The 143282-nt window shown below is 35.1% G+C and overlaps 13 protein-coding genes, 1 long non-coding RNA gene, 3 other non-coding genes and 1 pseudogene across 24 annotated transcripts in view; 7 read left to right on the plus strand and 11 right to left on the minus strand.

Annotated features, from left to right (window-relative positions):
• Positions 1 to 6632: 6632 nt before the first annotated feature.
• On the minus strand, positions 6633 to 17306 carry LOC110784468 (uncharacterized). 2 transcript variants are annotated; one of them, XR_008932913.1, is made up of 4 exons: positions 14901 to 17306; positions 11712 to 11781; positions 10833 to 10878; positions 6633 to 8011 (listed from the first exon to the last, which is right to left on the minus strand). It is a non-coding gene; the product is annotated as an uncharacterized lncRNA (long non-coding RNA). The 2 variants fall into 2 exon arrangements; XR_008932912.1 differs by lacking the exon at positions 14901 to 17306 and having other exon boundaries at positions 11712 to 11851.
• LOC110784467 (uncharacterized) lies at positions 11822 to 12492 on the plus strand. Its single transcript, XM_021988922.2, has 2 exons — positions 11822 to 11954; positions 12057 to 12492. Exons 1-2 carry the CDS (start codon positions 11900 to 11902, stop codon positions 12302 to 12304), a joined length of 303 nt encoding a protein of 100 aa, XP_021844614.1. The 5' UTR covers positions 11822 to 11899; the 3' UTR covers positions 12305 to 12492.
• Positions 17307 to 17816: 510 nt separating the features above from the next.
• On the minus strand, positions 17817 to 19387 carry LOC130472496 (uncharacterized). The gene is made up of 6 exons (XM_056843678.1): positions 19063 to 19387; positions 18763 to 18966; positions 18567 to 18674; positions 18394 to 18475; positions 18207 to 18308; positions 17817 to 18071 (listed from the first exon to the last, which is right to left on the minus strand). Exons 1-6 carry the CDS (start codon positions 19224 to 19226, stop codon positions 17970 to 17972), a joined length of 762 nt encoding a protein of 253 aa, XP_056699656.1. The 5' UTR covers positions 19227 to 19387; the 3' UTR covers positions 17817 to 17969.
• A 1548-nt stretch (positions 19388 to 20935) lies between these two features.
• LOC130465658 (uncharacterized) lies at positions 20936 to 31697 on the minus strand. The gene is made up of 9 exons (XM_056834509.1): positions 31129 to 31697; positions 30276 to 30383; positions 26342 to 26443; positions 22838 to 23156; positions 22509 to 22739; positions 22087 to 22383; positions 21569 to 22009; positions 21176 to 21451; positions 20936 to 21088 (listed from the first exon to the last, which is right to left on the minus strand). The coding sequence occupies exons 4-9, from the start codon at positions 23138 to 23140 to the stop codon at positions 20936 to 20938; spliced, it is 1701 nt and encodes a 566-aa protein (XP_056690487.1). The 5' UTR covers positions 23141 to 23156; positions 26342 to 26443; positions 30276 to 30383; positions 31129 to 31697.
• Positions 31698 to 54563: 22866 nt separating this feature from the next.
• On the plus strand, positions 54564 to 58388 carry LOC110784469 (probable LRR receptor-like serine/threonine-protein kinase At1g14390). Its single transcript, XM_021988923.2, has 6 exons — positions 54564 to 56543; positions 56857 to 56990; positions 57078 to 57318; positions 57403 to 57596; positions 57696 to 57830; positions 57948 to 58388. The coding sequence occupies exons 1-6, from the start codon at positions 55292 to 55294 to the stop codon at positions 58200 to 58202; spliced, it is 2211 nt and encodes a 736-aa protein (XP_021844615.2). The 5' UTR covers positions 54564 to 55291; the 3' UTR covers positions 58203 to 58388.
• Positions 58389 to 59649: 1261 nt separating this feature from the next.
• LOC110784470 (ubiquitin-conjugating enzyme E2 2) lies at positions 59650 to 66543 on the minus strand. Its single transcript, XM_021988924.2, has 6 exons — positions 66263 to 66543; positions 65244 to 65377; positions 65111 to 65136; positions 64170 to 64259; positions 62653 to 62741; positions 59650 to 59936 (listed from the first exon to the last, which is right to left on the minus strand). Exons 2-6 carry the CDS (start codon positions 65366 to 65368, stop codon positions 59808 to 59810), a joined length of 459 nt encoding a protein of 152 aa, XP_021844616.1. The 5' UTR covers positions 65369 to 65377; positions 66263 to 66543; the 3' UTR covers positions 59650 to 59807.
• Positions 66544 to 68904: 2361 nt separating this feature from the next.
• On the plus strand, positions 68905 to 79616 carry LOC130472499 (F-box protein CPR1-like; annotated as a pseudogene).
• Positions 68999 to 75086, plus strand: LOC130472502 (uncharacterized). Of its 3 annotated transcripts, none has more exons than XM_056843694.1 (3): positions 68999 to 69874; positions 70645 to 70810; positions 74949 to 75086. In XM_056843694.1, the coding sequence occupies exons 1-2, from the start codon at positions 69569 to 69571 to the stop codon at positions 70804 to 70806; spliced, it is 468 nt and encodes a 155-aa protein (XP_056699672.1). In that variant the 5' UTR covers positions 68999 to 69568; the 3' UTR covers positions 70807 to 70810; positions 74949 to 75086. The 3 variants fall into 3 exon arrangements, with proteins under 3 accessions (XP_056699672.1, XP_056699669.1, XP_056699670.1); XM_056843691.1 differs by having other exon boundaries at positions 69002 to 69874; positions 74946 to 75086; XM_056843692.1 differs by lacking the exon at positions 74949 to 75086 and having other exon boundaries at positions 69009 to 69874; positions 70645 to 71854.
• A 5517-nt stretch (positions 79617 to 85133) lies between the features above and the next one.
• On the plus strand, positions 85134 to 86774 carry LOC130465659 (F-box/kelch-repeat protein At3g06240-like). Its single transcript, XM_056834510.1, has 2 exons — positions 85134 to 85924; positions 86354 to 86774. Exons 1-2 carry the CDS (start codon positions 85134 to 85136, stop codon positions 86772 to 86774), a joined length of 1212 nt encoding a protein of 403 aa, XP_056690488.1.
• A 3816-nt stretch (positions 86775 to 90590) lies between these two features.
• On the plus strand, positions 90591 to 92722 carry LOC110784472 (pentatricopeptide repeat-containing protein At2g02750). Its single transcript, XM_021988925.2, has one exon. The coding sequence runs from the start codon at positions 90740 to 90742 to the stop codon at positions 92585 to 92587; it is 1848 nt and encodes a 615-aa protein (XP_021844617.2). The 5' UTR covers positions 90591 to 90739; the 3' UTR covers positions 92588 to 92722.
• On the minus strand, positions 92713 to 95673 carry LOC110784473 (SNF1-related protein kinase regulatory subunit gamma-1-like). Of its 2 annotated transcripts, XM_021988927.2 has the most exons (6): positions 95517 to 95673; positions 94970 to 95126; positions 94431 to 94873; positions 94066 to 94332; positions 93809 to 93981; positions 92713 to 93259 (listed from the first exon to the last, which is right to left on the minus strand). In XM_021988927.2, the coding sequence occupies exons 2-6, from the start codon at positions 95115 to 95117 to the stop codon at positions 92980 to 92982; spliced, it is 1311 nt and encodes a 436-aa protein (XP_021844619.1). In that variant the 5' UTR covers positions 95118 to 95126; positions 95517 to 95673; the 3' UTR covers positions 92713 to 92979. The 2 variants fall into 2 exon arrangements, with proteins under 2 accessions (XP_021844619.1, XP_021844618.1); XM_021988926.2 differs by lacking the exon at positions 95517 to 95673 and having other exon boundaries at positions 94970 to 95156.
• A 2133-nt stretch (positions 95674 to 97806) lies between these two features.
• LOC110784474 (WRKY transcription factor 72A-like) lies at positions 97807 to 103209 on the minus strand. 2 transcript variants are annotated; one of them, XM_021988929.2, is made up of 5 exons: positions 103160 to 103209; positions 101094 to 101169; positions 100367 to 100942; positions 99844 to 99957; positions 97807 to 98999 (listed from the first exon to the last, which is right to left on the minus strand). In XM_021988929.2, the coding sequence occupies exons 1-5, from the start codon at positions 103207 to 103209 to the stop codon at positions 98154 to 98156; spliced, it is 1662 nt and encodes a 553-aa protein (XP_021844621.2). In that variant the 3' UTR covers positions 97807 to 98153. The 2 variants fall into 2 exon arrangements, with proteins under 2 accessions (XP_021844621.2, XP_021844620.2); XM_021988928.2 differs by lacking the exon at positions 103160 to 103209 and adding an exon at positions 101324 to 101348.
• A 16210-nt stretch (positions 103210 to 119419) lies between these two features.
• LOC110784475 (single-stranded DNA-binding protein WHY1, chloroplastic) lies at positions 119420 to 126451 on the minus strand. The gene is made up of 7 exons (XM_021988930.2): positions 126082 to 126451; positions 125551 to 125645; positions 125360 to 125452; positions 124721 to 124815; positions 121325 to 121398; positions 119962 to 120050; positions 119420 to 119835 (listed from the first exon to the last, which is right to left on the minus strand). Exons 1-7 carry the CDS (start codon positions 126335 to 126337, stop codon positions 119719 to 119721), a joined length of 819 nt encoding a protein of 272 aa, XP_021844622.1. The 5' UTR covers positions 126338 to 126451; the 3' UTR covers positions 119420 to 119718.
• A 1237-nt stretch (positions 126452 to 127688) lies between these two features.
• TRNAD-GUC (transfer RNA aspartic acid (anticodon GUC)) lies at positions 127689 to 127760 on the minus strand. The gene has a single exon. It is a non-coding gene; the product is annotated as a tRNA-Asp (tRNA).
• Positions 127761 to 127846: 86 nt separating this feature from the next.
• TRNAD-GUC (transfer RNA aspartic acid (anticodon GUC)) lies at positions 127847 to 127918 on the minus strand. Its single transcript has one exon. It is a non-coding gene; the product is annotated as a tRNA-Asp (tRNA).
• A 101-nt stretch (positions 127919 to 128019) lies between these two features.
• TRNAW-CCA (transfer RNA tryptophan (anticodon CCA)) lies at positions 128020 to 128091 on the minus strand. Its single transcript has one exon. It is a non-coding gene; the product is annotated as a tRNA-Trp (tRNA).
• Positions 128092 to 129501: 1410 nt separating this feature from the next.
• LOC110784476 (uncharacterized) lies at positions 129502 to 137671 on the minus strand. 2 transcript variants are annotated; one of them, XM_021988931.2, is made up of 8 exons: positions 137415 to 137671; positions 137242 to 137297; positions 133348 to 133507; positions 133060 to 133148; positions 132676 to 132808; positions 132381 to 132473; positions 131202 to 131304; positions 129502 to 130570 (listed from the first exon to the last, which is right to left on the minus strand). In XM_021988931.2, the coding sequence occupies exons 1-8, from the start codon at positions 137595 to 137597 to the stop codon at positions 129648 to 129650; spliced, it is 1740 nt and encodes a 579-aa protein (XP_021844623.2). In that variant the 5' UTR covers positions 137598 to 137671; the 3' UTR covers positions 129502 to 129647. The 2 variants fall into 2 exon arrangements, with proteins under 2 accessions (XP_021844623.2, XP_021844624.2); XM_021988932.2 differs by having other exon boundaries at positions 137562 to 137631.
• A 2407-nt stretch (positions 137672 to 140078) lies between these two features.
• Positions 140079 to 143282, plus strand: part of LOC110784478 (uncharacterized) — a 12918-nt gene continuing 9714 nt past the window's right edge. For both annotated transcript variants that reach the window (XM_021988933.2, XM_021988934.2), the window contains exons 1-5: positions 140079 to 140246; positions 140325 to 140386; positions 140487 to 140552; positions 142946 to 143027; positions 143135 to 143202. In XM_021988933.2, coding sequence (XP_021844625.1) covers positions 140192 to 140246; positions 140325 to 140386; positions 140487 to 140552; positions 142946 to 143027; positions 143135 to 143202 — 333 coding nt within the window. In that variant the 5' untranslated portion in view covers positions 140079 to 140191. The remainder of the gene's footprint in view (positions 140247 to 140324; positions 140387 to 140486; positions 140553 to 142945; positions 143028 to 143134; positions 143203 to 143282) is intronic.

The following is a 143282-nucleotide window of genomic DNA, read 5'->3' on the forward strand; positions in this document are numbered from 1 at the left end:
AAATCAATTGGTGATAGTTGTATCAATATTATATGTTAGTCATTCTCCCTTTTTTTTTTGATGCGAATGAGCCATAAAGGTGGGGATGAGAATCGATCCCAATATCACCCGGAACCGGGATAAAAGCTCTAATCAACAGAGTTATCCCTCACTCTCTTCCTCTTGTTTCTCCATGTGGACAGTTAGTCCAGATTCACGTGTGTGTTATTTTCTTAACACTCAGTACTCACCAATACTATTTGCCTTTGTTCCTGTTTTAAGACCTAAGTAATTTTGGTCAACGTACAAACATTAGGAATTTGTAATACTTCACCCCTTCTTTTTTAGTTGACACACTTTTACTTTTGACTATATTCATATAATCGATTTTGACTATCAATTGTGATTTATATATAAGAACAAAAGCTTTTATGTAAGACCGTCTAACGGTTAGACCACTTTTTAGTACTAATTAAAATAGTGTAAAACATAACTAAAAGTAATAAAATCATAACTAATTGAATAACAAAATAGTTAAGGTATAAAGACAAATAGTTAAATTTAGGAGCCGAATGGTTATTATTTTTGAACAAACTTATTATTAACTAAAACTCATAAAATCTTAACTAGTTGATCTCATTGTTTAACTAATCAGTTTCATTGCTTAAATAATCAGTTTTATTAGATGACAACAAAGTGGTCTAACCGTACGTTAAACGGTCTTTCCTAAAAGTTTGTAATATACGAAAAAAATATAGTTATGTGGAGTCTTGTTAATATTGTCTCATTGTATAGACTTGTAAAATCAATTTTTTTATAATTTTTTCCGTTTTGATACTTAAACATATTAATTATTGAAACATTGCATTGAAAAACTTTTAAAAAAAACTTGTTAGCTAAAAAAGAACGAAGGAAGTATCTATTACCTAAGTATTTTTGTCTTCTTATTTTTCTCTTTGTAATATTCATATCCCCCCCCCCCCTTCCACCTATTATAGAAGTATGTTATACAAATTTAATTTGCTTAGTGTTTTTGAAATGTGGTTAATTTTGATACATATGAGCAATGGCGGAGCCACGTGGGTGCAGGGGGGTCCGCCGACCCCTCAAAGAAAAATTTAAAAAATATATAGTTGAGATCTAAGAGACCTGTTATAACGTAATCCCTCCGTTCTTTTAAGTTGTTCCCCTAAATAATGTGGGTGAGAATTAAGAAAAATAAAATCTTGGTTTGTATGTGGATATGAGTAATGACTGGATGTAAGAATAATGATAGAAAAGGGGAGAGAAAATAATCCCACCGTTTCTTTTTGTTCTTTACATTCATTTTTAGGTGTCTCAAAATATTCTTTACATAATTACATTTTCTTTTATATCATCACATAAATATTTTACTTTTCTATCAAAATGGGTTTGGATTGTAAGGTGCATTTCTCCATATATCAAAAAGGGTTTGGAGTAGTTATTTGCACATGATTCATACTTGGGATTTCATCTGTTTTCCCAACGTTTACAGAAATGTATGAGATATTATGCAAATTTACATTACAATCACATCTACACGCAAGTTTACTTATTGACATGTTTTTCAACGTATATTTTCACTTTTCTTTTGCGGTAGGATTTTCAATGCAATTTTAGGTACATTTTTCCGGATGAAATTTTGACAATTTTATTTGATGAATTCAAATTTTACTTGCCAACCGAACAATAATGTGAATAGCTCAAGTGGAAAAACACAACATTTTTTACGTCCAAAAAAAAAAAACACACACATGCCATTCTATTTTTCTTTTAAAAAAAACAAATATAAAGTTACACGTTTATCTGTAGTACTAATCGTCGGTAAATTAACTTGTTTAAAATTGATGAGTATTAAAGTTAGACTTAATCAAAAGTATGCTAGTAATGTCCGAGCCATGCTTGATTTAACACATATTGATCTGATCATAAATTGCTTTTTTTTTTTTTGAAAAAATATCTTAGGAATTACTTTGTAATTTACATAACACACTATGTTTTCGGAAATATAGTTTAGCATGTTCAAATTTATTGTGATGATTCTTTTTGAGGGATTCAAGTACAGGCAAGGAGTATATACTACTCCCTCCGTCCCGGAATACTTGAAACGCTTTCCTTATAAAGCCGTCCCGAATTACTTGCAACGTTTCTAAAAATGGAAACTTTTATTAATATTATATCAATTTCTCACTAACCCAAGGATCCACCTACATCCATACTCCCTCAAAATAAAATTAAAAAATACCCCACTACCCCACTATCCCACTATCTATATTAAAAAAAATACCCCACCACCAACTACCATCTAATTAAATAATAAGTCAATTAAAATGCATTAAACTATGTGCCGATCAAAGCGTTTCAATTATTTCGGGACGGAGGGAGTATATAGATAGACGATAAAAAATTAACATATTCCCATCAATTTTTCCCTTCTTATATTATGAAGTACTCGTAATTGTTTATGGATACACTTTTTAAAAATTTACCTGATTACGTTTATACATTATGAGTGATTTTAAAGAGATAATTTTCATTTTTAAAAAAATAAATAATTTTCACTGTTATACGAGGAAAACTTTTAAATATTGAAATGCAGTTTCAAAGCAACAAGGACAAGACAATTATTACCCAGTTCGTAAGGAAAATGACAATGGAAAAGAAAGGAAAATAGAGAAACATAGTTTTTCGATGGGAATATTATTTACAAATTGGAGTATTTTTTTTTTTTTCATTTAATACATAGCTTTAATGTAGGAGTGAAACAATGTTGCAAGACCATGACTATTTCAACTAATATTTTGCATCAAAAATAAACTATTACAACTAATACTAAGATCTCCACAATTCACTCCTACAAGTTTCAACTTTTCACTATTACTATAGTTTCTAATCACTCCGAACATTACTCTTAATCCCCAGAATTTTCAACTAACATAAATTTAGTAGAACATATAAATAATTTCTACATTTTAATCATAAATCATAACTATCCTTCCTAATTAAGCTAAGAAACTAATTAAAGAGCTACAAAGAAACAAAGATCAGTTAATAATTAATTATTACAAGATATGGAGAAGAGTTTGTTGAAACCAGCATTTTGGGCCCTTGTCTTGGCATTGTTGTTGTTAGTATATTCACCTCTATTGGTCTATGCTAAAGTTCAGACAAACGAACTCAAATATGATTGGAGCAGAGGCGGATGGCGTGCACCTGTACTTCCTTGTGAATCAGAATACGACTGCAGATTTGCTGGTTGTCCTGCACCTATTTGTGTCTACCATGTCTGCAAATGCCCCCCACATTATCCAGAAATTTCAATGAGTTGATAATTAGCATTAAGAAATCATAATTATACATTAACTTGCTTGATTAGTTTGAGTTTGGTGTTTGTATCAAGATGCAACGACTTAGTTCAGTAATGTCAATCGATGAGGTGAAAGTGCTTTTTGTTGAGTTCTTGAAAATAAACACAATTCTTATGCAAATATAGTTATTTGGTTTGTGTATGTGAATATTTTTGTTATATTATCGGCATATTGGCTACAATGTAAGATGGTCGTGGGCCGGCCCGGCCCGAAGCCCTGACCCAACCCGACACGAAAAAAGCACGGCCCGATACGGGCACGAAGTCGTGGGCCCTGGGCCTTAATTTTTTGGAAAAAACACGACAAGGCACGGCACAACTCGACCCGGCACGCCAAAGCACGCTAAATTTAGTAAAATTAGCCTTATGCACGACAGGCCAGCCCGGCACGGTACGAAAGCCCATGGTCTTGGGCCGGGCCTGGCCCCTTTTTAAACTTTTCGGGCCGGCACGAAACAACATGGGCATAGGCCCGGTTAGGTGGGCTCGACCCGAAGCCCGACCTGGCCCAAGGCCATCTTTACTACAATGTAGAGCAAATTTTGTCTAAGGCTTTGTACAAGGTTCTAGTCAGACCGTGTGACAAGAGAACAATAATAAGCGAGTTTAGAAAATATGATTAGAGAAGATGTGCATTAACCAGGGCCCCGGGGTCCGGGTTTAAGTGGAATTTGGGATTAACAACCCAACCAATTCTAACATCCTTTAATTACTTTATTAGTTAAGTTAAAAAATGGGTGGAACAAACAATTTTAATTAGCAATACCATTATACCAATATGCATAATGCAGTTGGTTACAAAACTTGATAGTCATGCAAAAACAACAATTTACAAGTTATCTTGATTGAATTTGAACCCATAATGTATTGCCCATAAATAACAGTCTTCAGTTCCTATTCAATAATCAATTAATATTGTGTAAGATCAAAATTAGCTGACATGAAGAAGAAGACTTCATCAAAACCAGTAGTAGTATTCGCGGTGCTGTTAGTGGCAGCATTGTTCTTATCAAGCAAAGCAACATCAGAGTCTGCAGCAAACACAGATGTGAATGTGAATGTGGAACAGGTGCCTTGTTACAGTGAATATGACTGCAGGCTTACAGGCTGCGTAGCTCCCCTGTGTAAAAAGGGTTACTGCACCTGTCCCGGAAGACCTCCTATTCCCCCTTCTCATATCTGAATTATATTATATACTTCTGTAATTCATCTACACTGCCATTATATGTACAAATAAACTCAGTTGTCAATCCGTGGACTATGGACCCTGGTGCACATAGAGCATGGTGCACCACGTGCACCAAAAGAACACATGTGCATAAACAAAAGAACATGAGACTACGGCAAAAGAACATGCAATATAATGTTTTCTTTTTTGTTATAAAAAATCACAATTTATTAAAAATATAAAAAAATATATCAGAAAATAAGTCAGTTGCAGCTGCATCTGACAGACCATATCAGAAAATACATTCAAGATGATTATGCTAACTTTCTATAGTGCATTATGCATGGATAAATGTTGTTCTACGTTTCTGTTGATCCTTTTAATAAAAACTTCAGCAGATGACGAAAAGCATCAAAAGTAAACAATTTTATGCAGGTGAAAGAACAAATGCTTTTTACTAGACTACTAGTATAAGAGAAGGAAGAGACCTTTACATTATCCTGGGATTTTTACTATCTATTCGATCAATAGCCAACAACTGCAAGAAAATACATTGTAACGTCTTTGACAGAAACTCGAATATTTTATTGTTGTATATTTGCTCCTAAACAGAAAATTTCTCTATGAAAACACAAAACGACACAGAATATAGGCAAGTAGTCAAGTACATTTTCACAAGTTGCACCTAGCTAGCTAGTCAGGAACGCAAATTTGTTTGAGTGAAGAATATAATGCTAAATGGAAGAGAAGCATTTACATGAAACGTTTCCACCTTGTAAATCTCCGGTACAGTTCTGCATTTTCCTCTCATGACCAAATGTTATGGTTTGAGTTGTAAGAAATTGTTAGACAGGTCCTTTATAAGAATTTGTCTCTCACTAGTCACTAGATCCGCAACTATTCTAATACTAGGACAATGCTAAAGGTTGGAATCGCAGACAAAGTGTCTTTGTATATGTGACCCTCATTTAGGCTCCATTTGTTTCAACGAAAAATATTTTCAAAGATCAACCTAGAAAACAATTTTCAATAGAAAACAAGGGGAAATAGTTTTCCTTTGTTTGTTTTCTCACAAGAAAATTTATAAAGAAAAAGAACGTTGAATTGGAAATGAGAGGAGAGAAAAGGAAATGCAAGGGTTTAGAGTGAAATATGTGACATTCCTTCTTTTCAAAGGAAGTTAATTTTCACCTATAGAAAGTTATTTTGCACCTCTAGAAAAATCGTTTCTCACCCTTAACAAAACAAACAAAGAAAAATGGAAAAAAAACATTTTTTGGAAAAGTTTTTTCCTTCAAAATAAACGGAGCCTTACTGGTGCTTACCAACCATGTTAACTCAAATTCTTATTTACAAGTGGTGCACAATAATCGATAGTATTGCCTTTTTTACAATCTCATCCCCTTATCCACCACAAATCGACCTCACCCACCATGTCGCCGATCACCATAGGAAAAACAACTTGTGTATGACTTTCAATTTGTAACAGAATTATGATTGGCACAACAATTTGAGTACAAAACATGGAGGTTGTCTACATCGCTGGTAACCAGCGAAATAAGCACCCCATACCCACTTTAAAAAATAAAAAAGTTTGGAAACATGTCCCACCTTCAAATAAATGTGTAAAAGTGTTGTGAACTTGTTATATACTGTCATTTCTAATATAAATATTGTCATTGTTGTATATATACTGTCATTGTTGTATTAAAATACTGTCACAATCACCCAAAAAAAGGAAATTATGTATACAACTGTAATGAAATATAAAAAGTAAAGAGACCATTTAAATGAATGGATAAAAGTGTTGCATATTAAATGAATGGGTAAAAGTATGTATACAAGTGTTATATAAGTTTTGTCATCATTTGCATAAATACTGTCATTGTTGTATTAAAATACTGTCATTGTTGTACTAATTACTGTCACTTTTTCTCATATGTAGTACTTTGTTTGACTTTTCAACTCATGAGATGAAATTATCATTTTACCCCGGGTATGGAGTAATTATGCCGCTGGTTACCAGCGATGTAGCCTCCCTCCAAAACATGTGACTAGTTTTAAGTCACAACTAAAAAAACCGAACTACACATCTCATGCAAAAAGCAACACAGAAGATCAGTATAACTGTATAACCCCCTGTGGGCCCTCTCACGAGAAACACCAACTTCATACAATATCTTGTCTATAAATAACACTCCTGGCTGAATCACAAAACCTTACACTAAGCAATCAAAATAACAAAAGCACAAAGATTAAATTTAGCAAAAATGGCAAAGAACGCTTCATCTTACACAGCAGTGTTGGTGTTGTTGGCAACATTGATCTTATCTAGTACCGCTGTATCCCAAGTCCCGAAGACCGGTCATCATCCAACCACAGATGTGCACGTGCAAAAGGTGGCTTGTTCATATGCGTATGACTGCAGACTTACACCGTGCGTTGCACCCGTGTGTAAAGATGGTTACTGCACATGTCCCGGAAAACCTCCTTCTGGACTCTGAATTAAGTTGGGTTGTAATTTCATGGTTTCTGACAATGTATACATATGTAAAATAATGTCAGTTGATGCTGCATGATCACCATATATATTACAATAATGTCAGTTGATGCTGTATGATCACCATATGTTATTACTGATATAAACTAAAGTCCAGATGATTATACTATGTTTTCAAGTGCATTGTGTATGAAAAATTATGTTAAACAAATATTATCATTAGCAGATAAGTGCAAGAAATTGAATTGTATCTCTGTCAGAAGTTGATATTGCCATTCTACAATGTCAAGTACCACCAAGAGTTCCCCCAAACACTTCAGTGAAGAAAAGCTTCCTTTCGAAAAGCCATCCCCATTGAAGTGTTCCGAGGGAACTCCTGACAATACATGACTGCATTGTTTGCGAAACCCAAATGCATCTCAATTGTACATCAAATTTACGAGTCAAAGTTGCATGATAAATGTTAAAGCATCTTAGATAGTTGCACTGCCCTGAAATCAAAATGCCACTCTGAAATGTCAAGCACCACCAAGAGTTCCCCCAAACACTTCAGTAGAGAAACAGGAAGCCATACATGTCCCAATTGAAGTGTTCCGAGGAAACTCCAGAGGATGCCTGACTTCATTGTTTGCCGATACTAAATGCATCTCAACAGCAAATTTATAAAGAAAAATAAAATCACTATGTAGTATGTACTAGCCTTAATGATCATTTTATGTTGAGGTACGAAAGACAGTATAATAGAACCGAAATTCAGGCCAAGTGCAATATCACAAAACAGCATGTAGCTAGTCAAGTAATGTGGCTTTGGTAAAAAAGGGAAGAATATAATGTTAAATGCAAGAGAATCATGTACATAAATACTTTTCCACCTTGTATATCTCCTGTCCTTTTCTTCAATTTATTCTCATGGACATTCCACACATACTTGAATCAATGCAGCTTCCACAACCAGAAGTGAAAAACTTTATGCAACCTGACACAATTAAAATATCCATCAAGAAAAAGGAAGATTTTGTTCATTCTATGCGATAGCTCGACCAAAAAGACAAACAGAATAATATTCTTGGCAAGTTGGTTCTGTTTCTCATATTACCCACAGACGAAATACCTAGCTACATAGAGAAAAAGGTGAAGGTTAAAGGGCATTATTCTGCCATCTTGCCAAGTAGATTCTCGACTAATCCAATATGCATTTTCTAACAAGATTCATACTACCCCTGTCCAAAAATCAACTTCAGGCTTTGCATTTTCTAGCCATCTTAAAAGTAAAAGAGAGAAATACATATTTTTGGCAACCTTTTACTTTATTTATCAAGTGTCCCCTAGATTATCCTAAAGGCCTAAACACTTCGATGGAAGCTTTTGACAGAGCTCGAGGGGACACCAATAGGGGTTTAAGTTTAAAAATGGCATATCAATGTGCAATGGAAGCTTTCGAAAGCATATGACTGCAGACTTACAGAGTGCAAGGCACTACCAATTGACTGTTGGTTCAGTGGTGATTGAGGCTGAACTTGGTAGGGAGGACCTGTGTTCGATCCCCCGCAACAACAATTGGGAGGGGAATGGAACCTAACCACTCAGAACTGGCCCCGAATCCGGATTAGCCCTAAGGGTGAACCGGATGGTACACCAAAAACAGAGTGCAAGACACTTATGTGTGTTCATGGTTACTGCACTTGCCGTGGCCAACCACCTCCCTCTGAAAATTAGACCATGATAATTTTTGCTGTTTGTATAAGATGTTCAGATTTTTAAAATACACCAAATAGTAAGTTAATTTGCTGCTGCTATAAAATCATATTCTGAATAAATATTGTCCTATACTCTTATGAATATCCGTGTTGCTCTTAGCTGTGGTTCACAAAAATCTCAAATTGGGTTCATCTTTTTTACTGAGTATTAGGGTAAAGCATGGACTGATAAAAATGCAGAAAGAAGTTTTACCAATAAGAGAAAGAAAATAGGAAGAGCAACGGAACACTAATCTAATATATATATATAAAGGAGGCACATTTGCTGAAATATTAGAGCGCCACCTAAGATTACTAATGGTTTCGGCCAATGAAAAATAAGATTTCTAATTTATTTTTGAATTAAAAAAATCGATTGCCATGTAGATAATTAATTAGGTGACACGTAGATATTTTAATTAATTAATTACTAATATATACAACTCCATCTAAAATCAAACACTATAATAATTATAAAAAAATCTAAAATAAAATTCATTCAAAATCAAACAAATAAAATTCATTATCCAATATTAGAGCGCCATGTAGGGAATCTAATGGTTTCGGCCAATGAAAAATAAGATTTCAAAATTAATTTTGAATTAAAAAAGTCGAGTGCCATGTAGATAAATAATTAAACACCACGTAGAAATTTTAATTAATTAATTAATAATATTACGCATATACAATTTCATCCAAAAACACACTCTCATAATTTATTTATTTTTAAATCTAAAATAAAATTTAATGCAAAATCAAAAACTAATTTAATCTAATACGAAGTATATATAAATTGGTATATACATAACGATTTAATAGAATCCGTGCATCGCACGGGCTCAAATCTAGTATTTTACAAACAAGGGATGACCTTATCCTTTTATTATTAAGGCTCTCATTTTGTTGTAACGCAGATTGAAACCTATTATTCACAAATTTGATAGGATTGGTGAGGTTTCATACTCCCCTGATTGAAGTCAACATACTACATCTAAATGACAATCCTACATAAAACTAAGACTATGGTAAGCTGATCAAAGTATCAAGAGATTGACCACATATAAACCTGACGGGGTTCCATCATAAAACCAATTGGTGATAGGTGGAGTAGCCCACCAATCTTATATATTAGTCAATCTCTCTCTATTTCTTCCATGTGGGATAATTAGTCCCAACTCATATGTGGGTTAATCAACTCAACAAAGTAACTGACAAAAAACTACTATCAAGAAATCATGCAAGTCTTGAACACAACTAAATGAACCTTCCAAAATAATTACCAAGCAAATAAAAGAAAAAAGAAAAGAATGCAGCAACAGTTCAATTCATTTAGCGTCACGTTTTAGAAAAATAAAAAGATAAAGCTAAAGCTTCAATTTTAGGACAGAAGATAGTGACATAACTATAGAAAGAAGGAATCATATTTAGCATAAACCTCAAAACGCAAAAGGAAAAACAAAGTTAGAAGAAAAAGAGAAGAAAGGGAAGATGGCATATTGACCACTCATTACTGTAGGTCTGTTGTTCTTCCCATGACCATGAATATGTCTAACAACTCTAACTTAGGCCAGGAACACGGCTAGGTTCTATTTGGACCGCAATCCAGAATATATTTCACTGACAAAAATTTCAAACAAGTTGCTATAAATAGCAAGACCAACACAAGTCTCATTCATCAAGCATTGGCAGTTGAACAATACATCAGGTGTTCCCTAGAGTTCCTCTGAGCACTTCATTAAGGGGAAATTTGCTTTACTCCTACTGAAGCGTTTGGGGGAACTCCCGGGTTCATCTGGTTACCCTATTTTTCCCCAAAAGTATCGAGGCTAGAACGCTAGGTGAACTATCTAGTATTCAGCCCCGCTGAAGGTAACATCAAAGGCATTTTGTTTTAGGGATAAATCTCAGTAGCTTAAGTAAATTATTATTTTCATATTTGTCTTGCATGAAAGAAAATCAACAATATGGACCTACATTTAATCCATGCAGATTGCAGAGGAATAAAGATAAAATGACTTCTACCATCTAGTAATTTCAATTTTTGATTTTACCACCACTTACATGCTTTACGCTTTCAGTGATTCGGACTGCTTCCAGATAAGTGAGCCTGAAATTGGGCAGAAGTTTCATTAATCATCAAAAAATTAGTGCTGTACATTGTAGTCCAATTCGGCATCAGTATGGAGGGAAAACATGGTTTGCATGTGGCACATTCTTATGCACACATGAAGCAACCAGGTTGTTTTACCGTAAAGAAATCGGGCTGCTTCATGTGTGCATAAGAATGCGCCACAAGTCCGGTCCAAAACCGGTTTTTAGATGGTTTTGGACCGGACCTGACTGGAAAATAATATTTCTCGAATCGGAGAACGTATCAGTTGTCTTTTCGATCCGGTCTGACCCATTAGAACAACCCTAGGTTTACCTAGAGTAATTAGGATAGATCATTATTGTAATGCACATTTTACAAAAACCTTCTTAAAATTTAATAAAAAACTGCTTTCACAGAAAAAAAAACTAGGAAGTATTTGTTTTAATAACAAATAATGGTCAAATTTAGCAAGGTTCAATCGTTAAAGTTAAAATATAATTGTGTAATCAAGTGGGAGCTCAGAGATATAACTTTTTCTTCAGTTCAGGGTTCGATTTTCATCACCCATGCCTCATTGCCTCATACTTATGGTGTTGTGGTGGTTATATCTTTAAAGTTACAATTAGAAAGGTGGAAGCTTAGGCTAAAAAGTAGGATGAAAAGTTTCAACAGCACAGGATATACATGACCTCTCAGATCCTTATACTTTACGTTCTCCTCACATGCTGGCAATATTTTTGTGACAAATCAAGAAACGCAAAACTGACCTTTCTAATTAATGATCATCACCAAAAAACAAAACTCTTGTTTACACCAACATGAATATACCCACAAAGTAACTTACATACCTAACAGAAATGTGAAAGAGAGTGGTCTGACTTTCCGGATGCTTTTTCGACGAAACCCCTACGGCACAACCTACTATGATAATAGTGGATTAGTGGCTATAAATAGCAGACAGATACGAGTAAGAAACAGAGAAGCAAAACAGATTACCTCTAACTCCAACAACTTTCCTAAATACCAAAACTCGACCATGGGAAAGACTGTCAAATCAGCACTGTTGGTGTTCCTCTTTGTTATCGCAATTGGTAAACAAAAAACATCTGTTAATTTTTCTATTTTTCTATTTAAATTATTTAATCATTTATAGTCTCACAAATGAAGTGCTTTCTTTAATTTTTTTTGAGCAGGTTTACCAATCGCCTACTCAGCAATGGACATACAGTGTTCCAGTCAATACGACTGCAGATTAACAGGCTGCCCCTGCTCAAACGGAAGGTGTACATGCTCAGAAATAAATTCAAAGGCACCACCAAAGCCACCATCATATGAAATAAATTCAAATTATCCACCAAAGCCACCATCAAAAATAAATTCAAAGGCACCACCAAAGGCACCATCAGCTGAGCAAGAGCCACAGAGTCCCCGTCTTCCATGATGGAATACACATAGACAACAAGACAATCCCTAAGTTGACCCTAAGAATAACTGTTATTACAATAAAACACGACCAGCATTATGGCAGGTCATAGAAATGATTACTGTCTGTATATTCAGGAATAATGTAACATAAAAAAGGAACAGCTTTTCAGTCAAATAAACTGTCTTCACTATTTGTTACTTTAACCTTCAAACAGAAATTTTTTGAGGACAAAGCTAATGGTGATCTATGCCCAGCTATGCAAATTTTCAGTAACACTAATTTACATAATTATGGAGATAAATATTACACTATGGAAAGTGGAAACTATAATTGGTGCTAGTGTAAATCCGGAGTGAAATGGTTTCAAAACCAATTACATAATTTCCTCCATAGTGCTAGTCTGCTAGATAAATGAAAATAACAGGAAACTCACTATTTTGGTGAAATGGTTCCTAGAGATCCGTATCACCAAAAGGTAAGAATTTTCTAGACGATGATAATGAAAGACATTGTGAAGCATATCATTATTTCATTGAAATGCTGGGTATAGCTCATTAGTTGAGATGACTGCAAGTATGTTATGCCTTCCTGAGTTACATCAGAACTGAAAGAAATTATCTGACAATGAAAGAATTTTTGGACAGGAGAAAGTTGCAAGTGGTTAAACACTTTATGAGATAAAAAGGGGTCTATAGTAAATCGACAGGTGCATGCATTAGTGAAGGAAAAACATATCGGGTTCTGAACTTCTGACAAGTAAAAGGAGTTAATATCCATATTCATCACTTAAAACCACGAATCAAGGGGTGTAAAATAAATGTTGAATGAGCACAACTGCACAATAGAAATAACAAAGGCACTGGAAGATGATAAAAGAAAGAATTACTTAACCATGAATAGTCCAATTCTGAACCAAGGTGAACTGATGATGCTTCGGGCTCTCATTATCATAGTCTAGGACAAAAAACCAGAACAGGAAACTGAAAAAACATCCTATTTCAATATGCAATGAGATAACCAAAATAGGCCAAACTAAGAGTGAAGACTATGCTAAGCTGAATGCTGATCATAAAAAGTCAAACAGCTACGTACACTTATCGTGACTGAGCAAGCTAGGGGGGTCACACAACAATGTCCTTGGCTTAAACATAAATCTATATCGTTGTTCTCTTCCTTCTCCTCCTCAGTTTTCTTCATTTATTTATCTTTCCCCCTTTTCGTTTTTCTTTATTCTCGTCTCTCTACCTCGAGATAACAGGATCAGAGTATCAGCCCCAACATCCGTTCACAGAGTTTATGGAAAGGGTTAAGACATCCAGCAACTACTATCACCATTGAAACCTATCATATATATAATGTGGTGAGATTTTCATAAACTTGTCCATCATATATAGTTCATTATTTTCGATAAATTCTTAGGACCTCTCTCTATAGTTCCTAGTCAATATTTAAAAACAGCCTTTAGTAAATCATTGTTCACCAACCTTTTCGTAGTCTGTCATATCAATTAGTTGCAACTCTTGCAAGAATAAGTTTTTTGTGAGATAATGCAAGCATGACTTAGTAGAGCTACTCTTGCTGCTGATTTATTGCACAACAAAGTAGTGTGATTATTATGACTTATGAGTTAGCTAGTAAAGAAGAACTTCATAGGAGGAATACTTATAACTTTTATTGTTAGATGGTGCAACGGTAATGTAGTTACAAGAATGACTACATTTTCTACAGACATCAAAGCGTTGAGGGGATATGTGAACACAAAAATTCACAGAAACCCCCATAAAGTAGCTCCGCGTATGCTACAGTGTTTGTAACACCGGAAACAAAATCTAATTATGAATATATGATTTTTATACAAATGGGAAAAATAATGTGTTGGTATTGAACAGAAAACCAAAAAGAAAATATATCTAGCATGTTCATTCGATAAGAAAATATATTTATATGTTCAAGAAAAATACTTCACTGAAGTTTCTAGGCACAAAAAAACTATAAATATGAAGTGCTTTTAATCTAATAAACATCGTGTTACAGTGTCAAGCACCACCTAAAGTTCCCCCAAACACTTCAGCATACAAAAGCCTCCCCTGGATAGGGCCTATATAATTGGTGTGTCCATTGAAGTGTTCAAGGGAACTCTTGAGGGCACCTGACTGTGTTGCTTGACAATAATTAAAGCCCTCTAGTGCAAATTTATACTGTGACGTTTTTGCTATTATTCTGGAGTAACTGAAAGATCCTGAGAATTTAAGATAAAACGAGAAAACGTAACCAAAGATAGACTATGTACAAATGCAGAACATGAACCTAGTCAAGAATATGGCTTTGGAGAAATATGAATGTGCAGAATATAATCCTGAAGGTAGTGTTCCTTTATCCACCCTTTTTCTGTCTCCAGTCCCTCTCTTACTTCCCTTCTCATGGCCAATTGACCCATGCTCCATTTAAAGGAATGCAGTTGCACAGCAAGAAATAAAAACCATATGTAATGTCAACCTATGAATATCCAACAAAAAAGGCATATTGACCACAAACAATATCAACTTTGATTCTGCTTTGCACTTAACCATGAATATTAACTCAATGCATATACAAAAAAAACGGAACTCACAGGGGAAATGGCTTTGGGGAATATGAATAAGTATGCCCTGTGCAGGTTAGATTACTGAACATCCGACCCTGATTTCCAACAAGATACAAATATTGGCAAGATGTTGAGTGAGATTTTAGATTTGTAAGTATAAGCGTGAAAAAAAAAAATATTGGCAAGTAAAATTGCAATCTTTTAATTTCATCACAGCCTCATAACCCCCCTAGAACTACCTCAAACGCTTCAATAAGACATCAGGACCACCAATTAAGCAGCCAAAAGAGACATGTGTGTCCTACTGAAGTGTTTGGGGGAACTCTAGGGATCATTTTTACAATTCAAAGAAACTAAATGTATAAGCTGCATTTTCTCATTAATCAAAGTACAAGTGTTGTGGGTTTTTCCTGTATTTTAACTACAGTGGATAGACAGCAACAAATCATAGATACCTAGGTTTGGGATGTTTTATTTTATGTGAGTATTTGGATTTTGGACACTTCGATTTGTTCTTCCAATTTCTATAATTAGAATATTTCACCTAAGTAATGCCTTTCTCCTTTCTCAGAAAGATTTTAACATGGATGTGTCAGCACTTACCACTCTCATGGCTTAAGCAGTTAAGCAACCTAAACTCGTTGTTCTTGAACACGTCTGGATCGCCTGTAACAAAAAAAAACAACCTGGATTGCCTGTAAGGCAGTTTTTGCTTAGAATTTCCTTTCAATGTCCTTAAACTTCAAGTGTTATCGCGCACTGCATGAGTTTATACCACAAAGTCGCAAACATGGGACAGACTCATGTCACGTTGCCAGTAATTGCATCAATAGGCAATTATTTTACTGTGCCCGTATCTCACTCTTATGACCTGACATATTGTTATATTTCGTTTTTCGTTGTCTGACCTCTGGATCTAGCCCAAGAAATTGAAGTGTCCAAGAACCCTAGTACCATCTCTATGTACTAGAGAGCTTAGAAGATAACTTTAGGATGTCTCACATCACCTTTCAGGATGTCTTTCAACATCGCTTATATAGTTTCTCAATACTTTTCCATTTCAGGGATCCAAGGTTTGCAATTCCAGTACATTCTCCTCAAAACAACACCTTCCACTTTTAGTTACCATCACATGAATCCTGAAAAGAAATATCTGAGCTAGTACCGACCATCCATATACGCTGAGCGTCCTAACACCAATTGTCCTCAAATATTTTCTAGAAGAAGCTTAGGTATCAAAACCCTGCCTCATGATCCCTCACAACTCACAAGAAAACCTCAAAACCATCGCTCTAATCGGGAACTCTAGAGTCTAGTCCAAGTTCTTTTCAAGCTTAATGAAGAGGTTCACTACAATCATACAGTGTTTATATAAATATCAATATCACCACTCAACTACTTGGATGTTTCCTTAGGTCAAATAGCAATATAAATTAAATGATTGGTAATTGATTATAACCTTTAATGATTGGTAATTGATTATAACCTTTGTTCAGAATCCCTTGATTCTGTGCAAACATGACTTAAATCCTATTTATCAGAAAGCATAACCCTTAAACTCTAAGTAGGATCCTTTTTGAGAGATCCTTCAATTAACCACACTATCATAAGTTATAGCCTTTGGCTTAGGGGATCAAGTCATCTCAACTTCTATTCACTTTCAAATGCACAGCACAGGTTCACTACATATGCTGTAATCTTAGAAAATCTCCACTCAACATCTTGATCTATCCAAGGTAATTATTAAGTTTCTCTTTTAGGTTGCCTCAACATATTAGTATTCTACTAAAAAAGTTTCTCTTAAAGTTTACTCGTAATACTTATGTTAAACATTTCAGATTATTACCAAGTAGATTTAAGTCGAGGGTTTACGATGAGGCCTAATATGTTATAGGTTACTGTATATAAATGGCCTGTAAACCTTCCTCTTGACAAATGAAAGCATGCCTTCCGACCAGTAAACAGATAAATACGTTTTCTTTATCAATAAAACATCAAAGAATAGATTGACGAAGGGGGTTAACATTAACCCATTGTTTAAATTAAACTTATTTCAGAATATAGACCACATCCATGTATACATTTAAGAATAAAAATAAAAACACCCAACAGCATTTTTGCAAGAGAAATTTAGCTCATATTTAATCCTCCAACAATAACCACCTGTAGACACCTACTTTTGTCCCCATTCCCGAAAGGGAAAGGTTCGATGAAAACGTAAATCTCCACTTGACAACGCATCTCCTATAAAATAAACGAATCTCAATTCCCCTTTTCATTTCACCCGAAACCTGCTATTTATGGAAACCTGCTAAAAATAGTAACTGCCGTAAAAGGTGGCTTCTAAAAGTGGCAAATCATAAAGGATAGAAACCTGTCAGAATTAGGTGTTGCATTCCAACATAAATCCTAAATGAGATAGAAAACTGCGAGAATCCTCACTAGTAGAAAAAACCCTTATTGCAGCGGGCTTTTAGACCCCTGTTGCAGCGTACATCGTATGCTGCAACTGGGGGGCCTGCAACAAGTCTGAACTTGTTGCAGCGTACATGTTCGCTGCAAAAAGTGATTTGTTGCAGCGGGCTTTTAGATGTACGCTGCAACAAGTGCCAAAAAATTGGCAAAATTTTGGACTTGTTGCAGCGTACATATAAAAGCCCGCTGCAACAGACCCAACTTTTTGCAGCGTACATTTATTTGTACGCTGCAACAAGTCTGAATTACTCAATTTTTTGCAGCGTACATTTATTTGTACGCTGCAACAAGTCTGAATTTTTGCGAAATTTTTTTCCCTTGTTGCAGCGTACAACATATATGTACGCTGCAAAAAAGCACTTTTGGCGGGAAAATTCTAATTTTGTTTAGGGATACCTAGAGTGCCTTGCACCAAATATAGAAACCTGTCAAAACAATAATAGAATAACGCAACCTGTATAACAAATATAAAAACAACAACTGGAGTTTTGTATATATCCCAAAACCAAAAGTGCACATACCGATACATTTAAATACATTTACGTTCCAATTTCAAAGTACGCATACATTTTAACATAAAAGATTGTTCTATAACATCTAAACCAACACGATCAAGCGCCATCAGGTCAATAATAAATACTTGGTGGTAAAAAACTTCGCCCATTGCTCACGAACCACATCAATTTCCTCACTAGCATAAGGCGCAGTCCTCGGAGTATAGACCTTACAAAAACAAAAAATTGATGGAGCATATATTAGATCGATTAAATGCAAATGAAATGTCACATTTTAACATTCAAGCAACTAATGACAATGTATTAATAGTCTAGAATACGAATCAATTAGTTACTTAATTACCTCATCTAGCCGGCCTTCATAGTCATGTTGTAACGTGACTATCTCTAACATGAACTTCATAACGTAATAGCCACACTCAGTTCCGCCGATTTGTTGAGCACACTGATTAAGAAACATAATACTTTATCTTGCAAGGCCAATAATTAATAAAAACAAAGCAAAAAGCTAATTAAGAAACATGTTATACCTCTATATGAATGGGTTTACACGACTTAAAACTCGTTTTATTCGGACAATGCCCACCATTGCACTTGTACACTTGGTATGCCCTAGAAAATTAACGAAACATGGGTACTCATGAATATGATTTTGGCTTAGGTTTCTTAAAGACTAATGTAATTTGTAAGCAAAAGAACTTACAAACTCAAGATTCCCCATGCATAATCTGTTCGACGTGGATCTCTAGCAGAATCGAAAATATATACATAACCTCTACGTAGGTCCATCACGTATAAATTCCAATGATTTCTGTATAATTTATAAATGATATATTAAATATTTAATAACAATAATAATTAATATTTTATATGAAACTTATATAATATAACACACTTACTCTTGATTATATGGGATTAAAAACCAATTAGTTAGGTTAGGATTACCCATCTTCTCCTTTTCAATTTCAGCTTGGAAAATGTTTTTCAAATACATTGTTGGCGCTCCAGGGTCGGCCTTGATTCTAGTGCTTGACATAATCTCGGGACAAATGAACGAAATCCGAGACATTTCAAATGATTTGGCATGATCGTGCAATAAACACCTACAAAATAAACAAGATTACACTATTAAGATCGATAAAGAGAAAAAACTTCAAAGAAATAATAGTTTTATTAACAACAATAAAACATTTAATTACAATATGTAGACTTGGATCGCTGAAATGTTTAAGCACGCCCCGCGAAGGAACTCTCCTATATCAGACGCAGTTATGTATGTTTCTTGATCAAAATCCGAGTGCCAAACTGAGGCCGCCAATGGGATGGTAGTATTATCATATATATCATCAGGCGCCGAAGTCATGATAAACTGCAAGTATTTGCATGACGGGCCAAGACCTTGAATTGCATCGTGTACAAGTCCCGCTTTCTTGCTTTTGGTGGTTGATTCTTGTGTTTTACGATCACAACTACCCACGACCTCTAAGTTGGACTTAGGCTTAGAATTCGACTTCTTTGGATGCGAAAATTCCTATAACAATAGTCAATTAACATTAGTCATATAATAAGAATCAAATGAGTCATTAGGTTCTTTAGTTCAAAGTTGGGAGCGAAAATGTCATTTTAGCTCAATATATGACCTATAACGACCCAACGAGCCATAAATGTGCATAAATAGGTTCGAATGAGTTTTAGAAACTTAAAACTATGCATATTAGTCGTGTAATAAGAATCAAATGAGTCCTTAGGTTCTTTAGTTCAAAGTTGGGAGCGAAAATGTCATTTTAGGTCTATATATGACCTATAACGACCCAACGAGCCATAAATGTGCATAATTAGGTTCGAATGAGTTTTAGAAACTTAAAACTATGCATATTAGTCATGTAATAGGATTAAAATGAGTGTTTAGGTTCTTTAGTTCAAAGTTGGGAGCGGAAATGTCATTTTAGCTCTATATATGACATATAACGACCCAACGAGCCATAAATGTGCATGAATAGGTTCGAATGAGTTTTAGAAACTTAAAACTATGCATATTAGTCATGTAATAAGAATAAAATGAGTCATTAGGTTCTTTAGTTCAAAGTTGGGAGCGAAAATGTCATTTTAGCTCTATATATGACCTATAACGACCCAACGAGCCATAAATGTGCATAAATAGGTTGGAATGAGTTTTAGAAACTTAAAACTATGCATATTAGTCATGTAATAGGATTAAAATGAGTGTTTAGGTTCTTTAGTTCAAAGTTGGGAGCGAAAATGTCATTTTAGCTCTATATATGACCTATAACGACCCAACGAGCCTTAAATGTGCATAAATAGGTTGGAATGAGTTTTAGAAACTTAAAACTATGCATATTAGTCATGTAATAGGATTAAAATGAGTGTTTAGGTTCTTTAGTTCAAAGTTGGGAGCGAAAATGTCATTTTAGCTCTATATATGACCTTTAACGACCCAACGAGCCTTAAATGTGCATAAATAGGTTCGAATGAGTTTTAGAAACTTAAAACTATGCATATTAGTCATGTAATAGGATTAAAATGAGTGTTTAGGTTCTTTAGTTCAAAGTTGGGAGCGAAAATGTCATTTTAGCTCTATATATGACCTTTAACGACCCAACGAGCCTTAAATGTGCATAAATAGGTTCGAATGAGTTTTAGAAACTTAAAACTATGCATATTAGTCATGTAATAAGAATCAAATGAGTCCTTAGCTTCTTTAGTTCAAATTTGGGAGCGAAAATGTCATTTTAGCTCAATATATGACCTATAACGACCCAACGAGCCTTAAATGTGCATAAATAGGTTCGAATGAGTTTTAGAAACTTAAAACTATGCATATTAGTCGTGTAATAAGAATCAAATGAGTCCTTAGGTTCTTTAGTTCAAAGTTGGGAGCGAAAATGTCATTTTAGGTTAATATATGACCTATAACGACCCAACGAGCCTTAAATGTGCATAATTAGGTTCGAATGAGTTTTAGAAACTTAAAACTATGCATATTAGTCGTGTAATAAGAATCAAATGAGTCCTTAGGTTCTTTAGTTCAAAGTTGGGAGCGAAAATGTCATTTTAGGTTCGAATGAGTTTTAGAGGGTTTACCTTGGATGGTAAGTCTGTTGTCTTCTTTTGGGCCGCTAACACCGTTGTCTTTTTCTTGGAGCTACCATCCCTCTCTTTAGAAACATTAGACTTGGACTTCTTTTTAGGAGGTGAAATACAATCCTTTAAAATTCAACAAAAACAAGAGTAGGTAAGATGTCGAATGTGCTTGCGTGAACATATACATTCTAAACAATAAAACATATATACCTCGCCGTCTTCGAAAATCACTAAGTGTATGGGCCATTGCACAAAACTACCCAGAGCACCGCCTAAGTTAGTGAAACCATCTCCCGTAGGTACCGGAAGAATATCATCAACATGTCCGTCGTAAACAAAATCAACTTGGACTTTATAGTGACCAGGCTTCATCGATGTAAAATGTTGGGGCAATGCACCATCTGAGGGTTGTACCATACCATCCGCCACGACAATGTTGTTGCCTGAAACTTTCTCCTCAAGGGCAAGACGACATGGAGTCCTTTCCTTCATAAACAAAGGTTTCAATGCAACTTTGTAAGTGATACAGATTATTAAGTAAATGTCAACTAAAAACATAAAAGGATCAAGCAACTATGTTAAAAAAGAGTGACTACGTCGTACCTTTAGCTCGCGTGGTTGCGGCACTAAGATGTGACGAGTGGTTCTTGTAGCACTAACATCAAGGTCAACTCTGGCAGAATCATTTAAGTGGAGGTCATCAGGTATCGGGGTAGAAATGGAGTTTAGTTGTCCTGTTTTTAACAAGGTGCTTAGTTGCTTTTGGAGGGCCTCTGCCACCCTCTTCTCTACCCTTTTCTCTAATTCACCTTCAAACTCCTTTTTCACAGAAGCTCTGATTGATTCGTAATTTTCTGATGAAGCTTCACCATGGTCACTTCTACTATGTCGAATACACGGACCGAAAGCCTTTTTGATACCAACCATGCCACCTGTTCCCTTGACACGCCCACGATGATCTTTTTTCCCTATAGCTTTAGTGAGGGCATCCTCACCCTGTTCGAAAGAAAGATTTCCTTTTTCCTCTTCTGCGATGTACTCTAACTGCCAATTAGGAAAGTAAAATTACTTTATATTCTCTAATCAAAGCAAGTAAATATTAATTAATTATCGCTACTTACAGCTTTTGTTGCGATTTCAACAACTTCTGAATCGTTCGGGTCAATTTCCCACTTTCCCTCTTTATTTTGTACTTGATGGGCCAAAATCCACTCCTTTGATCTGTATTTTCTAACTCTATTAACATTTGAGGTCACTGATGAGTTCACCGAGGAGCTACTCGAGATAGGTAAAGCTGCATCTGGTGGAAGTCGTCCATCCTTTATCCAATCTAGTCGCTTTCTATTATAACCCTTTTGGCCGGTGCGATGTGGGTTCTTGTTGCATGATGCACTTTTCCTCGCCTTTTCACTACGAAGCTGTCAAAGACAACATAAAAAGATGGAAATAAATGTTTTTTCTGATAACTTTTTGTCCTAGAACCAATGTCAGTTTGCTACATGAAAAACTCTTTAAGGACAAGTTAAAGAAATATTATCATTACCAATGACTCTGGCAGGAAATAATGTTTAACAAAAGTCTTCCAATCATCCTCTGTGATATGGTTGTAGACATCCCAAGGCATCTTGTTTGTTTGATTTTTTGGCTTCTTTTCCTTCATAGTTATCCATCGGCGCACCAACTTGCTCTTGAAACAACTAAATCGTTTCGCCACACAAGAATGAAAATATTTCTCCCTCGAATGATTAGAATCATCAGTAATGTGGAACATAAGCTGTTAATAATTAAAAAAAGTTAAATTATAAAAATAGTATTTAAATCAAATTAAATAATCCCTAAAATATACAAATCAAGTTAATATCCAATGCTTACCTTAGTCTCCTCCCAAAACCCCTTCTTGATTTGCTCATCTACCTTTGGATATAATGGGACGTTAATATTAATTCTAGTAGCACAACTCCCAACTTGCTTCCCGTATTCATGAGACCATTGTCCATCGGGGACATTATATACATTATACTCAAGGAACATAGGCTTAGCGACTTTAACACCTTTTGACGGACCACGGCCTTTAATGGTCTTTGTAATCGTACTAACATCTTGTGATTCGTCACGCGTTGTGGGAGTCTTGCCACCTTCTGATTCATGCCTAACAACAATTTGGTTTTCATTCATCGTACCTATGTTGTTCCTGCATCAAGTAAAACATACAGAAGAGTGGTTACAAAATGTGCGCGCAGCAGCAAATCAGTGCTCTAGCATACAGAAGGATATCAGATCAGTGCAGATATCACAGATCAGATCAGCACTGATCAGTGCAGATCAGATCAGCACTGATCTGCACTGATCAGATCAGCACAGATCAGCACAGATCAGTGCTGATCAGATCTGCACTGATCAGTGCTGATCTGATCTGTGATATCTGCACTTCTCTGTTCTGCACTGATCTGATCAGCACTGAACTGTGCTGATCTGATCTGCACTGATCAGTGTAGATCAGATCAGCACAGATCAGTGCTGATCAGATCAGCACAGATCAGTGCAGAACAGATCAGCACAGATCAGTGCAGAACAGATCAGCACAGATCAGTGCTGATCTGATCTGCACAGATCAGTGCAGAACAGATCAGCACAGATCAGTGCAGAACAGATCAGCACAGATCAGTGCTGATCTGATCTGCAGTGATCTGTGCTGACCTGATCTGCAATGTTCCCCCCTTGTTGATTTTGTTCGAATTATAACAATATGACTGTTGCATCTGCAGCTTGAGACAGGTAGTCAGGTAAGTCCATTTTTTTAAAGTGAAACCATAGAGGAACAATTGACACTATTTTAACCAAATATTTGGTTAATAAAATTTCATCAAGGATTTGCAGATGCTAGTTTTATGGCAGTCAGAAGAGATAAATCAAGGTCAATTTTGAAACAACAGCAACTAACAGTACCACTCCCCACCAATTTTAAGTCTCTAGTTTGTGCAAAGGGGATCATGCAAAAGAGATGGCACTAATTGAAGAATGAACGAGAAATTTAAGTGTAAATATGTCAAAGCTCAACATAATGGAAAATCAATAAGAACAGCATAGAGAGAAAGAAATTTAGGGGCTGTTTGGTTCCCCAGACTTCCCCCTGGACTTGGATTCCCCCAAATTTCTATCAGTCTCTCATTGGTCAATGACTCAATGGTCACCACCATCATCCCAAATCAATCCACCCCACCCCACCATCACCTCACCACCACTATCACCGTCACCTCACTAGTCACCACTAAAGCAACTCTCACTTCCACCCACCATGGATACATCACCAGAAAAACCAACCTTCACATCCCTTCCTTGATCCATTTCACCCCTTTTCCCTCTTTTTATTCCTCTCCGCTTTTTGTTAGGGACCAAAACATCGCTTTACAATGTAATTGAACAATTGATAGAATACTAAGTTGACACATGCTCCGGCCTTCAAAGAATCAAATCATATCAAAGAATTTGAACTCTATAGCAGCAACAAGCCAACAAGCATGAAAAATTATATATGTGGAATGCACTGATCTGTGCAGATCTGATCAGCATAGATCAGTGCTGATCAGATCAGCACTGATCTGTGCTGATCTGTTCTGCACTGATCAGATCTGCAGAACAGATCAGCACAGATCAGTGCTGATCTGATCTGCACTGATCTGTGCAGATCAGATCAGCACAGATCAGTGCAGAACAGATCAACACAGATCAGTGCTACCCTCATCTGATCTGCATTGATCTGCATGTGCTGATCTGATCTGCAATGTTCTTTGTCATTCTTGGTGTGTTTGTTGAGGCAATATGAGAATGCAGGGCAGCTAACTCATTCTATAAACAAGTTCTATTAATCTAGTATAGTACGGAGTAGTATGTAAGTTAGATCGTAAAATGAAATTATGTAATTGAGTTTCACTTAAACTCAAGCAACAATCATTAAGAAACTTAATGAGGAAATCTGACAATCTCACTTCTCTTATATCATGAAATCATATACTCATATGAGATAAGTCTAGAAAACACCACTTATGCTAAAATGAGGCATTTTCGCTCCCAGCTATGAACTAACGAACATAAGGACTCATTTTAACCTTTTAAATGATTAATATGATTAATTTTAACTTTCCAAGACTCGATCCGATCTATTTATTCACATTAGAGACTTGTTTGGTCGTTGTGGTTCATATTTATGATAAAATGAGGCATTTTTGCTCCCAACTATGAACTAAAGAACCTAAGAACTCATTTTTAGGCTAATATGACACTTTCGCTCCCAACTTTGAACTAACAAACCTAAACACTCATTTTAATCCTTTTAAATGATTAATATGATTAGTTTTAACTTTCCTAGACTCAATCCAATCAATTTATGCCATTTGAGACTTGTTTGGTCGTTATGGTTCATATTTATGCTAAAATAAGACATTTTCGCTCCCAACTTTGAACTAAAGAACCTAAACACTCATTTTAATCCTATTACATGACTAATATGCATAGTTTTAAGTTTCTAAAACTCATTCCAACCTATTTATGCACATTTAAGGCTCGTTGGGTCGTTAAAGGTCATATATAGAGCTAAAATGACATTTCCGCTCCCAACTTTGAACTAAAGAACCTAAACACTCATTTTAATCCTATTACATGACTAATATGCATAGTTTTAAGTTTCTAAAACTCATTCGAACCTATTTATGCACATTTAAGGCTCGTTGGGTCGTTAAAGGTCATATATAGAGCTAAAATGACATTTTCGCTCCCAACTTTGAACTAAAGAACCTAAACACTCATTTTAATCCTATTACATGACTAATATGCATAGTTTTAAGTTTCTAAAACTCATTCCAACCTATTTATGCACATTTATGGCTCGTTGGGTCGTTATAGGTCATATATAGAGCTAAAATGACATTTTCGCTCCCAACTTTGAACTAAAGAACCTAATGACTCATTTTATTCTTATTACATGACTAATATGCATAGTTTTAAGTTTCTAAAACTCATTCGAACCTATTCATGCACATTTATGGCTCGTTGGGTCGTTATATGTCATATATAGAGCTAAAATGACATTTTCGCTCCCAACTTTGAACTAAAGAACCTAAACACTCATTTTAATCCTTTTAAATGATTAATATGATTAGTTTTAACTTACCTAGACTCAATTCAATCAATTTATGCCATTTGAGACTTGTTTGGTAGTTATGGTTCATATTTATGCTAATTTAGTCAACTAAGGTCAATTTAGGTCAATTTATTCAACTAAGGTCAATTTAAGCCCGCTCGTTTTGATTTAGGTCATTCTAGCTCAAGATTAGGAGACATGTTAATTAGCGCAACACTAGGAGAAAACGCACAACTCACCAAAAGTAAATACGTGCTTTATTTTCCGATTCTGAGAACTTCTGAAAAGACACAAATCACCGAAAGCTTCTGAAAATTTCTGACTCGGGGATCTCAAGTCATCTGCACAGAAAGTTAGAAAACTTTGGTCAGGAACAAAAGTAAGATGTGGAAGTACAGTAAGAATTAAAGAAAGCTAGAAAAGTATAATCATGAACACAATGGAAGTATAAAATAAGAATTAAAGATGTGGAAGTACAAACTACACCTTCCTAAATGCTAGAAAAGATACATTTAATCTGATATTCAGTTAGCTAGAATTACCTATTCCCAGAAGCCAACTCATCTTATTCATTTACGGTTTACAACCCAAATTCCTTCCCTATGATCTGTGCGCATATGATTAGTATTATTTGCATCTTCCTCCTCCGGTAACGGTTGAACAGCCGTTGGTAACAGGGGTGTTTCATCGTACTTGTCATACTCATCTTCATCCACAACATCATCAATACCCAGAATATTTCTCTTGCCTTGGGCAACTGCACGCCATATAGGATCAACATTGTCTACCACATAGAAAATTTGCTTAGCTTGTGATGCTAGAATGAATGGCTCGTCACTATCACTTAATCGATCAAAGTTAACCAATGTTAAACCAGGAAAAATTTCATCTTGTTTCACCCCATTATGGTTGTTGGCCCACTTGCACCGGAATACAGGGATCGTAAATTTGTTGTAATCAAGCTCCCATATTTCTTCGATAACACCATAATATGATTGTGTCGCATCAACCGGTCTTCTATCCTTGGCGCTTGCAAAGACCCTAGATGCTGCAACATGCTTCACTCCACTATTCTGCACCACACTCTTTTCATCTTGTCTTCTAGTGTAGAATGTGAACCCATTGATATCATACCCTTCATAAGACAGAACACATAGTCGAGGACCTCGAGCTAACCACTGGACCATTTCAGAAACATCTAGATTTTTTTTCATTTCCTCGGCTACTTCCTTCTTAAACCAATCAACAAATGTGCGATTATGTTCTTGCATCAACGCTCTTTCCTTCAACTTAGGATTCTTTTGTTGCAATTCTAGCAAATGCTTATCTATGTAAGGATTGACCTCGGTAAGATGCTGCAACACACAAAGATGTGCCTTATTCTTCCTTTCAGATGGAGGCGAGATCACATTTTTACCAATTACCCCATGCCCTTCAAGCCTCCCTGCATGACGAGATTTTGGAAGACCTATTTGCTCAAGCCTTGTTAAGAATTCAGCTACATATTGAGATATCTCTTCCTCAAGGACTCCCCGAATGATACTACCCTCCGGCCTTGCCCGATTCTTTGTTTTGTCCTTTAAATGCCCAAAAAATCTCTCAAAAGGATACATCCATCTTAAGAACACCGGACCACATAACTTGATTTCTCGAACTAAATGGACAATTAAGTGCACCATAATATCAAAGAAAGATGGTGGAAAGTACATTTCAAATCGACACAAAGTTTCAACAATATCATTGTGCAAAGAATCTAATTTCTCCGGATCAATCACTTTAGCACATATAGAATTGAAAAACACACAAAGTTTTGTTATAACATGTCTCACGTGTTTCGGCAATATCCCACGAAGTGCAATTGGCAAAAACACATTAATCATTACATGGCAATCATGAGACTTCATACCAACCAACCTAAGGTCCGAGAGAGATACTAGGCGCTTTACATTCGACGAATATCCCGAGGGAACCTTAATTCCATGTAAGCACTCACAAAACTGCTTCTTCTCCTTTCTTGACATTGTGTAACACGCTGGAGGCAGATAAGTCTTAGTACCACCCGCACCAGATTTTTCAACAGGCCACAAATCTGGTCGAATATTCCTCTTTTTCATATCTTTCCGCACATTCTCATTGTCCTTAGTCTTTCCAGGCATGTTTAGCAAAGTCCCAATGATAGCATCGCACACATTTTTCTCAATGTGCATTACATCGAGACAATGCCTAACCGACAAATCTCTCCAGTAGGGAAGATCCCATAATGGAGATACTTTCTTCCACAAAACACCCTTTTTAGACTTGGACTTGTAGCACTTGCCGTATTTGGTTTCAACATTTTTTATTCGTTCATAAACCTGTGATCCTGTCAAAGGCGTACGAGCTACTCTTTCCTCGGTGAACCCATTGAATTCTTTCTTCTTCTTACGATAAGGGTGATATCGACTGAGGTGCTTCCTGAAATCTGGGTAAACATTTTTCTTGAAATTATGCAACCATGTGGGCTTCATGTCCTCTTCACATATAGGGCATGCTTGTTCTCCTTTGGTTTTGTATCCAGACAAGTTTCCATATGCCGGAAAATCATTTATGGTACAAAAAACCATAGCTCGCAATGTAAAGCTTGAATTGGTGTGTGCATCGAACATTGAAACACCTTCATTCCACAATAATTTCAAATCATCTATGAGTGGAGCCAGGTACACATCTATGTCATTTCCAGGTTGCTTAGGCCCCGAGATGAGGAGTGATAACATGATATGCTTCCGCTTCATACACAGCCATGGAGGAAGATTATAAATTGCTAGAAGAACCGGCCATGTGCTATGTTGACTGCTTAGAGTTCCATATGGATTCACACCATCTGCACATAAAGCAAGCCTTAGATTTCTAACCTCCTTACCAAATTCAGGATATTTCTTATCAATATTTCTCCATTGAACAGAATCTGCAGGATGTCGAAGGAGTCCATCTTTCTTCCTCACTTCCGCATGCCACCTTAAGTTTTTTGCTTGTTTCTTCAATGAAAACATACGCTCAAACCTAGGTATGATTGGAAGATACCACAAAGACTTAGCAGGCGGGCCCCTCTTAGCTGAATTTGCCCCTTTGCGTTTGTAACGAGATGCGCCGCATGTTGGACACTCATCCAAATGTTCATGCTCTTTTCTGTAAAGGATACAATCATTTGGGCAAGCATCTATCTTGTCGACCTCTAAGCCTAAGGGACACATCAATTTCCTGGCATAATAGGTAGAGGTGGGGATATCATTCCCTTCCGGCAAAAATTCACCTACCCACTCCAATAAGGTGTCAAAGTGTTCATCTCTCCAACCACCTTTACATTTGAGGTTGTAAAGTATTGACACACATTCCAACTTGCTGAATTTTGTACAACCGGGATACAATGGAGTTTCAGCAGCCTTTGATACTTGTTCGAACATCTGAGGTCGTTCGTCCAAGTGATCTTTCAGCCCATCCATCATCTCATTTATTTCATCATCTTCTTCCTCATCATCATCCGTCTCATTATTCTCATAAATATCATCATCACTCTCATTACTCTGAACATCAAATTGATGGACACTAGAACTTGGACGATCAGGTATTGTTTCACCATGCCAAAACCAAACATGGTAATCTTGCTTAAACCCACGGCGAAATAAATGATCCTCAATTTCATCAATGTCACCTAACCGCTTGATATTGTTACAATCACGGCAGGGACAATAGATTTTTTCGGCTTTTGTACTCCGTTGGTGTGCTAAAGCACATCTAATGAACTCTGCGACCCCACTCAAGTATTCTGCCGTAGTATGGTCACCATACATCCAACGACGACTCATTACTAATAACAACAACAAAAGGTTCCACACATAAACACATATATTAAGAAGTCACAAAATCATTAAGAAGTTCCGCAAATCTTTGGTTACATCATTTAAGTTTATCAATGCTTCACTGAAGTGATATTAGAAGTCCAAAAACAGTCATAATAAGTAAAACGGAATGGATACTTAAGCATAGAATACTAATGTACACGTTTTATTATTACACTTACTATACTTATCCAAATTTTATTTATCGTAAAAATGATATGCACTTACTGTACTATTGATTTCAACTTTCAAAAGAGGAAAAGAGAAATTTTATGAAGATAATTAGATATATCAATACCTTATGCAATTGTTGAAATTCGAACAAGCACGATGATAGATTATGCTGGCAGTACGATCATCGCCCCTCTCTTCAACCATATGCGTATCTACCCATCTTCACAATTAACTGCAAATAAAAGAAATAATTGAAAAACAGCCAAAAAAATCAAAATAAAAACGAAAATCAAAACGAAAATCAAAACGAAAATCAAAACGAAAATCAAAACGAAAATCAAACGAAAATAGTTCGAGGGCCAAATTCAGATATTTCTCATAGAATGCATGTAACAGGAAATTAACTATCTACCACATCACCACATAGCAATCACATTATTCAAGTTATTGGCATTATCGCAGCATTCAAGTGCGGAACTAAGTGCTTACGTAACCTCGGGGAAGGAAGAAGGGTAATGCCAGAATAAAATCCTGTAACCTCGGGGAAGGAAGAAGGGAACTAAGGGCCTGATACTACTGATCTAAGTGATGTATTCAACACTTTGAGCATACTTGGAAATTAAAAAAATTAAAAAAAAAAAAAGGTAATCCAAAAGCCTCTTGGAAATCAGCAAAATAACATCCAAACAACAGTCTGAAGGGGTGAGTAGCAGTCAGCAACAGCCTTAGCCCATTCCCCATTACTTGGAAACATAGTGGCTGTGTGCTTTTTAAAGAAATAGATCTATACTCGGAAACATAGCAATCCCCATTTACTTCGTTGAGTCGTTAAGTTTCAAAAACGAAAATCAAAACGAAAATCAAAACGAAAATCAAAAACGAAAATCAAAAACAATAATCAAAACGAAAATCAAAAAATAAAATTGAACCCTAATCTGAAAACGAAAATAAAAAACGAAAATAAAAATTGAACACACCATACCACCGGAACCACGACGCCGAGCAACCACCGGAACCACGACGCGACGGGGAGATGCTGAACCACGGAACCAAGACAGCGACGCAGGGCTGAACCACGGAACCACGGAACCAAGACAGCGAAGCAGGGTTGAACCACGACGCGACGGGGAGATGAGCAACCAACGGAACCAAGACAGCGACGCGAGCTGAGCAACTCTTGGGTTCGACGGCGACGCGAGCTGAGTTCGACGGCGACGCGAGCTGAGTTCGACGGCGACCTTGGATAAGCTTGGAGCTATAGCAGAGAAGGAACAGAGATATGATTGAGCGCGGTTTGTACGTACGTTGCAACTAGGAAAGTAAAAATTTTAATTTGAAACGCGGACTTGTTGCAGCGGGCATTAACATGTACGCTGCAATAACTAAGGTTTGTTGCTGCGGGCTTTTATTTTGTACGCTGCAACAAACGCATTTGTTGCGAACAACTAAAATGTACGCTGCGATAACCCTTTAAAGGGTTTGACCCGCGTTGACCGACTGGTTGTTGAAGCGTATTTATACTTGTACGCTGCAACAAGGGGGCTGCAACAGGGGTTTTTTCTACTAGTGCCTATTCCTAATATGATTCGGAAATAAGAGTTACGTATTAATTGAAATCCTAACGAGCCTAGAGTTCGTAACGGGCCCAGACGCATTCCGTCACAAAATTGATACGCGCTAAGAGACTCGAATTAATCTCAAACTCTACGGATTTCAGGAATCCGAATCTGACTAAAGAAAACAGCCCAGACCCTATTTTCAACGCCTGGCTCTGGGCGCCGAAATCTTCGGCGCCCAGGCCTGGGCGCTGAAAATACCTGGGTACGTGTTTTTTCCTAATTCTTTGTGGATTAGAACTTTGCAATTCTATCTTTCCACGAACTCTTCCCTATAATAGGCCCCTAAATTCGACGTGAAAGAAACACACAACAACACATAATTATATTCTGAGTATTGACTCTAAACCCCTTAGCCTAAGCCTCTCGCTGCGAAATTGTTCACGCGTTCTGTCGCAATCGATCCATAAATCGAACAGAACGTATCCTGTCCCATAATTGAGATTCGTTAAATAAAAAGGAGAAATAGCAAAGTCAAAGTGGTTAGTTTTCTGAGAACCGTGACGCACCTCTCAAGGGTGCGTCGTAATGTGTCCCTTTTCGATGATTTAACTGCCTTCCTCGCCCTTTTTATGAACTGTTAAACTAACTAAATCTGATTGTTCTATCACGCCTAACAAATATAATATTTTTGGGAAATTGGATTATCATGCTAGGTCCCTTAATACTATTTAAATCAGATAATCACGATCGATCTAGTATTATATGTTGCATATTGCTAAAATCAACTCAGATTAGTTTAATAGTTAACGCATGTCCCTTCAATTATTTATGCTGAGCTAGTAAGTATATCCTGCCTCTGGAGTTATCGACGAGCGAAGTACTCCTCTCGGTAGTTACAGTCCCCCGAACCCTCAATCTCTACCTTGCGGGTGTATGTTGAGAGATCCCCACACCAGGGATCACAAGGGAACCTACGGCCGTCGTGGTCAAACATAATTGCACTCCCTTTATGTCACGATAACCGGGTTTTGTCAGTTTTTCTCATTGTCGTTAAAAAACTGAATGGCGACTCCTATATTACTAGTCAATTGGGTGTAAACTCACAGGAAATCCAATTACACTTGATTGAATAAAAAGAATCGTCACACTCACGAGGGACGAGGTCACGCATTAGCCTCGTGCTTTTTTGACCCCCTCACACCACCATTTCCCCGAAAAATGTAAGAAAAGTAGAAAGGGGTTTGTAGTTTAGCTCTATACAAACAAAATTCATAAAATAGAAAAGACCAGGTTAAACAAGAAACTAAATGAGGGAAAAAGGAAAGTAAGCTACTTAACTTTATGAAGGCAGAGCAACAACTTAGCCTATGAAGAAACTTCCAACTACACAGGAAATGACAACTCAAGTACCGATGTCATACGTACTTCTCACTTGCTGGCAACCAGAAGCAACGTTTTGCTGAATTCTGCATGCATATATGTGAATCGTGAAAACATATATCTGTGGCTTACAAACGACACCTTCCAATTCCAGTACATATATCCTTTTTTTGGTGAGTCAGAGCTACCTAACTATATACCTATGGCAATTAACAGAATAATTATCACATCTCTCTATAAATACTCGTAACAAAAAGAAGTAGCTTCAGAAAGTGGAAATCAGAGTAAATTCAACAAGCTCTATCCGATAACTTGTGAGAAGCAGCAGCATGGGAAGGGCTCTTAAATTTGTTCTGTTGGTGGTCCTCTTTGCTATTTTATTTGGTAAAGAAAACACAATCCCTCCCCTACCAGAAGTGCATTGTTTATTATTCTTCCCATGAACTATTTACATAACTACACATGTGACTCTACAACTAATAATTTAGCATTTATTAAACGTGTATAATAAAGCATTTGAGTCTTACCAGGTTTAGCACTTTCAAAAGAAGCTGGAACTGAAGCAAAGCCAGATCGGTGTAGCAGCCTCAATGACTGCAAATTAGAGGGTTGTCCATGTGTAAACGGAATCTGCCAGTGTGATAAAACCAGGGTGGCAGAAGAAGCTTATTCAAAGATGCCAGCTCAACTAAATGACAAGGCCAGACTTCAATGTTCTGGAGACTGTAAATGCAAACAAACCGAAGTTGAAGCAGAAACCCATCTTCCATAAAGAGGCATGCATATGTCATTTGGTCCTGACATTGTTTCAAAGATAAGAACACTCTCTTCTGAAGTTTCAATTAACAGCAAGTTAGCAAGGATGGTAGATTAAGGTGAAGTACTTTCAGAATTTTTCACTGTAAAAGAACAGGATCGCCAATTGAGATGTGTTATGGCTGGTGATCATAAAGGTACTATTTGTATGTTCATATATATAAGAAACATGATTTTGTAAGTTAATAAAAAGAAAATCATCTTATACTACTTGAAATGTATAGCTAAGTTTATGAAGATGGGGCAAACTATGATCCTTGCTCACACAAGGCTAGCAACAATGGCACAAACACCATAAGTACGTAATCTAAGAGAATACATAGCACTTTGGTCCCATATTCACTGCATCTCATCCACATAGGATAAGTTACTAAAGACTTTCAAACTACTCAGGGGTCAGGCCATCAGGAAGCCATCTCACGTATATCCCAATGATTTTATTGATTAACAAAACAAAGGACATGGCTCAGCTCTTAATGATCTGGATCCTATTCTAACTCACACTAGAGTGCTTACGCGGATGTTATCTGTCACGCATAAAACAGCTGATTATTTCCTTACGAAACCCTTCAGCTACTTGTGACAAACAGGAAAAGTCAACCTTAAAGGCCTAAACCATCCTACAGACAAAGCAGATGAACTCCAGTTGTAGTAAATAAACTGGCCAACAAAATACTATGTATATCTGCCCACAATTTTGTTATCCACTCCAAGTTCAGAATGGAACAGGAGAGGATCACAATTCACAAGGGCTAGAATCTCTGGTAAAACTTCCATTTTCCCCATACAAACGCTCATACTATCCAATCATACATACTGTAGGGAAAAACGAGAAAATGAGGTGCAATTGTAAATCATTGAAGTATGATTCCGATAGGGAAAGGGGGATGAGACATTGAATCAGCTGAGCCAAAAAGTCCTTAAACAATGCCTTGAATGATCAATCCTTGAAAGGGGGTAAAGAAGAGGCTTACCGCTTATTAAATTTTAGAATAAACAGCAACAGTCCTTCACAGCCATAATCAGTCCATCCGTACAGATGATTGAAACATTTAAAAGGGCTCAGAAGTTTGCTCGGTTTTTGTAATTTGTGTTTTCTACTCTGAACGTTTCTAACCAATATTAATGACAATTGACAAAGCATAAAAAGAAATTTGGAATTGCTCTTCACTTTCTATGGCTTCCAATATTTTACAAATCAGTGAAAGCAGCGAGCATTACGGAACTTACTTAGTTACTTACTTTTCCACAGTTTCTGTAGTCCAACAGATATCGTGTTTCTGTGAAGATTCCTAGAAAAAGAAAAGGCTCCTTATAAATTTAGCAGCAGATTCTGAACATGAAAATCAAAACGTACGGAGTATAAGTTACACGCCTCCTTTATAAGCTCTTAATTAAAAGGCTTTTTGGATCACTGCAACTTCAAGTCCTCAAAAATCTAATCTACTGATGAAAAAGAATCAATGTCCAAGGACCAATTCACCTAATAAAATCGACAATTTTCTTTCTTCTCACAAAAACAGCCTTCAGAACCTTCTTACACAGACAGTTAAGAATGACACCATATTTTTCCAGACTTTAGATTCTTTCTATCATTGGAAAGGGAGGAGAGGGTAGCACTTAGAAGCTGCAAAACTGATACAACCTTGTCAAACTGACTACTCCCTAAACAGTAAACACAACTAGATGAATTACCTTCTTACAGGAACAATATACAATCGCCTTTTCTTCTACCCCGGTTTCTGCAAGCCGAGCTTATTATACACAAAAACAACCTCTAACAAATAGAATCTCATGTCAACAACTTCATAGTCCTCATTGACATGTCTAAAATACACATTTTGGTTATGGAATGTATCCTACAACGAAAACCCCGCCAAGCATGCATATCTTACATTACCACATCTACAATTCCTCTAGTATATTCTCCCACTTTTCGCCCACTAGAATAACTAATTTCAAAATGAACATTACAAAATGTATTTTTTGTGGGTAAACCAAACATCAAAGAATTAGTCTTGTCTCAGAACAAAATGCTTGAGCATAATCAAGAATTCATATTGTTTATTCATAATTTCTAAACAAAATTCGAATGAATTGCAACCTTTTTTTAATGTTGTGTTGATAAAACCCAGAATTGCAATTGGGTCAACAATTAAGGGGTGCAAACACCATATTGAAAGGGAATTTCCAAAAGAATATACAAAAAAAATGAAAAATGCATGTCATATAGTCTTGCAAATTGAAGGCGCGTAGGTATAGTAACTAAAAATTGATTCAACTAGAGAAGTGCATAAATGAATGAGGTCTAATTTTTGAACCCAGAAAGGCGAAATCAATCAACTAATGTGGAGGTAACTCACCAATTTTTTTTGCATTGATTCGTCTGTAGCGACGCCAATTTATTTCATTTTTGGGCGCATTGATGATTTGGTGGAGACTGGAGAGTGCTGTTCAAATGAGACGAGACAAAGTGCGCGAAACCACCAAGCTAACTTAAGCCTATAGGAAAAGATAGAGACGGCAAACGTGTTGTGTTGGATCGTATTCGTGTTCGTGTCGAATATAAACGGGTTGAAAAAGTCTCAACACTAACCCGACCCATTTAATAAACATGTCGTGTCGTGTTGACCTGTTTAACTAATCGTATCATAATCTCTTGACACTAACCCGTTTTTTTCGTGTCCGGTTTGTGTCGTGTTTGTTCGATAAAGTTAGTTTTATTATAAGGTTTGTAACCGAATACATTAAATTATTGGTTGATTTTTCTTAATCGATTTAAGTCGTGTCAGTTTCGTGTTGAGAATCTCAACACTAGCCCGACCCATTTAATTAAACGTGTCAATGTCGTGTTGACCCATTTGATTAAACAGGTCGTAAACCTTGACACTAACCCGCTTTTTTCGTGTCTGGTTCGTGTCGTGTTATCATGTCGTGTCAGATTTTGCCAGCTCTAGAAAAAGATACTACTCTGTATTTTCGTTGATGAATAGTTGAATACGGAGTACTATGTATATGCGGTGGCGGAGCCACGTGGATGCAACTTGCAATGGTGGTCGGCCAACCACCTAATTTTTTAAAAAAGAAAAACGTTTATACCTTGTATAAGTTATATTTATTAGAAAAAGGAAATAAATATGGATCAGATAATTAGTTTGTTAACATACCGACACCCTTACTCAAAAAACTTGACTCTGCAAGAGATCGAATGAAAAAGGTGGAAAATGTTCTATTAACCCTCAGGGTTGATAACCCTGTGATATGGCAGCTGATGTGTAAGATGATATGGCATTAGTTTCTTAAGAAAAAAAAAATTAAAGCTTTTATTTTTCATCACCCAACATTAATGGTCATTGGGAATAATGTTTACATATTTACCTTCTCAATTGGGAATAATGTTCACGTAAATCAAGACAAAAGTCAAACAGGCCTAGAAATCTAGAATGGTACGGAGTACTTGAAGCTAATGTTTATTTAAATTGAGTAAAGAGCTTAACAAAACAATACTACGTACTTTGCTCCTTCAAATCAATAAGCCATTGCACAATTGAAACTAGAACAACGTTAAATGGATGAAAATTTATGTCAGACTAAAATAACATTTGAATTCTTGTTCCTTTCAAATGGAGGAAAGTGGAGGTTAATTAAAAGATGGATAATTGCAAATGTAGAAAGAGATTCGGGTGTTTAGATTCGGATAAAATCAGATAAGTCACAAAATTTTGTTCAAAATTCATTTTTTTGGGGCCATTTCTGTATTAAGTTTCTGGTCGATAAATTTTTACAAGTCTACCTTATACGGTTATAGTGTTATAGTTTTATGAAGTTATAGACTTAATATTAGGCCTTGTTATTTTTTTGTTAATTTCAGTTTTAGAGCTTATTTTTTTTTAGTTAAGTTCAGTTTACTAGTTTAGGAGCATTCAGTTCAGTTAATTTTAATTTAGTTCAGTTTTTCATTTCAGTATTAGCATTAAATATGTACACTTAAAAAAATGAAATCATCAACATTAAATATATTAATTTGGACATCATCTTGACATATTAGATAGGATCTTGATATAATCTGGACATGTTGGTTTTGATCTAAAAATGATATGGATAGATTGTTTATGATCGGACAGGTCTGTTTTATTATGCACTGCTATGTACATATCTGTTCTGATATGGTCATAATCTGGACATGATCTGAATTGATATGTCAGACCCGGACTCATCACTTCTGATTTGGACATGATCGATCTGTACATATTCGTTCTAAACTTGATATGATCTATATAGGTCGGTTCTCATACAAACATGATCTTGACATATTGGTTCTAATCTAGACATTATCTAGACATTTAGGTTATGATTTGGACATGATCTTGATATATCAGTTTTGTTCTGAACATGATATGGACATATCGGGTCGGGTTTAAATTATCTAGACATTTAGGTTATGATTTGGACATGATCTTGACATACCATTTTTGTTCTGAACATGATATGGACATATCGGGTCGGGTTTAAATCGATTTGTAGTAGGTAATTTCGGGTTCGGGTCTTATCGAGTCGGGTTTAAGTCGGTTAGCAGCACAATTATTTTCGGGTTCGGATCTTGATTTGGATCGTATAATAATCGGATCAGATAGAATTCAGGTCGGATCACTCTAGGGGACGGGTCAAACTTGGGTCTGATAATTAACCTATACATTTTAATTATTTTATATTGTAAAAAATGTTGTTTAACTTATTTTTGAGTTAAATTTTATATAGACCAAATAATCGTGTGTTTTTGTCAAGTCAATACATATATAAGATGAATATAGATTACGAACCAATGACCGAATTGGTCATCTCAGAATATGAAAGTGAAAAACATTTACTCCCGCAACTCGAATTTCATTTTTTTAATGAGGGGTAAGTGAGTGGGTCTCGAGCCAATGCGAGTATCATGTGTAATAGTGTAACCGTTTTTCTCGTTGTTGAGAACATTGACATAGGTCGCGAAAACAAAGAGAAAGATTGTCAGTTAGAATGTTAGATTCAATTCTTACCTTTCATTTCATCCAATTTGCAAAAAATAACTCGAAATCATTGAAAAAACAAAACAAGTTTTACTTTAATTACTTTTGTTTATTTATATAAAAACGTTAAGTTGTTCAACACGCGCGTTTTAATTTTTTCGCGTTTTAATTTTTCAGTATCTAGTAATAAATAATTAAAATAGATTTATCGTTGAAGTTAATATTTGGTCGTGTCAATGACAAGTCGGGTTTTTTTTTTTTTTTGATAAGTTGGGTTTTATTATTATTTCAAAGCCCAATGGCTACGATTACAACTGTGAGCAATTCGTACTGCTTAGGAGTTGCTCTATCAATACAGGGGCATCAATATGAGATTTTACAACCATGCAATGAAGTCATCGTGCCTCGTGAGCCCTCTTTTCGCCATTAAATCTGCCACCATATTCGTCTCGCGGCCTTTGTGAACAATATCCACCCCCTGACCCTTCGTCATAGAGTGTCTGATGTAATTGATGATGAAATTAAGGTTCCACGGGCCACTGCTATCTCCGTTGCACCAACGAACAACATTTGCCGAGTCTGACTCAATAATGAGCTTGCCATGGTGACTCCTTTCGAAGTCCAGGGATATTTTTAATGCTCTATATATGGCATAAGTCTCAGCGTGGTTAATCTCCATGAAGGGGATTGGGCATGAAAAGAGGCATTTGAACACTCCATCATGATTTCGCAAGACTCCACCCACTGCAGACTTGGACTCGGATATTTTCATGGAGGCATCTACATTCCATTTGTAGGAGGATGAAGGGGGTGGAGCCCATATTTGCATGGGCAGTGCAGTAGGTTTATGGAGGTGTTTTGCCTTACCAGGATCCCATTTGAGGCACAATGGTTGTCGTATGATGTCAATGGAGCTGTAAGGGAAGTCGTCATTCCACCCTTTGATCCACCAGCTAATTCGTGACAGCACAAGGTTTTGGAGTTGAGAGATGGAACAAGAGACGTTCTCAAAGCATCGACCATTCCGCTCCCTCCATATGGTCCATAGTATGATGAAGAAGCTTGCTTTCCACACCTTCTTGAAGAAAGCCCCATGGTTAGGGTGAAACCATTGCTCGAATACTTCGTGGGTGGTTGATGGCATGCACCAACAAAGCTGCCATAGTTCGAGCCACCATGACCAGATTTTTTGAGACAGTGTGCAGTGGATAAAAATGTGATCACTTGTTTCTGGAGCTAAGTTGCACAGTACGCAATTTGTCGATGAAGCATCTATTATACCGAGTCGCAACAATTTATCCTTGGTGTTTAACTTCCCTTGGAGGGCGATCCAGATGAAGATCTCCACTCGGTATGGAACTAGGCCTCTCCATACCCCAGCGTAGGTTTGTTTTGGGCCACTTAAGTCACATTTTGCAAGTTCGTAGCTGAATGATTTTACTGAGAAGTCACCCTTCTTGTTAGGTATCCAAGAAAAGGAGTCAGGGTCCCCAGGTGAGAGACTGACAATGTGTAGAAGCTGCTGAAGATTACAAAGCTCATGGTTGTCCTGAGGTCTGAGATTTCTTGCCCAATTTAATGTCCACTTCCATTCCAGGCCATCCCAAAAACACATGGAGGCCACCTTCGCACTTTTGGTTGTGCTTATTAGGAAAAGCCTTGGGAAGAGGGCTTTGAGGGGGGCGTTACCAAGCCACACGTCGTGCCAAAAGAGTGTCTCCTGTCCATCTCCGACTTTTTTACAGATCAGCGATTTCAGCATCGCTCTCGACTGTGGGTGGTTCAGTAGTGAGTGGCATATGTGTCTCCAAGTCCCCCCCTGTTTTGGGATCTGCAGGTCGAGGATAGAAAATAGAGGTCCATATCCGTATTTTTCCTGTATCAGTTTGCGCCAAAACGTGTGAGGCTCATTTAGTAGCCTCCATATCCATTTGGCCAATAAAGCCAAGTTTTTGTGCTGAATGTTTCCAAGGTTAAGCCCGCCCAAACTTCTTGGGGCTTCGACAATGTTCCAGGCAATAAGGGAAAGCTTTTTTCTGCCATGATCGCTGCCCCAAAGGAATTGTCGTTGAATCTTTCGTATCTTTTCGATCACCCCCATGGGGGCTGGATATAATGACATATAATACAAGGGTAAGCTAGATAGGCATGCTTTTATCAGGGTTGCACGCCCACCTATAGATAGCAGACCTCCCTTCCATGAGGCGAGTTTCTTCCCCATTCGGTCCAAGATAGGATCCCACATATTGATGCGGTTCATGTTGCCCCCTATTGGAAGGCCCAAGTATTTGAACGGCAAGTATTCGACTTTGCAAAGTAATGAGTTCGCTGCTTCTTGAAGCCACTGGTTTTCCACATTAACTCCAAAAATCGAGCTTTTATGGAAGTTAATTTGCAAGCCGGATGATAGTTGAAACAATATGAGAGTCTTCTTTATGTTCATCAGTGATTGGATATTTGGGGGACAAAAAATTAAGGTGTCGTCCGCATACTGAAGATGCGACACCTTCGAACCATTCCTACACATTCCAATGCCCTCCCATAAATTTAGTGATATGGCCTTCTGTATTAGCAGATTAAGCGGTTCCACAGCAAGGTTGAAAAGGAAGGGTGAGAGAGGATCGCCTTGGCGAAGTCCCTTTTGGAGTTTGAAAGTGTCTGTGGGTGAGCCGTTGACAAGGATAGATGCCGATGCCGTCATAACACAAGACCTGATCCACGCGCACCATTGAGGGGGAAATTTCATTCTTTCTAATACCCAATCTAGGTATGTCCACGAGATGCTGTCAAATGCTTTATGGAAGTCAAGTTTCAGTAGAGTTGCTTTGGTTTTGTTTCTTTTACATGAATCAATTACTTCAGTGGCGATCAAGGCTCCTTCGAGAATTTGTCTACCCTTAATAAAGGAGGATTGTTGAGGGCCAATGAGGATGTTGATGACTTTCTGTAGACGGCGAGCCAGCAGCTTTGAAATTATCTTATACATACTCCCGACCATGCTAATGGGCCGATAATCTTTGAGGCTATTTGGATTATTAGTTTTCGGGATAAGGGCTATGAAGGCGGAATTACACCCTCGCGGAAGTCTGGCAGTCTTCCAGAATTCGTAGACTTGCTCGTACACATCTGCTTTTATCACGTCCCACGAACTTTTAATGAATGCGAAGTTAAACCCGTCAGGGCCCGGAGCCTTTGATGAATCGCAGGAAGCTACTGCCTGGTCAATCTCTTCCTGTGTGAATTTTTCAGTAAGAGTTGAGGCTTGTGTGTGGTTTAAAGTTCTGAAGTGGAGGCCATGGAAGAGTGAGTGAGTCGGGTAGCGAGTTGTCACAGGTCGGGTGAGTCGGGTAGCGAGTTGTCACAGGTCGGGCCAATAGCAGGTTTCATCGAGTTACAATCAGTTTCGGGTTGACATCGGGTCGAACATCGAATCGGGTTTCGGGTCATTGTTCGGTTATCGGTCATCTTCGGGCTGGGTTCGGGTTCGGGTGTTACAACATGGGCTAAAATCGGTTATCGGTTTTTTCGGATCAGGTACAAATCGGGTTTCGGGTTACCTGTTTTACCGTAATTTCGGGTCATGGGTTCGGTCGATTCAGGCCGGATTTTCAGGTTGGGTCAGTTTTTGACAACTCTACAACGTACGAAGCCCTTGTATATGTGGTTAAGTAATAACTGACCAGTATTTTATTTCATGGAAAATTAACCAAAATTTTTAAATTTTATTTTAAGATAGATTGACCATAATGACATTGAATGGAAGGTGATTCCAAAGAGTTCCGTACTATGTATTTAGTGCCATCAATAATGGTAGCGTTTCTTCCGAGTTCTAGCTCTTCATATCCATCTTCTTCCTCAAAAACCACTCTCATTAAAATCTGTACTTTAGAACCTCAACCCCTCAACTGCAACTCTTGAACCATGGATACCCTCAAACGTCATTTTCTACCTGTTTGGGCTCCCAATTGATTCTCAATTGGGCCACTAAGTCCAAAGCCCAATGGCTCTAAACAACAGCATCAAACCTACCAATGGCTAGTCAGCCATCCATTAAGGCCCAAGGCCCAATAGCAATAAATGACCTATGGGCATTTATTATGCAAACACTATAAATAGGCCGCCAAGGCTCACACCTCAAGGTACGTCCAATTTATCGCCTTAAGACTACTCTTCTAGAGAACTTCTCTCTAGAATCCGAGCATCATTTTTACTTAGGCATCGGAGGGGCTTTCCTCGGAAACACCCCCGAGGCTAGTGACTCTGCTCTTGTGCAGGCGAATTCGGACTCGACTCATTCAAGCAAGCAAGATCTTCAACACATACGAAAGGGCTTTCATTCGAAGCCCATTGTTTCCATCTTTACAACACCGGAACACTACCGTTGTATCATGTATGTGCCTTGTAAAGGGACCTCGATCTTACAGTATTTTTGATAGCCAATTTGGAGGATTAAAGCTTTAGATTTGATGTTTTTGAAAGCTGAATTTAACCATTTGCAAGACCATGTATCACGGGTACTTTTTTGTTATTTTGTTACTGACATAGTGAAAGTTAAGATTTTTCTATTGTTTAAAGTCCCTCTAGGATTTGGTGGTCAAAGATGGTGGCGCGATTTAACAATACGCCCTCTTTATTCAAACTTCTTTGGTCTTTCCCGAAGACGACCCTAATGTTGGTGGGTCGTGCCGTCGTAGTTATATGGCGCCATGGCGGAGATGGTAGCCGTAGTTGGAGTATGGAACTGGAAGTGAATGGAGGAAGGGTCATTTATTTTACTTTGTAAGTTGTACTCCTCCGTCCTGAAATACTCGACCCGGTTTGACCGGCACAGAGTTTAAGGGACTTGAATTGACTTATTTAATTTAATAGGTAGTACTCCCTCCATTTCTTTTTGATGTATCCATTTGGAATTTGGTGTGGTTTTTAAGAAAATTGGAATATTGGTTTGTATGGGTATAAGTGTAATGATTGGGTGTAAGAAAAATGATTGGGTGTAAGAGATTATAATAAATAAAGGAGTGAAAAAATAATAAAGAAATAAGGTAAGAGAGAGGAGTGATAATGATGGGTGATAAAGGAGGTGAGAGAGTGGGTATATGGGGAAGGGAAAAGAATTAAATATTATGGGTGGGGAAAATTAGGTGTGAATATGGGTAGAATCTTTAGGTATTTTGGTAATTAGATAGAAATGTAAGGGTATTTTAGGATAAAATGTATGTCCAAAAATAGAATAGATTCTAAATGGATACAACAATATGAAACGCTTAAAATGGAAACGGATACAACAAAAAGAAACGGAGGGAGTAATTGATAGTGGGGTATTATTTTAATGTAGTTAGTGGGAGGTGGGTTAAGAGGTGGGGTTGGGGAGAGTAGGGGTTGAATTTTTAATTACTTTTTGTATGGAGTAGGGGGTAGGTAGGTTAATAGGGGTGGAGTGAGAAATAATATAATATTGTTAGAATATTTCCATTTTTAGAAACAGGTCAAGTATTAAGGGACGACCCGATAAGAAAAATAGGTCAAGTATTCCGAGACGGAGGGAGTAATGATTATTATGCTGATAACATTACTTGACCGGTTTTAAGGAATTAAATGTTTTTAGACACATAAGCAATAATCAAATATATACTTCAGCCAACTCAGATTCCACGTCAGAGGGTTGCTAAACCCATGGGTTACCGAATCATTCTCCGAAAAATGTTGTTGTGACTTGTGACTTGTGCCATGGGCGTGTGGAGTACGAGACAACGTGCGTTATCGGGCCATGGAGTGATAGGTATGTGGCTAATGTGGGAACTGGCCGGATAGAGCCATAGAAGGCTAATATACTTTTTGGTCCAATACTCCAATGGGTCTAATATGACAAATCAAGTTTTTTTTTTTTCAAGTATGGAAAGTTTAGGACTTGATTATAAAACACAAATTCTTATTTACAAGGGTTGTACAATAAATATTATACACCAAAGTAAAAGTTAACTCAAAATGTTTAAAAGTTAAGCTTATATATATAAAAGTTCGAAAATGATAAAGGTCGCAACATGCGACCTTTAAGTCGTGTCATAATGATGACATGACATGTTTATGTGTCATGATTTAAACTGGAAACTAAAATATTTTATTTATATATCCTATTTTAAATGTTTCAATAAAATCTAGGAAGATCTCAATATTCTAATATGTTTCCTTATTTATACCGACTACCTGATTTACATATTTTCATAGTAAAAATATTGCATTGATAGTAAAAATAGTATGTTGACTCTTAGCCTACGTGTCGCCTATATGTACCAATTAAAATGCGACACGTAAGATTGCGACAACTAAATGTTGTCGCAACTTGCGACCTTTATCATCGTCCATAAAAGTTATCCATTTTTTAGTGGTATATATTTTCATTTTAATAAAACTTGTTTCTTCAAAATCACTAATAATGTATAAAATTAATCATTTAACTCTTTAAAATGTTTATCTATTAACGTTTTTTACTAATATAAAAGTTAATCAAAACTAAGTTAAAGTTACAAAAAAAATGGGTAAAAGTTATCTTGGTGTACAATAAATTTATTGTACACCTAGTGCGCGCAAGACCTTTTTTCGTTATCATATTTTAAAGAAAAAAAATCCTATTATGGGATGATGATTACTAAAAATAGGAATATCTTTTTAACTTTTTAAAAAGGTAATATTTTGGTGAAATCGATTTAAAATTTCCATATAACTTGCAATTAGGTCCTAAAAATTTATTGCTCTAGTTTATTTTTTTGTAAAAATGTAAAATAAATATCCCTATGAAGTCGGAACTCCTATTTTAACGGGTTAGGCACTTTAACGTTGAGGAAATGGTATGAGAAACTCCTTCAAAATACTTATAATTGAGATTGAACCCACAACCTTATAGTTGTAAAATAAAATCATTTCAATTTTCACATAATTATTATTTGGTGAAATACTCTAATAAGTACTTGTATGAGATAAGTTACAACATAACTTTTACGATGTAATTTTACTCTGTGCATATAACTTCTTACGTCTCACTATAATAACCACACGATAGTAAGATTCTAAGTACTACGAGTAACAAGTAACAATAGGGTCACATACTCCCATTCTAGTTCGAATTCGCCCCAACAGTTTACAACATACCAATAATAAAAAATAAAAAATAAAAATAGGGTTTTTCTACATTGTACCCTTTTAGTTCATTGATTTCTACGTTGTACCCAAACGTTTTAAATTTTACACATTGTACCCTTATAGTTGCAAACTTTAATCATTTTTATCCTTATAGCCAACTCAATGTTAACAAGGTCGGTTATATTTTTAAAAATTCAAGATTTTTCTTCATTAACATTGGGTTAACAACAAAAATAATGTTGATTATAATATAGAAAAACCTTAACTTGGTTAAAAATTAACTAAGTTCTTAAATGTTAGATTAACAACAAGGATAATATTGACTATATTTTACAAGAACAGGGGTACAAGTGTATAATTTGGAAGATGTTAAATCCATAGTATACAACATTGAAATCATAAAATATAGAGGTAAATGTAGAAAAACCCTAAAAAAATAATAAAAAAAAATAGAAAGGGAAATGCTCTAAGTTACAAACTTACAACTCATGACGAAGCTCCGAAACCGACATTCAAAGTCACCATTTACCAAACGCATTGAAAGAAGCTTAAATGGCAAAATGGTGCGTACTAAGCTAGTAAGCTCCTTTAACTTGACAGGTGCAAGTTGCGCCGCCGTAATCTCCAAGGCACATTCCCTGGTCGTTTTCTTGGCTAACAAAGCCCACTTTCTATGCTTCCATTCCTTCCATCAAACCGTGTTGTCTTAATTTCTCAATTATTATTATTAACAACCCTCCACTAATATAGTATTTCTCTTTTTAAAAATATAAACACGAAGACAAAGAGTATAATTAGGAGATTGACCCTTCTCGCAAGATGAACTCTTAGTACCTTAGTGCATATGAATCGGAAATAAAGTCGAATTATTACATGCATTGAGGAAATAGCATGCTATATTATACCAAGTGTTGCGATTAAACCAAAAATTAGAACAAACTTATCTGATTCGATGAACTGAACGAAGAATAATTGTTGAGGGAATGACGGTCAGAAACATTGAATATAGTAACGGACGTAATTAATGGTAATTATTCCAACGGTTACGTAATCAATACAGATTCTCGTAACAATGACTTAACCAAAACGGTCCAGTTACCGCAAGTACCAAGTACCAAGGCCCATGGCCATGGCCCACGGCCCGAGCCCGGCCCGGCACGCGCGTGTTTGTGATGTGTCCACCCATACCATTCTCACACTTTCTTAAACAAGAGTTACACTCATTCCCCAATTAATAAACAAGGAGAATATGAAGAGTTTTTTCTATGTGGGACTCTTTTATTTTCACTCACCTTTTTTTCCTTTGTGTTTTCCAATGAGAATTTCCAACACCAAGTATACTACTATGTAACTTGACATATAGTTATAGTGTTATACTTCCTTTCTTTTGTAACGTATCTCTTTGACAACACTATCTAAGGATGTGATCAGTGAAGGTAAACATCCAATTAATTAAATTTAGTTAATATGGCCTAGCATTTCTCTTTTATCAGCGATAATATTATCTTGATCAATTTATCTGTTTACTTTCTCTAATAGTCTAATCTATTCCTCAAATTACGTGTCAAAAGTTAGGACTAGACTCTAAATAATATATTTACGGTAATTAATTGAGAGAAAGTGAGCAACTAATATACCAACATCCATCTTGATTTAATTAAGATATTCGGTCATATATATTTATATATGTATGTCATTTGTATAATAGGTAAGATATAGATGCGCCAGTTAGCAAGTTAACGTCAACCATGTGAAATATTCGTTGGCTTAGGAAATGGTGGTCGATGATAATTAAGTCCATGCTAAAGAATACAAGCCTAGCTTGCTGTCAAAGGCTTCAAAGGTTTTGACTTATAAGTTGATTATCACTCAAAACTAAAAAGTATTAGTTTAATATTAGGTTCTACCTAGTTTTACTTTTACTTAGGATTATGAATTACGGAATACTTAATTAGTTTTATGGCTTTCTATAAAATTTACAATTTTTTAATTTATCCACTTCGAAAACCTTTATTTAACATTTGATTATTAAATCCATCCTATGATTTTTGGAGGAATGTGGATATATTATAACAATGTTGTGTTCATATGTCTCTAAGTTAGTTCCATAAGATAACATTTTTGTAAAAAAAAAACAAGTTAGATACATAAGAAATTCGAAAAGTATGAAAGAAGATAGTTCATTTGATCATTTTCATGACTAAAATGAAGTTAGTGTTCACCCCTTTATTTTGTTTTAGGATTGTGCAAAGTGGAATTATTTATTACTTTAATTGCAAGTTTACTAACGATTGTATTTTACTTTGTATCAATGAGGTCTTGCCCTAATGGTTAAAATTGAGGGCGTGCGTACGATGTGTTTCAGATTCGAACCCCCTCACTCCATTTATAATCTGTATACCCTAATGGTTCAATCACACACAAAAAAAAAATATGCTATGTTTTTATTGAGAAAAAATGACTTTTACCACCTAAAGTACCACCTGAGAAATTAAATTTTACTACATAAAAAGAAGTTTAAATTTATTTTTTTCTACCTCTTAACGGTAAGATGGACGAAAACGTTATATGGGGGGCTTTCAACAGTTAGATTTCTTATTTCATGTCTCTTCTCCCACCAATTCTATGCATATAAGCTACAATTTGCCCTTACAATTTGGTAGTATTTTTCAAATTGATAGAGGCATAATTCTTTTCCAGATTTGCAAAGGAGAATCAAGCTGCTTAAAGGTATAATTTATACAAGTATTTGATTTGTGTCGTAAAAGGGGACCACATAAAGTTTCCTTTCATCTTGCCGTTAAGATTTGGTAAAACATATATTTTTTTTAAAAAGTTAGGTGGTAAAACACACTTTCTATATTTTTAGGTAGTACTACGTAAAAAACAATTTGTCAATATTTTTAGGTAGTTAAAGTCAATTTACCCCTCTTATTGCCTTCTACTCCATACATATGCTATTTTGGTTGCCAAAATAAAAGACAAGCTATTTCGAATCACACATTTTTTTTACTACTAGTTTAGTACTCATGCAACACACGATGATTACTACTCCATAAATATTTTTATGTAATACTTTTAATAATTATTTATAGAAAACAATCTATTTCGAAGGTGATTCCTGCACTTCCAAGTAAATTTGTAAGACGCATATTTTTTTTCCTTCTCTTTTTTAGTATTTATAAATGTAAGCTAATATTTAATATTTTTTCTTATCATTTGTAATTTACATAAATTTAAAATCAAAGTTCCAATAAACTTTGTCTCTCTTCTTCTTAAAAAAGAAAAAAAAAAACCATTGGCATATTATAACATTTATAAGTACAGAGAATACTTACACGACAACTTTAAAGAGGGACAAAATTTCTTTGGTTTTATTTCTCATTCACATTTGTTGAAAACCATCCTTCCCCTGTTTTTTCCCAGATCATGTTTATCATTTTATGAGCTCCACATTAATTATAAAATCCTACAAGGCCAGCAATCAACATATCTGTCAGAAAATTTTGTGGTCTTGCCCTATTTATTAAGCTAACTTATTGGAGAATTCTGCTTATTGTCCTTTTCAATTTAAAAAAATATATAATTTATTAATAACCACAAAATTAAAGATACCAAGACCCATACTAAAAGTAAATACTAAAAATGCATGATGTACAGAGTAAAACACATACTAGAGAGTCTAGAGTAGTTTAATAAAGGTACAAAGTAACATTTTCAGCAGTTACATCTATTCTAATACGAAGTATATTAAAAGGTGTTTATAAGAATGTATGTGTCACGTATACGGTATACCCCTCCTGAGTTAAAAGTTATACTTTCTACCATCTTATCCAACTACGGAGTACATTATATGTTATACTTTTTCGTATAAATATAAAATGCAATTTTTTATTAAATTGTTTCATGTTAACAAAAAGTAAACTCCACTAACCGTAAACCCCGTAGCAACACTGTGGTTTAAATGAATGCATCATGTACCCATTAGGTCATTACGGAGTATAATTTTAGAAGTGTACCAAGTATCCCTCATCTTTGAAAAAGAATCACCTATGCGTTATGCTCTGTTCTATTCGACTTATTTTGATTTATTTCAGACAAAATAAGTTCAATTAAGAAAAAATAAGTTTTTCCCTACATTTTCGTGCAAATAAGTTTATTTATGATAAAATAAGTTCAAATTAGTTCAAATAAGTTCAATTAAGCTCAGATAAATTAAGATAAGTTCAAATAATATAAGTCCAGTAAAAAAAAGTCGAATAGAACAAAGCCTTAATCATTTTTTTTTTCCTGGATTCATGCTCTTTAATCCAAAAATACTTGGCTATTTCTCTCTCTTTCTTCCCTAAGAGCAATTCCAATGGTGAGATACACGATGCTGTGGCTAATTTTGCCACGTCAAATTTCTAGCTACAATTGATTAAAACTACAAGTTATCACATTGGTGGGCTACAATGCTTTGTAGCTCCCTATATTTAATTTAAATAATTTATTTTTTGAGCTATATTTTTTTGAGCTACGTAGCCCAAAATAACTATAAGATTTTAACATATGTTTATGTCATTGTTGTACACTTGTACCAATGGTGGGCTACCTGCTCACATGTTCATTTTTTTCATTTTGTAACCCCCAAACAAAATATATTCTATTGTTCAATGTTTTTTTCTCTTTTACCCGTTAATTATGTCCCGCTCAAATTTTATGGTGAGAGAATTGCATAATTACGATAATTAGGTTGAAAAACTAAACGTAGAGAGTTTGTATTTTCATAACTAAAATTTTCACGACCACCCTTAATATTTCCCCGCTTCTTAGATTGTAGAAATGTGGGTGAAATGGTTAATGTCCTTAGTTTTAAGGATATGTTTTTGATTCAACGGAAAAGAGAAGCTTCAACAAAATAAGAAAAGAAACCAAACAAAAAACTACGCTAAATCTAGGGGGTGGCTAAGCGTGGGAACGACACACCTTTAACGTCCTCCTCCAAGATTCTATTAATTAAGTTATAAGGGAGCAAAATCTAAAATGGAAAAAACTATTTGACTAAGCAGATACCATAATACCTTCGTGGTCTCTAATTATACCTCCACCCCTGATGGTCCAGGAACACCTTTAGCTGTACCGTCACAATTTAAAGAATACGAACCTTAGGGTACATCCGTACATGTTGCATTTATCAACTAATAATCGTACCCGATGCATTCTTTAAAACAAAAAATCCCTTCATTATACTTTCTCCTTTCTATAAAATTTATCACTTTTTCATTATACACTACTTTAACTATTCAGTATATTTAATTAGGTATTAACTAAAATTATAAAAATTTGGCATTTGAAAAATTTACATTGAAACGGATTCATTGAGATCTCATAATTAGTCAATGTTTTCTCTAATATTCAAACTATTAATTATAGTCAAAGTTTTTAATCTTTAACCACATAAATACGAAGTAGCAAATATGGAGAATATACATTATGGAACGAAGGAAGTATTACTCTAACTTGTGGGAGAATTCTGGTTGTCCTTTTACGATACAAAAATCTATTTAAGTATTAACCACAAATTTAAAGATGCCAAAACACATACTAAAAAGTAAAAATAAGTGGAGTATAATTTAAAAGTAGTGATCTTACTATTAGCAAATCATTGAATCATGTTATAGGAAAAAAACTTACCGTTTCTTTGTTTAATGAAAAGGGTCATAAATAAAGAACCACAATTAAATAAATACAGAGTAAGAAACATTCGCAGCCCACCACCGACGCAGCACCATTTCCCACATCCATTATTATCAAATGTAAGTATGATATGACATTTATTTTGTACTACTTGCCAATTATTTGAGTTCATATCCTATTCCATAATTTCTTTAAATCCTAACATTGTTCACATTGTTGTTACCTTACAATTATCATTCGGGGATTTCTATTAGCAATTCTCAAAAAAATTCATGAACACTACCTATACTCCGTATTCCTATCTCTGTTTTATAATATCGTTAGTACTTACGATACGAATATTAAAATAAAGGAGAGAGTGTGTGAAAAAGTGAGTGAGTATAATAAAAATATAAATAAAGTAAGAGAGTGTAAAAATATGGGTGAGTGTACGAAAAAAAATAGATGACCTAAAAAAAAGTGAATAAAAATCTGTAAATTTGCAATTACGCTGTATAATTTTTTATTTTTTTAAAAAGGTAAGGAAAAAAAACTTAGGAGCCCCTCTGCACGAGGGTGAAACCTAAGTAATCACTGTTTACAATATCTTCTAATTTTGGGCTAGAACTAGTAGTAATATACATAGGCTCAATAATTAGGTGACCAACATTAGCTATCCAATCTGCTGCTCTATTTGCCTCACGAAAAATATGCTGAATGTGAACTGAATTAAACTGTTGAAGAAGGGTCTTGCAATCCTGAATAATGTTGTGAAGCTTCCAAGGGGGTTTCCAAGTTCCTTTTAAAGAATTAATGACAAGCAGGTTATCTCCTTCAATGTAGATGTCCTTAATACCACGATTGATGGCCTCTTGGATGCCACGTTGTATAAATTAATATGCAACTTACAAAGTTGATGGAAAAGAATACGGATTACACACTTATACGTACATGAAAAATAATCTACTTCGTATTAAAAGAGGGTGCAGGAGTAAATGCCTATGTATTCCGTATATTGTTGTAATTTTGTAAGAGAAAGTGATTTTGACAAGTCCATTTTAAGAGCATAAACACCACATATACCCGTTTTTAACGAGCTGCTTCCTTATCTCACTTAACCTTTAATTAAGAACTTAACTCAAACCAACAACTTACAACTTAAATACATATTAATCAAAGATTATGAAACCAAAAACAACAATCCGGGAAACTCCTTAAAATAAATAATTACATCCGACTAAATAATGAACCTTGAAATTAATTTACACCTTGAACAACAAGACAAATTTTCTATGTATTTCCACCGTGAAGCAAATGAAACCTCACATTAACAACTAAACACGTCTGGCCATTATTTTAGACTTGATCCTCATATCCAGCAAAATATTTTAACTCTGACCCACTAGGACAGGTTCAAAGAATAAAATCTGAGAACTCGAGTACACACTTTTTAACCTAAAATACACTTGATAGGTGACTCAAATAGTTTTAGTTTTAGTTTTTATGTTTTGTTTTGAAAAAACAACTTCATTTATTCAAAACATTTGGAAAACATTATATGATAAAAGCATTCTAATTTATTTGAAATCCATTCAAGAAGTCCTTATCATTCAAACAATAATTTAGAAAATAATACAACCACATTACCATAATACTCACAATAACTTATAATCTTACTTTATAGAGATGTGCAACATCTATAGTTCTATACTACTGTAATATTCCGTATTTCAAAACGAGATGTTTTGCATATCATGTTGCCACATGTCATTTCTTTGATCTTTTGTTTGAAAGCCATCATTTATATTCATACTTTTCACTCCTCCTTATTCAGATGTTCTTTTCCTTAATTTTTTTTTTTTCTAATTTCAATTTCATTATACTCCAAATATGTCATATTTTATAATTTAATTTTTTTTTCGCTCCTACATTACATAAACAATATAACCAAATTTTAATTAAAAAACTCGTACATTACCAAAGATAAAAAGTAGTTAGTTTAAGGTGTACTCTGTTTTTTTTTTTTTTTTTTTTTTTTTTTTTTTTTTTTTTTTGGTGCGAATGAGCCACAAGGGCAATATAAATTACAAATGGGGGCGGGGGGATTCGAACCTGAGACCTATTGTACACAGGCCCTCAGTCTTAACCACTAGGCCAAGACATCATTGGTAGTTTAAGGTGTACTCTGTACCTGTTAACTGTTAAGCATATACAATAATTACACGATAGATATTACTACTACTCCATATATCATAGTAAACCATATACATCCTTATTTTCTACTCCGTACATTAATGCGGGGTAGAAATTATACAAAAATGTTATTTTCAACGTGAAATGACATTTTTGTACCGTATGACAAAAATTTGAATGTCTTAAATCTTAATCAGATATTTCTAGAGATTGTTCCACCACCATCATCATACTCAATAGTCAATAGTGTATTGTTTAACTTTATATACCCACATTGTGTTGAACATTCGCCTAAGACATTCACAAAATTACAAAATGACGAATTATTTTTGAACTTTATCTTAAAAAAAAAAAAAATCATTATCCCTAAATAAAACCGTTTATCTATTCTTTTGAGTTGTTTCATGATAACAAAACGAGGTGTATATTTTTAAATGGATGGAGTAGTTATCGCTTAATAGCTAATTTGACCAGTTGATTATATTAGCCGATTGTATCGATGTTATTCGGTGTAATCAAAACCTCATAAAACCTTGTTTAGCACTTTACACTTTAGAGTCTAGAGTCAACACACTGAATGATTAGCAGTAACGTTAATATAACCACTACTCCTTAATTTAATTACTTATTTTAGCTTCATGATACTTGCATGATCATATCACGTGCTTCCAGATACCTCCACCTCCAAGTTCTACCAATAGTAAATTTAATCAAACCCCTTAAGATCTAACAAGACTGCATCCAATGTTTGACTTTCCTGATTAAAACTAAATCGGACGGTGATTAACTCTTAATCACCCACATTCACATTTCTTAAGGTAGACTCTGGTGCAGAGGATCAAACCTAGCAACTGTTCCACTACCTTCTTTAGTGCTTTGACAGATTGGCAAACTATCACACTCAGGTCACTCACCATTTTACTCATTTTCCAAACTTTTTTTTTTTTTAATATTTTGTACTGAATATTTATAATAATTCCTCTGTTTTAACTCTGTTTAGAAATTTGAGCTCTTTAATTTTCTCTAAAAATTTAATTTAAAAACTGTGTATGTTTATGTAAAGAAACAAACAAACTGGGTTAGTTGGTTCTGATAATAAATGTTTATGTAAGTATATCAGCTTTAGTTGGTTGGCACATTTACTCCTCAGCTATCACAGTTTCTTGACAGAATTTTGATCAAAAAATATTCTGGGAAATTTTTGAAGCAATTCCCAAATAAACAAATTACAAGATTTTTATTCTTGAAGGGGACATTTTTATTCCTTTTTTCACAATTTTGTTCTGGTTTTGCTCAGTTTTCCTCTGTTTTTTTTTTGCCAATTTTATGGCTGTTTGAGTTGAACCCACAAATTTTTAGAAAAACAGAAAACTACCCAGAGATTGAAGATGAATAAGAATTTCAAGTTCTGGGTTTGTTTCAGTTTATGTTATATCGCTTCGATTCTTGTTGGATTCGTCTCGATATCAGAAGCACAGGTAAATCCTGCAGAAGCAAGAATCCTTCTTCAACTTCAAAAGTATCTAGAATACCCAGAATCTCTGAAATCATGGCAACAATGGACTGATTTTTGCTACCAGCCACCTTCACCTTCTGTTATAGTAGTATGTTCAAATGGGCATATAACAGAATTAACTGTCATTGGGAACAGAACTTCACCTTCACAAACCTCAAACCCTTTATCAGGTGGCAAATTTGCTGTTTCTCAGCAAACTTTGTCAGAGAAATTTTCACTTGATTCATTGTTCACTGTTATCACAAAACTCACTGCATTGAAAAAACTTTCCTTAGTTTCACTGGGTATTTGGGGAAATTTACCAGCAAAGATCAGCAGGTTTCACACACTTGAAGTTCTCAATGTAAGCGCGAATTTCATCTATGGCGAAATCCCATCACAAATATCCTCCATGAAAAGCTTAAGAAGCATTGTGTTGTCTGATAATTTGTTGAGTGGAAATGTCCCTGATTTAAGTAGCTTACAAGTTCTTCAAGAACTCGACTTGAGCAACAACAAATTAGGACCAGATTTCCCTTCATTAGGAAGCAATGTAGTGAGCATAATATTGAGAAACAACTCTTTAAGGTCTCAAATTCCTTCCGACATCAAAACCTTTAATCAGCTTCAAAGATTTGATGCATCCTCAAACAATCTTATCGGGCCGGTACCGGGTTCCATGTTATCTCTTCCTGCTCTATGGTACCTTAACTTGGCAGAAAACCAGCTTACTGGTGAGCTCCCTAAGAGCACCACCTGTGGGAAGAGACTATGGTTTGTTGATATTTCTCGAAACCTGTTGGTTGGGCAGCTTCCAAGCTGTGTTGGGTCAGAATCTGGGAAGTATAGGAAGGTGTTGAGTGTGTGGAATTGTCTTTCTGGTTCGAGGTTTCAGCACCCAGCTAAATTCTGTCAGAGGCAAGCTCTTGCTGTGATCCCACCTCCTAAGAAGAAGAACAGTGTACATGATCAGGAAAATTCTGGGATTAAATTTGGGTTGATATTTGGTATTATTGGTGGGACTCTTCTGTTAGCTGGTACTGTTGTTTCTTTGATCTGGTTGATCTACAAAACGAAATCAAGAGATGCTGAGTACTTAAACAAGTATGATAAGTCAACTCGCCCCTCTCCCGTTGTTGATTCAAGTAAGAATTCACTCTCTTTTGGCAAAATAATCATGTTTTTTTTTGTTTTTATAGAAGATTAAATTTTGTCTGAGTTTTTGCTGTCTTAGGATCAATTTTTGTACTATATAGTTTTTGAACTTGATCTGAAATTATTAGAACTATGAGTTAGAAACAAGATTGAAAAACATGATTTTGGATCAATGATGACACAAGACCCCACAGAAAGAATCAGGAATGCTTAAGAAAGAATCCCCATCAGTGAAATTAAAGCTTATAGCATGAATTAACAAAGAAAGAATCCTAATTAGTGTACATGGTTTTATCTTGATAGAGTATGGGCCGAAATCGATGAGGATGCCAACCCTTGGTCTTCCATCCTACCAGTCATTTACTTTACAAGAACTGGAAGAAGCAACAAACAACTTTGACAGTGTAAACTTGGTTGCAGAAGGGTCTCAGGGACAGGTAAAATTACTGTCCAGATTCATGCTTTTGTTTCAGAAGTAAGAAACTAGAATTATCAGCTAACTGGTAAAACCATTGTGTTTACAGATTTATAGAGGTTTGCTTCAAGGCGGCTCAGCAATTTTGGTCAGATGTATAAAAGTGAAAGAGAAGCATTCATCCAAGGCTTTGAAACAGCAGTTAGAAGTAATATCACAGTTAAGACATCAAAATCTGGTCTGCGTTCTAGGACACTGTGTAGTTACATATAAGGAACGTCATCAGGGTAGCACGATCTTTGTTGTTTTCGAGCATGTAACAAATGGTTCGTTGAGAGAACATTTGACAGGTAAATTCATACAAATTGTTTTTTAAACTTTTACGCCGATAGTTATATTTCTTACAAGAAATTTTAACTGTTTTTTCTGCTCAGATTGGAGAAGAAAAGATCGTCTAAAGTGGCCTCAGAGAATGACAATCTCAATGGGAATTGCAAGAGGAGTTCACTTCCTGCACACAGGAATTGTACCAGGAGTATTTGGAAATGAATTGAGTATTAAGAATATCTTGTTGGATGAAAGCCTCACTCCAAAAGTCAGCAACTATAGGATTCCCTTGCCTTACAAGGTAACTAATTGAGTATGCTAAGAAAATTACAGTTCAACTAATCAGCCTCATTTCATTAACTGTATTTCATCAACTGGTTAATTGGTTTTTACTTTGCAGGTAGACACCCCAAATGGCCAACATGCTGCAAACCCGGATAAGGATGACGTTTACCAAGTTGGTGTGATCCTGCTTGAGTTACTAACTGGTAGACAGATAACATCAGAAACCCAAGTCAATGAGTTAAAGCAAGAGGTACTTTCTTCTGCTCAGAACTTTCCTTACAGATGCTATTCTTTGTGAAAGGGATTTGATTCAATCATAACCAACTTGTCTTTTCTTATTGTTGGGCATCTTAATTTGATTTTGTAGCTGGAAAGGAGTTTAGCAGAATCAGCATCAGCACTTCAGCATGCGATTGACCTGTCAATGAGGGGTACATATGCATATCAGTCAATCAAAACAGCTGTTGAACTCGCTATCAACTGCCTGTGCAACGATCCAAGCAGACGGCCTCCAATGGAAGATGTTGTATGGCATTTGCAGTACTCGATTCAGGCACAACAAACATGGACCAGCAGTGGAAATCTTGCTCTTAATAGCGGAAATCTTGGGTTGCATAAGTGATGTATGCCTAAGTCCGTAAATATGAGTTAATTTCAACTTCACAAATCTCTGTATTCTGTAATATAGTAGTAGCCTTGTTCAAAAAAAGTTAATACTCCTATTACCTATTAGCTATTGGTACTTGTAAGTCGTAATAAAATGGGAATCCTGAAAATTTGCAAATAATATAGCAATCTATTTAATTAAGATCAACATGATGGAGTTCAAGCTACAAACAACATCGATGTTTCATGATTTTGCAGGAATGAGATCTTAGAACAAAATACTGATACAATGATTGAATAATGGCTCAAGTCTCATTGTCATGAGTGTCTTCGCTTGTTCAAAATCGAACCCATGACCTTGAGGGTTACAGAACAACCCCATTGCTTCAATTTTATTTTTGTTAATATTTAGGAAACTAATTATATTATATCTGAAATTTAACGGCTCTGTTCCATGGTTTACACAGTCACACGGCACGCCCCAAAACCGACCTCCCTTTGTGTTGATAAGATGGGATATTGGGTGCATTATCATGGGTCGTTACCAGACTTTGAGCATCATATGAAACAAGAAACAAAAAAAAACAAAAATTGTAGTGGTAGATATGTTGTGACAATAGCAAATAACGAGTACTATTCTACGCACATCACACATGGCAACCTACTATGACAGTCATCATTCCAGAGCAGGTTACTATACAACAACGATATTAACCAACTACTATGACATACAGAGAACTATACAACAACAATTGGGAGGGGACTGGAACCTATCCACCCAGAACTCGCCTGAATCCAGATTACCCTTAAGGGCATGCTTGGATTGAGGGTAATGTATTAAAGGGTTAATAAAAGTCTAACTAAGGTAATTAAAGGTGATGATGAGGGGATGAAGTGGTGGCAAAGGGAACAAGCTATTGTTGGCAAGAAGAAAATAAAAGGGAAGGGGGAACAAATACCCTCATCATAGGAAGAATAGTTACCCACCATCCCACTAGGGTGATTATTACCCTCATATGGGGGGTAATTACTTCCCCTCTTCCTCCCTTCTCCTCACAACACCACCACTATCACGACTTCTCATCACAATACTACCACACCACCCTCCTTGCAACCACCTCAATTCACCTTCATTGTCCTTTTATTATGGTGATTTGACTTTTATTACCCCCATAATTCATTACACCCAATCCAAGCGTGCCCTAAGGGTGAACCGTGTGCTAACACACACACACACAAAAAAACTATACATCAGACAGTGGTATAAGCGAAATTTAGTCCCAGGTTTTAGATTACACCCCCAAGACTTTAACCATAACATTCGCCGGTCAGCTATAACAATTACCAATCACAGGACATAAACAATGGGTTTTAACTTTCAGAATTGGGAATTGTCTATGTTGATTATGAATTTATAATCTATAAATTAACAAATAGCATCTGGATTTGGGATAAGATCTCAATTCTCACACCTAAAGAACAATAAGAATTTTATTGCTAAGTCAAGATTCAAGCAGTAAGGCAACAATCTAACACAGTCTTGCTCAAATGAGCCATACATGCAACTTAAGGACCCAATTCTTCATTCTCAGATACAATGCATACACTTCATCAGCAGGGATTAATCAGCAGTCCAACTCTGCTCGACTATCTCACGCACTCTCCTATTATATTCACGCTTGTTCTCACTGAACATCCGTGCAGCTTCTGAATTTGCAGGAGAGTTTGGGTTCGGATCACATAGCAAAGACTGTAAACAACACACCAAGTCAGGTGAGTGAGGAAGGGATGAAACCCATATTGCTTAAGAAGCTGAATGACAAATATAACATACTTAGTATAGCATCAAATTAAGCAAAACAAAGGCATTAGTTGAGCTTTATTTTAGCTAGAAATGCAAGAATCACATATGAAGCTCAAACCACACCTAAAATTCATAGCGAGTAATAGAAAACAATAACAACAACAAGTCAACAAAGCACAATAGGTGCGAAAAAGATCCTCCGAAACCAGTTTTGCCTCTCTATCTGTGTAGGATGGCGGATAAACCATAAAAAAGGCTATCTTTATGTTCTCAAACTAGTTTATCATAAAATCTCAAAACCCCCTAACACAAAAAACCCTTGGTCTCTTGGTGCTACATTCTCTTGAACATTGACTCGAACAAGCTCTGTAACAAATATGAAGCTGTACTTATTTTATGATCAAAGCTTACTAACTTTTGATCGTCGAATTTAACGACGACACATTGAAATGGCCAAAACTTGCAAGGTTGACCTCAACATTCTATTTTGAGGCAAAAAGGGGTAGCATTTTCACCTCCTCTAAAAAAGTATCCAACAATTTATTTAATCTAGCGCATGTCCTGTTTGAAAAAAACCCCAACACGATTACTGCAAAGCATTAAAGGTTAAAATGATCCAAGTTGACTGCCAACACTTCCCTTGGTTTTTACAAAATGTTTCTTCTTGATACGGTCGTATAAAATAGATTCCAACCATTCTTATCCTACAAACCTTCAAAAAACAAGCATTCATGGAAAGCTTTTACACAAACCGACCTCAGTGAGTCTTCTGCAGCAACTAAAATTTAAAATTAACACATTTAACATTGCAACTTCTTGTTAGAAAGTAATGCTCAAATTGCCAATCCTTAGTTTTGGGGACACGGTCAGTGTATGCATTTCGTCATTGGGTTTATGGGCAATTCCATTTTTTGCTTACGGTGCTAACTTTCAGTAATGTTGTGTGATTAATGAGCCTATAAAAGGTTTTGATATAGTATGTGATTACTTGAGAATGAATAGATTGCAAATACTCGTCATTTCCTAATTTATTATTCATTATTCAACAATTTGTGCCAAACCTTTTGTCTGAACTGGAATGAAAGAATAGATGGCTACTTAGAATTTCACGTGTTCACAGAGCATGGCGACTAGAAAGCAGGCAAGCACCATAGCATATATACTTTCATCTGAACCCAAAACATCCTACCTCGTTCAGCACAAAGTCTTTGCACCTAAGACCGACACCCATCAACAGCAGACCCTAAACCTCCTAGTACCGATTAAGCACAATTCTAACAAAAAATTAATTGAATCCTATTTGCGATTGTTCACTTAGAATTCTTTCCCCATGACAATTTTCCTTTTTATTCAAGGGCACTAGAAGAATTCATTAGCTTGATCCATTCTCAAACCTTATACGAGTAAATAAATCATCCTCGTAAAAAAAGATGTGTAAGAATAAAATAAGTAACTTGAAATAAGAGCACAAAGCACCACCGTCATAACAAATCAGCAGAAGATTTCTAGAAAGGTTCCTGAAGCTTTAGATGTCAATGAACAATAAAAATCCCACAGTAACTCCAATAAATAACTTTATGCCCCTCTAACAAACCATAGAAACTATTTCAAGTGTACTCCGTAGCATACAAGAAGCAATTGCAATTACGCATGCTTAGAAGGAACCGCAATTACAAAACCAAATATAAACCAACTGACCATGGAGGGCCTATAGTGGAGTCTTGGCCTAACAAGTTATATACTCACAAAAGAGAAAAGAAGAAAACTCCAGAGTGACCACCCCAATAAAGACCAACAGACTCCAACCTTAGACAAATCAACCCTCTTAGGTCAATCTGATTACTAGATATACCTATTAAAAATTAATCGTCAGCCTTGCGGATCTTCATAACCCACTTCCTCAAAAGTTTCGTGGAAAATTGAAAGCAATATATACAACAAGGCACCGCAGTACACCTCTATTTCCAGCGAATTCTTAAGTTTTAAGGTCAATCTCATCCCATTTCCCATATTCAGGTTACTCGAGGAAGTGCACTTCTGAAAAACAAACACCCTTCTCATCTTCAGAGTTCAGAGTATCCTGTATAAAAAAAATACCTCTCTATACTTGGAGGTTCTTAAAGCACTAGATAGAACGAGGATTCAAAAGCTAAAACTCTCCTATAGCTCGTTACATACTTACATGAACATAGAGAAGTTCTTATACTCGAGCCACCATTACCAACTATTCTCTCAAATGCAACCAATGCACACTAACATATCATTCCATACTTCCAATATGTGAGAGGAACTGTATTGCCACAGGTATTAAGACTCAAAGAGAGGACTTATAAAACAAAAACGACACTACACTGTAAACAAAAACAGACTTATATTGCTATAGGTGGTCTGACTCAAAGAGAGGTAGACCACCTGCGATTGCAAATTGCACTACATGATTGAAGAATGAAGAACCCAAGTCCACATGTACAAATCAGAAATATTTATTTGAATAAAACCATTTCAACACACTTTTTCACTCTTTCTCAAAATGGATCAAAATGAACTGTTCAGTGAATCACAAGCATGGAAAAGAAAATACTAATTACTACTATAAACAAAAGATACTAATTATAAATATGTGCCTAAAATCCCAAGAAATTCCTCAAGGCTAACTTGTTACCTGAATTGACGTTAGGATAGCAGCAACATCATAAATGGGACTCCATTGGTTTTGTAGGATGTCAAGACAGATACTTCCATCTGCATAAACTAATAAATTCCCACCCAAAAAAAACACACATACAGATAAGGTTAGAACAGGAAATTGGCAGGTTTGTTCACTTATATAAACCACAGGTACAGACAACCAAGTACATGCAAAAGAAAGTCAAAAGCAGCTAAAGAACCAAGTTACAGATGGATTTACTCCTTTCGGATCAAGAAATCAGCTTCAGCAAGTTGTTTATTTGAATAAGAAGAATAGGAAAATTGCAGCAAAAACCTTAAAATACATAAATCTTTTAGTAAGCTGAAGCCAACAAACTAAAATAAGAATAAAGTATAATTGCTGCTTTGCAACTAAGAAATAAGTATGAAGTTTTCAATCATCACATACTCCATGCAAGATCATCTTGAAACAATCATCATAAAACAAGCTAGTCGAAGTACAATGAAGCAACACACAGCATTTTTTTTATAGGTATTAGGTTACTTCCATGTATTATGATATAATCATATAAGGGTCAAAATCCTGCTTCAAATCAATTAACAAAATCCTGCCTCTACCTAAATATTCCATGATATTGTACCTTCAGCTGATGTAGACTGTATCACTTAAAAGCCTGATTCATTTAACATTCTTTTGCACAGGCACCTAAAAGTTAAAAAATTGTACTTCATCTATTTTTTATTAGTTGCAACACTTCCACTTTCGCACTTGCCAGTGTATAACTTCAACTTGATATCTTCAATTACCAAATACCAATAAGTAAAAATTACTCCCTCCGTCCCGGAATACCTGACCTGTTTTCCTTATCGGGCCGTCCCTTAATACTTGACCTGTTTCTAAAAATGGAAATATTCTAACAATATTATATTATTTCTCACTCCACCCCTATTAACCCACCTACCCCCTACTCCATACAAAAAATAATTAAAAATTCAACTCCTACTCTCCCCCAACCCCACCTCTTAACCCACCTCCCACTAACTACATTAAAATAATACCCCACTATCAACTACTACCTATTAAATTAAATAAGTCAATTCAAGTCCCTTAAACTCTATGCCGGTCAAACCGGGTCGAGTATTCCGGGACGGAGGGAGTATAAAAAAGTTATATTGAGATGAATTTAACAAGATTTCAAATGACAATATTTTTTTACTTAAATATAAATCCCTAATGACAGTCAAATTACATTATGTGAATAGCGCAAAAAATTAGAAACATCACAACTAAACAAAAAATGGAGGAAGTATAACATAGATGTGATGGATTAACAGCGTTTAAAACAAAAACAACGTGTGTGATACAATTATACAGAAAAAAGGCTCTAGCCTCCAGATAAAACATCAGGCACCAGAACTGGCACCTTACTATAACTAAGCAGAGCAGCAATAGCACACTGAGCAGTGAATACAACTAAAACATGAATAGTGTTATCAAACAGGACAACAAATATAGAATTAGTGACTTACTATTTGGGTGAAACATCCGGGACACAAAGCGGACTGTAGGAGGCTTATTTGGGTAGTCCTCAGAAAACTGCAGTGTCAATTTGAACGTGCCTGAAAATAATTACAGAAAATAAGTCGAGATAGAATGAGTACATAAAGTTATGCAAGTCTGTAAAATAACACCAACATACAGAATAATTTTGGAAACTTTTTGTTAAAAACAAACCAAAAGCTTCGTAAAGCACATCTCCAAAAGCCTTTTTCTCTAAAATACTCTATACATCTCTGACAATGAAAAAGCATTGTCCATTAATAACTAGATACGCCTTAGATCCTTTCCTCAATAGAACACATTTGCAATGCTACTATACACAGAGTAGGAAACGGTGAATAACTATTAAAACAACAAAACGACCACCAGGGACCAGCCAGATATACAAGAACATCATATCATTAACAAATACAAAGTAGAATGTTTTTTAATGAGTACAAAGACCATATATCCCATGAATAAGTCATCCACTCAGTTAGAGACTGGAGCAGTTAAGGAACAATATCAAAGCTTAATCATTATCGTGACTAAAAGTGAGAAGAAAAATAAAGTTAAGAAGGTCATTTCCATGTTCTAGGAGTGCTATTAACAGGGTGTGCAACAGAGTTTGCTGCATGGGTTGGTTTAATTGGGTTGTTAAGAAATATCACGTTCAAAAGATGTTTGTGGTGGTGATGCAAAGGTTATGGTTAAATGTATTATGAATGGTAAAAGATAAAATCGGAAAGAAGAGATCTTCTACACAACGGAATGTTGACAAGTGGCATAAAGTTTGGAACAACATATTCAGCATGTGTGGTTGTACACAGCAGAAGATATAAGTAAAGCCAACAAGCAAACTAAGAATCATAACCAAACTATGACATGAATAATCCACATGAACTCAAATTGCTTCAGAACTTCTGATTACCTCCATCCCAAGGGGTGTCATCAGGACTGCATTCAAATCAAAAAAGAAAAAGTAATTAGACCAATGCGTATGCTTTGAGCTTGCAGATTAACAAATTCCACCAGAAAAAGATATGTAAATGATTTTAGCCTACCCGAATATAACAGCATTCCATAGCATAATGTTATTATCTTGGGGGGCACCACTAATCCCAGCTGGTGGGTCTTGCTGCAGGCGCTTGAAATCCCTCATCAATCTCTTCCTTGCAGGAGTTGACATCCTCACCGCCTAAAACATTGACCAAGGGAGTAACTTTAGAACAGCGAAAGCAAAAATGACTCTAAATATGTAAAGAGACTCTTCAATTTAACAAGAACTGTTTACTAGGATATAGCCAACCACGACAGAAAGCATTACATATATTCCTAAAATGACTATCCACTGAAAAACCACACCAAGTATTATGCAAACAAGAAAACCCTCAGCATAAAACGAAAGGGTAATATCACATTTATCAGGAAAGTTTTTCCCACGTTCCGGGTTAGTCTAATCATGATTACAAGAATTCATACTGAAGTAACTTCTTTCGCAATGAAAAGTCGCTCACTTTCTACAACCACTCAAATTCTTGTTCACACTTTATAATCATTGAAATGAAAAATTACAATCATACCTCAATACAAGCTAAAATTCGCTTACATAGAAATTGGAAATCACAATCTTTAGTGAAGTTTTCTGCATCTACGTCACAAAAGACTAATCAAATTTAAAACAATCATACTTAAACAACTTTCTTGCCAAAAGATTTGCTAACTATCCCACACCAATTAATTTCTCATTTGATAAACATAATAGCAACCCAATTGAAAGAATTAGCCCAAATTTCACAAAAATAAATAAATGAAACAGTAATTAAGATCTATAATAGGCTTCATAACCAACACATGTCAATTATTAAAGAAAAAGGTAGGGAAATTTGCAGCAACAGCAGAAAAGCGAATCAAGTTAGGGTTGAACAACAAGAACCTAATCAAAGAAAGTTTTCACAAAGACCACGACTAATTGTCACCCAATTTCAACAATTACTTGCAGAAAACCCCATAAAAATACGAATTCGAGAAAACTTAAACAAAAAAAGGGGGATTCAGAAAAAAGCAGCGAAATTGGATTTACCTGGGGAAGAAACTGCGGCGAGAAAAGGGGGAGAATTCACGAAAAGGACCTCAGAATTGGGGGAATATGGCGGAGAAAGAAGGAATTTAGGAGAGAGAAAGAGAGCAGATGAAGAAGAAGAATGAGGAGGTGAGAGAGTACGCGGTGTTAGAAATGGAATTTCATTGATCGATTAGATTCGGTGTTAGACAGAAAGCGGGGAAAAGGAAAGCAGGAGAGAGAATATTGGAATTACGGAGTATATAGTACATGATGAACAAAGCATGTTGTAATACTCGTTGAGAAATGGAGTGCTGTAATACGGAGTACTATACTATACTTGTATAGTGACGGAGCCGTGATTTTTAAGTTGGAATGTCTACATGTTAATAAAATAATTTATTTTATTTATATTAATTTATGGAATAGTTTTTTTTTTTATTTGCAATTTTCATATGTTTTAACTTCTTAGGGATTGAGCATTCTTGTTTGGTTGATCATAGGAAATTAGAATTTCCATGGAAAGTTCTACTTACCTAGGGAAGATTAGGTAAGCAACTTCCTCCATTTAAAGGGAAGTAGAACTTCTGAAGAGTATTACGGAGTACGATATTCTCGAGTCGAGTCGAGTCGAGAGTGCTTAGGCAGAAGATAACCTGTGAAGAAGGGAGTATCAGGTCAGCGTCCCCTACTTATACAATTTGCAAATTCTATCCACTAATTTTGGCTAATTTATTTTTGATGAGATATTAAGTACGTAGTATATTTATTGGCAGTAATATCTTCCATTCAATTATTATTTTCTGCTTCTCATTTACGCTATCCGCCTATCTTTGTTGCGTATTTGTGTCATTTTTTTCCATTCCAAAAGAAAGTCATAGTTTTTTTAGTTTTTTTTAACATAGGCTTAATATATTGCAGAAAATAAATAGGCATAGTAACGGAGAAGAATGTATCGATGAAAGGGTTATTCTTTTGTCATAGTAACGGAGAAGAATGTGTCAATGAAGGAGGTTATTCTTTTGGTCCAAAACTTTTGAATAAAGTGTGTTCCTCCGGGGATGGAAATAGAGCGGTGGTCATCACTGATTGGTGGACAAATAAAACGTGGTAAAACCACCCAACTACGGAGGTCCAAAAGGATAAGAGCGGTACAAAAACTTGTATAAGACCAACTTCATACCAAGTAGTTATACTCCGTATTTTTTTAAATAATTATATTTTTTAATTAAACAATTACTCAATGTGATTAAATAGTTAGAGCATCTCCAATGGTGGTAGCTACTAGCTAGGAACTTGATTGCAATTTGCAAAAGTCTCAAGCTACTAGCTTAACCATTGGAGTGATTTTGGTAAATTAGCTTGGCCCAAGCAAATTAGGAAAAATCTGCCCAATTGGAATGCAAGTTTTAATTAAAATAAAGTTTAAATTAAATGATTAATTGAAAAGTGAACCTAGTTTAATAACAAACTAGTTTGGTATATTAGCTTGCCATTATTGGGATATAAACTAGCTAGAAAATAAATTAGCTTAAAATCTTAGTTGGCATGACAAGCTAATTTAATAATTAGCTTACTATTGAAGATGCTCTGATTATATTATAATATTATTGATTCTATTATCCAATAAAATTGTTATACTTCTAAACAAATAGTTATAATTTTTATTCAAATAGTTATCTTTTTTAATATTGACATCAACGGTCTTATGCATATGGCGGTCTCATAAGAGACATACTCTGGCGTTCATTTTACAAAGTTTAATTAAATTAGATATATGTAGGGAATTTCTATAGTTGATGCTTATTATTATACTAATGATATCATATCTGTTTATGGCTACCCTGATGTTTTAATTATTTTTATTCCAAAAAAGTCTGGGAATAAAAAGTTGTGGAGAATTAAAACACATTTTGATGGTTGCTTAAGATCGTAATGAGCGTTGTCCTTCACACTTGCGGTAAGATGTTCAAACCTTTAAAACACCTTTTAATACTTCAACTAGTTTTTGGACTCGGGCGATGCCTCGGGCTACTACATTATTAATATTCACTTTTACTTATATTATTTTCTTTTGCAATAATAACATGAAACATGTAATAACTTAGTGGTAAAACCTTTATTGTTTAAACTCAAGGTAAGGGGTTCGAACCTTACGCAAACAGACGCCTTGTTCTTTCTGGTCAAATACTCTTACTACCTCCGATTTTATATAATGTCAACTTCTGCTCAACCATAAGGTTCACCATTGATAACTCTCTTAAAAAAATTAGTCACCACGAACGTAAAAGAGTTATCTCAGCTCTTTCATTTGGTAAAGAGGCAAGTCCGACTCTAATTAATAAAATCATTATGACCAAATCCATAGGTGTTGTACAAGATCAGATCACAGTAGTACTACATAGTATTTTCATTATTTATTTTTAAATCTTTTCAATTGAAAAGTTCTTAACAGTAGTGTTAGTCAAGGTTTCTTGTGTTCCAAGTACATTTTATTATAATTATATCTAACTTAATAAAGAATATAATTAAGCAATACATTATCTTTAATTTATTGTTTTTGGTTATTCTAAGGAAGTTTCCTCCTCCTACGTGCTAGCGACTACGAAGTACAGACTATATAATACGAAGTATAGGATTACTACTAATATACCACAAAACAAAGAGAAAGAGACTTTCCATCCTTAGAATCAATTCCTAAATTTCCAGAAAATTACTGAAGTTATATATACCGAAATACAGGTATTTCTCCTTCCTTTAATTTTGTGATTTTACATTAATCACTAATACTACGTACTCCCTCCATTCCTTTTTGTTCTTCCCATTTCCTTTTTTAGCATTTCTTTTTGTTCTTCCCCTACTGAATCTTTACTATTTTTGGCCATAGTTTTTTTACCAATTTACCCTAAGATTCCCCACTATTTACAAAAAATACCCTAAGATTCTACCCTTTCCCACCCACTTTTACCCCACCCACCTTATTTAATTAATTAACCTAACCCTACCCCCCCTCCCTTTATTACCCGTCCCTATCTCACAATCCCTCCCTCACCTCTCATTCTGATTTCTCTCTCTCACCTCTTCGGATCTCTCTCTCTCTCTTATTTCACTCTCTCTCTCTCTTAAAATTCCTCCCCTGTTCTTGAGAAAACCCTAGGTTTTCCGCCTCTGATCTGGGTTTTCCTCTCCAAATCTCGCAAATCTGAAACGTTTTCGCAGAAAAACGTTCATAAAAATTACTCGGAATCATTTTCCGATCAGATCCCCTCTATTTTTGTCCCCTTTTTGGTCCCTAATCGTCGCTGATCTCTGTTTTTCTGGTACTTTATGGGTTCTTCTTTGTCTAGAACTCGAGGTGATTCTGGGGTGGGAACTTCTGGTCAAAGAATCCCCGATTCCAACTGTGATTGGGGATCCAAGTGCAACTGTCCCAATAACGAGCATTCCTACTCCGCCGAATATAAAAACAATCTGTATTTGGCCCAAAAAGAAAATACGAGTACTCGAAACTATTTGGAAGAATGGTTTCGGAAGAGGGAAGTGGAGCCAGGAGAGGAGGTTGAGTCAAAATATGACGATCGGAAACCCACTCCCTCAGATCTGCGTTTTTTCGGTGAAGGAGATTCCGATGAGGTATTAATTTTGATTTTTTGCGATTTATTTAGGGTTATTGATGTCGGTTTTATTAAAATGGTTTGATGAATGTTTGCATGTCTAAAAAAGTGGGATTTGATAAATGTTTGATTTATTTGGAGTATTGTTCATTAAACTCGGATTATTTTCTGGAGTAGTTGCTCTGATTTCCCATTGCATGTGTTAAAAATGCAGATCTGGTATTTTTTCGAATTTTTTGGGAATTTTTTGGAGATTTGTTGGATTCATTCGGGCTTTTTATGTTATTCTTTGCTCTGTTTTCTCATTGCATGTTGTTAAAATTGAGTTCTGATTTTATTTTGTGCTCTGTTTTTTCATTGCATGTTGTTAAAATTGAGTTCTGATTTTATTTTGGGCTCTGTTTTTTCATTGCATGTTGTTAAAATTGAGTTCTGATTTTATTTGGAGCTATTTGGAAATTATTTGAAGAAAATCGGAATATTCATGTGTTTTGTTGATCTGTTTTCCCATTGCATGTGGTTAAAAATGGGATCTGGATGTATTTGGGATATTATTTCACATTTTTTGGGTAAAATTGGGATCTGGATGTATTCCGAAAATTAGTTGGATTTTAATGGAATTATTGTGTGATTTGCTTTCATTTATCTCATTGCATGTGGTAACCATGGTGATCTGAAATTATTTGGAACTTTATTTTGAGTTGTTTGATTAAATCTGATTTTAATTCATGGTCCCCTGTTATTTTATGATGGCACTAATCATGTTGTTTGTCCCCTATTGATTGCAAGGAACCAAGTGGGTCTGATTCATTTGATCTGGTGTATGTTGGAGAGTGTGAAAATGAGAATGGTGATGCTGTTGGGTCTCCAGGACAACTTTCATCTGGTTATCCCTCCTCAAAGAAAGGAGAAAAGGGAAAAAAATCGGCTTCAGCATCTGATGATGCTTAGATAAGTCTGTCTCCTTTCTCCCTTTTTTCATTTTATTGAATGCTGGCTAGCTGTGGAGTCATAAGGTGGATGCCAACAACTGTGATCTGTTGTTGGCCAGGGGTGTTGTTGTTTGGATGATGATGTTGTGATTAGTTGTATGGATGTTGATGTTAGATATTTTAAGTTATGATATTGATATTGATAATGATGATTGGATGATGGTGTTTCCATATGGTTATGAAATTTTGTGGAATGTTGTCTGTGTGATGAACATGATTTGATGGCTTAATGTCCCCTGTTTTATGGTATGTTTTGTGTATGATAAATATGATGCTTTGGTGAGTATGAGATTTGATCAGTATAACTATGTTTTGGATTAGTAAAGGCATGAAATGAATATAATTTGGGGATAGGGTTTGAGTTATTTCAGTCCTCTCAGTGTGGCCTGGTGTTGAATGCTTAATGTCCAAGCATGTCCCTTTAGGATACAATAATGTCCCTTTATTTATTGTGATCGATGATGAGTCTTTTTTTTGCTGAGGAACAAGTCCAACTAACCACAAATGCTCGTGCTGCCATTAGTATCAGTAATGATATTTCTCGGGCGCTAAGTGTTTGTGGTTTGGAGTTGTTTTAATGATGCTTGGGGACATTCTGAGATCAATATTAGGAGGTTTGTGATCTTCAATGATGTGATTGTTGATATTCTGAGATCTTTGTTTTGATAATTGTCCTTTAACTTCTTTTGTCGAACGGAGTGAATGTCATTTCACACAATGGAATGTGAATATCAATCATTCCGTTCGGCAGAAGAATGTTAAAGATATGATAGTATTGAAACTACTTGATCAATGATGTGTGTCAATATGTCTGAGAAATGAAACCCTACATGTTAATGATCTGTTTAATGCTTCATGTCCCATTAATCAGTGGAGGTCTGTGATGAGTCTTTCATTTGATGAGGTTCAAACCCTATGTTTTGATCAGTTCATGGTGATCTGATGCATTGTTGATTGTTATTGTTATGCTTGATCTGTGATGAGTCTTTCATTTGCTGAGACTCAAACCCAATGTTCCAATAACACTTGTGCACCATTAGCATCATTGATGCTCTTCCGGAGCTAAGTGTTAGGGGAAAGGGTTTGTGTCAATGATGCTTGGGGACATTCTGAGATCTTATGTCAGGTTAGACAGGAGAGGCAATTCATGTCTTGCAAAACATGTATAATGTGTTTCTGATATTCAATGATGTTAGTGTTGATATTCTGAGATCTTTGTTTTGATAATTGTCCTTTAACTTCTTTTGTCGAACGGAGTGAATGTCATTTCACACAATGGAATGTGAATATCAATCATTCCATTCGGCAGAAGAATGTTAAAGATATGATAGTATTGAAACTACTTGATCAATGATGTGTGTCAATATGTCTGAGAAATGAAACCCTACATGTTAATGATCTGTTTAATGCTTCATGTCCCATGAATCAGTGGAGGTCTGTGATGAGTCTTTCATTTGATGAGGTTCAAACCCTATGCTTTGATCAGTTCATGGTGATCTGATGCATTGTTGATTGTTATTGTTATGCTTGATCTGTGATGAGTCTTTCATTTGCTGAGACTCAAACCCAATGTTCCAATAACACTTGTGCACCATTAGCATCATTGATGCTCTTCCGGAGCTAAGTGTTAGGGGATAGGGTTTGTGTCAATGATGCTTGGGGACATTCTGAGATCTTATGTCAGGTTAGACAGGAGAGGCAATTCATGTATTGCAAAACATGTATAATGTGTTTCTGATATTCAATGATGTTAGTGTTTCTGATCTGTGATGTATGTGTTGATAACCTGAGATATTTGATTCTAAACATGTCCCTCACCACCAATCACCAAAGGGAATACAGATCATGTCACATCATTGATTGATCTAGTATCCCCTTTGGTGAATTGGTGGTGAGGTTGTAAATCATTTAGAAACAAATATGTCAATGATGTAAAACAACTTAACTGAGAGTCAATGATGTTGCCTTGTTCATTGCTTCCTTGTTTTTGCTGCTTTGTTCTTGTTTCTTTGTCCATTACATCTTTTGGCACATCGGCATCCAATGGGGAAGAATTTCCATCTGAAAATGATGTGATATGCATTCTTTCCATTTGGATGCCGATGTGTTTAGAGATGTGATGTGATAAAGTTTTTGTACTTATGCCTTGTGATCTGTGATGAGTCTTCATTTTATGAGTGTCAAACCCTTTGTTTTTCAATCAAACTCATGCACCATTAGCATCCATGATGTTTTTCAGGAGCTAAGTTTAATTGGAAAGGGTTTGATTCAATGATTTTTGGGGACATTCTGAGATATTTATGAATCTTTGTTTATGTGAGGCATATTCCATGTGTTATCAATGATGAATTGATTGTTTTTGTCAAAATTACATCTTTTGACGCATCGGTTTCAAAATGGGAATAATTTCCATCTGAAAATGATGTGATATTATTATTTATTTCCATTTTGAAGCCGATGTGTTTAGAGTTGTGATATTGCAAATGCTGCCTTGTTCTTAAGAACCCAATGCTGCCTTGTTTATAGTGTTGCCAATGCTGCCTTACCTCTTGTGCCTTGTACTTTTTCTGCCAATGCTGCCTTGTTCTTGTTATGTACTCATTTGATGTTTATTGCCTTGCCTTGATTACTCTACATTGATGTGAATAAGAATGATGGAAAAAAAACTTTACTAAACTTAAACATGAGATTCATTCATTGATGCTTCCAAAAGATATGCTTACAAAATGTTTTGCCTACATGTTATGCTTGCATTTAAGCTTACAAAAGTGACACATTGGTTTTACTTGTCAATTTAAAAACATGTCCCCAAAACACAAAAAGTTATCTAATTGTTTTCACCTTGCTTCACTGGTTTGCTTTCCATTCATCATAGAGTTGCATGCATTCATTAACTGCCCATATAGGTGCCTTGACTTGCTCTGGCAGTCTGCCTTCATCTTCTAAAATCTTCTTCTTGTTGTGTGGAAGTTGGTAATCATTGTTGCCTTTGTGTTTTAGAATCTCATTAGAAACAAACTGTAATGTCATCCACACATTAGACAATGTCTTAGGATGCAACTCATTAAAAGAATCATACACTGCTCCACTTAAGTCCTCCACAGTTTTAGGCATTTTCTTGTGCATAAGTGATTGTATTGACCTGAAAAATCCCAAGTCCAAGATGTTGCAATCTGGACTGTTTGCTGGCTGTTGAGTCAACACAAAAGTGAACCCATCTTGTTTGTAGTGTAGTTGCCATTCAGGATCATTTTGCAATATATGTGCCTTTGCATTATCTTGAATGATATAGATGACCTTTTCCCCTTCATGTGGTGGCCACTTTGCCTTGATTGCTGGAATTAGCATGTTGATCATCATTGCCCTTGTTTCAATTTGATTCACAGACTTCACTGGCTTTGTTTCAATGGTCCCCTTTACTCTGTTTTTTGATGTCCTCTTGGCTGCAACTGCATTTGTGAATGGAAATATGCCTATTTTACCATCAAATTCACAATTCCCATTTTCACCCCACCTTGGTCTGGCTACTGCTGCCATGAACATGAATTTTGGTATCTTGGTTCTTGAACTTGCACTTCTATGTGGATAGGGTTCATTGTTTGCAAGATAAACTCTCTGGTTTTTTTGAGTCAAATAAAACCACTTCTCATCAATATGAATGAAGTCATACATGCTGTAATAAGTTGGTTCCTGTGGTATAGTGTAATCCATTATTAGTCTGAGTACCCACCTCATCCTTGCCATTTTGCATGCATCTGAAATGCCTGGATGCAAGGGACTTGAGTGTGGCTTAATAATTTTCCTCTTGATGAGCCTCCATACTGTTGTTGGTCCCAAATTGAGCATTCTTGCAAGATCTACAATGCATGTTCTGTCCCCCATGGCTATTTGTGCAATAGAGTCATATGTGACTTGAACCTTTTTCCTGCCACACTTGTGATACTTACTTTCCACCACATATGAATTCATTGCTGCCTTCTGCTTCTTTGCTTTGTCCCATATTGACCCTATGGTTTTTCTGTTGTAATCAAATTCTATGGCTGCATCCCTTATTGTCCCAAACAAAAGAGTTTCTGAATCTGGAATTTTTCTATTCAGCAGGTACACCAAAATTTCAAGCCTCAATTCATTATTTATTCTAGGAGTCCTAGGCTTATGATGATCTGTTCTGGGTGTTGCTGTTTGATGATGAATTGGTGATGCATTTTCTGATGGTGGTGGAAAGTTCAAATCAAAAAGAAATGGTACCTCTTGAAAGTTGGTAGTTTGCTGGTGCCCTTCCCCTTCTACTTCTGGTACTTGCTGTACATATTCAGTGCTGTTTGGTACATCTTCATTAAACCCAATGTCCCCAAAATCAGCAGCAGTATTTTGAGAAGCTTGTACCAAGTCAGCAGCATCATCACCTACCTCTGAGTCAGAATCGGAGTTAATGCCATCGCCTTCATCATCAGAAAATCCGAGGAAATCGTCATCCTCTTGATCTGAAGCCATTAAGTCCCCTGTTTTTTTGCTATTTAATGCTGAATTGAGGAAGAAATTTTGGTGTTTTGCTTGTATTTATTGAACTTGGTAAAAGTCAGATTTTGGTCTTTTGTGGGGGGAAAGTGACCCTATTTATAAAGGGAATTCACTATGTCAACCCCTCAAAAATTTGGAGGGAAATTAAAAATCCCCTGTTTTTTTATTTGGGGGGAAAATTTGGAGGGAAAACTGAAATCAATTGTTTGGGCTTAATTTCCAGCCAAAAAAAACGTGAGTCATTGTATGCTTAAATCTGATTGGTCCATGTAACAGCTGATGGGTCCCATACCCCATGTGACTGAATTTTTTTTCTGATTTCTTTCATTACTTTAATAAAATATCTACTTTTCTCCCTATTAATTAAATACTTTCTCTCTCTTTACTTTATTCAATTTCTTACACCCAATCATTATTCTTACACCCAATCATTACTCATATCCCAATACAAACCAAGATTCAGTTTTCTTAAACCACACCCAACATTCTTTAGGGGAAGAACAAAAGGGAATGGAGGGAGTATCTTTTAAGTTAGTTTTGTTTGAGATAATATCATTGACAATTTCTAATACTTCTATATAGATTTTTTTTTTATTCTATGAGTCTATGATGTCATTATTAAGGAAATGTTTTCTAGGAAATCGCCATTTTATTTTGTTTTGTTTGAAATTAATTTTCACAATGATGGAAAATAACTCTCTCGAAGTGGAAAAACATCTTCTTTGGAAAGAATGGATCAAAAACATATTTTTCTCCCTCATCCTTTCATCCCATCATTCTTTACCCTTACCCGGCCTTCCACTTCTACTTCTCTTTTCTCTATAACTTTCCTTGTAACAACACAAACAAATGAATTGAAGTATATATCAATTAAAGTTCATTCACTCGTTTACCTTAATTCTGTTGTAGGAATGGCTCTTTCTTTGCAACGGTATACCTGCATATATGATAGAAGCAGGAATGGAGTTACAATGACAAGTATTTTAAAGAAAAGGTGATTATTTTTTGCATTTTTTCAATTGGACCTAAAAAGATATGCTTAAATATCAAAAAGCATGCATGACAACTGTTCAAAAAGTGTTCGTAAAAGTATTAGATACGGAGTACTTAGAGTACTCCGTATTTCATATGAACAATAAACTTGTACTACGTACAAATTGATTTATACGGAGTATTTCTTATGTTAGAGATATGTAGATTGAGTCCAGTTCCACTATGATTTTAATGAAACCCACTTACAATAGATTGCATGTGTTAGCCAAGTTCGTGACTTGGAGGTCCGACGTTCGAACCCCTCCATTACGTTTGGAAACGGGTTTTTCCTTTCTATCCCTGAATTCTCAAGCATTGACATGCGTAGGCACGGTCCTTCTGTACGTAACTTTTGAAATAGATGTCCATCTTATTTATAGTAGAATTAAAACATAAAATTATGTTCTGATAGTTATTATTTGTTACAAATTAAATTTACATCAATCCATTAGGCATATGATATACCAATTGAGGTTGACATGAGTGGTTAAGGATCTCTTGCTCTTTAACCAAGGTCTCGGGTTCGAGATTTGGGTATAGAAAATATCCCAACTGGGAAAAATGTTGCCTATCGAGGTACCCATACAAACTCCACAGGAGATTAGTCAACTTGTCAAAGGCGGTGGAAAATCCGCGTGGTAGACCAAAAAAAAATTTAAAAAAATTAAGGCACATGATATCCCACCAATGACGCAAGATGTGATAGTCCGTATCAAATAAAATATACTCCGTATAAAATGTGAGTTAACCGATCATAATTGGGTCTAATTAAGTTTACAAAAAAATCACCGATCATAACATGCTTTATGTTCTTTTGGTCTATCGTCCGGGATCCATCTCCTTTTTCCAATCAAATTTAACTGAGTAGTGTGATTAGTTTTTTTTTTTGTTTTTAGGGAATAGTGTGATTAGTTTTAGCACCTTATTGATTTCATTTATCACCTTTTCAATTTAAACTAACTTATCAGTTTCAACTTTATTTCAATAAGTATCTCCAAACAAAATCTTTACCGAATTATTACATATATTCATTTGTAATTTTGCAGATTGCAAAGAGAAAGAAAGAGATCATATGGAATTTGGATGAAAAAAATTGGACATGCTCTTCCTGAACACTTGTTAATGGAGATATTGTCTCGGTTGCCTGTGAAAACTCTATTGCAATTCAAAGTTGTTTGCAAATCATGGTATAATATGATCAAACATCCTCATTTCATTTCTAAGCATCTTAAAAATTACTTCGTACTATAACAACAACGATGATTGTCGAGGTTGTATCATTGCTCAATACGTGATAACTCAAGCCGGTGAAGTGAATGTATATGAATTTTTGGTGGATGATAAAGCACAACGATCTTTAGCATACCAAAGAATAGAAACACCCGTGTATAATACGTATATGTATGGTCCTTGCGATGGAATATATTATCTATGGTGCTGGTGTGATAATAGACGTTTTCTTTGGAACCCTGCACTGAATGAGTTAAAACCCTTGCCTCCACCGGTTATGAAGCCTAATCTTCCATCAAATATTACTTTCGACCAACTAAGTGATTTTTACGGATTTGGGTACGATTCAATAACTAAAGATTATAAGGTTATCATTATCAAGGGTTATCGGGACACAACAAAAGATCACTCTTATTTCCAAGAGCGGACTGATTACCCTTTATCGATCTTTATCTACTCATTAAGGAATGATTCTTGGAGATATTGGGGAGACTTGACAAAATATTATTTTTTGGAAAACAATAAATGCTACGTTTATGTTAACGATAGTGTTTATTGGTTGGGGTCGTATGACCTATATAGTTATAGTTTTGATTTTGACGTGATCATCTCTTTTAACCTAGCTACCGATAACGTTCAAGAGTTGCAATTACCATACTATGAGAAGTCGGCAAATGATGTTCGCCTTGTAGTATACCATGACTCCATTGCTTTACTAATTGGTTATCGTGACACAAATTGTTTCGTGATGTGGTCTATGAACGACCAAGGTCGTATTTGGACGAAGCACTGCATAGTGAATTTTAATTCGGAGGTTTATTATCGACCGGTTAGTCATTGGAAGGATAACAAGCTCTTATTTCAGGGTGATAAAATGCTAGTTTTATATGACCTTGAGACACTAGAAATATGGTATCTAAAATCCCCGATAGACCATTTTTATAGATGTGAAAATGTTTCGGCTTATAAGGAAAGCTTGGTTTCAATCACAAACAGAGATATGTGGGTGCGATATGATGGAAGCTCAATCTGATCTTGAAATACAAATGACACGTACATCTTGTTTGGCTCAATTGCATTGTAAATTATTGTTATTTCATTTGCCTAGATTAATCGATTTCCAAAATAGTGTTATTATCATCGAATAATTCTTAAAAGTTAAAGAGTCTATCTATAATATCTATTTGTCATTTCTTTTTACGTACTATTTAAAAATGGTTTTGTAAATGTTTTTTGAAATTGTAGCATGAATCATGCACTTAAATTTATGTAAGTCAAGTGTTGAAAAGTTCGGTGTCCATGTGTACTACGTCTTCCATCCAAATTTGTACTACTCAAATTTATGTCAAATTGTTACTCTTTCTTACTTCCAGAGGCAAAAACTGTAAACGTTACAAACTTATGGATGCAAGAAACATACTACTTTATTTTAAAATTGTTGTCGTAAATAGTTTTTGAAATTGAAACATGAGTCGCGTGCATATATAAGTCAAATGTACGTTGAAAAGTTTGGTGTCCACGTATATAAGTCTTCCATCCAAATGTGTACTGCTCAATTAATTTAGTCAAACTATTATTCTTTTTATTAGGCAAAAACTACAACAACAACATTACTATAAGAAATTGTACTATTAACGACGGGAAATTCCGTCGCTAAAGGCCAATAATTGTTGATTAACGACGGGATTTTCCGTCGTGAACCCGTCATAAAAGGGGGTCGTCGTTAATAGAGAATCCCGTCATTAACCCGTCGTAAAAGACATTTGCGACGGTTGTTCCCGTCTTTGTTGAGTTGTTATCCCCGACGCAAAAGTCCTTTTGTGACGGGATTTTTACCCGTCGTTATTAGGTTGTCATAAAAGATACACGTTTTTGTAGTGATTTTACAAACTTGTGAATAGAAAAAACGTAAAATCTCGTAATTCATCTTGTTAACTAATTAGCTAACTGTTTTGTCGTGTAGAATCCCTCGTTATTCCAATACTATGAGAATATTTGTACTCTCGTTATATTGTAATAATAGTGTTTTAAAAAAAAAAAAAAACACTTAAATTAAAGAAACCTAATCTCACCAAACTCTACTAAACAAATAAATCTAAATTGAAATTATTGTTTATAGTATTAAGCAATATTATCTTCGTTTCTAAAAGTTATTAATAAGTTATTTCAAAAGATTTTTTTCCTCATAAAAAGTTAGGTTATTTTCTTCTCCATATTTCTCACACACTCACATATCCTCTTTTCCGCTAAAAACAGAGCCGCGATTTGTAAACGGTATTCAATATTTTGTGTTGTTTAATCATTTTAATACATACTTAGTACCATAATCAGCCATAGTTACGTGCAAATTACCTCACTTTTTTTGTAGGTCCTTCATTAGAAATTAGAAATTCACATGTGTTGCAAGAGTATACCATATTGCCTTCAAAAATAAAATAAAAAATAATAAATCATATTACCATAAATGTTATGAAATATAATATGGATTCCCATTATACCCCTGTTAATATCTCCGGAATATTCTAGGATTCAGTAAAACCCTAACTATTGTATCATATATATATATATAGAGGAAGGCTCTCGTGAGAACACTTCCTTACGGTGAGAACACTTTTTCATAATGGCATTTTCGTAATTATTATGATTAAATATCCCAAATTAATTATTCATTCACTGTATTTGTTTCATTTTTCCGGTGCACTTTCTCTCTCTTCAATTCCCCCCCCCTCTCTCTCTCTTTTTCGGATTCATCGCTCTCCACCACCAACGTCCGGCGTGTCTCGCCGGTTTCTGTTCGCCGCTCTCCGACGCTCTCTGGTCTCCATTCTCTGATCTCCGCTCTCAGGTCGTCGGTGATTTTGGTGGCCTCTCGCCTCCGCCGCTGCTACAGTTCCTTGTTCCGCCGCCGCCGCTCTCTGATATACGTTCTCTGATCTCCGCTCTCAGATCGTCGGTGATTTCTGGTGGCCTCTCGCCGCCGCCGCTGCTACAACTCATCTCTCGCCGCTGCTACAACTCATCTATCGCCGCTGCTACAAATCATCTCTCGTTACAACTCGCCACTCGACACTCGCCGCTGCTATTATCTGGTAAGAACATCTGCCTCCTCCAATCAATCAACACTTCTCATTTCGCAATCAATTTCAATCAGAGATTTTCAATCGATTTTTCGAAATAGATTTTTCAATCGACATTTTTAATTAATTGTTCGGAAATTTTGAAATCGAATTTTCAATCGATTCTTCAAAATCTAAATTCAACAATTAAATTCGATTTTAATTGATTTCTGAATTCCAAAAATCAAAATCGATTTCAATTTTGGTGTGGCGAATCATATCTGCGGTTGTGGTGATGTACTGGTGGTTTCTTATGGAGAGAGACTGAGAGACGGCGGTGGAGATGGAGCGAGTCGACTCAGTCGAATGAGGGTGGAGCGGCAGCGAAGATGGAGGTAGATGTTGAGGAGAGAGGCAGAGAAACCGCGGTAAACTGATTGCAAATTAATTCATTCGAACCAGAAATAATTCAAGAGGACAGATTTTAAAGTTTTGGTTGATTTTTATTTTGTAATTCTTCTTAGATTTGTTTCAAATGTATTATTCCAAATTTTGGTTTAATTATCATTTTTGTAATTTCAATAACTTATTTTATTGATTTATGTGGTTGATTTATTTTTTCAATTCGCATTATAATTTGATTGAACCTCTTGATAATTAACTTATACCACTTTTATTGTGATAGGAAAGCATATAATAAATTTAGAACATGTTTGAATAAACTTAGAACATGCTTGAATAAATTTAGAACATGGTTGAACAAATTTAGAACATCGTTGAATAAATTTAGAACATGCTTGAATAAATTTAGAACATGTTCTTAAAAATTTAGAACATGATTGAATAATTTTAGAACATGAGCTTACAAATTTAGAACATGGTTGAACAAATTTAGAACATGGTTGAACAAATTTAGAACATCGTTGAATAAATTTAGAACATGTTTGAATAAATTTAGAACATGTTTGAATAAATTTAGAACATGAGCTTACAAATTTAGAACATGGTTGAACAAATTTAGAACATGGTTGAACAAATTTAGAACATCGTTGAATAAATTTAGAACATGCTTGAATAAATTTAGAACATGAGCTTACAAATTTAGAACATGGTTGAATAATTTAGAACATGCTTGAATTAATTTAGAACATGGTTAAATAAGTTTAGAACATGGTTGAATAAGTTTAGAACATGAGTTTGAAAATTTAGAACATCGTTGAATAAATTTAGAACATGTTTGAATAAATTTAGAACATGCTTGAATAAATTTAGAACATGCTTAAATAAATTTAGAACATGAGCTTACAAATTTAGAACATGGTTGAATAATTTTAGAACATGCTTGAATTAATCTAGAACATGAGGTTAAAAATTTAGAACATGGTTGAATAATTTTAGAACATGCTTGAATTAATCTAGAACACGAGGTTAAAAATTTAGAACATGGTTGAATAAAATTAAAGCATGCTTGAATAAATTTAGAACATCGTTGAATAAATTTAGAACATGAGTTTGAAAATTTAGAACATTGTTGAATAAATATAGAACATAGAGAGTGTAAAAGTGTTCTCACCATAAGAAGTGTTATTATATGAAATAATATACACAACGCTATTCTTTCTCTTATCTCTCCTGTTTATTCACAACAATACAATTATATTTATGGCAATCTTTACATAAGTTTTCTTTCTTAACATTTAGACCCTAAGACGTGTAGCCCAAGCTAGTTGCTAAAGGTATTTATTTGACACAGCCGTTCGCCATATATATAAATAAACTAAACCAGACGCAATATCTTCCTCCAAACTCCAATTCCAAATCCCGCAAAACACTCCAATCCCAAATATTCTACCATCGATAAGTCGGTAATGTTTTCAAACTCTATGTGAAATATCCATCGTTTTCCTACTTTTTTTTTATGGGACGTAGCTTTTCTAATTGTATCATCATATCAAGCATCAATTGTTTATTAATTTGCCCCTTTTAATATCAATTTGTTGTTAATTTATTTTTATTCTGTTTTGTTAGTTTGGTATGTACTCCATATTATTTTATTACGGAATTAGAGGAAGTTTGTGAATGGAAAATTCATCGAAGACTATACTTTTGTCCCAGGTTTTAAGAACTTAAAAATAACCTAATATAGCGATGTACAAGTACTATTCCTTTTTCTTTTTATTTGTGTTCAAGTCGTTTAATATTTTTTTTCCCTGATAGCTAGTTCGACAAGTGAATTTCAGTTACAATTAGAGAGCCAAAACATAGGCTAAATATTGAGTTGGTTTAAAGTATTGTGTAAATAATAAAACATGAATTCGTTTTTTTTTTGTTGTTGTAATTTTGCATTAATTGCTAAGGCCTTGTTTGGTTGAGGGAATTTGGAAGAAAAAGAAAGGAAATGAAATAGTTATATTATGTTCCCATGTTTGGATAGATAAATTACAAGAATAGTAATTAATAGTACGGAGTAACTATTACAGGGGATAATTGTAACGCCCCGACCTCTAAATCACTTATTAAAGCATAATTAGCAGCGGAATTAACCTAATTTGGTCGGGACATTACATGCCTTAATTCTCTCTTGGAAATTACAAGGCAACATCATACATAAGCCATAAAAACCTCCAATCTAATATAATAATCCTTTATATTCCCAAAATATAAGTACATAAATTACTAAAAGTCTTTAATTAAACTATTAAAACATTAAGCATAAACTAGGTGAATAATATAATAGTGAAATCCTCGCCACTACTCGTTCCCATCGTTCCCAGCGGTACCTAAAACAGAAAACAAAATAACGGTGAGCCGAAGACTCAGTAACGAACTATTCTAGCAACGTAAATTCATTTCAATTCATTTTATTTAATAACACAGGGAGAATAGAATAATGTAAAACATTTTATAAAGTCCTTTATTTAATTCATTCATAACTTTTGGGTGCACATGCTAGTCGTGGCAAGTATGACATGGTGGAACGTCTTCCACGATGGACCGCTGTCCATAAACATGGGGCCTTGGCCCGAAAACATGAGAGCCTTGGCTCAATGGGCGGATGCCCCATGGGTACATGCATGACCGAGAATCGTAACCTGTGAACATATACTGCCAAACGGACTAGGTCTTTCACTTTCATTTATCATGTTTCGTTTAATTTTACATTTTAGCCTTTTTACTTCAGTTGAAGGAACATAATTCCTTTAGATCATGAGATCATGATAAAACATCATTTAGATCCTGGGATCCATAAAATATCATTTCTTTCCTGGCATCATAGAGACATCATTTCATTCATGGTTTCTTATAAAGATCGTTTTATAAGAATTTCAATCAATCATATTATAGTAAATAATTCAATCAAATCACATTTCATTTCCCGCAATTCATAAAACATGTCAAAGCATTCAATTCATAAATAAATCATAACATTGTATTTTCATAAATGCATTTATAAGGGAATTGCGGGTACTAGCAATAGCCGTTACCTAACTCCGCGATTTCCTAGGGATTTTCCTTGGTTCGTTCGTCCTGAGCTCCGAGTTCAATTCTTTCAAAATATTAAATCATTGAATTAGTACTAAATCGATAAATAATTTAAAATCAATATTTTATAAATCATAACCTTTATAAATCAAGAATTTTATAAATAACGAATTTTAATATAAATATAATTTCATAACTTAATGAAAATATTATTAATTGAAATTTTAATCGAATATATATTTATTTCATAAATCGGTTTTCATGAAAATCTTATTTAAATTCTGTTTTTGTTAATCCAAGATAATAATTTATTTTAGTAAAATCCATATTTGATAATTAAACCTGAAAAAAATAATAACAATTTATTAGTAAATAATTATATCATAAAAAAAACAATATTAAAACATGAAAATTAATAGTTAGAGAATCTGAAATTTAATAGTTAGGAAATCTGAAATAGTAATTCAAAGTTTAACTCACCAAAGGCCCAAGTTAGAATAGCCCAACTCAAGTATGGATTTGATGTGAATAAAATTCAAGGTTTCAAGAAACCTGATTTTCGGTTCTTCTGGGAAAGGGAATAGAAACAGGGGAGGGGGCACGAAGAAGAGCAGGGGAGGAAAGAGAGGAGGAAGGAAGGGAAAGGTGGTCGGCTGGGCGGCTCGGTGTCGGATGCGACGGTGAGGGTGGTGGTTGTGCGGTGGACGAACGACAAGAGAGAAGAGGTAGGGGTACGACAGAGCAGAGCACAGGGAAGAGGGGGGGAAGAAGGTGGCCGACTGGGTGTCTGGCTGGGCGTCGCAGATGGGTTGCGACGGTGATGGCGGTGGTTTGGTGGCAGAGGAACGGCGAGGGAGACAGAAAATGGAGCACGGAGTGAGTGAAAACAGGGGAAATTCGGGTTTGTTTCTGGGTGGTTTTGGGCGGCGGCTCGCCGGAATTGAGGGCGGAGGTGGTTGACGAGATGGTGAGGGTGGCTGGAGGTGGTGGTGTGTGGTGTGGTGTTGGTGCGGGTGGTGCAGCGAAGAGAAAAGGGGAGAGGCAGGGGAGTGCGAAGCGGGGAAGCAGGGGACGGTGGTTGAGTACGGTGGTGTTTCTGGCTGGCCGAGTGGTGCTGGGGTGGTGGTCGAACAGTGGTGGGAATGGTGGTGGTCGGTGGCTGTTGTGGTGGTTAATGGTGGTTGCAGCACGGTGGTGCCGTGAAAGGAAGAAGGAGGGAATCAGAATCCCGTATGATTTTCCCATACATTTGGTACCCGAGATTTTGTCGTGGTTGCCCGTGAAAACTCTATTGCAATATAAATGTGTTTGCAAATCTTGGCATGCAATTATCAAAAATGTGTATTTCATATCCAAGCATCTAGAAAACTACTATAACAACAACGATGATTTCCGAGATTGTTACATTGCTCAATTTAACGTAGGAAGTCAGTTTGGTGAACTTGGGAATTATGAAATGCTTGTCCATAGTAGCTTACAAAGAGTTTTAGCATATGAACAAATAGAAACACCAGAGCGTAATACGTTTATTGTTGGTCCATGTCATGGAATATTTTACCAATGGTGTTGGTATCAAGGTGACAAAGGACGCTATCTGTGGAATCCGGCACTCAAAGAGTTGAAACAGTTACCACCACTGATTAAGAAGCCTGATGTTCCATCCCATATAACTTTTTGCAATGAGCAGTATGGATTCGGATATGATCCCTTTACTAAGGATTACAAGGTTATTGTCATCGTGCACTACAAGAATATGTATCTTTAACGACAACCTATTTACGACGGGTCAAAAATCCCGTGGCAAAAGCCTTTTGCGACGGGGTTAACAACCAAACAAGGACGGGAATAACCGTCGCAAATGTCTTTTACGACGGGCTTACGACGGATTTACGACGGGATTCCTATTTACGACGGCCCCCTTTTATGACGGGTTCGCGACAGGAAATCCCGTCGTTAATCAACGATTATTGGCCTTTCGCGACGGGATTTCCCGTCGTTAATAGTACAATTTCTTGTAGTGGTGGATTTTAGGGATACAACAAAAGAATATTTTAGTGATGAAGAAACTTATTACCCGCTTTCGATCTTTATATTCTCATTAAATAATGGTTTATGGAAATATTGGGGTGATTTGACTAAATTTTATTATTTAAAAAAGAATAAATGTTATGTTTTTGTGAATAGAAGCGTGTATTGGATAGGGTCACATGAACCTGGTATTTTCAATTCTGACGTGGTCGTCAGTTTTGATTTGGGTACTGAGATTTGTAAAGAGATGCAATTACCTAATTACGACAAGTGGGAATATGAAAAACTTGCACTTGCAACATTGCACGATTCTGTTTCTTTGATTCTTGTTCAACATAGCAAGTGTCTTACAATGTGGACATTGAATGAAGGTTTATGGATCAAGAAGTTCACTACAAATTTGGATTTTGAGCAATTAGGATTTTTTGGTCATTGGAACAATAAGCTTTTATTTTCACGGTATCTTGGTAACATCTTATATGACCCTGAAACACAAGAATGGTGGCGGATTTCACATCCGGAAACTCAGTGTTGGGCTGTTTCTGCTTATAAACAAAGCTTAGTTTCGGTCAAATAAGGTATTTTACGACACCGACACCCGTGCCTGAGTAACATAGGTTTTTATTCAACTTTCGTTGAGTATTTCGATTTTGTATTTTATGATAATTTTTTATGGACTTTGAAATAAGGTTATGATGAATTGATGATGTTTATGGACTTGTGTTTTGATGATCAAGAAGCATCTTATATCGGAGCAACGCGTTGATGGTGCAGGGGCCTGCATGTAGATCTACGTGCACCTGCACCAAAACACAAAAACATTAAAAGAAAACGCAAAAAACAAAAAAAAACCCGAAAAGAACATAAAAAACTAAACAGAAAGAACTAGAGTAAACAAAAAGAACATTAACTAAACCTGAAAAGAACACTAAAGTCAAAAACTAAAGAAAATATACAAAAATGAAAATAACATATTTTCTCTCCTGATAACTATAAAAAGAACAACTATTTTTCAAAAAGAACATCGTGTGAAAAATGCAACAGAAAAACAAAAAAAAACATATTATCGATAATATTATTAAATATTAAAAAACCGTAAAAAAGTTAAAAAGAACACAAATTAATTAAAAAAAGAACAACAACTTTTTTACAAAACACAAAGAACAAAATCAAAAGAAAAATAAAAACTCAAAAAAAAAAAAATAACGACAACAAAAAAAGAAAAAAGAACAGAACACATGAAAAAGAGCAACATTTTCTTTTTCCTTATCAAACAAAAGAACAGAATGAAAGGGACGAAAAGAACAACAAATCTATGTTCTTTTATTAGTTGTATTTGTTCTTTTCAAACCAATTACTGTTTTAATTAAAAAGACGAAAACGACGATATTTTGATGCACTTAAAACTAGATCTATATTTTTATTTAAATGTATTTTTGTTTTTATCCCACACATCAGATCTATGTTCTTTTATTAAGTGTTATTTGTTCTATTCAAACGATTTTATGTTCTAATTAAAAAGACAAAGCGACGATTTTTTGATGCACTTAAAAGTAAATCTATATTTTTTTAAAATGTATTTTTGTTCTTTTACCACGAATCAGACTATGTTCTTTTTTAAGTGTTATTTGTTCTTTTCAAACCATTATATGTTCTTTTTTAACAATCTATGTACGTTGATATAAAAGAACAAACTATGTTGATTTAAAAGAACAAACTATGTTGATGACACAGTAAAAGTAAAGTTGTGAAAAAAAACATAACAATCTGAAAAGAACATTAGAGGAAAAAACAAGGAAACGTACCTTAAACACTTGATCAACATTTATCAGGAGCATCAACATTGAACTAGTGTTTTTCTTAATATAATTCACTCATTTTCAACAAACGAGAAACATTCAGAAGGAATTTTAGAGAGAGAATAAGGAGAAAATGTATTTTTTTTCACTCTTTCATTCACCATCTCACTCTTTCTCTCTAAAAAAATCTCTCTTATGTTGAGAGAATATAAATCCTCTCCCCTCTCTCTCTAAAATGTATTTCTAAAATGACTAATGGTTATGACTCATAAGTACAATTATTATATATATAGTTGCTGAAAAATAGAAAATAAACAAATAGGAAGTAGAATCAAAGAATTGAAGAACAGAGAGAGAGAGAGAGAGAAAAGAAAATTTGTTAAAGAGTGCATAATGAGAACCGTGCACGTGTTTTTATTTTGTTCTTTTAACAGAGTATTATAAAAAGAACAAATGAAAAGTCTTAAAGAACAAATATAGAGACTAAAAGAACAAGTCAAGTACTTTGTCCCATAATAACATATGATTCAGAATCATCATTTTCATCATTCTGTTTTGAATTATCAAGCACATTATTCATAATATCTGAAAAAATAATAGGTTAATATGTATAAAAACAAGAAAAAGAACGCAATCAAAAGAACAAAGGATAAATAAAAAGTAAAAAGAAATATAACACAATAAAATAAAAAGAACAAGTTATGAAATGCAAAAGAAATTAAAAATAATAAAAAAGAACACAATAAAATAAAAGAACAAATTATGAAACGCAAATGGTCTATTTTTCTACTATAATGAAACTGTTCTTTCAATACGAGCATAATGTAACTGTTCTTTTCATTCGAGCATATGTTCTTTTCATTCGAGAATATGTTCTTTTAATACGTAAAACTGTTCTTTTCTGGAAAAAAAAAATCGTAATTACATAATCAAAATCAACGATTTCAACGAAATCAGCGTGTTATTACATAATTTGATTCATTTAAATCATCAAATTCATCAAAACACGATTATTACAAAATCAAAATCATCAAAATAGTCAAAATCATCAAAAACACAACTATTACAAAATCAAAATCATCAAAACATGCCATTTGTTATTAAAAAATTGAAAAATTACCTCCCAAAATCTGATTATCAGCTGTAGAATTCAGATTTGAAGAAGAAGAATCAATTTAATTTGATGTTGAAGCAGAAAAATCAACGAATTTTTGGGGATTTTCATTAATTTCTCTCTCTAAAACCCATTTTAGAAAACCTAGTTTACACTTTCTCTCTCCTCTTCACAGTTTGAATTCAAAACATAAAACCCAAAATAATATATATCGCAAAAATAACACAAATCAAATAAAAACGCGATAAAAATAACTGAAAAGAACAGAGCCTTTAATGTTCTTTTGTTCAGGGGAATTGTTCTTTTGTTCAAGGGCATTGTTCTTTTTTCTGGGTATTTTGATGAAAATGTGCGTTTTGTGTTTAATGTTGGTCGTTTTAATCCCGGTGCACCTAGAGCTACGTGCACACGCCTGCACCATCCAAATTGCGATATCGGAGTAGTTTTTATGGACAGGTTAATTTTTTGGTTAACAATATCGTCATCACTCGTTTGTCTAATTACTCATCGAATAAGGTTGTTTAAAAGCCGTCGATAGGTTGCTAGCTCTTGAGATTAGTTTGACAGGAAGCTATTGGTCTTTTCACTGGGGAGTGGGGAGGAATGAATTACATCTTATGCATTCGTTAATATATATCCGCTACAAATAACAAATAAATTGAATCAAATAAATAGTATGTTATTAGAAAATTCATTTTACGATATAAGCTCCGGGTTTTATTTTAATGGGGTATATTTTGTAACTATGTGTCCGTATTAAGCTAGAAAAGTAATAAATGAACATTTATAAATTAAGTAATCATTATCTTTTTTTTCCTTCTTTTTTTGCATTCAGTTTTATTTAATGGGTATTATTTAACGTCAAAAGAATATGTATGTTTATGTAGAAAGATGTAACATAAGTTGTGGTTGGCTAAGATGGTAGGAAGTGTAACCTTTAACAAAGAGGTCTAGTGATGGGTATACGTGACACGTATACATTCTTAAGAACGCCTTTTAATATATTAGTATAGATAATTGGGTATTTATTTTCTATTTTACAAGAGAACTTATGAGGAATTGAGGATAGTTTTTCGGTTTACTTGAATTCTCATAAGTTCATTCATTACTTTGCGATACATATTATGATCAGTTTTTAACAAGTTCTAAATGACTCGAACCTTACAACTCAAACCAAACCCAGTTAGAGGCGTTTGATTCACAAACTGATATGGAGTTGGAAATCTGGAACCATGAATTATCAACGTGGTATGGGCTTGGAACTTGATTTTTAATACTATGTGTTTGGTTCGAATTAGGGATAGATTTTTTTCCTTTTGTTTGATAGCTAGAGTAAAGGTATGAGTCATACCCAATTACCCACCTCTATTAGCCCAACTGCCCTATAAACAGAAACATTAGGGTGTTGGACTTGGGCTAAGTTTAAATTCTTTAAAACACCATATTGGCCCAACTGCCCTATAACCTAAAATCTTACCAATCAAAAATTACAAAAAAAAAATTACAAAATCAATTGGCAGTTTTGGCGCCATTTATCAGAAGTTGAAGCTGAATATCTGAAACATCAGTTTCAGAATTTGGCAGAAAAACAATAATCTTTTATGGATCAGAGCTTTAAATTTCTTGCACATGAGTCATAATATAGCAAAGTTAGTTACAAATGGTTATTTCAAAGAAGCTTTGCATTTGTATTCTCAACTTCGTTCTTCGTCTTTACCAATCAACCATTTGTCCTACCCATGTCTTCTCAAATCTTGCGCAAAGCTAAATTACCCTCTTCAAGGACAAATCATTCATACCCATCTCATCAAATATGGGTATTACTGCGATACTTACGCTGCAACGGGACTTACTCATATGTACATGAAGTTTCAACTAGTGAAGTATGCAGTCAAGGTGTTTGATGAAATGCCACAACGAAATGAGGCCTCTGTTAATGCGATGATTTCTGGGTTTTCTCAGAATGGGTGCGTTGGAGAAGCTCTTCTTGTTTTTAGAGAGGTTGGGTTGAAGAGGTTTAGGCCGAATTCGGTGATGATTGCTAGTGTGTTGTCGGCGTGTGATGTTGTTGGAAATGGTAGTCAGGTTCATTGTTGGGCGGTAAAGATTGGTGTTGAAAGGGATGTTTTTGTTTCGACTGGGGTTGTGACAATGTATATGAGTTGTTTAGAAGTGGTTTCTGCCACGAAGGCTTTTAGAATGATGAATTACAAGAATGTGGTTAGCTATAATGCGTTTATATCAGGGTTAGTTCGGAATGGTGTTTATCGCGTTGTCTTGAAGGTCTTTAAGGGCATGTTTGAGTCTTCCAGTGAAGGGCCTAATTCAGTCACTTTGGTTATAGTTTTGGGTGCTTGTTCTAATGTCATTAACCTTCGATTTGGAAGACAAGTTCACGGTGTTGCTATGAAAATTGGATTACAGTTTGATATAATGGTGGGAACTGCACTTGTAGATATGTATGCTAAATGTGGCTCACACTCTTGTTATCTTGTATTTAGAGAGATGAAGGGTAACAGGAATCTAATTACATGGAATTCAATTATTTCTGGAATGTTCTTGACTGGCGATTGTGATACTGCCCTAAAATTGTTCTCTGAACTGGAATCTGAAGGATTGGTACCAGATTCTGCAACTTGGAATACAATGATCAGTGGGTTTTCAAAACAAGGACAATATGACAAATCAGTGCAGTTCTTTACCGAGATGGTATCAAAAGGAATTGCTCCGAGTTTGAAGTCACTTACCAGCCTTTTGGATGCATGTTCTACGATCTCATCCCTGCAGTTGGGAAAGCAGATTCATGCAGCGGCCATAAGAACTGAAATCAGTAACGATGAGTTCTTCACTACTGCCCTCATCGACATGTACATGAAGTGTGGGCAATCATCTTGGGCACGCAGAATATTTGACCTGTACAAAATCAAACCTCGCGACCCAACATTCTGGAATGCGATGATTTCAGGATATGGAAGAAATGGCGAGGAAGATTCTGCATTTGAAGTTTTCTATCTAATGCAGAAAGATAATGTTGTGCCTAATAGCAGCACATTTGCTAACCTACTGACTGTGTGTAGTCATGCAGGTCAGCTTGACAAAGGATTACGAGTATTTGAGATGATGACCGTAAAATATGGCCTGATGCCAACTTCACAGCATTTTGCTTGCATGGTTGACCTATTGGGTCGATCTGGTCACCTTCAGAAAGCTCAAGAATTGTTGCGTGAAATCCCTGAGATTTCTAGTTCTGTGTTTTCTTCATTGCTTGGTGCTGCTGGGCACCATTTGGATCCCAAGCTTGGTGAAGATATGGCGAAGGAACTTTCTGAGTTGGAACCTGGAAATCGAGCTACATTCGTGGTTTTATCTAATATATATGCAGCAACGGGAAGGTGGGAGGATGTTGAGAGAATCAGGAATATGATTGGTGTGAAGGGACTGGAGAAATTTCCGGGCTATAGTGTACAAGTGACTTGAAAAGATCCACATATTATCTGACCAGAAGTCAGAATGCCACACAATTACCGGCATCATGCAGGTAACGGCAGAAAAACGGCTATTATCGGCACAAGTTTTTGAAAGACTGAAGGGAGTTTCTCTGCTGGAAAACAGTTTCAGGTGAAACAAGTATAACATTGATTTTGCTTACAGAAAATTTGGATGGTTAACATTGTTGCACACTGTTATGCCCATTTCAGACAGTTTCAAGTTACAAGGTCACAAGAATGACAGAACATTCTGATATACTTCTAAGTTCTAACAAGGAAAATATGTTTCTCAAGTCTAAATCAAGGAGCAATTTTTGCAGCTCACTCGCTCTGTGAAAAACGCGATTGGGTGCATTTATTCATCTCAAGAACAGACATTTTTCACCGGTCAAGCAACACCTCAGCAGAATAACCTAAGTACTCATCATAGTAGTTTGGAGGTTCATAGATGAAGCAAGAAATAACATCTCTGAGTGTAATAACGCCAATAACTTCATCTTCCTCAGCTACAACATAAATCCTGTGAACAGATTTGGAAGCCAAGCTGTGGATAACATCTCCAAGGGTGGTGTCTGACTTGCATGTTATCGGTGGCATAATTCTACCTGCCTCTTGGCACATTGAGGTAACTGTCTTCATAAAGTCATTTACTGTAAGATGCCTGAAATAACAAAAGAGCTTGTGAGAATTAACTACATATGCAATTTGCAAATGAGATAATACTGGGAAATGAGTATTTTCACTCAAGTTTTCAATCGTGTTTTTCTTTATACAAAATCTCTGTATTTGACTAGCTAGTAATTCTAAGGTTGTATTTTGAGTGACACATCTTATATAAGATATATGATCAGCTTATTAACCAAATCAAACTTTGTTAAGTTGTTAATTTACCTCAGCTTTTAACACAACATAATCCAATATCTCATATAGTACGCACCCATGTGTTCGACTTTTACTATTTTCTGATGATTTTACATGTTTCCAAGTGCTCACATATAACTCGTATTGTTAAATATCTAGCATGGATACTTAAACTGTAAAACAAGAATCCACGTAACATAGCCTTTGAGCCTGAAGTTTGCGATTTTTCTCAATGCATCAATCACAAGCTATGATTTAGATACAAAAGCTTGATAAGGAAAACAAAAGATAAGGACATGAAATATGCTGTGAATTAATCTCAGTTGAAGTTGATGGGTAAACAATATACCTATAGTTGGAGAAAAGGTTTGGCTGGAGTAACAAGTATCTGATATCTCTTATGCTCAAATTACCAACAATCTTCCTCTTTGGTCCCTCCACAACCGGAAGGCCACCAATGTGGTGGTCCTTCATCCGCTTAAATGCCTCCAGAATCAGCTCACTGCTGTCAATGCTCACAACCTGCCAACAGATGAATTCAGTTCAACATATTACATGTGCGAGGTCAAATAGGGTGACTTAAATGATAGTAGCAGGAGCAATTACCTGATCGCGTGACATAAAAGGAAGGCCCAAGTCAGAAATGGGATGTGCAGCAATGCAATCAAACCAATCTAGTCCACGACATCCCTCAAGGCCCCTCACAACAGCAGATTGAGTGATGAAATTCTTCATGAAAGCCTTTCCTGGTTCGATTACTGGTACGTTTCTCATCCTATACTTTGATAGAAGCAATAAAACCGTCAACATATTGCTCTCTGTTGAAACTGGAAGGAATGGCGTCGATCTGAATGATTTCACAACTTCCCTGACCTGAAATGCAAAGATACTATATTACCAAGAATCAATGGAAAATACTATATTTTGCTTGCCAAATATTTCATAGGCAAATTGAAAACTGAATAACATACTTTGGTTGACTTGAAGGGTTCTTCTTGCAGAATAACTTTGTAGAAATCATCACCTAACTCACTAGCAGCAGTTGGAGCATCCTTTCCCATCCCTTTGTCCACTGCTAAGCCACCTGCCACGGCTGCCCCAACTGCTGCAGCAGCTAACCCAGCAACCGCAACTGGGCCAGTGGCACCAAGTGCCACTGCTCCTAAAGTCCCTATTGCACCTGCTCCAACTCCAGCAGCTGTAGCAGAGGTTGCAGATAAAGCTACAGCAGCAAGCTCAGCACCTTGTAACACCCACAATACAATCGCCGAATAGTCTATTATCCCGATATACCTCTCCTTCCAATCATTGCTGTTGGCTTTCTCCATATCTGTTACCGGTGCTGAGAGTATGTTGCATTCCGAGAGAACCTTCACAGTATCAGATACTGATGTTTCTGCTGAAATCTCTATTACTGCAAAACAAAAATACATGCGATTTCCATCATCGTAAAAGAACTCAATGAAAAAGCTTAACTTGGACACAAACCCATGTCCAGTAAGATAACCACCTTTGCCACCAGGTACTTTTGGAAAGGACGAAACAGGTATGCTTGCAAATGCAGATGTCAATGTCTCTTGTAACGAAATGGGCAACTTTTTTCTACTTTGAACTGTCTCAAAGTAAGCATCATAGCCAACTGTTGTCGCAGTATCCATTGTTTTGTCCTGTGATTTATCCATGTTTCAATTAACAAGCAAGATCTTCTAAATTTTCGCTTATAAGATAAATTATTCAGATTCATAATTTCTGAAGTTAGTAAAATTGTAACGAATCATTCAGGATAACATCATAACAATTAACAAACACAGAATATTGAATTCGATTACGTTTTTGATAAATTGCAGGCTGATTTCTTCAAGGATTCCGATATTTCAAGGCAGAAAATATAATTACAGTTTCTTATTATTATGACAAAAAAAACTCTATCTTGTTCCATTTTTCTTTTGTGGTATCAATTGAGATGAATATGTACGACAATCTATGACTGACTGACTTTGTCTGTAGTGCAAAATAACAATAACTAGATATAAATTAGTTATGGAGATTGATAATACCTGTTGCAGAATAATACCCAGAATGATTTCAGAAAGTTTTGACGATTTTTTGGATTAAAAATTAAATTAAATTGAAGAAACCGAAATATTAATTTGGTTTTCACCGCCCTCCAAAATTAGCAGTTTGTTCTGAATTCTGATTGAGAGTTTGTTACTCACTTACCACCTACCGGATTGCCAACTTTCCCACGTGTCACTTTCTGTACAAGTGTCAATTAGATAGAGTTTTCAGATTTTCACCCGTTAAGGCCCATTTGGGCTTTTGGCAATGCATTATGGAATGGGTTTTGAGCAGGTCATATAATTCATATTTTCAATTAGGGTGGACACAAACTGTATTGTTCGCGAACAGTTTGGAATCAACTCGTCAAGTTAAGTTCGTTTATAAAAATGCGTTGAGCTCAGACTCAAAAATGTAGTTCGAATGATAAACGAGTTGATCATAGTGTTTAATCACTCATTGGTCTTCTAACATGAGGTCAAATGACCCTACTGTCTTCTTTGGTCTTCTAACATGAGGTCAAATGGCCCTTACTTGGGGTAATCAATTTTGTTAGACTTCTTGCTCCAAACATCATGTATAAGTCTGACGGAGTTTCATCCTAAAACCAATTGGCGATAGGTGGAGTAACCCATCAATCTTATAGGTTAGTCAATCTCTCTATTTCTTTCATGTAGAACAACTAGTCCCAACTCACATGTGGATCATACTCTTAACATAACCTTTATCATTTTTAACCCGAAAAATTAATCCTAGATCCATTGAATTTCTCATCATTGAAATAAAAACAATAATTCCCCTAGTTATACAATTTAGATTTCTCCAGACCTACGTAATTTATATGTCAAACCAAGATTTATAAGTCCAGTTTGTGGAATTATATTCTAGTTGATTGCAGTTAGTTATTTAACACATTTTTTTCAAAAATCTTGTTAAGATCAATTTGAAAGCCGGGCTCCAATAATAGTTCGATTTGAGCCGAACTCGAAACGAACCTGAACCGTGAATCTAGAAATTGATCCGAACTTAAGCTCAAAATTGAAGTATCTATATATGAACTTGCCTTCATCAAGGTTTTCTGATCTTGTTTCTTCATATGGATCCAATTAAGAATTCATTAAAAAAATGCGGACCCACTTGTTATAATTTAAATTTTCTGAGAGTTGTAGAGGCACAAATGAGTCAGGACTCTCAATCATATCTAGTCAGAGTTCCGGCTCGATTAAAGTTTGTTCATATTTATTTATTTAACAGATGAGCCGAGTTTGAACAAGTTTTGAACCTCATTTAATGAATAATATTGAACACGAAAATATATGTATGCTTGTTTATTTAAGTTTATGTACAACTTGTTTATTTATGTTCAAAAATAAGCTTTTCTATTTATATCCATAGTCAAATTTGCCTTTATAGATAAAAATTGTATTTCGACTTTTAACATCCAAAAAAAATCATACAATAAAAATATTTTTGAACTTAAATGATTAAATTAGTAACATTCAAAATAATGTGTCAAATGATTAAATTCTAAAGCGCAAAACTCGTTTAATTATTAACTTGGTTCGATTAATGATTGAGATGTTCAAGAACAGTTCATGAACACAAAATCATTTATACGAATCGAGTTTGAACATATTTTTGAGCTCGGTTGAAAGCTCGGCTCAGGCTCGGACTCGGGCTCACACTCGAGCTAGCTCGATTAAATTAAATAAACATAAACATAAATAGGGTAGTACTCGTGCGCTGTCACTACTCAGCCCGGCTTGACTTGTTTATACCCTAAAGAGCGGTGAGAGTTTTGATCATTTATAAGTTGAAGAAGTTTCGTACTAAAATTAGTTGGTGGTAAACCTGGTTATTGGACAGGGTAGTCCAATGGATATAGGGTTATGGTCAAGTTAATAGGGCTTTTATTGGACAGGGCTCCTATTGGACAGGGCCTTTATTGGACAGGGTCATTATAGGGTCAAACTTATACTACAATTATTTTGAAAAATAAAATAGTAATGATACAAAAAATTACGTGTATAGCTTCGTATTTACTTGTACTTGCACATGGCTATTTTGTTTTTCATTTTTCATTGCTCGTTTATTGACCCGCCCACTAATGACCCGCTATTGACCAGCGACCCGTTTTGACCCGCCCATTATCGACCCGCTAAAAATGACCCTTTCAATACCCGACCCTCTTTTGACCCGCACCGACCCTGACCCCCCCCGCCCGATAACCAGGTCTAGTTGGTGGTAGTTGGTGGCAACGGTTTCAGGCATTAAACGTACAATAATTAGAGAAAAAATCAATCAATGTCCCAATATCATATACTTGGCCTATTTCCCTCAGCGGCATGCTTCACTCACAAAGTCACAACTCACAAATATACCACTCAAAAACTTATATAAGTGGTGTATATATACATTGTAGCTAGAGCTAGTTTTAATTTCAAATTAGTAACAAAAATCTATCTAAAGTGACACATAGTATTCTGTAGTAATTGTTTTTAAAAAATAAAGTATGTATATGTACTTGGAAATTTTGCATGAAAAAAAAAATGTCTAGACAAAAAAAGGGGAAAAAAAAACTAAATGTCAAAATGCACACCAATTAAGCATAGAAAGAACTTGAATCCATGTATCCTTTACCCAACATTATCCCTTGCATCAGCAGCTACAGAAGCATTGTTCTTCGACGTCGATAAGGCCGGTAATGAAGTAGGGAACAACGCCAAGCTCCGACTACTTTCTGCTGATTGCAGTGCACCACTCGAAGGGAATGACGTCATTTTCTGGTCATTGTTAGCCTTATTTCCAACATATGACGATATTGCAGCTGCCAACACTGACTGAAAATTAGGGTTTGATGCAATTGCCTTAGTCGCCACGGCAGCTATTGTTTCATTCAACGACTGTTGTTGTTGTTGTTGTTGAACATTATTGTTATTATTGCTAGGGTTTTGGTAAATATTATTAGTCCTTGTGTTATTATTATGATGATTAGTGTAGGGTAACAAATACCCACTAGCCCAACTACTACTAGTTGGTAATGAACTAGTAGAGAAGTCTAGAGAAGGTAATGATGAAGAAGCGGCTGATGAAGAAAAGTTTAGAAAACTTGAATTTCTTGATGAAGTAGCAGAAGAGTATGATGATGATGAGGATAACCAGTCGAAGGAGGAGAACCCGGAATTCGGGACCGTGAGGTCTAAGGTAACGGTAGGGTGTGAGTTGTGACAAGAAGCTGAGATTAATGATGGGTTGTTGTTGAAGGTTGTCATGAAATTTGAGGAATGGAGTCCAAGAGATGAAGTGGTTAGTCCGGGCCTTGTTAGGGTTGGAGTTTGGGAGGTTAAGGTACTGGACTTGATCATGGAGGCTGCGGCCGAGGTGGCTGAAGCCATGGCGGTGGCGGAGAGAGGGAGTGGGTGGTTGTGAGTTCCTTCATAGGTTGTGATCAAGATGGACATGTCATGAGGACATCTTTGTACCTACGTGAAATAGTAACAAAAAATTAGTACAACTTTTTAATAATATTTACTGAAATATTCTAACGGATCAATTGATGGATTAATTAATTACATGAACTCTAAATTGAAAGAATTTTGAAATTTTAATTTTGTATTTGAGGATCATTCTTCAAAAAGTCAATTTATGTTAATTAGCCCCTCAAAAGTCAAAATTTATGTCGCATGACTTTTTATTAATGAATTAATTTTAATTCAGAAAAAAAGTTTAAAGTGTCTTCTTTGTTGTACTGCATAATATGCGTTCTCATTATTTACGAGAGATTGAGATAACGTGACAAAGTGGTTCAGAGGATATATCTCTATCTAAAAGCTCTTCGTTTAAGACTTTCTCACACTTTTCAATACAAAGCCAATCTCCTCAATAAAACAAATACGATTAATATGTGATGTTTGAAAATGTTAACTAAATTAAAGATATTTCAAAAGCTTGACTAATGAATTGAATGGAAGTCTAATTTAATCAATATAGTTTTATTATTATTTCAGATCAACAAATAAAAAACGAATAATAAGTATTGAGAATTAATACAACTCACATTATTTAGCTTAAAAAAAAAAACTCATATTATTTTAAGACTTTAGACCATATCCAAGTTGTTTTTTGTTTTGTTTAAACAAATATCCAAGTTGTTTATAAGCTTGAAAATTCAATATATACCAAGTTGTGAATAAATTAACTTAATTTTTTCTAGGGGGATGGGGGGAGGTCAAAGGCCACATTAGCGCCATAGAAAGTGGATCATGAACTTTTGTTAACTAATCAAGATTAATTGAAACAATCTCTCTAAATAATACTTGTAATTACCTGTTTTCGGACAGGGCAATTCGGAGACACCGTGCATCGATAGTAAGCTCTAGGACAAGGATTTCCTTTCGCGATTTTCTGCCCATACTTCCTCCAGTGGCATCCATCATGAATCTGCTCATCCATAAACAATAACGTTCAGTAACAGATTTGCACAATTGAAATAACTATATATAACAACAATTATTCGATTTAATTACCATGCATATATATGTTCAAACTTGAAAAGAGTCGCGTAAATTTAAATGATTGTTACATATATCACCTCCGTTTCAGAAAGTTCTTTACAGTTACTATTTGCACGGACTCCAATGCAATATTTAACTACTAATATATCCAATTTCGTATGTGAAAAAATTATAAAAAGTTGATATTCTGAAAATACATACCGAGACCAATCTAACAAGATCTTACATGTAACGTTTTGATGTATATAATAGTGAGAATTTACGGTCAAAGTTTTCATATTTTGGACACGTATTTCAAAGCGTAAAGAACTTTCAGAAACGGAGGAAGTACTAACCGTAGGAGAGTCACATCTAGATCGAATGCAAACCCTAGTCTTCTTCACTTGTGGTTGATGCAAAATCTCTTGATCATCCACTTCTCGAGAATTCGTGTTCTCTTTCACCTTAAGATCTTGAGTAGAAGTCCATGTATCGACGTTTTCATCTTCCTTTAACACTTTGTTTGAATTCTCCAAGCTTGAATACTTGATCGAATCAGTCGTACTAACCCTAGGGTTACGATAATCTAGACCTAGCTCTAACCCACCAGTTTCAACTTTTCTTGTTTTATTCAAACTATCATCACTTTCTTGTTTCTTGTCATAATTTTGTTTCTTATTACAAGGGTTATTCCAACTACCAAGAGTTAGAGAAACCATCTCAGGTTGATCTTGGTCTTTTACGCCGTAATCGTCCTCGTTGTTGCTCGACGAATTTGTTTCTGTTGTTGATTGTTTAGGTTGACCCATGGACGTAATTTGCTTCTCTAGAGACTGATATTCCTTTAGGATTTGTGATAATAATCTCTTTAACTTTTGGTTTTCTTCTTTTACTTCTCCCATCTTTGCTTTGGCTGATTTCAAAAGCTGATCCTACATAACAATAAATAAACCTTGAATAAATTTCACATAAAACAAATGAACGGATAGAGAATAAATTCACTTAGGATATATTTATTGGCCATACGAATTATCTCCAATTTTCTGAATTTAAGGGGGAAATAATCGAGTCATGAAAACTTACTTGATCATTGTTGCAAATGGAAGAACCACTAAGCTCGGCCTCCATTTTTGATCTTTTACTAGTAGGTAGAAAGCAACTACAATAGGTACACAATTGTGAGTTAGGACAACCTAATGTATAAATATATAGTAAGAAGCTAATTAATTAATTAATCTAAGTTTAGATCAACCATAATGATATAAATAACTTATCATTCATATATATAGTAAATCAACCTTTTGTCGACTAACCTATTCATCATATGAACTCCATTAAAATATAATCTAGGTCAAAGTAGTTGGCAACAAATGAATGTTTTTTGTGTGTGTGTGTGAATGAGTTATAAGAGAGCTAAAAACTACAAATGGGTCGGAGGATTTGGATACAAACATGCGACTTGTCATACACATACCCTAATTCTTAAAAACTAGCTAGTTCATTTTTTTTTTGGTGCGAATGAGTCAGAGGACTAGAAAGATAATATTAATTACAAATGGAAGCGAATGATTTGAATCTGAGACCTATTATACACAGATCCTCAGTCTTAAGGCCACTAGATCATCAGCACCTTATTTGTCACAACAAATGAATGATGCATGGTTGATGATAATAATTACCTCAGCTAAGCTAGCACATGTGGAGTACAAGATAATTTAACCGTATTCAATTAAAGGAGGCTAGATCGTGGAAAAAGAGTGGTTAACTAAAAAGATTATAATGAGTTTTAATAATACTTTTAATTAGTCTTCTTAATTAACAATAATGACAACAGAAGAAAAATAATGGATTAGAACATGATTTGAAGAATATTAAATTAAATTAAATATAGCTGTTCTGAAAAGGAATCCATGACCATATTATGTTGACTTTGTGGGGGCGTCTTGTACAAAAGATTCAAGCCGTAATTTAATATAGCTTAGGTCATAATTCATAGTCGGATATTTTGACAGACTCGTTAAGTAAGGATATTTCGTATGGATTAGACTAATCATAATTAAATTGCTAATATCAAGTAAAGACTTGTTATCCCGGATAGGAAAGATATTGTTGTGGTAGTATTTTGGACAGATTCATTTATTGACGTAACCTACAAACCAAAATATGGTTTATACACCCGGGTGAACAATGCTCACTGTGCACCCTGTTTTCAAATGAACATATAGTTCAAATACAAAGAACATATTATTCATACCCAAAGAACATACAGTTAATGAACATATAGCTCCAATCCATAGAACATATAGTTTAAATATTTCACTTGTACATGTACGTTGAAATCATTCTCAATGTTCATTAGATTTTCAATAAATGTTCAACAGGATGCACTATGAGCACTGTGCACCCGGGTGTATAATCCAAATTGCGTTGTTCTACGGTACATTTCGACAATCAATAATTAGAGATCGAGGTGCTAGATATTTGTCGATCATCTCGATCTATTTATATTGCCTAAGATAAAACCTTAAGATAATAATCATAATATCATTATAAATGGAAGAATATAAACTAGTACATGCAATATGATCGTACCTACGTAGTCAACTTTCACTGACGATCGAGATCTAGTTTTTTTCATGCGTGGATAAAATAATGTTCATCAAGAAGAGTGCGTAATTGACCATACGTGCCAATATTCATACTAGAACAACTTGTACCTTATCTCAACTCTCAAGATCATTTTTTTAGGGGAATAAAAGGTAATGAATTAGTCGAAGACAAAGTGTCCACAATCACAAAAAAAAAAAAATTATATTGGACATATTTCTCCTATACTTGTTTAAGTTTTATACCAAATTACTACGTACTAAACGATAGAGGGTGTACACGATGCAATTCAAAGTACTTATTATCATGAAAAGTTTTCTAATTAACGTAACAGCAAAATAGTACGTTTTACCTTACTCCCAATTCCCAAAAGACAATTCCAAAACAATCAAAATTGTGTTGTTGCAAACAAATTAATAATATTTGTAAAAATAATAGGGGTGTGCACGATGTAATCCAATCCAAACCGAAATAGGAAAAAAGAAAAATTATAAGCGGAAAAAAAAATCCCTTTAAAATTGAGAGCTAGATGAAAATCATACCTTGATTTTAGGAATGGTTGAAGTACGTTGTCTTGGATAATTAGCTTCATAAACATGTTCGAGAACTAAAATATAATTTGCATATATATAGAACAAAGCGTACGGACTATAGTCAAATAATTTAATTTATTTTATTGTATTATTCTAATTAAAGGGGAGTTTTCATTTGTTTTTGACTTTTATACTAAACCAATTAAATCAAATTACTTGGCGGTGCTAGACCCTTATCTTTTTCGCTTGCTACAAATTAAAACAAAGAAATGTCAACTAATACCATCTAGCATATTTCACTCTCACAAGCAAAATGGAGTATAACATTGACTTGTTATTTGAAAATAATACTCCGTTATGTTACATATCTCACCGTATAAAAAACATATTTAAATGGTGGATATATAATGTAAAATCCAACAAAACCTTATGTGCCCCTAATTACAAGTTGTAGCGCACACATGAATCCTTTTAATTCACTGCTCAGGTCATTGCAGGAAGCAAGAGGAGATGGAGATAAAAGAAAAATATATCCACCTCAGCTCTCTAGTCCACTAATTTTGGTTGAATTGTAGTAATTGTTATCATGAGTCGTTATTTTGGGGTCAGAATTATATTGTTAATATTTTTACCAACTATGAAGTTTTTTGGGTAATAATTACCAACTACGGAGTACATCTACGCCAAGAGCTTGCTAGGTCACCGTGGAAAATTATTGATACTTGCCTACAATAATTACATTGTCAAAAAAGTTACCAGTAAAAATCAAAAAATTAAATAAATAAAATTGAAGAAGAATTATTATTATTAAAAAAAATTGATTTTCAACGTCAACATTTGCTTCTGAGTTCTGAGAGGAGAGAAAGTGAGGAGGAATAGTGGGGCACCCTTTCTGCATGCACAAGCAGTCAAGTATGTTTCGATCTCCAACCAATGAAAAGGTCAAATTATGTTTCTTTTGTAGTCATCTTGGATTTATCAAGTTTATACATTTATAAATATTTGTTATTTTTTAGGCAAAATTTATTATTATTATTATTATTATTATTATTATTATTATTATTATTATGAAGCGATTACACAAAGTTGGATGGGAGCCTAGCCACTATTATTATTATTATTATTATTATTATTATTATTATTATTATCAAATGCCAACAAAGTCAAATAATTTACAAATAGTTAGTGGGAGGCCGAGATACAATCTGGGCCCCACTCCTCTGGCTATAGCAAAGCCTATCCTGGTGAAAATATGAGCAGCAGCACGAGCCCCAATGTCCTGAGTTCTAGAAAACTTCTGGATCCGCTTCAGCAACACTACATCATCCTTATCCAGCTCCCCCAAAGAAGAGAAAGAGAACGGAAGAAAGCCATAACCAATGGCCCTACAACATGCTTCGTACTTGGCCCGTTTCCGAATAGCCGCATCAGCCACAACCCGGCCCGGACAAACCCAGCCAACCCAGACTGTGTCAAAGGGGATGATCCCGTCAAGTCGACACACACATCACAACCACGATCCCAAGAGTAAAGCAACACGTCTACTGGACGGAGTGCCCCATCGTTCCCTCCAGATAGACCAACATCAACCTCTTTCCGCGCCGAAATTCCAGAGCGATAACAAACGTCAAAAAGGGTATCTCGAACCACATTATGCCGATGTTTAATACCCACGATGCCGGCACATGACACCGCATGATCACCAAAGATGTCTCCCGCAAAGACCCTGGAACAAGCATAACAAGCGCCGTAACAGAGAACAAAGGAACCCCCAACCGGTAACACAACACACATCGATAAGCCTTAGCATGCATCGTCTGTCCCAAACCTGAGATGGGGACCGCACGAAGCCAAGCAGAGGTCTGATCTCCCTGCTGCGATTTCCACAACGCCAATTGTCGAGAAGATAAAGAGAAGGTGGATTCTGCAGATGCATTAACCTTTGTGAAGTATATATCTGCCAGTTTCTTCATGAGTTTAGGGGCAGCGACCTCACTAGGGTTACTCAGGATGTCATACTCCACCGTTCTATTATATAGACTCAACGCATCCTCAAATGCTCGACCATGACCAACAATACCAGCATGTCGTAGAAGCTGTGACTGCAAACCAGAAGACTGCAAACGAGAAGCAAGAAAAGCATAGTGACGAACATCACCTGCGGAATAGACACCAAGTCCGCCAAAGGAAAAAGGTAAGGTGGCAAGACGCCACTGCCAATCACCAAAGCCAGGCCCCGAAGCAGTAGCAATACGCTCCAAGGAAGAACGAAAAGCCTCATCGAAAGAGCGTTGAGCCGCCTCAAAGATACCAGGAGGACAAGTACGCAAAGCAAAGTAGAATTTATCCATAAGTAACAACAACTCACACTGAGGATCATCAAGCTGAGCAACCTTATCCATAAGCCCAATGGTCTTGGTTATCCATTATTATTATTATTATTATTATTATTATTATTATTATTATTATTATTATTGTTGTTGTTGTTGTTGTTGTTGTTGTTATAACTAGTTTTTATCATTAAACCTTATTTGACATTTACTTAACTGACATATTAATTATGTCTAATAGCTACTACCTCCGTTTCATAAAGTTCTTTACGCTTTGAAAAATGTGTCAAAAAATCAAAACTTTGAACATAAATTCTCACTATTATATCTATAAAAAATTATCATGAGATATCTTATTAGATTTGTCTCAAAATATATTTTATAAATATCAAAATTTTATATTTTTTTGTCATACAAAATTCGATATATTAACGGTCAAACATTACACCGTAACCCATGCAAATAGTAAGTATAAAGATTTTTTGAAACAGAAGAAATACTTAGTAATAGTATGTCAATTATATACTCCGTAGAAATTTAGGCAATACGGCATGTAGTCGATCTGCAGTTAGTAAACTATCCGTTGTTAACAAGCATGGTATTATTCTAATAGATAAAAACAAAGAAATGAAATGAAGTAGGGAAAAACAATCAACATGGTCAAAATTTTGAACCCTCATTTTAATTGTTTGCTTATTCATCAATGTTTGACCTTGTCGAAGACCTTGTGGATCGCAAAAGACTGTCCAATAAGGTAATGCCACATCAGCTAGCTTTCTATTTCAAGGTTGACATGGCGTAATGGCGGGCTTTGATTGGCCGGAAGGCAATGACAAATTAGATCTTTGAAATGTAGGTATGAGCCGTATGACCGTATGAATGCAAAAACTAGGATCCAATCTGATATATTATTCCTCCTCCTTCTTTTGACGAATCTGTTGACCAAATTTTTTTGTGGTCCTCTTCTACTCTTTTGCCACTCCTACTTTTAATAGCTACTTCCTTCTTTGCAAATCATATATATAATCCCTAGTTCATGAAATGACATACTTCTTTTGTATTTTAAAAAGAGATATATTTTGACCGGTATATAATTTTAGGAGAGTGAGTTAAATTTATTAAAATAAGATGAAAGTGGGGAAGTGGTTGAATTGTTTATGATAGTAAAAAGATGATGTGAGTAAGTATGATGACTACAAGAAAGTGAGAAATATTAATAAATTGGAAGTGGGGATCAAAACATGTCAAGAAAAGAAAGTGTATCTCTTTTTAAAATACGATCGTTTAAGGAAAATGTATCTCTTTTTAAAATACAGAGGGAGTAGTTCAATTCAACACTATCCTCGATCTGAATCGCGAATATGATATTCCCGTTTTATGTTGTTGTGGTTATACTTTCAGTTTTGTGGTCAAAGTTTGAAATTTTTATAGTAAAACCTTCATTGTATTACAATCTATAAATATCCAAATATATTATGAGATCTTGTTTGATTAATTTCACTTTGTATTTTCAAGCAACTTTTAATAGGGAGTAATTTTTTCTCATACGCAACAAGATTAAACCACATCAACACATCTCTTTGAAAAATGTCCACATTATCTTTATTACATAAGCTAACTCGTAAGTATTTTGTTGGTGTCTACGTAAATTTATTAAAAATAAAGCTATTTAAATCTTGATCAAGTATCGCTTACATATTAAATTAGGATTTTGAAAATATTTGCACGCATCGTGTGCATCAAGCTAGTTACTACTAGTGACTACAAAGAGAAAAGTGCGAAAATAGTGTAAAAGTTCAAATTGTTCAATGATATATGAAATCTTAAGTGCTATAAATAAGCATTTAAGGTATTTACTAAATTGGAGTTAATTTAAGAATGCATACCAAAATACAAATCAATCGGTGTAACCAATGTTTCATACTACGTAGTACGTACTACATAAGTTAACATTTCCCCTTTCAATTTCTTAGTGTTATAACGGATGCAAAGAAAGATTAAATAACGTAATTAAAGAATGCAGAGATTTAACGTGGTTCACCAACAATGTGTTAGCTACGTCCACAGGCAGAAGGGAGGAAAGTTTTATTGATCTGTGGGGATTACAGATTACAGAGATCCCCGTGTTGGGGCGTTGCAATAAGGGACTTGACCGATTCAAGGCATTATCTAACACTTAGGTTGCATAATCGTTTTCGGATAACAGAGGCCGGAAGTACTAATTTCAAATATCATCAATCTAGCTTAAATAATCCAATAGTTATGTCAACTTGTTTGACTAGTTAATTTTCTTTTCCATTGCACGGATCCAATACACAATAAATTTATTGTATATCGGGATAACTTTTACCTAGTTTTGGTAATTTTTAAAATGTTTAGTTTTGATTAGCTTTTCATGTTATGAAATAATTTTATCTTAAAGGGTATTCACATAGTCACATGCAGTACGATTACCTTTATACGTTATTACTGAATTTGAAGGGATAATTTTTACTAACGAGAAAAAATTTATAACTCTTAGATAATGTTTACACTATATTGAGGTAACGTTGAAATATTTTGAGTTGATTTACATCGATCCGGCTTTAAAATATTTCTTGTACACGACCTTAAATAAGAGTTTGTGCATCATAAATTCATAATATCATTTATTTCCAATAATATCATCATCAATTCATCATACTACTCTATTGTCCAAGATGAAGTTGGAAACTGTCCATCATCAATTCAACTACCATAAATGAGCTCCCGGTCGATGAGGTTTGAAGAATAATCTTTCTGAAAAAAGCGTACAAGTATTCACAAATTTTCTTTAGACCAATTTGGCAACCCACGCTTTTAGACAACTTGATACGGAGTAATACATAGTATGACGCTAATGTTGGTTGACACATGCACGAAAGATACCAATTTGTACTCCCTCAGTTCCTCTGTTTAAGAGTCACAATTACTGCTTTCGGTTATATCTAAGAATAATTCAATTTTCGGTAACTTTTACACTAATTCTCCAAATGTTTATTTTACTTTACTACTCCTTCCGTCCCGGAATACTTGAAACGCTTTTCTTATCGAGCCGTCCCGGATTACTTGAAAGTTGAAACGCTTCTAAAAATGAAAACTTTACATACTATTTTATTATTTTCTACCTTACCTAAGGGCCCACCAACAACCCTACTACCCCAAATAAACATTAAAAAATTCATGACCCCCACCACATCCCACTATCTATATTAAAAAAATACCCCACTACTAACTAGTACCTTTCAATTAAATAAGAAGTCAATTATAATGAATTAAACTCTGTGCCGGTTAAATGGTTTCAAGTATTCCGGGACGGAGGGAGTACTACGTATTAGCCACTTAAGTCAAAAATAATTTATTCAAACTTTTACATAGCCGCTCCTTTTCTTTTTTTCTCTCTTTTTATCTCTTCCTCCTTCAAAACCCTAATTTTTAGGGGCTACCACCAACCAGTAAGCCCATCTTTTCTTGTTTTTTCTAGCTTTCGATTTTATGTTCGGAATAAAAACTCTATTCTCTCCCTATTGGAGAATTTTTTTTACCCATTTATTGGGTTATCTCTACCCATTTATCGGATTTTATCTCTCTCCTTGTGAGAGTTTGGGGCTATGATTTTAATTTCACATGAAACGTTGATTTATTGATGAAGATTTTTGCGGCGTTACAACGGATGTTAGTCCTACGTCTACAATCAATTGAGTCGAATTTAATTCAATCTCAAAGCTATAACAGATCGAAAGACCCCCTCGTAGAAGGCTGTATCAAACAGCGATGTGAAAGAAGGTATTCATCATTGACAGATCTCATCTACAACAATCGTGGTTTTGCCGGATTAGAATTTCGATTGATCCAAATTATTTTGTATTTGATAATTTTGATTTCTATTGTAGATGTCGTATGACTTTTTATTAATGAACTAATTTTACCTTTCAAAAAACGGCAACTTTTGTGTAAGACCGTCTTACCGAAAAGACCAATTTGATTGCTTAACTAATTCGTACAATTGCTTAACTAATTAGTTTCAGTGCTTAACTAAAATAGTTTCAGTGCTTAACTAAATTAGTTCCATTGTTTAACTAATTGTTTCCCGTGCTTAACTAATTAGCTTGAGTGCTTAACTAATTGATTTTATTGCTTAACTTATATGACACTAAGGCGGTCTTTTGTGTAAGACCGTCTTATATAAAAGTTTGTATTAAAAAAAAAGTCATAAATAATTTCTCTTTTTTTTTTGTAATTTTTACACCCCGCTTGTTTTTTTTATGGGGTGTATTTTTTTATTGTCAACAACCCCACTTACATCATTATTATAAATTCAACCATGTTTTCTTAATACTCCATACTTGTGTTTGTCAACATGTAACTTGATCCTAAAAAATATACGAAGGGAGTATGTTTAACCTTTTATATAACCATGCAACCAACTGACCAAGAACATGAATTGTAGCCCAAATTAAAGTAGGCAGATCAACCTACTCTAGAAATGTGACAAATAAACTTTCACGTACTTATGGATGCGAGATCATAAGACTATAGGTCAAGGTAGCACACTTTTAATTAAAGCAGGACATGTACGAATTTCTTACTTCGTACGTAGTACTACGTATATGTTGTAGTAATTGTTAATATTAATAATAATATGAGTACATATTATGAGACTAAAACTATACAATAAAATAAAAATAGGACCAAAGATGTACGTTACAAGAAGTGGTAGGAACTAGGAAGGTACATTTTGGAGAAAAAACCAAATGTATAGTTGACAATTAATTAATTAATCAGAGTTTTGAAAGCTAGGTTTCATGTGCTTCATTGACCTTTGGAATAATTAATTAAGGAGTTAAGACTTGTATAAAGTCGTAAATGTGTAATAATTCATCATTCATCGTCATTACAACAGTAATACGTACATATTGATACGGAATATATGCCTTCAATTTTCAATTTTCAATTTTCAATTTTAAATTTTCCCCAATTTGACGAGGAATGCCTATCTTGATATCGTGTATTCATTCTGTAGGATTATATCTTGTCGTGTCAGTTGTGTCGTATTTTGTTAAAAAATCTGGTACATGTTCATCCCAGCACGACTTGGCCGCCCAATAATGTGTAGCAGTGTCGTGCATGTACAACTCTTTTTCGTCTTGGATCGTGTCATGTCACAGTGACGACAATACCAACTTTGCCTATGAGTCTATATATCACCCAAAAAACCCACCCCTTCACCTATTGGATCCTTTTTTCTATATAAATATATAATCCAATCCCTAGATCCTATGTAAAGCTATACACCAACGGCCAACCTACTCGAGGAAGTATTTGCGCATATCAGATATGTATGGGCAAATACATATCAGAACAAAGACAAAATAGGAAAAAAGACAAAAAAGAAATTTAATGGTACTTTTTAAAACAAAAATGGTACTTTTTTTTTGCATAATGGTACTATTTCTTACAAAATGGTACTTTTTTTTTTTTACAGAATGGTACTTCCTATTTTGTCTTTTAGCTATTTGTCTTTTAGCCGATATGTGTGTTTCCACACATATCTGATATGCGAAAAAACATGCTCAAACCTACTCCATAGTTAGCATGTTTCCTTCTATAAGTACTACTATGTACGAAGTACTACGTAGAACTTAAAACACGTACGTTGTGTGGTTCAATTTCTGTTTAACTAAATTTCATTTAAAAGACATATATAAAGTAAGAGTTTTTAGGAATTTTAGAATTTCAATGGACACCGAATTTATAAAGTAAAGTATATTAGGGATTTTAAAATTTAAATGGACACGGAATTTATTAAGTTCAGATAAGATAAGTTGAATAGAACGCACCCTTAATCAGTTTAGTTTAAGGGTCATTTAATTTAGTTAGGCAATCTAATGCGAAGAACATAGTAGTATTTTATCTTTTTATTTTTTGTGGCCCATATATATTAGTATTTTATCTAATGATCAATAATACAATGCATTTTATTATCCCAACTTGTTCACTAGCTTAACTTATTGGCAAATTGATAAGCTAGGCTAGTCAAAGTATATAGTTGTTGGTGAATTTGATTGAACGATATAGTCACTCAAATTTGGAGGCTAGCTTAGTAATATTACATTTTATAAAATCGATGATTACATAACATGACATGCGTTTCAAAATAAATAAGTTATCAAGGATGATTTAGTAAAGGTTTGATGTTGATGACTTTATATTTTTTCCAATGTCCAAAAAAGAAAATTTCATTAAAAAAAGTTACGCATTACCTTAACCTAATGGTGACAAAAACCCATATCTAACGTCATTATAAATTAAAATTAAGTCTTAACTTTTTGCCGCCATTTAGGATACATAAATGGTTTAATAATTTCTTGTTTAATTTATCAGAATGGGTATTAATAAAACAAAGAGTATAATCAATGAAAGGAAAAGATTGACCAAGCTAACAAAAACTATGTATGTGGGAATCGTTCGACAGAAAAAAGCGTTTGTGAAAACGTATATGTGTCACGTAGACTCCCTCCGTATTACGCCATGTCACCAATAATAAGCATCATGGTATATTATTGACAACCAAAAAATCATGTAGCAAGGATTAAACATCAAACCTCGTGGATTAAAAGTTTCGCTACCTACCATTTCAACTAGCTACAATGTTTGTCATATTTTCACATATAAATGTAAAATACAATCTTTTAAAATTTGGCACATTTTTAAAAAAACGTAAACCCGACTAAAAGTAAAACCCGGAGCAACGCCCGAGCCACACACTAGTAAGATTTATACATCTGCATGATTTAAGATTTATACATCTGCATGATTTAACGTATACTCTTTCAAGTAAGCTAATAGGACTATAGGAGTACTCTGTATTATGTCATTTGTAATATCCGTACTCCGTATATTGCTTGTATAAATAAGCTAATTTTGTATATATCCTATTTTAAGATTATTGTATGTAACAACCTGACTAGATATTTTTGGTGATTATCTATTCAAATTTTTTACTTTAGATTAGATATTTTGCATAAGATAAGTATATTTTTCAATCAAGTCAAAGATATGATGTGGTCATTAGACGTATAAGCATATTTATTCCATGGAGCTTTGTTGTTAATACACTTTTGTACTTGATCCTAAATAAAATTCGAAATCGACACAAATGTTATACATACTTGTCGTACTTTCTTGATTAACAAATATATATGTTCGCATTAAAGTAGTCGAATCAAATTATATCGATCAATAGTGTAGAAGTTACAAGTGTTAGCAACTAAAAATATACAAGATCGGAAGTATCTATAGATATCTATAGTGTTCGTGAAAGTTTTCACTTAAGTTATATGGCCTAAATTTTTTACTTGCGCAAGAGTGTTTACAGATTTTAATACATAGATGTTTTTCTTGATATACTATCTCCGTTTCTTAAAGTTCTTTACAGTTACTATTTACACGGATCTCAATGCAATATTTAGTAACTAATATATCCAATTTCATATGTGAAAAAAATTATAAAAAATTGATATCATGAAAATGCATACCGAGATCAATCTAACAAGATCTTACATGTAACGTTTTGATGTATATAATAGTGAGAATTTGCGGTCAAAATTTTCATACTTTGGATACATTTTCCAAAGCGTAAAGAACTTTCAGAAACTGATCGAGGTAGTACATCATTACTATATATATTAAAAGACATACCAGAAGTGACATGTGTCATCTCCTGGTGTGTCCTTAACTTTTTTTTTTTAAGCTACTTATTAAAAAAAAAACTTTTAAACTACGTACGGAGTATATGACAAGAAATATTATGAATTCATTTATTATGGCAAGCATCGAATACAATATTTACAAATTCTACTCAGCACAATTACTGGTTTTTTGATGTTACATTATAGGTTACTAATAACTATAATAAAATATTATGATTTCACAATTTTAATAACATAATTATCTACTGCAATATTCTTAACTTACTTTTTTGTTGTACAAATTTTTATTTAAAAATTCATTAAAACAGTAAAAACATCTTTATGCGTTATTGTGTGCTCATAATATACGAAGTATACTTTTAGATAACTATCCTGTAATATAAATTTGAATAATACTAATACAAGTTCATTCATCTCCCCCCTATTATTGCAATAAAGTATATAATCAGAGTGGGTATCTTTCATATTTAACAAAAAATTACTACAATTGTCCTAGACTTGAAATTATATTTTGACTAACTATAGTAAACATTATATGTATGTAGTACATTTTTAATTTAAAATACAGGTCCTAACACATAATCAAAATTCTATTGACGTGATCTAGGCTAGCGAAATACTCCGTATGAATTAAAAATAAGTAATAGTAAATAAATTTCTACCAAAATCATATCATATCTTGTGGTAATTTTGACCATATTGTCTACAATATATGTTTTGTATGGATCATAACTTACACTCAAAAAGTTATAATAATAGCGTTTATCTAAACTCAAAATTATAACAACAAACTTTTACTATAAGATAGTAATATTATTCGTAAAATTAGAAATGACATATGATATTTATAACAATAAATAAATAAATTATATATCGTGTGGGAACTTATTGTTAGGTTATGATACATATGACAATTCATAAATCATGCGGAAAAAACCATAAAGCCAGGAAAGCATATTATATTCACATAATCATTTAGCATAGAATTGATGCATACATGTTGTAGCGTGCCTTCCCTAGCTGCGCCCGAACCGAACAAGAACAAGTCTTTAGGACTCCAAATGTCGTTCGCCCTTAAGGTTACTAGGAATTTCGGCTAGTGTTTGCAAGTGTATGGTTAATTTTATTTCAAAAACTTACCCTTTGAATACTTCAATCGTTCCTGCAAATAATGACCCTAGGCCCTTATTTATAGAGGTATGGAAAAGGAACTGGAATCTTATTCGGATACTAAATAGTTAAACTAGAATCCTAGTAGGACTCTAATTAATTAATTTTATCCTTTTAGGATTAGGAATTTAATCATCAAACAAATCCTACACAATTTAGGTTTCGTATGTGAACACAAACTCTACACGAGCATGCCCCACGAGCGTGCAGGCCATGCCCGCGCACAGCCCACACGGCCGCTCGGCCCACGCGAGCCGCAAGCCCACGCGAGCAGCAGCACAGCTCGCAGCCCATCGCTGCGCGCGCCGCCATGGCCTGCTGGGCCTGGCCTTGCGCTGGGCCTGGCGTGGCCTTGGCTGTTCGTGTGGCGCGCTTGGCTTGTTGGGCGATGGTCTGGCTTCGTGCTGGGCCCTCGTCCGGCAGGCCTCGTCCGATGCTTATTCGTACGATACGCTTCCGATTAAATTCCCGGTTCCGGAATTCATTTCCGATACGAACAATATTTAATATTTCCGATTCCGGAATTAATTTCCGTTTCGAACAAATATTTAATATTTCCGTTTCCGGAACTATTTTCCGATTCCGATAATATTTCCGATTCTGACAATATTTCCGTTTCCGGCAATATTTCCGATTCCGGCAATATTTCCATTTCCGATAATATTTTCCGATACGTACCATGTTTCCGTTTCCGGCAACATCTACGACTTGGATAATATTTATATTTCCGATACGATCCATATTTCCGTTTCCGGCAATATCATCGTTTCCGGAGTATTCATTTCTTGCTTGTGACGATCTCAGCTCTCACTGAAACCAAGATCCGTCGATTCCGAATATCCATAGATGGAGTATTTAATGCCATTAAATACTTGATCCGTTTACGTACTATTTGTGTGACCCTACGGGTTCAGTCAAGAGTAAGCTGTGGATTAATATCATTAATTCCACTTGAACTGAAGCGGCCTCTAGCTAGGCATTCAGCTCACTTGATCTCACTGAATTATTAACTTGTTAATTAATACTGAACTGCACTTATTAGACTTAACATAGAATGCATACTTGGACCAAGGGCATTATTTCCTTCACTTATATCATAAAATTTACCACACATACTTAACGTGGATTTTAACCTAGATTAAACAACATATGCTAAATATAACAATGATGATGAAATGTTATAGAATTTAATTTAACCTACAACATGAGTCCTAAACTAGACTCAAATTATATTTTAATACAGCATGGATTTATAAAACTATATCATTGTATCTAACGCGGGCTCTAATTTTAAATCAATACAAAAAAGTTATATTTTTTTTTCAATATTAATTAGCCTCTACAAATTTAGAGAAATCAATAACTTTTATGTTTTTAAAATTTAACTTGTTTTCTTAAACGTAATATCTTTACAATTTTTCCCGGAAAAATTAAAAATAAGTTGAAAATAACAATATGTAATTTGTATTTTATGCATACAGTATAACACCATGATTAACTGACCAATTTGAACTAATTATGTTTTACCAAATTCAAAATTTATTACGTCGTTATTTTTAATTTGTATCTCATGTTTTCTTGAACACATATAAAAAATACAAATAATTTTTATTTTATTATATTTAAATTATTATTTACGAATAATAAATACTATTCCATAAACAGTGTCCATTGTGCGTTGCACGGGTTATAAGTTAGTTGAGCATATATTTCACCCGGTTCTCAATAAATAAACCTTTTTTTTTAAATGAAGACATATATGATGCATCTTTTAAAGATCACGATTCCTAATATTCGGACAAATCTATGAGGTCCCATGTTGAGTTAAGTTAAACATTGGGGTCTCACCTTTACCATTTTTCACCGTTAAGGACCTGAACCTTTTTTTTTCACCGTTAAGGACCTGTAAAGAATATTCCGGCCAAAATTAAATAATAAATATGAAAGGTTAGTCCCTTAGTTAAAAGGTTAGTCCCCATAGTTAAAAGGTTAAACCCTTACACGTGTTAGCGTATTATTCGTGGTGTAATAAACAAGTTGCCATTTATTGCCTTACGCGTGTCGCAACAAAGAGGGAAAAAGAATAAAACGGCCTCGTTTCTTTTAGTCGGCTAAATACACAACGTTTCATTTTTGAGCCAATTCATTCATCCTCCTCTTCTATCTCCTCTGTTCAGTCAAATATACAATAACTTCTTCAGCTCTTCAATTACTCTAAACGTGAGGTATTTTCTTACCACAAACAGCAAAATTCAGAGAAATTAATTCACATTCTCAAGTGCAAAGGGAAATGGAACAAAACCTCTGAGTATACCACCACGAGGATGGAGAAAGACAGAAATTGTGGGTGTTGAAAAATCAACCCACTTTTAGTCAAATGAATGAAATAATGTTTTACTCCTAGTCCCACAACTATGATAGTCATAGTAGCAGGAGCAGCCAAGACACTGGGGCTAAAGTCTCGACTCTCGACAGATTCTTGCTCGCCTTTCAGTTTCTTAAAAGGACCTCCCTGTTATGGTTCTAGAAAGACCCTCCTCCAACCAGTGGTTTGGAAAATAAAACAAAATGAGAGCAACCTTTAGCATGGAATAACTAAAAAAAAATGCTTCACAGTCTGAATAACGGTTCTTCTCTTTTCCCATAAAATCAATTGAGAATTATTATCCTTCACTACTATACAGGATTGGAGGTTTGTACCAAAGAAAAGAATACAAGATTTAGAGGTTATATCAAGATTAGGTAATTCAAGATACAAAAAGTTCATTATTGGCTGCAAAGTGGATACATTTTTCATGTTATACGCTAATATCTTGTGAACAGGGGAGGGGGGTAGTTCAGCTTCAATAATTTTTGGTTAAAACAATTAAGCAGCTTCAATGAAAACAGAGGAGCAAAGCTGCTGTATTTATTAAGAGCAACAAAAAAACAACGGTCAATTTTGACATTTTTAGCTGTTGTAAACTTTCATATTTTATTTAAATTCTTTAAATTGTTTTTTTCTTTAAATTTATGTTGTGGTTAAATAGTTAAAGGTGAGTTAAAGATGAGTTAACTTGCCGGAAAATTAAATTGAGGTCCTAAAGAGTGAAAAAAAAAAAAGTGCAGGTCCTAAATGGTGAAAAACTCAAAAGGTGAGTCCCCAAATATTAACTTTAACTCCTCCTATGTTGTACTTTGAAATAGAGAAAAGAAAAAGGGCACTAAAAAAAGGTCAGGATCGAAACAACGTATTAATACGATGAAGTAAAGACAATTAAGCAACATTATTATTGTAACATAAAAAAGTCGTATTTAATTTAGTACGAGAAATAACCTTTCTTTAAGCTAATATACAGCCAAACAAAATGAGATTATGGGATGGGTAATCATTGGCCCTCTAAGTCTCTACTAAATTTTGTCAACTTACAATATCATCCACTCACCAAATATTATGTAATGGACAACCAAAAATCAATACAATGAGGTTCGAACACCAGACCTCAAGTGTGGATGCTAATTCTCATTACCATATTAACCAACCACCAATTGTGGTTTATCTCTTCACATTAATTTATAAATAAATGTTCACATGAAGTCTAAAACAAATAAATTTGTATGTGACTTTTTAAGGTCTATGGACTATTTTGAAAAGAAAAAAAATTAAAGCATTATGACAACCATGAAGAAACATAATGTATTAAGTCTCACAAGAATCAACTATAGGATTGCCTTACATAGCTGCATATATATCTAATTTGTTGTTTGTTAATTTGACGCACTTAGTTCCACGAGAAAACAAATTATACAAATTGTAAAATGATATGATTGAAAACTTACTTGCCATGATAAATGACTTAGCATGTCTGTGTTTGACGAAATTAACGGATATTTTTCATTCTAGAGAATACAAGTATTTTGGTCAAGTATTGAGCTCAAGAAAAATCTAAAACTTTAGTTATTCAATGTAGCAACCGGGGCATCGCCCGGGCCACACACTAGTATATATTTTAAAAAACGGATTGCAGACCATTTCTATCGAGAAAGCATGACAATTTATAATAAATATACGAAGTATATGCGACGGTTGAGAATTTCAAATACAGTGTAAGAAAATTACATTTGAGGAAATTTCCTAGACCTAAATGTCTTACAATTTGATAAGACTAATGAAAATCACACAGAAATATCATCAAAACACTATTTTCTAACATATAGATCATTCTCATATTCTTGTCACGTACTGCCTATATTTGATACATATATTTTTGAAAAACCAATTGCATACCATTTCTATCGAGAACATGTGGCAATTTATCTTATACATGGAAAATTTGTCAACAACCTTAAACTTTACACCTCACTTCAAATTACAACCCCGGGTCACTTTTCATAGAATATTCGTTTTTCAAAATATAAATTAATCAGAAATTATTCGTTTTAAAATTATTTAGGATTACATATTTGTATTTCAATAAGAATTTTATGACATCATATTTCGATTGATTTCGCCGGAAAGTAACTGGAGTTATAATTTAAAGTGGAGAGGTAACTTTAAGGTTTTAATTAACAATTTTGTAAATATGAGACTGTAATTGACAAAGAGGCAACTTTATTGGGTTGCATTTGACAAATTTTCCCTTAAACATCAATAAATGTACGAAAAATATGTGATGTTTGAGAATTTCATACCGGTATAAGAATATTACATACGAAAATTTCTTACACCTAAAAATCTTGAAAGAGAAATTTACAATTTGATATGACTATAATGGAAATCATAAAAATCGTAGAGGCATAATATAGAAAAGCCAAATTATACCCAGGAAATTATTGACCAAGACGTTATATATGCTGAATAATATTATGGTTTTGATGACATAATATTATGCTGAATTGCTCGTATCCTAATTTCTAGGTAATGGTTGAGCTGTTTTTTTTTTTTTCTTTCTAACACGACTATAAGACTTATGAAAAGCCAAATCTTCTTATTTTGGGGCAGGGCAACACGACTATATAAGCGTTTTCGTGTAATTCAATTCCCTCGTACTTTGGGAGAATTGTATTAACACATGGTGCAACCATTCTTCGATTTCAACCAAAAAATTACAGTTTGCCGAACCAGTTTAGTATAAATAAATATACAGATCAGGCCACTAATCAAATTAGCTTAAACATCAAATTAAAACAACGCAAAACTTAATTCCTAGTTGCTAATGAGATTAAGGAATAGAATTACAAATACAGATGTAAAGAACCAAAGCCTGAGACTGCAAACACTAATTTAAATAACATAAACATAAAAACCTTCTTTAACTATATCAGCTCAAGTTCACTTCCTTTTTAACACAAGGCAAACTTATCTATTCCACTCATAGTCCACTGTTTTTGTGTTTGAGTTGTTGGCACGGTTGCTGTTTTCGGGTTTTATGGAATCAGCAAAGACATGCCAACCTAAAAGGTATGGCAAGACAAACTGCACCATTAAGTAAAACCGGGTTAATAAAACAGCTTGAAGGTTGATCGATGAATTCAGTACATATTTCAGAATATTAATATGCTGAGTGGAGATAAAAGATTCAGAATAAGAATGGTATCTTACGTTGAATGCCGATACAATAACTGCAAACTCTGCCTTAGAGATGGGTATATAGACGTTCTCATCCAAGTTTAGAAGCTTGTTTTGAACACCTGAGTAAGTGGTGATGCCAAAGAAAAATCAGGAATTATAAAAAAAAATCTACATCTAAAAATAAACAAGGGATTTTTTTAAAATTTAAGCCATACAATCATGAATAGAGAACTATCAAGAACACCTCTCTAATGATAGAAAGAGAAACTGTCATGGAAAGGCAAGCACGATAAGCACAATTATAGGGTAAAAACTTTACTGGAAAACAAGTTACTATCAGGAAACAGACCACCATAATATCTTCAACAAGCATAGCTAAATTATACCCTGGATCCACGACAAGCCTAAAGTAAATGATACGAAGTATATCAGAAGAAACGCGGACACATTCCAATATGATGTTAAATAACAGAGACAAACTACTAGTAATATCCTCCATGGTTACAAAATCATAATAATTTCAACTATGATTACCAAATTCCAAGTAATGAACTTAAGAACAACACAATTTGAGATGGTTTCATTATCATTGATTCATTATCATTATCCCATTGCCTCAAAGAGGCTCCCGCAAGAAGCGGGGTAAGGGGGGTCGGGTGTACGCAACCTTACCCCTGCGATTGCAGAGAGGTTGTTTCCAATTGACCCAAAAGTGATAACGGGACGACAACAGGAAAACCATCTTCTACTTCATGAAAAGGAAGCGAAGAGGTTTTAAGAGCCATTTTGATTTAGTCCATTACATCCCACAACCAAAAGAACAAATGAATATTTGGCTCCATCGGAAATGGTAGAATAAAAAATTTAGAGAGCCCTTCAGTCTATTCCCAACTTAAGATATCAATATCATTTTATCTGATTAAACTGCCTAACCATTTTACAAAACTTTAACATATGAAATAAACAGAAATGAAAGAAAATTAAGGTAACTTGGTTGGTTAAGTTGGAAATATTTGGTAGATTCATGGTGCCAAATTACTAGCATCATCAAATACCCTTTATAGTAGTTGCATCTTTTCCATCTTCACTCCATGACTCCATTAAAGTTGCAGGGGTACGTTTGGAAATATAACCATAACCTATTTCTATTTTAGGAAATGTGAGTTTTTCCCAAACAAATATGTGATTATTATTTTTGGATGGAGAAAGAAATGGTCAAGAAGACACCTTGACACAAAGTGAAATCACATTAAACAAAATTTTCATGTCAATTTCAGGAGAACCAAAAAAAATCATGTCAAGAAGAGATCAAAGACATTGATGAAGCAGAGTGACAAACCACAGCAATTTATAGAGAGAAATAAAGCACGCGTGTTCAGGAGAAGAAGATTACTTAGATTGAAGAAGTAACCAGTGCCATCTGGAAGCGGTTCTACTTTTAACACCTTCCTTACTTTGCCTTCATCACTGCATTGAAGAATATAAACAAATAGGAAAACGTTTCAAGTATCCAGGATCCAATATTCATGAGCATCAAAACATGAGTTAAAGAAACTTGACACTAGATCGGTGGCTGCTGGAATTTAAACAAAAACTTCTTATGTCAACACAGCGGCACACACACGCGCACACACACAAGACATACACAAAACACCACAGAAAAAATTAAAACCTAGAAAAATCATCTAAGCAAGTTGGCAAACACAGATGAAGCTGAAAGCAGTTGACTCCGTAGGCGCCTGGACAGTATAAAAGTATTAAGCATTATAGCTCACTTGCTGCTTTACAAGATAGACAGGACTCAGCACATGGTAACAGCATCACGTTGCATGAAGTATTTCAGGAAATTCAGTATTTGAACAGACAAGCTAGTCAGAAAATGATAGGAGATTGACCAGGCAAGGACAGAAAGTGACCAGGAAATTGATAGAATTGAAAGATAGGAGATGACTCCAAAATCCTGAAACCATTTCCATCTCAAAATAGATAGATTGTGGAAGTATTTGCCAATAATGATGTCAAATTCCACTCAAACAACAGAAGAAAAGGTTCCAGAGTGCATACTCTACTAACAAGTCCAACAACAATGTATAAAAAACTTCAAGGCGAACAAGCGATAGGGGTCTGGTCTTGCTGCACCTAGGCGCGCCTCATTGAAGTGAGGCGCATTATATTAAGTGACTGATATGCCCCGATGCTCCTCTTTGAATGAGCCTCACCTAGAACAAAAAAGGCGCTTTACCCCAATCGCCTAGCGCCCAGGCGTGCCTTTTCATACACTGATCCACAAGCACCAAAAACTACCCAGTACCCACTACATTTCATAAAACCTCCACCCATGTTTTTTTAATAGATATAGATTGAATTAAATCTAATCTTATAATAACTTCTGTTTGAAATAAAGAAAGTATAAAAAATATTTAGAAAAGGGATAAATATTTACGTAGTAGTTTAGAACCACCATTGTCGAGGATCTCCTTTATTATTTACAGTAGAACTAACTCATTTGCTTTCTCTCCAAGCTAGAATTATGCTGCACTCCCATTGTTACCCCTTACACACACCCAATACATAACAGTTTGACATATAATTTACATCACGTAGAGATTGTAGACCAAGGTGCTTAAGTTCATTGATAATTTGCAAGAGTTATTACAAACAGTCAGAAAGCACAAATTATCTCTTAGTAAACGTCTTAGAAAGTACCTTAATAATTTTATTGCGATGGGATGATTTCATTGCAAAAGAGATATGAGCATACGAGTACAACAGTAGCTCAGAGGAATTGTGGGGTCATGCTCACTTGGGCACATATGCAGACACAAATTAGAATTGGAAACTACGTTCAATTATTACAAATATTCAAGAGAGAAGCACGCTAGCAAACATCCACTCCACCTTTAGACCCCCATAAAATTTTCTGAAAAAAATCTTGCAGTAAAGCTCTCTCTCTCATCACCCGCTCAAATTAGCTACTAGCCCACCACCATTCCGCAAATATCTTAGTACCTCTACAGACACCCCTACAAAAGTGAGGGGGGTCATATATAAGCAGCCTATTCATATTATCCCGAAGAAGCTGTTTAAGCATTATCCCAATATTTGCAAGTACTGGATTGTTCGTAAGACCCATGATGTGCAAAGCACTGACTTTTCTATTGGTTCACTGATTCACAATAAACAAGGAAGTTTGATGAAATATTTTATTTCTTGTCCAGTGTACCATAAAGTTTTTAGAAAAACTCATTAGAGATTCCTTTGATGACGTTTAAAGTTCCACTCAGCACTCCTTCAAAATGGCATTAATAAGATGGCATTGGCAACTGACCATTAGTACCTAACAGAGTATCCAGCCTTGAAAATCACTGCAAGATAGGTGCTTGATTTTGCATCATACATGACAAGTACAAAGCCACTGAGCATTGGGGAAATTTTCATACCAATGAAGATTAAACAATTACAAGGAAATTAGGATATAGGTAAAAAAAGAAAACAGAAGAGCAGGCAATTTCAAGGTAGAAAGCCCAGATCACTAGATAAACTAGATACTTGTCACTTTCCAGGAACAATGCTGTCAAGGTGGACTCAATTGCATAAGAGAACTTAGTTAAAAAGAGATGGTTCATAATCCAATACTGAACCTTAAAACACTCACCTATTTCACTAGTATGAGATTAGTAACTTGTTATAGATGCCGATTATAAGGTTAATCAGAAGTTTACTCTATCTGTGAAGCCAACCCCATCTTTTTGGGAATAAGGCTTTGTTTTGCGGAGCTAAACTTCAATGTTCTGAAGCAGCAACTAGAAGTGCATAGTTAAGAAGCTTTAAGCCACACAGTCATAGTAACACATCTCTACTACATCGTCTACATGCTGAATGTCTCAGATTGGATGGCAGCTGAAAGACAAATCAAGGACAAAGAAACAAGGGGATGAATTGTCAAGAAGCTATAGGTAGACATCTATTTTCAAGCTATCTATGCAGCAAAGGAACTCAGGGCAGATTATCAAAAAGTGGATAAGTAATCTGATTGTGTTTGATTTTGAGATTCAATATGAACCAGGTTCCTCTTTCAGAGTAGCCGGTGCTTTACCTCACAAGAGTGAAGGGAAATAGAATTTGGTGCATTGGTGACTTCTAATGGATTGGCAGAATTACATATAGAGGTGAAGGAAGACTCAAATTGATCGAGGAACAACAAGTGGGGTTGCTTTGGTTAATGGGGGGTTATATGTATGGGGTTGTATCTCATCCCTAGTTCTTCTTGTTTCATTCCCTTGTTAATGAAAGATTACCATGAGAGGTGGAGACTTGAAAACTCACTTGAGGTCCTGAGGATGGCTGCGGAGTGAGGACTAGTTTTGGATGGGATGAAAAAGGATACCCCTGCTACTTTCTGTTAGAGTATCCGATGAAATCTCAATATATTTCATAGGACTACTTAGGTCTAAGGCGTTCGATACAATATCAAGCGTAGCTGATAGGCAATCTAACTTATCTACATATGCTTATTTCCTCAGCTTGAAGCGCCTTTCAATGTATTTCAGCTCATTTAACAAATAAATAAAATCATGCAACAACTCCTTTTACTTGCTGAATATCTCAGTTTGGGAGGCAGCTGGAAGACAAATCAAGGAAAAAGAAACAAAGGGATGAATGGTCAAGAAGTATATCCAAACCATCCTCTCTCCCTTTACCACTTTACTACCCTTTACAATATTAAACAACTACAGCATTTCTAATGAAGTAGAAAAGGAAGAATAAGCATCATTTACGAATTCAGTACCTTTTTCCTTTGTTTGGATCATGAAAAAATTCACATGAATCTCTTGCACCAAGGCTCACCAGACTTCCAATTTCAGTCACCGAAAGAGAAAACACCTGAAGTACATTACGTTTTAGTATATAATAGAAACTTGACCACTTGCCAACAAAAACGTCATACAATTTATACCAGAAAAATATAATAAAACAAGATATCATCCACATTGAGAATAGGCCTTCACACTAAGATCGCATGTCTACAGTTAATAATCCATAATTCCATATACCCTCATCATAGATCATTTTCAGGTCAGAGATAGTATGAAAATATAAATGATGAAGCACAGGAAAGTTAGTCCATCCATCGAAATCCTACACATCATATCATTCACAATCTTTGTTTTTTAAGGAACGGTTTCCTAGAAACATTCAAGTTCTATAGAATAGAAGTTCTATAACAATTTGTTATACATGGACATGCAGTCAAGCTATCAAATTCTAGAACTTACAAGGTAATCTTTTATGATTCCCTGGCACATGATATTCACAATGTATACTCCATTGACCATCCGGTTAACTTCCAAATAATAGTAACCCTTAAAGTGATTCTAAACAAAAGTTCTTCATGAAATAGTCATCTTATAAGATGTCTCGTTCTCACCTGCTTTCTGCTCCAATCATATTGACGAACACCAGCGGCGGGAGCAAATTGAAGCAGTACATAACCTTCCCTTGAAACTTTAAATGCACCTGACTACAACTTATACACTTCAGTTTTGCATAAACATTCAATATGTGAATGAAAATAACAATACAAAAATGACAGAACAAAAAGTCAAAGGAGTAGCATACATCCAATGGCAAAAACTCCGGCGCTTTTGGCTCCACGGTAAGAGCAGCTTTCCCTTTGTATATGGAATGACCCACAAAAACCCTAGGTGCACCACCTAAAATTCAATACGAAGTATGAAATTCTCAATTACTAAAATTCAGAAACAATTATGTAATGTGTTCAATTAACAGCAAATTTACAAGACTATGAATCAAACTTTAGCATAACAAGATAACATAGAAATAATCATGAGTACCAGATAACATGCAACACTGATTCCAATCATTTTTCCTCTTGAAACTGGTAAACACTCGATTAATTGAAGCAAACAAGCAATTATAAAACACAAAACCAGATGAACCAACAAATTAGGCAACAATTTGGAATAATAACCAATTCAAATTACAGATAAATAACCCAATATCAACCAGTTCTTCCTCGGGAAAACAAGCAAACATTCATCAAAACACCAACAACAAAAACTGGAAACTGTTGAGGAAACACATAAAAGAGAAATTTAAATTAAAATAATACCCAGATTAGCAAATTACCTGGAGCAGGAGTTGGGGGGTTTGCAGAGTAAGAGGGAGAGAATCTAGGAGGGGATTTGTCAAAGTATTCTGAAGATTGTCGACATTTTACAGAAAGCGAGAGCTTTGAAGAAGAAACATGGGATACCCAGTTTTTGCTTAGCTTAAAATGGCTAGCTTTAGTGCTAATGGAACTATGGGAAGAGAGAGAAGTTGGTCCTTGGAGTTGGGTTCCAATGGTGAAGTTTGAAGGAGAAGATAGGAGTTGTTGCACCATAATTTTTGGGTGTTTTTTCCTCCTCCTACATCAATGGTCTCTCAATGGACTATTGGAGAGTAAAGATTATGTTAGAAAAGAAACTCGACACTATCATCCGGAGAGACTCTTGTCTGAAAGCCCTCAACTAAGGTTAGTTTAACTTATGTGACTTTTTATTATTTAAAACTAGTTTTTAGGCCCGGACAATGCCCTGGGTTACTGCATTAATAATATTTATATTATTCTTATTTGAAAATGTTATTAATCACTTCCTTTTTATTACATTTATTACTATTCTTTATACAAAATGATAGCATGTAATGTGTTATGGCTCAATGGTAAACACTTCATTGTTTAAACATGAGGTCACGGGTTTTAGATGTTAGATTTTTGATTAATAAATATGGCAGTAGAGCGATTTCCGTAAATAATGTTCTAAGTTGTCTATATTCTCAAAATACACCCCTTTGAATTTTGAAATATAATTTCCCATATATCGTCCACGTCATAAATTCGTTTTTTTTTTTACAAATTCGAGACGGAGGGGGTATTTATTGTTTATTATTTATTATTTATTATTTACTATTATTTATTATTTACTATTATTTATTATTTATTTCAATTCAGTAATATCCCGCCTCGTTCTGTTTAATTCATTTCAATTCAAAAGAACATGGCCTTAATTCCATATTATATTGATAAAAAAGAAAATCACTTGATTATTTAAGGTAAATTACTTAATTGTAGTATGGAGTATGTGCTACACACAATAAAAATTGGTTTGAATCATTTGTCTCATTTTTTATCTCATTGGTTAAACTAAAATAAAGTAGTTATGCTCTCATAAAAAAAAATGTATAGTTTAATACATTTAATGGGATGGATAAATGGGATATACTGAGTGCTGGAGTAGTAGGAAAGGGAATGAGATGTGATTATTGGACAAAGGATTTGGGTTACAAAAGATCTTGTGCGCACAAGGTGTATAATAAATTTATTGTACACCAAAATAACTTTTACATAGTTTTTTGTAACTTTTACTATGTTTTGATTAACTTTTATATTATAACAAAAAAGGTTGATAGATAAACATTTAAACCGTTAAATAACTAACTTTATACATTATTAGTGATTTTGAAGAAATATATTTTAATAAAAATGAAAAAAAAAATTAACTAAATTTTTTATAACTTTTACACATATAAAGGTAACTTTTAAGTATTTTAAGTTAACTTTAATTTCGATGTAATTTGTGTTTGGGTTAAGGGGGTTCGAGTTTAGTACTTTAGTGCAAATGACTAAAATCATTAAATCAGTAATGAAGATTTAAGTTAGTTTTAGATATTCAAATGCATCAAAAAAATATAAACGCCGTTGCCGGGGATCGAACCCGGGTCACCCGCGTGACAGGCGGGAATACTTACCACTATACTACAACGACCTTGATTATTGGAAAAAGGATTATACAATTAGTTATCAAGATTTAAGAGAGTTTTAGATATTCAAATACATCAAAAACAAAAATAACGCCGTTGCCGGGGATCGAACCCGGGTCACCCGCGTGACAGGCGGGAATACTTACCACTATACTACAACGACCTTGCTGGTTATCCAGATTGAATTTGTTTATTTATCATTTAGTGTATTTTTAAAAAGGAAAAATACGAAAAAAGTGAGATCCATTTCGAGAATCGAGGTATTGAACCCGACGTGAATCGAACACGCAACCTTCTGATCTGGAGTCAGACGCGCTACCATTGCGCCACGGATCCTCTTTTGAAATAAGTACCCCGGTTTAATTATTTGGATTTTGTTTTTTATATATGTTAAATATTAAAGGATATACTCCGTACTTCTTTGATTTCTACGTTGTATCCAATTACCCATGCATTTTAAATCTTCCATATTTTACCCCTGTATTATAAAATAAGGTTCGTTGTTAACCAAACGTTAATGTAGAAAATTCTTGATTTTTTTTAAAATGTGATGGAATTTGTTAACATTGGGTGGGCGACGAGTATAAAATAATTAAATTTTGCAACTACAAGGGTACAATATTATGTATGAAATTTAAAACGTTTGGGTACAACGTAAAAATCAATTAACTACAGAGGTACAACGTAGAGAAAACCAAAATTTAATTTCTCATTGTGTCCGGTTTGTATCCATACAAAATTTTAATGATGGTTCACAGTATCTGGAACTTAATAAGGTTGTTCATCTATGGAGTTGTTCCTTATCATTTTTTTTCAAGTAAAATAAAAATATGAAAACCACAAAAGCAGGTTTCAGTTTTTGTTATTAACGATTATAAAATATGATTAATTTTAAGGTCATGATTCAACTTAAATCAAATGACTTCTAATATATAAAACCAAAAATTGATAACTGACAGTTATACTGAATGCCTCGAACAGATCTAACTTATTGTTTGGTAAATGGGTATTAAAAAAATTATCAGTTATATACACCTAAAAAAAAAAGTTACTTTTTATCACCTAAAAATTGAAACTTTGAAGAGACCGCTATGTGGGGCAACTACTTGGTATTATCTTTGGTGAAGGATGATGATGACCCATTTCTAAGATTCATATGCAAGGTCCTGCCTATTTGGCAATTTCAAATGAGTTTGACATGGAATTATCTAGGTCTGGTGAAGTAATTGTACTTCCATTACATACCTCATTTGGTGAGTTGAAGGTGGCAGTTCAACGTGCATTGCGGGATACTTATTGCATTATGGAGCACTATATAGTGACTGACATAGAGAGTTTGGATGATGAAGTAATATTCGGTGCAGTTCAGCCAAGTTCATGGAGGTCTATCTTCCATCACAACATCCGAAACAAACTCCGGGGCTTGTTCATAAATAACTAAGGCATAATTATCTATTACATTCGTACAACACATTCTTGCTAGCCTATCCGCTACTTTGTTAGTTGTCCTTGCTTAATCTCATACATCCTCAAATAAAGGTCCCTGTTTCACCACATTAAAATTAGCATCCTCTATAGTATGATCTGGCAAAATTCTGTTTACAGCTTGTTGGGAGTCCGAGTGAACAATGACATTGCTCCATCCCTTGTCCTCAATAATGAGCAGCCCCCTTAAAATAGCATCCTGTAAAGTACTAGTAGTAATACTAGTGATCGATTTTACAAAACTAACTACTCCATAATAAGATTGAGAAAATTGTATGAAATGCTTATTATTTACACCATGATATGAGATTATATTTCATCTGGCAAAGTTCATTGCAAAATTTCCAGTCATACAAGAATTTTGACGAAAATGACTAAACCATGAATGAATCAGAAGATATCATATTTCATACATTGTTTACTACTCCCCTGTCAGCACATGTCCTCCGATTATGGCCAAGCACTCCACAAATCTTGCAGTGATATTCCCGTCTTGTTTTTTGGCTAACTCCAGAAATCATGTCCAATTCTTCTACTGAGTCGAATTCTTCAATTGAGTGTGCAGAACATGTCCTCTTATTATGACCACTCTTTCTACATACACTGCATCGATGATGAACGTTTCCCTTCAAGTCGTCCTTGAGAATGAGAGTGCCTTTGTTTGCAAAAGTGGCACTTTCAGTCTTCAGAGAACAAGTCCTGCAATTGTGACCACTTTTCCCACATACACTGCATCGATGATGAACGTTTCCCTTCAAGTCGTCCTTGAGAATGAGAGTGCCTTTATTTTCAAAAGTGGCACTTTCAGTCTTCAGAGAACATGTCCTGCAATTGTGACCACTTTTCCCGCATATACTGCATCGATGATGATGATGCTTTTGAGCATATACCGTTGAAACCCTGAGAGAACCTTCATTTTCATGGATGGCACTGTCTGACTGTTGTAGTTCAGTCTTCAAAGAACAAGTCCTGCGATTGTGACCACTTTTCCCACATACACTGCATTGATGTTGATGCTTTTGAGCATATACCGTTGAAACCTTGAGAGAACCTTCATTTTCATGGGTGGCACTGTCTGACTGTTGTAGTTCAGTCTTCAGAGAACAAGTCCTGCGATTATGACCAACTTTTCCACATAAACGGCAATGGTACTCCATTAGAATTCTTTGTTTTGGTTTACTTGTTTTTGGCTTTTGACAAGTTCTTCTATTATGGCCCTTCTCTCCACACAACCCACATTTGAATTTCCTTTCAGTGTTTTCTCTATGTTCAGGACAGTAATAACTCCTGTGCCCTTCTTTTCCACAGTTCTTGCAGAAGAACCTAACCCCTGCAGATTACAAATTTAAGACAAGGTTATCATGTTTCCCCTATTTTGTGTTATTACTTGCACAAAAGACAACATAATAATGTACCATGTACATACAATGGCAGGAGAGGGAGTCGAACTTCAGACCTAATCTTAATGTACCCAAAATTTCAATGTTAACGAAATGATTGTTTTCATTGGTAATAAGGCTGCTGTTTGACTTCGAGAGAAAAAAAGTTGAACTTGATTTTGTCTACAGAAGTTAGGTTACTAAAGACATCAGCTTTTTTTAACTTCACTGGTTCCTTACTATAAATGAAGAAGAAGGATGAAGGTGAGAAGAGAAGGAAAGTAATAAAAAGGAAAATGTGACATTCTTCCTTGCATGAGGAAGTCCTGATAATCTGTTAAACCTCTTTGGAAAACTATTTTCAAGCTAAGAGAGTTAATTCCACTCTTTAACAGACCAAGCAGAGGAAACTAAGAAAGCTAGTTTTTTTTTTGGAAAATGAGAAAGCATGACCCTTCAAGTTTGAAAATTGAGATGGTGCAGTTTATATCAAGTACGATAAAATCTCTAAAACCAACTAAACATATAACGGTGACTGTCACATTTCGCTGAAGTTTGGCAGTTTGCAAAAATCAACCCAACCTTTCATAGAAAGGCTTCTCTTCCTGCGATTCTCAGGATCACTAAAGAAGATTTTCAGAGTGTCAGAAGTATGTTTCCTTGCCTCGGGTTTTCCTTTAGCTTTCTGCAATGGAACCGGAAATGCATAAATAAGCTATGTTGAAAATGAAAAGTACACTTTTTAAATGCTAAGTAGTACTTAACCGGAAATGCATAAATAAGCTACATTGAAGACGACAAGTACACTTTTTAAATACTAAGTAGTACTTGAACACACACACACAAGCACACAAAAGTTTCTTGCAATTAAAGTAAATGTTATATGTGTACAACATAAAACTTGGTTGTTAAACATATTGTTGACCCATCAGCTGCAGTTAAGAGTAATCACATACTTCTATAAAACCAAAGAAAAGAATAACAAATTGCATCAAGGACAAAATAATATGAAAAATAATAGTCTTTTTCATGTGCAACTTAGCAGCACAATTAATGTTGGACAAAGAAGTTGATCATACCTACAAACAAATGAACCAGAAATAACTTAAGATGCATCAGAAGCATAGAAGTTTGAGCCCTGCAGGCCTTATTGGCAAAAAGTCATAAATGCAGGGAATACTTGGCGCCAAAAAAAGGAAGAGAAGGGAACACAAATTAGTCTTTAATCTCACTGTAGTTTATGCATGTCCTTGACAAAATTGATAGTGCATCTTCACTAACAAGTAACAACTAACAAGCATGTCTTTATCCTTTTTGAAGTTCATTCACTCATATCTACAGGCTAGACCTCCATATGCTAATAAGTGTTAATGGCAAAAAAAAGGAGGAAAAAACATACAAGTAAGATAGTAGAAACGCATTACCATGGACATTCACATGAGACCTTCTATGTAAAGGTGTAAAACTACATATCCATTACCGTAACCTCAAATTTCTTGCCTAACAAGTCAGTACACATGTATTGTGCTTCAGTAATCACTATCTCATTAATACTTCCAAGTTCTAATAAATTCTAATCGGTACCATTGTCCGGGGTCGGTCCATTACAGAAAACCAGCATATTTGACAGTAGTCAACTACAGACCTACAGTTCAAGAATTTACTCATCTCTATAGCTGATTTTTCTGTACATTCCCAGTCTCTTAATCAATCATTTCAGCGTAAGGGAAGAATAATATATGCTTATATAAATTTAGAAACCTTAATAGCGGCTACTCTTTGAGCATGAAGAGCCGGATCACGATGGATGATCTTCATCCTGTTGCTGAACAGTCCTGTTTTTGCATTGAGACTCTGCAGCCATCCAACTAAAAGAACAAGATTATATACAGAACAACAATTCACAAGCAAATATAAAAAACTTCAATGTTCTGCAGGCTTTTAAAATAAAAATAAAAAACATTTGCAACTACAAGAATACAATGTGTAAAATTTAAAACAGGCAACTAACTTTTAACTTCAACACCAAATACAACATTCAAAACAGGCAACTAACTTTCAAGGAGCGGCTGATTTTCAGCCCAACTTCTGGAGGGGTAGATCGGTAAACTCGCTTTGATTTCTTCCTTGAATCCAGATTTAGCTCCAAATTATCAACATCATCATCTTCTTTGACTTTGAGTAGAGAGCTGAAAGTTTGATCAGCATTGACATTGAGAAACATAGAATAGCATATCAATCACAAGTATAAGCAATTGCAGTACACAAACAAAAGAATGATAGGAATGCAGCCGATGCAAGTATAAGTGAAGGAATTTTTTAATATCAGAACACAAAGGCTCAAATACTAGAACAAGCTCTCTGCTGAGAGTGGCTGTAAGTCTGTAACCAAAATGAAATGCTTGAAGAATATGTATAAGAAAAGTTGCATCGAGTTTACATGGAACGTGCTTTTTCCCACGGGATTTCATCAATCAACTCTTCCCAGATAACACGTTCTCCCAAACATTGTTCACAAGTCATTAGTCCCTGCAACATAGTAAGCAACAACTAAATTACTACTATGGGAGGTATACTTCTTTTTGACAGATGTAAAAGTACATTTACTTTTCTGTACAATGAGTAAAGCATAACATCAAGAACAAAACATGTTTATTAGACTTTTAGTAGCACTGTACTACCATCAGGCTTACACTTAGACATAATGTCAACATACAGCATGTCATACCTTCCCACTGCAAAGCGAACAGTCTTGTCTAGACCGCTCTATTCCACACTCTGCGCATGGAGTATATCCCCTTCCTCGGCAACTTGGGCACGGAAGTTCTTTAATATACTGTCCATTGGGCCCAAACCAAGATCTAGTTTCCAGTGCATCTGATTTTCCCCTGAAACCAATTAATTTCTCGTCAAAATTTCGGGGTGAGAGCAAGGCATTATGTGTCAACACTTAGTCACTACAACCAGTTATATTAGACTAAGAGCTCGTGATTACTCAATTAATCAAGCTTTGACTGCATGAAGCACAATCTACATCATCCTTACAGACATGCAGCATTCGAAAACTGATCTTAGGTAAGCATCTGAAGCTCGGTGAAACAATATAGCAGAATATGCACCTATGTTTATCCCTTGCATAGGAGAATAGTTACTATTGTGTGAGAGCAGTGGTTGATCATAGAGTTCTAGTTCATATTCAAGCAAGTGTTACGAAAACAATGATCCATGCCCTAAATGAGCCATATTTCGTAGGTGTGAGAAGCTGGATGAAAATTACTACAATCTAACAAAGCAGCAAGGTGACCTAGGGAATAAGGTACTTGTAACTATGTACAAAGAAAAGGTTCATAAAACTTGAATATTAATTGATACAAATATCGACATTACCACTCTTATGGATGAAATAAATCGGAAAGTTGAAACCAAACACCACGCACCCCCAAAATTATCCTAAATCTCAACTACCCCAGCTTCACCTCTTGACCGTCCTTATTCAAATTCTCAATTTATGATAAAATGTGAAATAATATGCAATCCCCGGAACAGTTTTTGCTACAACTTCACTGAATAATGACCGCAATTCTGTGATGTCTTCTCCGTTGGTGATAATATGAAGAAGGTTCAAGAGTAAGATTGTAATTGTTCAGATAAAAAAACAGAACATTAGTTTTGGCATCAGGACAAAAACTATGGGCGATGACCAAATGGCTTTTATAAGAAATTGGCTTAAGAGATATTACTGTTTACAAACCTCTAGGAAATTGAGTGTGATGAACATACAGGCTCTTTCGGGCTCTTAAACCCAAAATAGAAACTGGAAAAATCCATCCTACAATCCATGCAGAAAAGAGGCTATTGGTGACGGAATTAAGTCCGAAGATGGAGGATAGAGTAATATACAGCAGTGTCATGATGAAAATTTCTGAACAAGCAAAAGTTGCAGATTAATATATTAACAGTAGAAGCTAGCAAGGGGGATTGAGAAGGAGAAAAAGAGAAGTAGAGGCGTGGAGTAAGATGGGTGTGAATTGAAGGATTGGAAGTCTCCCTGGAACTCGGCGATAATAAAAGGGAGCACAATCCCAAATTCAGCGAGAAGAGAAGTTGGAAAAAACTCAGCGACTGACTGTGAAGATGGTATGATCACTGAAGACTTGAAGAGTGAGGATGATGGATATGGAAGGAGCATCAAAAGAGCATATACTCCGAGGCACTTCTATTCAGAAGCAAGGAGCGATGGAGCCTATAGAAGAAGGCTTGAATGGCCCAATGAAGGTATGTTCTTGGAATCGTAGGGGTCTGAGAAGTGTGGACTCCCCTCCAATTCCATATAGCTCCTACTTAGTCCGCACATTTGCTCCTATGATTTTAATGTGAAGCAAAGGTGTATGGGGGAAGGCAAAATTTTGGCGCACGCCCTGCGATTTAAAAATACTTCTGGACTTGATACGAAGAATCTTAGTGGGGGTTCTTCTTTTATTCTGGAATGACTGTTGCGGTTTCAATCTTGAATGCTTCTGTGAATTTTGTTTTCTTGTAAAATAAATGATAAAACTAAGAAGGAATGAAATGTTGAGTTTGTCTACGGAGCGTCTGAACCCTGAAGTGAGTAAAAGACGACGAGTTTGGGAGGAAATTGAGAAAAAGAATTATGGTCTCAAAAGGGTGCGCATGTTAGTAGGTAACGTCAACGAGGTGGAGTCTCTATCTGCTATATTAGCACTCTTGAAGGTGGGAGTCTTTTTTATCCATGAAGAATTATGAAGGAGATCCCCGAAATTATTAGCTATGGCGAACAAGTTGGTAATAATAGTCTTAATGACTTAATCTAGGCCTCGAGGAATGATACTTGGGGGGAGCTCTTGCTTGATGTTGTTGTCCTGTCTTTAGAGATACTTGGGAGGAGCTCTTGCTTGAGAGAGAGAGAGAGAGAGAGAGAGAGAGAGAGAGAGAGAGAGAGAGAGAGAGAGAGAGAGAGAGAGAGAGAGAATTATTTTCTTCCAAAATGTAAGTAATTACGATGCAGCTGGGCTATTTGTACAGTTTAAACCAACAGCTTTTGAGCTTTTCCCGCCAAAAGCTGTTAACTAATGGTTAACAACTTTCCTAGTTTAAGCTAACAGATTATTAACAGAATTGAGCTACTTTTCCATCCCTTCCTCCTTAAGAACAATCTTTGCCTCGAGTTTAACAACGAGAACAACTAACTACTAAACTTCAATTAATCACAAAATCTGAAAACCTTGAAATATTTGGAAAATACGGAGTAGTTGGGATCCCCAGTGGAATTGAGAAACAACAAAACCAAATATTTCTGGTTTCTACAAGAGAATGTGGCAAAACAAATAAGTGCTTGGAACTTCCTCAAACTTTCTCTTGCTGGTCGTTTGCGAATACTATCTTAGTTGCTATGTGCTCTCACATTATTTCCATCTTTTTGCTTCCCTTTAAAGTTCATCGAACACTTCAAAGATTAATAAATGAAATTCTTTCCTTGCCTAGAAGAGGGAATTTATAGAATTGGTCCATAAAGAAGCCTTAACTAAACAAGGTTTGCAAATTCACAAAACCCCTCAACTGTTAGTTTCCCTTGTTTCTAAAGCTAAAAATTGATGGATATAGGGGCAGGGTAAGAGGCAACTGTTCAGGGGATTATAAAAGCTTGGTAAGGACTAAGGAGTGTTATAGCAGCAAGATAAAACATATGGACACTTTTGGAGTTGGGGAAGGGATATTTGGCCATGTGATGGGAGATGGGTTCAAAAATACTAGAGCTATGCAGGATCACGCAATAATGGTTACCGATTATCTCTGTTCCGATACCAAGCAATGGAATGTGATGCTTGATGGAAGCTTTTAAATAAAGCTCTACCTACTTTAGATAATTATTGCAAGCAAAAGTATGGGCAACTAAGGAATTCTGTTTTCTGTAAGATGGAGGAGGAATCAAGCAATCACTCACTTAGGATCCTATCTCTTAGGAACTCCAAGTGTTTCCTAACGTTTCACATTAAATCGACATCAATCATAATCACTTTTATTTCGGCGTAAGACTTCGTTTGCACTTAGGCTCCGTTTGGTTTGGTGTAAAACGTTTTCATTGTAAAATGATTTTTCATGGAAAATATTTTCCAAGGGAAAATACAAATCCAAATAATTTTCCTTTGTTTGGTTCCTTAAAAGAAAATGGGAGAAGATGGTAAAGATTGAGGGGGGAAAAGTAGAGGAGGTAAGGCCCTCCTTTCAAATGGAAAAGGATTTTCCAACTTTGAGGGATTTATGAAAATTTGTTTTTCATCCATTGCCCAACCAAACAACGTAAAGTGATTGAAAGGGAAAATGTTTTACACCCTACCAAACGGAGCCTTAATTCGAACCATTTCAAAGGTAGAATAGGATCTTCAGCAAAATTTGTGAAAATTACAGTTAGAAACATAAAATACTGTACATCAAGATTACCATATCATTACACATTGCAAAATATCAAAGTACCCCATCAAACTATAATATCACAAACTCAAACAACATAATCCAAAATTCATTTGTCTACCTAATGTAACATGAAAATGCACAACCAATCTCCAAGTGCCATAAGTTTTATAAGGAATGAAAGTAACCTAACCTTGGTGGCATATCAACATCAAGACCATATAGCTCCTCTGAAGGATCATATCCCAACTGCGAAAAATAATAATAAATAAAAAATTAAAAAAAATCAAAGCAGCAAAAAATAATCGAACCCAAAATCAAAATTCATAGAAATTACAAAATTACAAAAAAGAGGAGATGGGGTGCCTGGTTTTGGTTTGGGATAGGAGAAGGAGAGTCATCCCTGGAGAAATTACATTTGATGATGTGACAATGTTGAGGAAAATAGTTGAATTTGGTTGATTTAGAGTGATGAAAAAGAAGCTTGGTGTTGTGCCTCCATGGCGGAATTACCAGAATTAGTTGAAGGGTTGAGCAGATTGACCACATCTTTCATCTCAGCAATGGAGGAGGGAGATTAATTAGGGGTGACGTTTGTTTTGAGTCTAAGTGGATTGGAAATCAACACATTGCAAGTTTGTAACCATACCCAATTCACGTGTTGTGGTACTTAAAAATTCTGGTCCCACCATTCATTCTCAAGTTTTCATTTTTTTTTTTTTTTTTTTTTCTTTTTCTTTGCGAACGAGCCACGAGGAAAATATATCCTCTTTCTATAAGGGGTTGTTTGCCTGTTTGGTGGACATCTAAAAATGAGAGAAGTGGAAATTCATGGGAATAAATAGGTTAGTTGTTTGGTTGACATAAAAAAGTAAAATGGAGGAAGTTGAAATTCAAGAGAAGTTTGAGTTTCTACAAAACATGGGAAGTAAATTACCTATTCCCTTTAGTCAATCAACGTTTCCTTGTTAAATTTCTTAAGCATTGAGCTTTTCGGAGATGGAGGTGTACGCAATAATCTTATCCTGATCCTTCTAAGGAGGAAGTCGGAGACAATGAACATGACTTTTGTACGTTCACATACTTGCTCTGATTATACAAAATTAGTTATATTTAAGAAGAAAAACATGTGCGATTATTTAGATTTGTCTGAATTTATATTTTCAAATACAAACTTTCTACAATTTCTACTCCTTTACTTATAATAGTTTCTTATTATAAATATTTAAGAATGTTGAACTTATACAATTTCTTTTTAACATTAGAACGTATAGATTGATAAACCTGAAAAATAGAAATATCACAATCAAGAAAACCGAAAAAGGCACAAATGAGGTTTTGGGCTATTGGTTAGAAATATAAGGCCGATGTCATGTGTACGGCATGCAGGTCAAACACCCATGCAGGGCCCTCTTGAACAGTCCTAGGGGCCTGTGCGAATTACTCCCTCTGTCCCATAATTATCGTCCTGTTTGACCAAAAACACGGATTTTAAAAAGGTGGAATATAGTACATAAAAAAGAGAATAAAGTAGTACAAATGATGATTGAGTTGTATGGAAAAGTGGAATAAAGTACATGTAAAAGAGAATATAGTACATAGAAAAGTGGAATATAGTACATGGGTGGGGTTTTCAATTTATTTTTAATTAATATAGTACATGAGAAAGTAGGGACCTTAATAGCCAATATTAGAAACAGGACTATAATTTTGGGACGCCCAATTTAAAAAACAGGACAATAATTTTGGGACGGAGGGAGTATAAATTAAGGCCCTACAAACAAATTTTATACTTCCTTTATTATTTTTATACCTCTCATTTGACCGACTTCTTAATTTATATGTAAAGGAAAACATAGTCTTACATGCGGTATTTCTATATTAATCTCAATGAATATTGACAACGTAGCTAAATATATATGAAATAAATAACGGGGAAAGTATAATATAATATAAATTAATATATAATTCTAATTTACCTCTAAGATGATGCAAGACGTATGCACGTATATTCAACAACTATATCTTGGAAATAAAAATGGAAGTTAAAAGTAAATAAGCGGGAAAAAAAATTAGAAACGAAAAGGCAAAAAACATGAAAGATAAAAATAATACCTTTTTATCCGCATAACAACCAAGATGACAACTTAGTATTTAAAACAAGGTGAGCAATTTTTATGTTTATCATTTAAAAACACAAAGCCTTTACTTTTTGGGTTTCGAAGTCCTCTAAGATTCGGGACCCTGTGCAATCAACCTGGATGCACAAGTGAATGCAGCTGCCCGCTCTAGACTCTAGATGAATCGTCGTTAGGGCTTCAAAAGCATATGGCTAGAAGGGGATACGATTAATGCGGTTGACAACTTTGTAGTTGGCTCGTCTCTGACGAAGATATAGGCAAATTGTTAAGAATGTTAGAATTTTATTTTTTCTCATGTGGAGACTTGAGAGGGCTAGGAATACAGAAGGTTGTTTGAATCGAGAACCACGCTTGTCTAATTATGACGCCAACATGCTTTATTAGTACAAATTATTTTGTTAGTACCAATACAATAAAACCCTTATTGGTAGTGATTAGTTGTGTATTGGTAGTACCAATAATATACAAATATATACCAATACGGAGTAACATAATAACTTTGTACCAATATAACATGTTAGCGTCCAATCTGAACAAACGTGATTCTTGTTAGAGACTTCCTCAAAAATACAATAGCTCGCTGAAATCCAAATCCAAATCCGACAAGTCTTACGTACGATTATAAAAAGGCCTGAAGCTTGACCTGAGTAAGGCTGCGTTCTATTCAACTGATTTCCACTTATTTTTCCTGAACTTATCTTATCTGAACTTAACTGAACTTATCTGAACTTATCTGAACTTATTAGAACTTATCAAAACTTATTTTAGTTATAAATTGTAATTGGCCAACCCTTATTTTTAAATAAAAAAAGTAAAAGAGACGTGACACCTGGACAAAGAAAAAAGAGTGAAAAACGACATCGTGAGTAATTAATATAACCATCATCACAATTCCGCAACTTCTTAAAACTGTAATCGAGCTCCACCTCTCTCCCTCTTCTTTCTGTTGTTGACGACGAACGAATTAGGGTTCTTCGTCGATCTCAAAACTCGTCAGTTTCAATGGCGATGCAAGCTGGATTAGGTGTATCTCGACTTCTCTTGTTAGTCGGAGCGGGTATTCCTGTCATCTCTTTCTCTCTCCTCCAATTTCCAATTTTTTTCTTCTTCTTTTGATCGCACTCTTTCTTTGCAGGTTATACTGGCACTGTTCTCGTCAAAAACGGAAAATTATCTGACATCATTGGCGAGCTCCAGGTCTTCCCCCCCCCCTTTTTTTTGTTTTTTTTTGTATTTAAAGCTGAATTTCGAGTTATTTAGCGCTGAATTTGTGTGTTTTTTTTTTTTTTGAATTTAGGGTCTGGTGAAGGGTTTGGAGAATTCAGATGACTCTGCAAATGCTGATTCTGAAATTGCTAAACAGGTTAGATTTTCAATGTATAATCGTCGTTTGTTTTAGCACACTTTTAAACATATAAACATTTAGTTGAAGTCGGAGCATTGATGTGAACCGAAGTTTATAGAAGGACATATTAAGTTGTGACTCTTTAAGAAAGAGGTTGAGTTTTTCTTTGGCAAGGTTTCAGCTTATTAGACTGAGAGCTTGAGAGGTTTTTTATTACCACATTGAGTTTTAAAGTTCGGCACTAAATTTAATTTTTGTAAAACCATAATTGAGATGAATAATTATGTGTGTAGTTAGGGAAAATTTATCAGGACTACCGGACTAGTCTGCATTAGAAATATACTTCGCTTTTCTTCTGCTTATATCCGGTGCGCCCTTTCCTCTTCATTGTCAAATTCGTAATTGAGTCTTACACAACTGTAGTCTGTAGGCAACTGTCGGAGTGAATTATTAGATGCTGTTAGGTGCCAACAAGTCAGTGGCACCTATTTTGGTGCACCTGCGGCAACAATTTAGGGGCACCACATTAAAAGGTGCACCTGGCAGAAATTTAGATGAACCACATTTAACAGGCACACCTGATTTGTGCTTCAAGCTATTGATTTTTCATTTTATCGTTCTTCCCTCTTTTTTTTTTTCCCATGTATGTTCTTCTGAGTGGAGTGTTTATAGATGTGTGCTCTAGATGTCATCAGAAGTGGAAAAAAGAAAGATGTTCCATAGAGTTTGGTGGTTTTATTGTAGGCATTAATTTGGCAGATTTTACTGTGTTGTGAGTAGACCTGGTTATTGGGAATTTGGGATGGTTGTGGTGGGTCAGTGCACATTACGGGGGGGGGGGGGGGGCGGTTGTGGTGCACTTGAAATTAGTAGTTGACAGGGTCAGGGCAGGATCATGCGGGAAGTGGTGTGCCAGGGCTTTAAAAAAAAGGGGTCATTAAAGGCCAAGTTTATGGAAAAATCATGGTCCTTTGCTCTCTCCTCTTGTTAGGCAAAACTCAAACAAACAAGGAAGGAGGATTAGTATGTGACTGTAGACACCGGAATTTTGTAAAGTCGTGGTCAATTATATCAAGATAATATTTCAAAGATTTAGGGAATTTAAACGTAGTAGGACTCTCAACTCTCCTATATAATGGAGTTCTAACATTAGGGTTTCGTCAGGCTTAGATGGAATAAGTCACAAAAGACCCCATCACCTCCCTACTATCAAGTTGTAGGTATGCAGTACTGGAATACGTCGACCAGACCCCCCAGGTATTACAAACCCCGGAAGAGAAGAATCAAGAGAGTTACGGAAATTGTAATCCCAAAAGCATCAATAAAATTATGTACTCCATATTCTTTCTCCTCGTTAAATTTATTTTGCAGGTTTGAATTTTTATGGTTTACAATGACATTAGAATATACTTCGTAGGAAGCATCGTATTTTGCCAAATAGCTTCTTTTTAAAAAAATCAAAAATCAAAAACTGAATTTCAAACCAAAAATGAAAGGCTTTACTTTATTTTATTTCACCATTGGGTAAGCCCTTTCCATAACAACCCCTAGTTGTGAGACCTGTGACTATATTTGCTAGAAAACTGTTGTCTTTGATGGTCCAATGATAAACGTTTAGGGGCTTTATGATAGCATGTATATGTTCTTTTTCCTCTCGATCATGTGAAGGTAGTGACTATAACTGTACAATTATTAAATACTCTGTATTTGCTTGGAGAAGAAGCTTTGTTATTTCAATGAAATTATAATCAAAACACCTATTATTGAGTTTTGAGGGACTGGGAATTCCACACTTCTTTATCACAATCAAATGGTAGTTTACTTGGGGATATTAGGTTTGAAAAGGAGAGACGCCTGTCTCAGTGGGAGAATGACAGCTGCTTGTTTCTGAAGTTCCTTTTTCCTATTCCTCCTTGCTCTTTTGTGTGAGGGTGGGTGATGAACTGAAGATTGGTGGTACCATATGCATTGCATGTGAAACAAGGGAGTGAAAAGAAACATATCAATTACTCTGATTTTTGGACGCATTTCATAGTCTTATTGAGGATAATTAGAAGCATCATCTTTGTTAGAGAGCAGAAGTGGGTCTTCTTCTTTATTTTGTAACACAATTTGAATGTTAGACATCTCTTTATTTTTAGATCATGGGAAGAGGTGGACAGTTAACTAGACATACTGCCTGTTTAGGAAAAAGTTACTCGTATGTTATTTTGTTGGCTAAGGCAATATAAAATGACATGGAGGGAGTAATTACCTAAGGAACTTGAAGCTCTATGTAACTTTTTCTTCTTCCCATCATCACTAACGTTTAAACTAACAGGGCCCCTTGTGCCTCTTTGTTATGTATTCTCTTATAGAATTATGTTTTGAATGGATCGATTATTGTAAAATCCTCACATTGTTATATATAGGTACGCAAGTTGGCACAAGAGGTTCGGAATATAGCCTCATCGAGGCAAATCACTGTGGTGAATGGTGGATCTGGCGGGACTGGTATTCCCCTTTAAACTTTTAGTTGCTCTTATAAATGTTTGTCGTTTCGAATTGGGTTGTGTTGGTGCCTTTAGATTTGCATTTTGTTAATTCTACTGTTTTAGCAGATTTCTCATCTCTTATTCTTCCGGCTGCAAGCTTGGGTGCCTTGGCCTATGGGTATATGTGGTGGAAGGTATAAGCAAAATTTCCTTTTATCCAGTTTGCCCCTCTTTATATTTACCTTCTCATGAGGAAAATGATCAATGATTATGT

The sequence above is a fragment of the Spinacia oleracea genome, chromosome 1, assembly GCF_020520425.1.
Source record: "Spinacia oleracea cultivar Varoflay chromosome 1, BTI_SOV_V1, whole genome shotgun sequence".
NCBI classification, from domain to species: domain Eukaryota; kingdom Viridiplantae; phylum Streptophyta; class Magnoliopsida; order Caryophyllales; family Amaranthaceae; genus Spinacia; species Spinacia oleracea.

Coding starts and splice junctions, on each gene's coding strand:
- LOC110784467 (XM_021988922.2), top strand. CDS start 11,900: ATGGGAAAGACTGTCAAATCAGCACTGTTGGTGTTCCTCTTTGTTATC. Junction 11,955..12,056: donor CCTCTTTGTTATCGCAATTG/GTAAACAAAAAA, acceptor TTTTTTGAGCAG/GTTTACCAATCGCCTACTCA.
- LOC130472496 (XM_056843678.1), bottom strand. CDS start 19,226: ATGACTTCGGCGCCTGATGATATATATGATAATACTACCATCCCATTG. Junction 18,967..19,062: donor GCGATCCAAGTCTACATATT/GTAATTAAATGT, acceptor TTTATTTTGTAG/GTGTTTATTGCACGATCATG. Junction 18,476..18,566: donor GCATGGGGAATCTTGAGTTT/GTAAGTTCTTTT, acceptor TTAATTTTCTAG/GGCATACCAAGTGTACAAGT.
- LOC130465658 (XM_056834509.1), bottom strand. CDS start 23,140: ATGAATGAAAACCAAATTGTTGTTAGGCATGAATCAGAAGGTGGCAAG. Junction 22,384..22,508: donor ATTTCCTGCCAGAGTCATTG/GTAATGATAATA, acceptor TGTCTTTGACAG/CTTCGTAGTGAAAAGGCGAG. Junction 21,452..21,568: donor CGCAACCACGCGAGCTAAAG/GTACGACGTAGT, acceptor TTGTTTATGAAG/GAAAGGACTCCATGTCGTCT.
- LOC110784469 (XM_021988923.2), top strand. CDS start 55,292: ATGAATAAGAATTTCAAGTTCTGGGTTTGTTTCAGTTTATGTTATATC. Junction 56,544..56,856: donor CTCTCCCGTTGTTGATTCAA/GTAAGAATTCAC, acceptor TTATCTTGATAG/AGTATGGGCCGAAATCGATG. Junction 57,597..57,695: donor GGATTCCCTTGCCTTACAAG/GTAACTAATTGA, acceptor TTTACTTTGCAG/GTAGACACCCCAAATGGCCA.
- LOC110784470 (XM_021988924.2), bottom strand. CDS start 65,368: ATGTCAACTCCTGCAAGGAAGAGATTGATGAGGGATTTCAAGCGCCTG. Junction 65,137..65,243: donor TGGAATGCTGTTATATTCGG/GTAGGCTAAAAT, acceptor ATTTGAATGCAG/TCCTGATGACACCCCTTGGG. Junction 64,260..65,110: donor TGACACCCCTTGGGATGGAG/GTAATCAGAAGT, acceptor AATTATTTTCAG/GCACGTTCAAATTGACACTG.
- LOC130472502 (XM_056843694.1), top strand. CDS start 69,569: ATGGGTTCTTCTTTGTCTAGAACTCGAGGTGATTCTGGGGTGGGAACT. Junction 69,875..70,644: donor GTGAAGGAGATTCCGATGAG/GTATTAATTTTG, acceptor ATTGATTGCAAG/GAACCAAGTGGGTCTGATTC.
- LOC130465659 (XM_056834510.1), top strand. CDS start 85,134: ATGGTGAGGGTGGCTGGAGGTGGTGGTGTGTGGTGTGGTGTTGGTGCG. Junction 85,925..86,353: donor ATCGTGCACTACAAGAATAT/GTATCTTTAACG, acceptor TTTTGTGAATAG/AAGCGTGTATTGGATAGGGT.
- LOC110784472 (XM_021988925.2), top strand. CDS start 90,740: ATGAGTCATAATATAGCAAAGTTAGTTACAAATGGTTATTTCAAAGAA.
- LOC110784473 (XM_021988926.2), bottom strand. CDS start 95,141: ATGGATAAATCACAGGACAAAACAATGGATACTGCGACAACAGTTGGC. Junction 93,982..94,065: donor CTTTTATGTCACGCGATCAG/GTAATTGCTCCT, acceptor ATCTGTTGGCAG/GTTGTGAGCATTGACAGCAG. Junction 93,260..93,808: donor AACCTTTTCTCCAACTATAG/GTATATTGTTTA, acceptor TTGTTATTTCAG/GCATCTTACAGTAAATGACT.
- LOC110784474 (XM_021988929.2), bottom strand. CDS start 103,209: ATGAAGCTAATTATCCAAGACAACGTACTTCAACCATTCCTAAAATCA. Junction 101,170..103,159: donor CAACCATTCCTAAAATCAAG/GTATGATTTTCA, acceptor TACCTATTGTAG/TTGCTTTCTACCTACTAGTA. Junction 99,958..100,366: donor CTAGATGTGACTCTCCTACG/GTTAGTACTTCC, acceptor ATGGATGAGCAG/ATTCATGATGGATGCCACTG.
- LOC110784475 (XM_021988930.2), bottom strand. CDS start 126,337: ATGGTGCAACAACTCCTATCTTCTCCTTCAAACTTCACCATTGGAACC. Junction 125,453..125,550: donor CGGAGTTTTTGCCATTGGAT/GTATGCTACTCC, acceptor TATAAGTTGTAG/TCAGGTGCATTTAAAGTTTC. Junction 124,816..125,359: donor ATGATTGGAGCAGAAAGCAG/GTGAGAACGAGA, acceptor AATGTACTTCAG/GTGTTTTCTCTTTCGGTGAC.
- LOC110784476 (XM_021988931.2), bottom strand. CDS start 137,597: ATGTGGTCAATCTGCTCAACCCTTCAACTAATTCTGGTAATTCCGCCA. Junction 137,298..137,414: donor CTATCCCAAACCAAAACCAG/GCACCCCATCTC, acceptor TATTTTTCGCAG/TTGGGATATGATCCTTCAGA. Junction 133,508..137,241: donor GATGTTGATATGCCACCAAG/GTTAGGTTACTT, acceptor AATTGGTTTCAG/GGGAAAATCAGATGCACTGG.